The sequence below is a fragment of the Salvelinus sp. IW2-2015 genome, unplaced genomic scaffold, assembly GCF_002910315.2.
Source record: "Salvelinus sp. IW2-2015 unplaced genomic scaffold, ASM291031v2 Un_scaffold560, whole genome shotgun sequence".
NCBI classification, from domain to species: domain Eukaryota; kingdom Metazoa; phylum Chordata; class Actinopteri; order Salmoniformes; family Salmonidae; genus Salvelinus; species Salvelinus sp. IW2-2015.
In genome coordinates this window covers 430,184-574,362 of record NW_019942573.1, presented here as the reverse complement: position 1 = coordinate 574,362, position 144,179 = coordinate 430,184, and the positions used below count along the sequence as shown (strand labels likewise).

Below are 144,179 nucleotides of genomic sequence, written 5' to 3'. Positions count from 1 at the left end.
CTGTTGAGAAGCCTTTTTGTCCTAGACTTGGCACTCCGGTACCYCTTGCCATGCGGTAGTAGAGAGGACAGTCTATGACTGGGGTGGCTGGGGTCTTTGACAATTTTTAGGGCCTTCCTCTGACACCACCTGGTGTAGGGGTCCTGGATGGCAGGCAGCTTAGCCCCAGTGATGTACTGGGCCATACGCACTACCCTCTGTAGTGCCTTGCAGTCAGAGGCTGAGCAATTGCCGTACCAGGCAGCAATGCAACCAGTCAGGATGCTCTCGATGTTGCAGCTGTTGAACCTTTTGAGGATCTCAGGACCCATGCCAAATCTTTTTAGTTTCCTGAGGGGGAACAGGGAATTGTCGTGCCCTCTTCACGACTGTCTTGGTGTGTTTGGACCATTCTAGTTTGTTGGTGATGTGGACACCAAGGAACTTGAAGCTCTCAACCTGCTCCACTACAGCCCCGTCGATGAGAATGGGGGTGTGGTCGGTCCTCCTTTTCCTGTAGTCCACAATCATCTCCTTAGTATTGGTTACGTTGAGGGATAGGTTGTATTTCTGGCACCACCCGGCCAGGGCTCTGACCTCCTCCCTATAGGCTGTCTCGTCGTTGTCGGTGATCAGGCCTACCACTGTTGTGTCATCTGCAAACGTAATGATGGTGTTGGAGTTATGCCTGGCCATGCAGTCGTGGGTGAACAAGGAGTACAGGAGGGGACTGAGCACGCACCCCTGGGGAGCTCCAGTGTTGAGGATCAGCGTGGCAGATGTGTTGCTACCTACCCTGACCACCTGGGGGCGGCCCGTCAGGAAGTCCAGGATCCAGTTGCAGAGGGAGGTGTTTAGTCCCAGGATCCTTAGCTTAGTGATGAGCTTTGAGGGTACTATGGTGTTGAACGCTGAGCTGTAGTCAATGAATAGCATTCTCACATAAGTGTTCCTTTTGTCCAGGTGGGAAAGGGCAGTGTGGAGTGCAATAGAGATTGCATCATCTGTGGATCTGTTTGGGCGGTATGCAAATTTGAGTGGGTCTCGGGTTTCTGGGATAATGGTGTTGATTTGAGCCATTACCAGCCATTCAAAGCACTTCATGACTATAGACGTGAGTGCTACGAGTCTATAGTCATTTAGGCAGGTTTCCTTTGTGTTCTTGGGCACTGGGACTATGGTGGTCTGCTTGAAACATGTTGGTATTACAGACTCAGTCAGGAACATGTTGAAATTGTCAGTGAAGACACCTGCCAAGTGCTTTGGGTTCAGTCCCCACTAGTGAGCTGTAGAGGGCAGTGTGAGTTGACATGTAGGCTACTGGTACACCACACTCTACTGACAGTTTGGTCCACTCCACAGTAAATAGGAAAACAAGTATTTCATCATTCCCCTGCAGCATATTCTTTCAGAGGAGGCATTGATAATGGGTGACTCGTGTTGAGTAGAACACAGGCACAATAGTCCTCCTTTTAAAGGCAAAGAAAATCACTTTATGGCTTTTCCATTAGCGTTCACAGTTGGGAAGTGTTTTGTGACTGCCATGAAAAGGGAGTGAGAGCTGCAGGATTATGGATTTTCTTAGATCTATCACTACTCTGTGATTTTTACCTTTAGGCTAGCATCGTCTTTGGCATGCATATTGGTTATAGACATGTGACCGGTTCTAACTGACCTTTTTCCTGGCCAGGTCAAAACAAATCCTGCCCCCAAGTAGGCTATAATCAACAAAATAATTGTTGTTAATTTCTCTTAGTCTTAATTTTATTCAACTGAAGCTAAGAAGACACGTGACATTTTAGGAATGGCACTGGCTAGTGCCTAGCTCTTTATGTGTTAAAAGCCAAAAGACACTGCACCTTTTGTATGACTGTGCTGTTTCTCAGGGACTGGTTTCCCCTGTTGACTGTAGACGGCATGTACATAGTTCCTGGCACCACTACTCTGGAACTCGCCAATCTCTTTCAGTGAGCCCTTTGCCTCTCTCACTCAACTGGTTGCTCCTCATTTACCTAACAGCTCAGCAGTTTGCTATTCTAACCTTTTATTTTAAAGGGCATTGAGGCAGATATTTTATATTTCAATTTCGAGCTGTGTTCCAAGTGCCTGTGGTTCTCACAGAGTCCCAAAGAAAAGTGCAGTCAATCTTTGGCTAGTAGACACTCGCTGTTTACAGGGTATATCACCACCGTGACATTTCCAAATGAACTACACGAGGTTTACAAGTAAAATCTGTCATTACAGTCCAACACAAACGTGTACACCGTTTCGGACAGAGAGGGCAGAGGTTTGAACGCCCAATCGTTGCCAAATTTGCTTTCTTTAAAGATAAAATAATGGCTAAAAGCCTGGTAAAAAAGACTTGCTGGCACGAAAATAGGCATGAATGATCAGTTCCTGAAGGACACTGCAGAACGGCGCAAAGTTCGGTATCTAATCTTCAAGGAAAATAGATTGAAAGGGAAACGCATAGCTCTCGTAGTCGATAAACTGTATATTGATAACCAAATGTTCAGAGACACAAAGACTACCCCATGGCTATTCTAAATGTTACAAAGTTCCCATAGCGGAGTCGAATAATGGAACACCCAATACTAGCCATGATAGGGATTGTAATAAAAAAATATATAGAAAGCAGTATTAAATAAATTGATAAGATAGCATTAGAAGAAAGCATAATTAATGAAATAATACATCATCAAATATAAGGAACTGGAACACAAAAGTACTGAATCAAAATGGAACAGATAAAACACGGAGGACATAGAAGGCACAGTATGTGGGTATGTATTGTGATGGAAGGTGGTGTTGTGTTTTATGTGTTTGGAAAAGGTGTGGTGTTTAAGTGAGTGTAAAAGGATGCACATTGCAAATCCCAGAGCACATGTATGTTTGTGAGCAGGGGTTATGAAGAGAGCTTTCAATTGTGTGCAGATACGGGATATACATTTTTAAATAAATGTAGATTTATTTACTGTCCTATCATGATGGAAGTGTCCCCAACCCTATATCACCCACCTGGGAGACCCATACACTAAAGAGAAGTTCTTATCTGTTTTTGGGCCTACTGTAAGTAGCCTATACGCAGTCAAATCAGAAAGATGAATGTGGTCAGAGACCTACTAAAGCAGCACCGCCCCATCTAGATTCTGTTCCTACAAAGCCAAAGCCCCCTGATGGGAGGCATAATATACAAGGAAATTCTTAAAGCTGCTAATGAAAACCTTGACGACATTGTACTAGCCGTTTGGTGGTCCCCACCCGGGCAGTGGCAGTGCTGGCACCACTAGCTGCAGTAACCCATGGGGGGGTCACACTCGGACATTCAGAGAGGGGGCATATTATTGTGGCCCTGGTGGACAAAATCATCAAAGGTCTGACTGCACAGAGATGCTTGGAATATGGTCACAACGAGCACCACGTGTGGGCTTCAGGGGAAAGGGCTATATTTGATCTCCACCTAGGACGTGAACTAATCAAATCTCCCATTTCTGCCAATTTTTGCTCAATTTTGCAGGCCTTCTCATACAGCTGCAACTGTATATGGAACACAAAGTACTGAATCAAAATGGAACAGATAAAACACGGAGGACATAGAAGCGCACAGTATGTGGGTATGTATTGTGATGGAAGGTGGGTGTGTGTTTTAGTGTTTGGAAAAGGACACTACTACCAAAGGACACCATAATAAGAAGAGCTTGCTTGGGCCAAGAACAGCAAGCAATGGACATTAGACCGGTGGAAATCTGTTCTTTGGTCTGATGAGTCCAACCCCGTGTCTTTGTGAGATGCAGAGTAGGTGAACGGATGATCTCCGCTTGTGTTGTTCCCACCGTGAAGTATGGTGGTGGTGTGATGGTGCTTTGTGGGTTTATCGACTACGAGAGCTATGCGTTTCCCTTTCAATCTATTTTCCTTGAAGATTAGATACCGAACTTTGCGCCGTTCTGCAGTGTCCTTCAGGAACTGATCATTCATGCCTTTTTTCGTGCCAGCAAGTCTTTTTTACCAGGCTTTTAGCCATTATTTTATCTTTAAAGAAAGCAAAAAAAAGTAAGTTCTTGAAAGTAAGTTTCTCCTCATCTAGTCTGGGTAGCCATTTGATTAGCTGCTCAGGAGTCTTATGGCTTGGGGGTAGAAGCTGTACACAGCCTGGAAGTGTGGTTGGGTATTGTCCTGTTGAAAAACAATGATAGTCCCACTAAGCTCAAACCAGTTGGGATGGTTTATCGCTGCAGAATGCTGTGGTATCCATGCTGCTTAAGTGTGTCTTGCAATCTAAATAATTCACTGACAGTGTCACCAGCAAAGCACCATCACACCACCACCATACTTCACGGTGGGAACAACACAAGCGGAGATCATCCGTTCACCTACTCTGCATCTCACAAAGCACGGGGGTTGGACTCATCAGACCAAGAACAGATTTCCACCGGTCTAATGTCCATTGCTTGCGTTTCTTGGCCCAAGCAAGTCTCTTTCTCTTATTGGTGTCCTTTGTAGTAGTTTTCTTTTGCAGCAATTCGACAATGAAGGCCTGATTCCCACAGTCTCCTCTGAACAGTTGATTCTTGAGATGTCTTACTTGAACTCTGAAGCATTTATTTGGGCTGCAATTTCTGTCTGGTAACTCTAATGAACTTATCCTCTGCAGCAGAGGTAACTGTGGGTCTTCCTTTTCCTGTGGCGGTCCTCATCAGAGCTAGTTTCATCATAGCGCTTGATGGTTTCAAAGTTCTTAAAATGTTCCTGATTGACTGACCTTCATGTCTTAAAGTAATGAGACTGTCATTATCTTTGCTTATTTGAGCTGTTCTTGCCATAATATGGACTTGCCCTATTTGGTAAAAGATTATCTTCTGTATAACACCCCTACCTTGTCACAACACAACTGGTTGGCTCAAACACTTAAGGAATAAGTTACATAAAAGTTCATTCCAAATTAATTTTAACAGGCACACCTGTTAATTGAAATGCATTCCAGGTGACTGCCTCATGAAGTTGGTTGAGAGCATGCCAAGAGTGTGCAAAGCTGTCTCGAGGCTACTTTGAGGAATATAAAATATATTTTGGTTTGACACTATTTTTGGTTACTACATGATTCCATATGTGTTATTTCAGTTTGATGTCTTCACTATTATTCTACAATGTAGATATATAAAAAAATATAGAAAAACCCTTGAATGAGTATGTACAGTTGAAGTCGGAAGTTTACATACACTTAGTTTGGAGTCATTAAAACTAGTTTTTCAACCACTCCACAAATGTCTTGTGTTATAACAAACTATAGTTTGGCAAGTCGGTAGGACATCTACTTTGTGCGTGACACAAGTAATTTTTCCAAAAATTGTTTAGACAGATTATTTTCACTGTGTCCCAGTTCCAGTGGGTCAGAAGTTTACATACACTAAGTTAACTGGGGGTGGCAGCATCATGTTGTGGAGGTGCTTTGCTGCAGGAGGGACTGGTGCACTTCACAAAAGTGGCATCATGAGGAAGGGAAATTATATAGATATATTGAGCAGCATCTCAAGACATAATTCAGGAAGTTAAAGCTTGGTTGCAAATGGGTCTTTCAAATGGACAATGACCCCAAGCATACTTCCAAGTTGTGGCAAAATGGCTTAAGGACAACAAAGTCAAGGTATTGGAGTGGCCATCACAAAGCCCTGACGTCAATCCTATAGACAATTTGTGGGCAGAACTGAAAAAGCGTGTGCGAGCAAGGAGGCCTACAATCCTGACTCAGTTCACCCACTCTGTCAGGAGGAATGGGCCTAAATTCACACCAACTTATTGTGGGAAGCTTGTGGAAGGCTTACCTGACACGTTTGACCCAAGTTAAACCATTTAAAGGCAATGCTACCAAATACTAATTGAGTGTATGTAAACTTCTGACCCACTGGGAATGTGATGAAAGAAATAAAAGCTGAAATAAATCACACTACTATTATTCTGAAATTTCACATTCTTAAAATAAAGTAGTGATCCAAACTGACCTAAAACCGAATATTTACTAGGATTAAATCTCAGGAATTGTGAAAAACTGAGTTTACATGCACTTTAGCCAAATACATTTAAACTCAGTATGTGTGTGTGTATTAAATGTACTTGATGCTTGAATGTATGCAAATATTCAAATGTATTTGACTGTGAGGCTGCTGGGACAAAACCCAGTTAGTCTCAATGCTGTGGTTCAGCTTTATTTTTGTTCCCTCAATTTCGCTAAAAGTGTATGCTTTCATTTAGCCTAGACAAACAGACAAGCCGTCTACTTCTGCAGATACATAATTCATTGTTACTAAACTCACTGCTAGCTATGTGCTTAAACCTATTAATTTTAGTCCTTAAACAGTGGCACAGATACAGCAACCTCARCACAGAGCCCTGAGTTTACCAATAAATAAATCACATCACTGAAGAATGTAGATGTCTCAAATGAGGCAGAACATCCAAAGCTCCAGGGATGACTCTGGAGAGCTGGCTCTGTGGCTGCTTCACTTGAGGGGGAGTGAATGATTGGAGCAGACCTGGGTTCAAATACTATTTGAAATGTTTCAATTACTTTGCGCTTTTGCTCCTGCCTGCCTGGAGTGCCAGATGGTAAGGGTTTGCAGTTTTAGGACTATTCTATTGGTCTTGTAAGYTCAATTAAGCAAAGACATGATGTTGATGATTTCAAATAATTTAATTATTTCAAATTGTATATTTGAACCCGTGTCTGGAATAGAGAGGCTGGCTCAGGGCTCTGGTCCCAGGAACACTACATCTCTGTMGGTCAGCGTATCCAGACGTCAGCCTTTATGATTATTGCTCTGGTTCTCTCCACTACTGACTAGGACAGTGCCAAGCCAGAGCCCAGAGAATGTTGTTACCATACTGAGCTGTGATTGGCTGGCTCCCTCGGCTTCATGATATTCTAGTTGAGTTCATACAGCTTCCTGTGGGGATATGTGTTTGACATCTTAGCTTTCCTCAAATTTCTCTGTCACAAGCTGTAAATTCAGAATGTGTTGTATTGACTCTCAACAAATGAGATGTCAAACTGCACTGAACAAAAATCTAAARGCAACGATTTTACTGAGTTACAGTTCATACACCGAACAAAAATCTAAACGCAACATGTAAAGTGTTGGTCCCATGTTTCATGAGCCAAAATAATATATCCCAGAAATGTTKCATATGCACAAAAAGCTTAATTCTCTAAGTTATTTTCAGKAATGCAACAGCTGAGTACGGAGTGGAAACATACAGAGTGGTCAGTCAGTAACATAGAGGTGGGTCTAAAMCATATGGTTGGTCTTAGTCTGTAATAATAACATTTGGGTGGATCCTTCCTCCTCAACTAGTGGCCTAGCCAGGAGTGGTTTAACCTGCCTGACTGGCTGGCCAGCTGCAGCCTACATTTAGCTACTAATCCCTAGCTGGCCCGTCAGGTCAGTGTCCCTTGTTATTATGCTGTCAATTTTCTTTCTTGCTTGGTCTTTTCATCCCTTACCAGTTGTCATGCCAACCCCTAGTGTCACATGACACCCTGCCCACAACATCCCCTCCTTGGTTTTGTGTTCCTGGGATTTAGATGGAATTATCTCATTACTGCAGGAAATATCAAACTTTTAACCATTTCAAGCCTTATTTTGCCCATGATCCCTTCTGATGTCATCCATCTGTTTTGATGAGCCAAGCCTAACAGACACAGTTTTAATGTAAATTTAGGCATGACATTTCCTCTGACTATACACATTCCCTTAAAGGTATTGCCTTTTTATATATTAGATCTAATTAGACTGTTAGACTGTCTGGATTATGATGCTTGGAATGAGAAACTATTTTATTTTCCTCTTTGGACTTGTAATTAACAAGTTCTGCAAGGAGACTTTTTAATTGTTTCTSTAATTAACTCATCACTGCCTAACTTTCATGCTGAACTTTAAAGAGCTAGCTTTGAAATTGCCCCTTTTTTTGGTATGTGAGGCGGGAGATTGTGAGACARCACTGCACACTCTTGTATGGGACTAACAGTCATATTTATTATCATCTGATTACTAGTATTGTTGGTCATACTTTGACTCTGGCTTTCAGTTAATAAGATCAATGGCCAGAGAGATCTTCCTGGTAAGACTAAAAAGGCCTTTGGCGGCCTCCTTAACATTGCCTTAATGGCTCTGTACACATCTGATGGCCATCTAACAGCAACCCTACAGTGTTTTTATTTTGCACACTCCATTTGTCTTTGTCCTCAGCTTCTCCACAAAGTGAATTATGCCTCCCATGTACTTTTCGGCTGTAGGTTGTGGTCTTGCCATGGAGAAGGTCTGGCTCTCCTGTTCTGATTGTGTTATATACCTTCCATTATAACAGAGAGGAGAAAGTGAAGAGGATCAGGAGTTGTTTAGAACCAACTGAAATTGCAGTGTGGTCAATGTAATGTTTGACTGATTACGTGGTGCTCTTTCAGAATGTAATAACTTTCGTCACCCACACACTGCAGTAAACATAGAGCTCAGAACATGTCAAATATGAAGTAGTTATGTATCATTCTTAACATTCTCCGAGCAGTAATTGCAAAGTGCATAAGTTCATGTTTTTCTGAATCGGAATGTAAAGGTATAAGATTTACTGTACATGGAGAATGCTCTAATGCTGTATTTAGACAAGGGAAACATCTCCCGGGTGGCGCAGTGGTCTAGGGCACTGCAACGCAGTGCTAGCTGCGCCACCAGAGTCTCTGGGTTCGCGCCCAGGCTGGGCTGGGTTCACGCACAATTGGCATAGCGTCGTCCGGGTTAGGGAGGGTTTGGCCGGTAGGGAGGGTTTGGCCGGTAGGGATATCCTTGTCTCAGTATGTAAAAAAAATTTTAATAAAATGTATGCACTCTACTGTAAGTCGCTCTGGATAAGAGCGTCTGCTCTTGGCCGGTAGGGATATCCTTGTCTCAGTATGTAAAAATGTAATAAAATGTATGCACTCTACTGTAAGTCGCTCTGGATAAGAGCGTCTGCTAAATGACTAAAATGTAAAATGTATATGCATTCGTAAATCAAGGCCTTTCCTGAGTTGGGCTCTGGTATGGGGCAACTGTACACTGCAAAAGTGTATGGTTGTATGTATGTATCCCACAACTGTTGCGAGGGAGTAAAGATGTTATGGACAATATAGGATGAATAACAATAATTGTTTGGTAAAATAATAATTGCTTGCCAATAATGGCAATACTGGTAAGACGTAACAATCCTTTTCATAAACTGCCTACATTACTACAAATATGAATTGCTAATTATGGAAATTAAGATAAGCAGGATTTTTTCATTATATATACAGTTGAAGTCAGAAGTTTACATACACTTAAGTTGGAGTCATTAAAACTTGTTTTCAACCACTCCACACATTTCTTGTAAACAAACTATAGTTTTGGCTATCTACTTTGTGCATGACACGTAATTTTTCCAACAATTGTTTACAGACAGATTATATCACTTATAATTCACTGTATCACAATTGCAGTGGGTCAGAAGTTTACATACACTACCTTCACTGTGCCTTTAAACAGTTATGTCATGGCTTTAGAAGCTTCTGATAGGCTAATTAATTAACATAATTTGAGTCCCTTGGAGGTGTACCTGTGGATGTATTTCAAGACCAACCTTCAAACTCAGTGCCTCTTTGCTCTTTGCATGGGCAAATCAAAAGAAATCAGCCAAATCAATCCCAGAACAACAGCAAAGGACCTTGTGAAGATGCTGGAGGAAACAGGTACAAAATTATCTATTTCCACAGTAAATCGAGTCCTATATCGACATAACCTGAAAGGCCGCTCAACAAGGAAGAAGCCACTGCTCCAAAACCGCCATAAAAAAGCCAAACTACGGTTTGCAACTGCACATGGGGACAAAGACGTACTTTTTGGAGAAAATGTCCTCTGGTCTGATGAAACAAAAATAGAACTGTTTGGTCATAATGACCATTGTTATGTTTGGAGGGAAAAGAGGGATGCTTGCAAGCTGAAGAACACCATCCCAACTGTGAAGCACGGGGGTGGCAGCATCATGTTGTGGGGGTGCTTTGCTGCAGGAGGGACTGGTGCACTTCACAAAATAGATGGCATCATGAGGGAGGAAAATTATGTGGATATATTGAAGCAACATCTCAAGACATTAGTCAGGAAGTTAAAGCTTGGTCGCAAATGGGTCTTCCAAATGGACAATGACACCAAGCATACTTCCAAAGTTGTGGCAAAATGGTTTAACTTTTACTTGGTACTCATCCCGGATCCGGGAGCACCCCCATCAGTAAAAAAGCTGACTAGCATAGCCTAGCATAGCGCCACAAGTAAATACTAGCATCTAAATATCATTAAATCACAAGTCCAAGACACCAGATGAAAGATACACATCTTGTGAATCCAGCCATCATTTCTGATTTTTAAAATGTTTTACAGGGAAGACACAATATGTATTTCTATTAGCCACGATAGCAAAAGACTCAACTTTTTTCTCTCCACCATTTTCTTACTGCATAGGTAGCGTTCACAAATTCGACCAAATAAAGATATACTGTAAATAGTCACTAACCAAGAAAAAACTTCATCAGATGACAGTCTGATAACATATTTTTAGAACAAAACATATGCTATACAATAAGTATAGCATATGTTTTGTTCTAAAAATGTGCATATTTCAGGTATAAATCACAGTTCTACATTGCAGCTGCAATCTGAAATAGCGTCGATGCAGCCAGAATAATTAGAGACCAACGTCAAATACCGAAATACGCATCATAAAACATTTCTGAAAAATACACAGCGTACAGCAAATGAAAGACCAACATCTTGTGAATCCAGCCAATATTTCAGATTTTTAAGTGTTTTACAGCGAAAACACAATATAGCATTATATTAGCTTACCACAATAACCAGAAACACAAGCAATTTACCAGCAGCAAAGGTTAGCGATCGTAACAATCCAGCAAAAGATATATAATTTTTGACTAACCTTGATAAACTTCATCAGATGACAGTCCTGTAACATCATATTACACAATGCATATAGGTTTTGTTCGAAAATGTGCATATTTAGCACCACAAATCGTGGTTATACAATGTGATCAGTAGCAACATTTCAGGCATTCTGGCCCGCGCCATCTTGGAGAGGCACCTAATCTAATCGATAACTAATCGTAAACTTGACAAAAAAATACAGGTTGGACAGCAAATGAAAGATGCATTAGTTATTAATGCAACCGCTGTGTTAGATTTTTTAAATTAACGTTACTAGACATACAGTGTGCGTTACAGCCAGACCAGTGCCGAAATTAATGGCGGACAAATCATTCTACATTTTTCCACAGAAATACGGATTAACATCATAAATAGCTCTTACTTTTGGAAGAGCTTCCATCAGAATCTTGGGCAAGTTGTCCTTTGTCCAAAAGAATCGTTGCWCGGTTGTAAAACGTCCTCTTCAACTTTGGAAATAGCAGCAAACATTAGCTATGTGGCGCAGACATGCCCAAATCTTCATAACGCAATACAAAGGAAATTCCGAAAATCGCAATATACTCACATAAACTGATATAACTCGGTTTAAAATAACTTCGTTATGATGTTTCTAACACCTACGTATATCGAATAAAATCAGAGCCGGATATATCTAAGGCCTATAACTTGAGCTTTTGAGAATGCCATCCTGAGGTCCTTCTTTGCCTCATGACGAAGGTTGAAAAGAGTGCACCCCCCATGCCATGGGCTTTTATAAGGTCTCAGATCTGCCTAGAAACTCCATTCCAATTCTCATTGGTTACTGACATCCAGGGGAAGGCGCGTGCAGTTCATGTCGACCCATAGGATACATACAGAGTTTTAAACTGATCCTAGAACAGAGTCTACATTTTCAGATTTTGCAGTACCTGTCAGGAATTTCGCTGCCAAACGAGTTCTGTTTCACTCAGAGAAATAATTCAAACGGTTTTAGAAACTAGAGAGTGTTTTCTATCCAATAGTAATAATAATATGCATATTGTACGAGCAAGAATTGAGTACGAGGCAGTTTAATTTGGGAACGATAAATGGTAACGTTGAAACAGCACCCCCTATATTGAGAAAAGGTTAAGGTCAACAAAGTCAAGGTATTGGAGTGGCCATCATCACAAAGCCCTGACCTCCATCCTTTAGAAAATGTGTGGGCAGAACTGAAAAAGCGTGTGCGAGCAAGGAGGCCTACAAACCTGACTCAGTTACACCAGCTCTGTCGGGAGGAATGGGCCAATATTCACCCAATTTATTGTGGGAAGCTTGTGGAAGGCTACCCAAAACGTTTGACCCAAGTTAAACAGTTTAAAGGCAATGCTACCAAATACTAATTGAGTGTATGTAAATTTCTGACCCACGGGTAATGTGATGAAAGAAATAAAAGCTTAAATAAATCATTCTCTCTACTATTATTCTAACATTTCACATTTTTTAAATAAAGTGGTGATTCTAACACAGGGAATTTTTACTAGGATTTAATGTCAGGAATTGTGAAAAACTGAGTTTAAATGTATTTGGCTAAGGTGTATGTAAACCTCTGACTTCAACTGTATGTATGCTGAAAATATTTACAAAGGCATACTTTCTCCCTGCTACTATCCCTCCTTTCCTGCTAATGTCGAGAGGTTTGGAGGGAAGGCTTGAAAGAAAAAGCTATGAAGTGGCTTATGTAAATAATGTGCAATGTGGCTGGATAGCCTAGCTCACAACTCTGTGCTGCTATGGCAGGGTGGTTCGAAATACAATTAGCTATTTCTCCCTTTGCTTGCCTGACGTCTTGTCAAGTCTGTTTTATTTGATAATGTGACACTCATGTTCATCTCAACTCGTAAAGCGCACCTCCCATTCGCCATTCGATGCATAGGCTATAGTATTGAGGGAGATACCTGCCAAAAGGTTGAATGTACATATCGTTAGGATCGTAAGAAAATCCTTACGTAAATTGTTATGATCGTAAGAACAGATGCGTGAAACATGAAACGTAAATGTGACATTTAATCTGTGAACATACAAAGACCAGGTTACGATAACGGATCAACATTTTAGACTTGAAGAAATCTTGCTGCAATTTGTATTTATTTAACTAGGCAAGTCAGTTAAGAACAAATTCTTATTTACAATGACCGCCTACCCCGGTCAAACCCGGACAACGCTGGGCCAATTTTATGCCGCCCTATGGGACTCCTTATCACGGCCGGTTGTGATACAGCCTGGGATCAAACCAGGGTCTGTAGTGATGCCTTTAGACCGCGGCGTTACTTGGGAGCCCCCAAATTCTGACATACACAAATGCATTTTAGAGTTTTGGCAGTTTTATCTTACCAACAAAAAAAACGTACACCAATCTGCCTGTGATGAGTGCTATGCTAACAAGCATAACACAGAATAAAAATCACGGATGTCAGGTAAACCGGAAAGAGGTATCCTGCATGTTTTCTTGTTAAAAGTCTCCATTCTCTATTACTCCTCAGTTGAGTTTACTTCACATTTAGGTAGCTAGGTAGCTAATGTAATATATTTGTTTGTCAGCGCAAGTCTAGATAGCACTAGCTGTATTATGCCTACAACAGGGAAGTTTCAGRCCGCTAGGTGTATCTCTACAGCATGGACATATCTCTGAGTGACGTGGACATCCCCATGCATACACCTTATCAAAATATGACTAAATCAATATTGCACCATCCCGTTCTCTGGGCTTTGTCTGCAATCATAACCAGTAGTGTATACCAGGAAAAATGAAAAACAGAATAATAATAGATGTTTGGTGAATCTGTGAATTATGTATGACAGAGCCCACTCAAAATAATTTTATAATCTTATTTCATCACTCAAAATCTTGCCTATATTCTGAAGCATATTCTGAAGGAGGGGTTAATACGGATTTAAAATAATTGTACATGATTTATATGAATCAGGTCATGAACATATGTGACCCACCACCTGGATTCAGTCCTATGTAGTAACATTTTTTATTTTTATTATTATTATTTTTTACAATTGGATAAAAGTAGAGACTCAGATCTAGAAAATTGTATATCATACACTGCATTTGAGGAACAATGGGAAAGTAATTCTGCTTTGAAAGTTGATCAACTTGTAACCTCACTTTTGAGAAAATGCATTTGAATGTTTTGGTACCTACTGGAAAGCTCTTCTTTGTCTACACCAATTCAGCATCGTTCATGACTTAAATGTTCACACTCTCTTAAGTTTTCACTCCACCAAGGGAGTGAAAAGGGTTGATCCAAGCTAACAGTTGTCGCAGTGAAATTATATTAAAATGGACACTGGCATAGTGGAGTCTTTTGTTAAGACATGTAGCTAGCTAGCTAAGCAATAAGCCATAATCCCAACTCATGACGTTACTACCCTGCATAAATCTGCAGGTAGATAACCAACCAGGTTCAATGTTAGCTAGCTAACATTAGGCTATAACTAGCCAAGAAAATGGCTCCGAGATATGAATAATAAGATCATACCCGTAAAGTTAGCTAGCGAGTCAGCCAGCTGARATTAGCTAGCTAACAGTACACTTTAACTTGAAATTAAAATGACTGTCAAAATTAGAAACGTGTAATATCTGAAAATATAGCTAGCGAGACTATCTTATCTGTATACATCATGGATGGAATATTCTCCCTGTCACGGATGCCATGGTTGCCCTTGGTTTGAAGATGTAATCCGGAGACAGGTGTTTTCTCCATCTCCTTAGCTATCATACTCTAATTCCACTGATTTCAAAATTCGGTCCTCCAGAAAGTGGACAGCAACCCTTATGCAGTTCTACTAAGCAATATGTTTTTTTTAAAGCAGAGCTAGACAGGATTACCTACACATACTAACCAGCTCAAATAGACAGAAGCGTTCTATATGGCAGACCAATCCGAACTCATCTCTCGGCATGTCCAGCCCGCTCATTATCTCAGCCAATCATGGCTAGTGGGAAGGTTGATAGCTTTTTCTGTGGCTAAACAAACTAGGCTTGTAATTTAACAATTATATTCATATTTACACATGGCATACAAGTTTGTTATTCGGGAATATGAAAGTTCACATGTTCCAGAAGGCATTTCTGCCCCCCAAAAAACGCATTTTGATWAAAAAAAAGATTATGTTCAAATGGTTCTTGTGTGAAGTAGTGACCTGCAACATACGCCTAGTTTCCTGAGACGTGTCACATATAGACTTTGAAATGAACAATGGAGAGGTTAAACGTAGGCTAAGTCTGGCATAAGCTTATTCCGACAATTTACAATAACTCTGTTGCAGTGGTCTAAGGTAGTCTCTGTATAGGCTACTCCCTCCATCGCGACACTGCTGCCCATTTAAAGAGCTTGTGATCTCCATGCAGCACCACAGCACCATGTACTGTAGGCCTATTTGCCTACTAGCTAAATAAAGTGCAGAGCATGCATCTCGTCATTCCAACATATTTGAACATTGAATTCATCCTTCATTCAGTTCAGTCAGTCAGTGTGTCATCCATTCAGTCATTTGTCTGAGTTGCAATAGGAACTAAATCAAAGAGAATAGAACAGTCTAATCCATTTGTTTATTGAAATCCATGTGTGTATTCAAAATGATCTAAATGCTCCAGTTTAATCGCTTTAATAATTCAATGTTTAATTTAGGKCTACACAAATAGAAAATAGGCCTTCAACTTGTAGACATTGCAATTTAGTAAATCATTTGGGTACTGGTGTCTAGCAGACTGATTCTAGAACTATATTCGTGTTTTATAACTGATTTTATTATAGAGCTCCACTTAAAAAGAGACCCTAGCTCACAGGCCTCTAAATACATTTTAAACAAAATAGTTGAAGCACCTGCAGTGGCTGATAGGGAAAACAGATCTGGCAATAAGAATAGGCTATAGATAGCCAAGGGGTCCCAAATGGTCAAGACTATCTCGCTTGGGACAGGTTATAGCCAATACTTAATCAATATTTAGTTTTGTCTCATTTATTAATATTGATATAGCCTCTGTGTGACGAGGGTTGTCCAATGCAAATGGCCATAACAAGCCTACATACAGAGTGGAATTCACAAATACAACAGTCAAAATGCCTAATATAAGGCCCACAGTCCGTGCTCCCAAATACTAGAAAAGGTGTGATTCATTAGGTTACATGATCACCACAGTAGCCCAACGCAGCTATAAAAATGTATTATGCAATTATATGACCATTAAATAACACACAACAGCATATTTAGAGAGTGGAATAGGCCTAAATCATATTTACTTTCTATTTTGCAGTTTAGGCAGTTATTCTAGACAAGGCTCTTTTGGGTCAATCATTCTCACACAAGTCATTTGCTGAAGGCCCAAGCCTATACTACGCCATCTACTGGTGTAACGTCGTTGTTATTCTAAAACCAGCTCTAGACTTTTATTTTGGAAATGAAACCGGAAGCTGCAAAGCAACTAAAGTCTGGGCTAGAGCCGCTTGATTGACTAGCTACGTTCGGTTCTTGTCCTTTGCAGATGCCACATTACTGACAAAGTTTGTAGGTATAAAAAATATATGTAACCGAGTAAAGTTAGACTTAAAGTAGGAATTGAATGTGTAAAATGTTCATTCATAGTTGTAACATAGGGTTTGGACATTTACAGACCTCATTAACATTTCATGTTTCACGCATTGGCTTTTCTTACGATCCTAACTATCAAGGCACAAGGCGAGATTCAAATGCAGACACAGGAGGCAGATGGTTGGAATCTTACAATGTTTAATAATCCAAAGGGGTAGGCAAGAGAATGGTTGTGGACATGCAAAAAAGTCAAAACCAGATCAGAGTCCAGGAGGTACAGAGTGGCAGACAGGCTTGTGGTCAAGGGAGGCAGAATGGTCAGGCAGGCAGGTACAAAGTCCAGAAACAGGTAAAGGTCAAAACCGGGAGGACTAGAAAAAGAGAATAGCAAAAGGAGTACGGGGAAAACACGCTGGTTGACTTCACTAATCATACAAGACGAACTGGCATAGAGAGACAGGAAACGCAGGGATAAATACACTGGGTAAAATAAGCGATACCTGGAGGGGGTGGAGACAATCACAGGAACAGGTGAAACAGAACAGGGCGTGACACTAACGATATGTATGTTCAACATTTTTTATCTCGCTCCATACTATAGCCTGACTACCTTTGACTATCAGTGTGTCACCCACTATTTTGCAATGTGAGTTTGAGGCAGCATAATTGTTTGAAACCTGAACATTTTACTTTACTTCAAATAATGAGGCACGTCTTACCTTGCTTCAAAGTAGCCCTTAGAAAATCCATCCATAGAAAAGTGGAGGCAATTATTTTATAAAGATGGCCTCTTGCCATTAACCAGCATTTCTCTCCTGTTCTGTTGGATTTAATATCAACTTTCTTTCATTGTCCAGAAGCCAACGGCACAATCCCAGTCATATTAGCAACCCATCATAGTAGTTGTTATTATATTACCCCTCTTTCTAAGTTTCTAACAGATTTTCATCTGTCACATATGCAACTGCTCGCATTGGGTTCGCTGTTTAAAACTATGTTTTCCGCYAATTGCATTTTGGCAAATGTTTGAAAATGCAGTTTTATTAGCTGCTTCATTACAGGAGTTGCACGTTCAATAATAGGCTATAGCCTTTTGACTGTAAGACGACAGGCTTGCTAGCATATTTGTCCCTTCAGCTCATAATGAAAAAGATCCGGTCCTTGTATGCATGCATAGTATCAGAGAGGAAGAGGCYAAGAGAGAGGTTTCACTCTCACCCAAATAAGTACAATGCGTTTCTATGGCCTTATTTTGGGCCTTTGGACGACTCCCGTTATTATGGCGGACACATAAGCATCTCGTCACTACAGYTGGAAACATAAGCATCTCGTCCCTATATACAGATCCCTGATAGTATTTTCTGTTGGTTACATCATTTTACTGTTTGTGAAAAATGCAACCGTTTTTTGACTGGTTAACGAGGGTCAGTTAGTCGGCATAAAAAATGACCYAAATTTGCACCAGCGTCCACTTGCTGTAAAACTTGCTGGACTTGCTGCTGCCATCTGCTGGGTTAAGAGAGCTCTCCATCTGTGTGCAGCATGGATAAAGTTCTTTAATAGGCCCTAATACCCACATGGTAGTCATAGACACTGGCATACATGGATATTACATTGGGCTTGTAAGATAGAATTTCACCGTAAGGTCTACAGCTATTGTATTTGGCGCATGTGACAAATAGAATTTGATACAAATTTGAAAATGTGACCCTAACCCTAACCCTAAATAAAACATTCAAGTTCAAATACAAGTGAAAAACATGACAAAATGTGCATTTATATTTAGGGAGACTCAAAGAGTTGTTTATTAAGTGGGAATTGCAATATTAAAGCTGATCTACCTGCCCCAAAATAAAGTGGGAACTATAAGGTGGTGCAGTGGTGCAGCGGTCAAAGGCACTGCATCTGAGTGCTAGAGGCATCACTACCGGCTGTGATTGGGAGCCCCATAGGGTGGCGCACAATTGGCCCAGTGTTGTCCGGGTTAGGGTTTGGCTGGGGTAGGTCGTCATTGTAAATAAGAATTTGTTCTTAACTGACTTGCCTAGTTAGATTAAAATAAAATAAAAAGGTATGGCTGACTCTTTGATTCTTTCAATCCTGGCCTGTGGATTCTTCAGTCACACTGAATGTACAGTACAGTAAGATCACTGGGGTAACTCAAAGATGCACACATTTTAGTTTAAAGATCCAATAGAGCTCGCCAGTTTGTAGTCCTAAAAACTAGAAATTAGTTACCTCTGGTTCGTTCAGCCATTCCTAAGGGGGAAATTAATGGGAAAAGAATAGYGTTTTGGGATAAATGCCAAAAATAAGGTCTGAGGTTAACACAGGCTTAGGAGATCTTAAACAGTTTGTTCTATGCAATAAAATCAGTCAGTTAACTGTTAACATGATCATAATGAATTAGGAAGCCTTTAATGTGCTTTTTGTGATTTTTTTCACAAAATTCACAAAATGTGCAGTTAGCTAATGGAGGGAATTATCATAATTTTCACAGTTTTATTCCAAGTTTTATTCCAACAATATGAGCATTTTTTTTACAGAAAATAAATAATAAACTAATTTATCTTTGCAGTTCCTTCTCACCACCAGTCACCATTTTAAACTCCACCAAAACACATGAAACCACATGGCCTGTTTCAGACTTCTATACCCATGAAGCCTGAGAACTTTCCATTCTCTGCAGGCTGATAAATGACTCAGCAAGGGATTGGGAAATGAGAGTCCAAATAGGGAATGCTCAGCTTWTCCTTCCCTTTTTCCTGCTGAATGGGATGAAGCCTCGGCTCCTACATGATCGAGCTCAGATGAGAACATGTGGCAGCTGCCACCTTAAATCTGGCCTTTACTCCCTGTTTCAGCCCAAGCTGTTGCTGGTGGACGTATTAAAATAGAATAAATGCATACAGACTAGATTCTAGTAGCTAGTGGTGGTGGCTTTTTTTCAACGTTTTTTCTATTATTATGAATAGGGTAAAACGAAATTATGGAGGTTGATAATGGTAGATCCTTCATGGAAGATCTGATTCAACAGGGCCAAGGTAGGACATTTMAACTACTGGTACAGTACAGTATTCTTACCAAGAGGTGTCAGCATTAGATTTACATTGATAAAGCTGGGATCTAATGCTGCCAGTGAATCAGATAACAGTAGTGGCATACCATCTCTACATTTCAAACCTGTGACAAATGGTTCATATTTATTTAGATTCCATTTGATTTTGATAATGATTCCGTGGTAAACTAGTGGTCACTGGTGAAAGTTCAGATTTATGGTCAATAAATTGTTAGCCAACAATCTATAGCCTAGTACTCCCTGACGAAGGCCATGCAGCCGAAACGCGTCGTTTGAACATGCCATACTAATAAAGGCATTTTAATTAATTATATGAAGAGTGCCTTGATCCTCCTTTCTTTTTGAATCTATAGCCTACATTCCATCTATTTGGATTTACTGATTTATCTTGACAATAAGACTTTGAAGCAGAGTTGTAGCTCTGCTTGTAGTTGTAGCTCGACATATATTTATAGGGCAGGCTCTCTCCAACTCACATTCAGGTTCTGCCTGGGATCAGGTTCCCCAGAGCTAGGCTAAATCCAGGGGATGTGAGCCGGGTGAACTCCTCTGAGTGGCTACTCCCTGACCCCTCTCTCCAATGGCAGTCAGGTGCTCTAGGGTGTTATGGGACTGTACAGTGTTCTTGTATGACACACACTTGCAGTACGTTGTCATTTGCTTTTGTTGACATGTGAATATTGTCACAGAGTTGTATTGTACAAGAGATCCATTGCGCTGGTGATAATTGATCAAGTACTGTATTTCGACTTGGGTTCATAATCATAGCATTGCTCGAGATTCCCATCTCCAAACAGAGAGACCTTTGTTGGGGTAGCTGGCTGACAAAAATCATGTTTTTCCATGCTTTGTCTCCCCATCCTGTAAGAAAATAAATGTGTTCTCTGTTGTTGATACGTGGAAGCCATCCAGTGGCCAACGTCCCAGACCGACCGCCACATGAGGGATGCTGTGTTTCCACTGCGGAAAGTCACTCAAATTAAATCAAACTTGTGGCTCACTTGTTTTTTGGGGGTTTCCCGCTATTCTTTTCCTTTTTGGGGCACATGAGCACTTCCCTCTGGTTTTGATCAGCATACAAAGACTTGGGGTCATAAAGTGCTACATTGCAGCGGGTGTTATGATGATGACTTAAATGTGTTAGTCAGTATTTTGTCTAAAAGATGGGCCACAGTGAATTGAGGTGGACATATGGTGTCTGTGTGTCGGTCGATCTGACGGTAGGTTGGAAGATTATTTTGTAGAGTATGTTGAATAAATGTGTTATCCCGTTCCCTGGTGATGCATGATGCTATTTTCGGCCTTCGCCCTTCCAACTGAAACAACATATTTTACTGCAAGACGTAGTGATGATTTAGGTGATTTAAAGGCAGCTGAAATATTTTGTTTAGTTAAGTCAAGTCAAGTTAGTCAAGCTAGACACCCCATTCCACCTCTCACTGCCTATTGACATCTAGTGGAAGGCGTATGCAGTGCTATTGTGGTAAGCTGTAAAACACTTAAAAAATCTGAAATATTGGCTGGATTCACAAGATGTTTATCTTTCATTTGCTGTACACCATGTATTTTTCAGTATTTAGGTATTTCACATTGCTCTCTGTAATTATTCCGGCTGCTTTGGTGATATTTTTTATGGTAGCTGCAATGTAAAACTATGATTTATACCTCAAATATGCACATTTTCGAACAAAACATAGATTTATTGTATAACATGTTATAAGACTGTCATCTGATGAAGTTGTTTCTTGGTTAGTGACTAATTATATCTTTATTTGGTCAAATTTGTGATAGCTACCTATGCGTAAAAAAAATTGTGAAAATATGCGGTTGAGTCTTTTGCTATCGTGGTTAGCTAATAGAAATACATATTGTGTTTTCGCTGTAAAACATTTAAAAAATCGGAAATTATGGCTGGATTCACAAGATGTGTATCTTTCATTTGGTGTCTTGGACTTGTGATTTCATGATATTTATATGCTAGTATTTACTTGTGGCGCTATGCTAGGCTATGCTAGTCAGCTTTTTTACTGATGAGGATGCTCCCGGATCCGGGATTGTGACCAAGTAGAAGTTAATTTAGGAGCGCCCAGAGCGTTTATGAACACACAGTTGGGTAGTTAGTTAGATAGCATATAATATACTGGCAAGTTCGATGTATTAATAGCCAACTAATTTTAGGTAGCTAGCTAACATACGGTACATACTGCTGTAATGATATGCTATGTGGTTCGTAAGGATAGTGTAGCTAACAAATTGTCAGCCAACATAACGTGTAACGTAACGTATATAAAAGTCCTTACTTTATTACATTGCTCAACATTTTCTAAACATTTGTCATAAGTAGTTAAAGCAATGAATTTGTATCTGCTCTCTCGGATTTCGGCTGCATATTTTCCGGCATTTTCTTCAAAACTGAAAACTACAATAATTTTTTGAAGAATTGCATTATGGGCCCTAAAATTACGGAAATAGTGTCTACTGCTTGTAATCTATTTTGGTGAATGTGGTACGATATCCGGGAACTTTTGGCATACTACCTATATCCAGACTATGACCCATACACATACTAAATTTACGTCACAAATAGTGCGGTTAGTACGGTTAGTATGAGTATTCGAACACAGCTCTAGTTCCTATTTGACATCCTGAAGAGCTGCTTTTCTTAGAATAAATATCCCTCTTACAATCTTCTATAGATGATCATGCCTGGTAGGTTGATAGAAGTGTGCCTGTGTGTTGCTTCGCTCCTTTGGCAGAGGCTACTGGGCATGCTTACTAATTCAGTTAGAGCATACTGTATGTTTGTAGCCTACATACCTCTGTAGATTGTCTACCATATATAAATTGTCATTAATTGTGCCATAGGACATACTGTAGGTGACTTGTGGTCTGTCGCAATGTCTATTTTGGTCCCTTCTTTATGGGCTGGTGCATTTGGCATGGTCCTTCTTCCTCTATGGGAGCAGAGACACTGATCGTGGTGTTGGGTTACCATGTGTCATTTGAGTTGTAAGTGACACTCTCTGCCCCATCTAAAGTTCACCACACTGTGTTTTGCTTACAGAAAGCACTGGAAGCAACACTCTTGCCTGTTTTGTGGCTTTGGGAAGTGTGACGAGTCATGGTTTGTTTAGTGATGGGGAATACACTCTGATGTCAAGGACTTATGCATTGTGGGGCTCTGCAAAGACAGCATCATCACATGATTTGAACTTTCATTGTGTGCACACGTAAAGGAGCATCAACTAAAACACAAAATGGAGGAAAAGTTKAACGTAAAAAGTTTTGCATATAAGTGCTCCCGAGTGGCGCAGCGGCCTAAGGCACTGCATCTCAACGCTAGAGACGTCACAGACAGCCTGGTTCAAATCCAGGCTGTATCACAACCGGCTGTGATTGGGAGTCCCATAAGGCACAATTCACCCAGCATCGTCCGGGTTTGGCCAGTGTAGGCCCTCATTGTAAACAATAATGTGTTCTTAACTGACTTGCCTAGTTAAATCATTTTTATAAAATCAGGAAGAGACTGCTGTTTGACAGCCATAAAAACTGGATCTGTGTTTAAGTAACATTCCCACTCTGGGCTTTGCTTATCTCTATGATACACTACATTACCAAGAGTATGTGGACACCTGCTCAACGAACATCTCATTCCAGAGCCAGACCATATGGAGTTGGTCCCCCTTTTGCTGCTATAAACACTCATCTCTTCTGCTAGCCTCCACTCTTCTGGGAAGACTTTCCAAAAGATGTTGGAACATTGCTGCGTGGACTTGCTTCCATGCTTCCATTCAGCCACAAGAGTATTAGTGAGGTCGAGCACTGATGTTCGGTAATGACTGTTGCAACTGAGGACAGATGATTTGTACACGCTTCAGTACACGGCGGTCCCGTTCTGTGAGCTTATGTGGACTACGACTTCACGACTGAGCAGTTGTTGCTCCTAGACGTTTTCACTTCACAATAACAGCACTTACAGTTGACCGGGGCAGCTCTAGCAGGGCAGAAATTTGACGACATGTCTTGTTGGAAAGGTYGCACCCTATGACTGTGCCACGTTGAAAGTCACTGAGCTCTTCTGTATGGCCATTCGACTGACAATGTTTGTCTATGGAGATTGCATGGTGGCGTGCTCGATTTTATACACCTGTCAGCAACGGGTGGGACTGAACTAGCCAAATCCACACATTTTAAGAGGTGTCCACATACTTTTGTATAAATAGTGTAAAAAGTGAGATCCTTTTTTTTATGACTCATGGGGAAGGTGGGAAATAATGAGTAGCTTACTACTAGAGGTTTGTGAGGAGAAACCTGTATTGAATAATTATAAGCATTACAGGGTTACATCTCAATCTCAATGTTCTGCACTTACTTTCCTTATCAGGGCTGGCGTGTGCGTTACAAAAAAAGGTCTCATGTATCATTAACTGCTGCCAGATAGGCTGCGGTCAGACAGCCCTTGGCTGGAAACAAAGCAAACCAGTTGGTGCATGAATAGCAAACAGAAGATGAGGAAACAATTCTAACTATATTAGGAGTTTTTACTTTGTTTCCTGAAAGCTAAAGTGAATAGACTTACATGTACCAGGCTAAATGAAGAAGAGAAGAATGTAGGTGTGAGTGTACGAACGAGAAGCAGAGACCAGAGCTCAGCCACAGCAGTCTGAATCAGACAGAGAAAAAAATCGGTGGTACTGGTGCTATTTTGCTCTGCTCTCTCGTAAGTCGCGAAAGTTGGCTGCCTCTTTGGTTTAAAGTCCGTGACGGTGGCACCACACCCCTGGCTGGCCTCCCCTTCCTACACTCCCCCATCACATTTCACCCTAGGCCCTCCCACTTATCTCTGGAGCCTGCGATTTCTCACTCTGTCCAAGGCCTGATGTCGGCAAGCCCCCCTGGAAACGTGTTCCCAACCCTGGTGGTTGTAGGACATATTGTCAATTTGATTGCTGTTTGGCAGTGGAGGCAACGTAGGAGGCAGTTAAGAGAAGGTAAGACCAGCTGGGTAACAATCTTACTGTCTTTCAGGAAAGGCGATGCTACTGTACGTCTTTGGGGCACATGAGGAGAGATCAGAAGTTTGCTGCTGTGTGAACGGGTCTGGTCTCTTGTCTTCACCATTCGTCTTAAATGGTCTGCTCTCTCTTCCCTCTGTGCTTTTGTGTTTCACACTGCTCCCCCTCTGTTTTTTCTCCTCTCTAGCTAGATTTCCTGATGTGTCAAGAAGATGGGTTTAACCCTGTAAATGCTGGTTGTAATATGATGACGTAGGAGCAGTGATATTCTTGTTGACAAGCGTTGCTTCACAGTTGGACTCAAGACTTATAGTTCCGCCTCAGCCTTGTCTGACTTTTCTTGTGTTGTTATGGGTTTACATGCGCTAAGGAGAAATGAATGATTCCCTATGATTGCAAAATAACCTTAATAAAGGCCCAGTGCAGTCAAAATTCTGTTTTTCCAGTGTTTTACATCATATTATACAGCAGCTGATGAACTAACTAACATTTGTATCAGCTTTATTTCTTGGTAGTTGCTGGTTGAAAATACAATCTACACGGGGCCTTCTAACTAGCAGGTTTGCATGGGCGGGAGTTTCGGCTTTCCATTGTGACGTTTACATTTGAGTTATTTAGCAGATGCTCTTATCGAGAGCAATTTACAGTTAGTGATTTCATCTTAAGATAGCTACATATCACAGGCATAGCATGTACAATGTTCCTCAATAAAGTAGCTATCAACAAAGTCAGAGCCAGAGAGCGGGGAGTCAGGATAGTTCTTTTTTTTGGGGGGGGGGGCAACTCTTTGAAGAGGTAGGGCTTCAGGTGCTTTCGGGAAGATGGGTAGGGACTCTGCTGTCCTAGCTTCAGGGATTGCTGGTTCCACCATTGGGATGCACGGACATAGAACAAATTGGACTGGGCTGAGCGGGAGCTGAGGTGTGGGAGGGTCAAGAGACCTCCAGTGGAGGTAGGGCGGGGCATTTAGCTCTTGCTGCTCTGTAGGCAAGCGCCATGGTCTTGTAATGGACGCGAGCTTCGTGGACGGGAGACCCGCCCTAATACAGCCTATGGGGCGGAGAACAGAGACCTGGCCGTGTGGTGCCAGGACAACAACCTCTCCCTCAACGTGATCAAGACAAAGGAGATGATTGTGGACTACAGGAAAATGAGGACTGAGCACGCCCCTATTCTCATCGACGGGGCTGTAGTGGAGCATGTTGAGAGCTTCTAGTTCCTTGGTGTCCACATTAACAACAAACTATCATGGTCCAAACACACCGAGACAGTCGTGAAGAGGGCACGACCAATCGTATTCTCCCTCAGGAGACTGAAAAGATTTGGCATCAGATCCTCAAAATGTTATACAGCTGTACCATCGATAACATCCTGACTGGTTGATTCACTGCCTGGTATGACAACTGCTCGGCCTCTGACCGCAAGGCACTACAGAGGGTAGTGCGTACAGCCCAGTGCATCACTGGGGCCAAGCTTCCTGCCATCCAGGACCTCTATACCAGGCGGGGTCAGAGGAAGGCCCTAAAAATTGTCACAGACTCCAGCCACCCTAGTCGTAGACTGTCCTCTCTGCTACCACACGGCAAGTGGTTCCGGAGCGCCAAGTCTAGGTCCAAAAGACTTCTTAACAGCTTCTGCCCCCAAGCCATAAGACTCCTGAACAGCTAATCAATTTTTTAATTTATTTTTTATTTTTATTTCACCTTTATTTAACCAGGTAGGCAAGTTGAGAACACGTTCTCATTTACAATTGCGACCTGGCCAAAATAAAGCAAAGCAGTTCGACACATACAACAACACAGAGTTACACATGGAGTAAAACAAACATACAGTCAATAATACAGTAGAAGAATAAGTCTATATACAATGTGAGCAAGTGAGGTGAGATAGGGGAGGTGTAGGCAAAAAAAGGCCATGGTGGCAAAGTAAATACAATATAGCAAGTAAAACACTGGAATGGTTGATTTGCAGTGGAAGAATGTGCAAAGTAGAGATAGAAATAATGGGGTGCAAAGGAGCAAAATAAATAAATACAGTAGGGAAAGAGGTAGTTGTTTGCGCTAAATTATAGATGGGCTATGTACAGGTGCAGTAATCTATGAGCTTCTCTGACGGCACCCAGACTATTTGCATTGACCTCCATCTTTTACGCTGCTGCTACTCTCTGTTTATTATCTATGCATAGTCACTTTAACTCTACCTACACGTACATATTACCTCAATTACCTTGACTAACCGGTGCCCCAGCACATTGACTCTGTACCGGTACGCCGTGTATATAGCATCGCTATTGTTATTTTACTGCTGCTCTTTAATTATTTTTTACTTAACACGAAGAGCAGCTCCGTCTTGTTTAGGTTGAGGTGGTGGTCCGACATCCAAGCTGAGATATCTGCCAGGCACGCAGAGATGCAATTCGCTAACTGGGTGACAGAAGGGGGAAGGATAAAAGTAGTTGAGTATCATCCTCATAGTATTGATAGGAGAGACCATGTGAGAATATGACAGAGCAAGGTGACTTAGTGTACAGAGAGAAGAGGAGAGGGCCTAGAACCGAGCCCTGGGGACACCAGTAGTGAGGGTGTGTGTTACAGACACATTCTCTCCATGTCACCTGGTAGAAGTGGCCTGCCAAGTAGGATACAATCCAACAATGTGCAGAGCCATAGACACCCAGCCCTGAGAGGATTGAGAGGAGATTCTGATGGTTCACCTTGTCGAAGGCAGTGGATCAATCTAGGAGGATGAGAACAGAGGGGAGAGTCATCTTTGGCAGTGTGGAGAGCCTCCGTGACACAGAAGAGCGGTCTTGTTTGAGTGACCCGTCTTGAAGCCTGACGGGTTAGGGCCAAGAAGAACGTTAGAGTCGATCAGATAACGAGAGAGTCGATCAGAGACAACACGCTCAAGTGTTTTGAAAAGAAAGGGATAGGGGTCTAGAGCTTGACGTCAGTTGAGTCGAATGTTGCTTTCTTGAGGAAGTTAGTGGTCAGAGATGAGTTGATGAGGGAAGTGAGGAATGGGAGAAGTTCTCCAGAGATGGTCTGGCGAAGGGAGGAGGGGATGGGGGTCTACTGGGCAGGTTGTCGCGCGACCAGACCTGACTAGTCGCAGGATTTCATTTTGAGAGAGGGGAGAAAGAGGTCAAGGTGTAGGGTAGTTCTGTGTGAGTGGAACCAGTAGACTCAATAGGTTGCGTGAATGAGGAGCAGATGTCGTCAACCTTCTTCTCAAAGTGGTTGACAAAGTTGTCCTCAGAGAGGGAGGAGGGAGGGGGTGGAGGATTAAGGAGGGAGGAGAATGTGGAAAGAAGCTTGAAATGTAGACTGCTTTAGCAGCGGATACGGAGGWAGAGAAGGTAGACAGGAGAGAGTGAAAGGATGATAGGTCCGCCGGAAGTTTGATTTTCCTACATTTTCGCTTAGCTGCCCGCAGCCCTGTTCTGTAAGCTCGCAATGAGTTACTCAGCCACTGAGCAGGAGGGAGGGTCGAGCCYGCGTGAATGAAAGGGGACAGTGCGAGTCATAGTTTGCAAAAAGGGAGGAGAGTAGGGTCGAAGAGCCAGAATCAGGACAAGAGGGAGAGGGATTTGGCAGAAGAAAGAGATGATAAGATAGAAGAGGAGAGAGTAGTGGGAGAGCGTAGATTGCAACGGCACATGACCATCTGGGTAGGGGCTGAGTGGCTAGGGTTGGAGGAAAGGGAGACAGTAAAGGAAACAAAGTAATGATGAGAGACCTGGAGGGGGGTTGCAGTGAAATTAGTAGGCGAACAGCCTCTGGTAAAGATGAGGTCAAGCGTATTGCCTGCTTTGTGAGTTGGAGGGGATTGGGAAAGGTTGAGGCAAAGAGGGGAAAGAGTTGGAAATAAATTAATCGAAGGCAGATGTCAGGAGGTTGAAGTCGTCAAGTACGACGAGTGGTAAGCCATCGTCAGGAAATTAGCTTATCAACGTGTCAAGCTCATTGAGGAACTCTCCAAGGGCACCTGGTTGGCCGATAGATGAAAACAATGTTAAGCTTGAGTGGACAAGTGACAGCATTGAATTCAAATGAGCAGATAGACAGGGAAAATCTCCAGTTAGGAGAACTGAGGGGAAGCTCTAGCAGGGCAGAAATTTGATGAACTGACTTGTTGGAAAGGTGGTATCCAGCTCTTCAGTAAGGCCATTCTACTGCCACTGTTGGTTTATGGAGAATATATGGCTGTTTGCTCAGCAACAGGTGTGGCTGAAATGGCAGAATCCACTCATCTGAAGGGGTACTTCAGGGGTACTTATTAGGATACATACTTTTGTATCCTAACAATTGGGCTACTTTTGCACATTATTGGTGTCTGAGTGAAGGAAATGCTGTACATCGAGAGGAGTCGATGTGTTCTGAAAGATCAGACATTAAGGATTAATATAAATACTGCCTTCATGTCATAAAAGCAAACCACACACCCATGAGTCCAAATGTGCACTTCACATTTCCATATTTGAAAACTCATGTCATTTACAATATCAACGTTTATGATTGTTATGTTTGATCCACAGTTACGAGGATGGCATGCTTTAGACCCTGGGTTGTCCTGAACAGAATGAGCCTATCTTCTATGTTTATCAGATTGTGAAGGAAATTTGCCACGCAACATGCATTCATGACTCCATTCTATGCACACCAAAATGACAAGTAGTTTGTGTGAAGGGCCTTTTGAAAGCCTAACACTGTAAGATCATATTTTATAACTTAGCTAGCGATGTTGGCAATATTCAGGTGGGCATCATGACCCAGATTGCGATTTATAATTGAACGTTTTTGGATTGCGTACACATGAACCGTAATTGCGTGATGGTGTGAACACAGGGTTCCAAAAAAAACTACAAGTGTGCTTGCTTTGGTTCCTCAATGGCAAAGCTAGGAGAGCAAAAAAAAACACCTTATAGTTGAAGGCTCTTTCTGTGAGTCATAATAGTGCATTGAAATTACTTAGAAACTGTGCACAGTTTGGAGAGGTGTGTGGCCACTTGGAGACACCAGTTAGACCTCTCACTCAAACCCTTGTAATAGATTTTTCTTATCTTGCACATACTCCCAAATTTCAATGAATATTATTATTATGTTACTGAATGTATCCAGAGTATTTTCTGATTTCTTTATTAACAAATGCTGTGAAAACTACAGTAAATGTCAAATGCACATAAAATCAACAGCGTAATGTTTGGATTGTTGTGTSTTCACCTTTGGTCTGATAATTTCCTCATAATATCCAAAGTGTTCTATTTCATTTGCTAACATGGTCATGCATATGCTTTTTATAGTTATTCTCTTGGAAATATAAAAATGTGTCCCTATTCATATAGGTCAATTTCCATGAGTGTAAGGGGTTAATGGAAATCTATTAGAGTAAGGTACTTAATTGTTACCCAGAAATGATTTGATAGTCCATTGGGCCTTAAGACAGATATTATCATTTTGATTCACGTAAAGATCATTTGTTATTTTTGTGAGAGTGGAGCAGTTGTGAGTTTTAGTGGGTAGTGGGTTAGAGAACTGTATGATCATATAATAATGTTTAATCTGTTACATGGTAAATCTGAATAATTTTTCTGTACAGCACTTTGTGACYTCGGCTGATGTAAAAAGGGTTTTATAAATACATTTGATTGATTGATCTTGTGTAGAATAAACTTGCTTACAAGGTGAACGCAAAAGCCCTGAATTGTGGAAAATCTTCATTTGATCCCCCCCCTTCTTGGCTTTCTCCTTCTAAATATAACTGAGTTATGCAACAAGTCTTCTATTGTTTATGAGCCTGTTCAGTGCTCCTATATGGAATGTTCACAATGTGAATAGTTATAAATGGGCTATACTCGGGCCTTCTGGTCTCTGGAAAATAGATCACACACTATTCTACTCCGATAATCTCATAAAGGTTAGCTAGCTACTGCTCTATGTATGTGGCACTTACTTGACACACCTCTTTGTTTCAAGTGTAATTTCCTGTTGACACAGCTTGTTACAGTGAACCTGTCAGGCTCTCCTCTGCAGACAATGGGACAGCCACACCCTGCGGAAATTACAAGATTTTATTTTACCTTTATTTAACTAGGCAAGTCAGTTAAGAAACAAATTCTTACTTTCAATGACAGCCTAGGAACACCGGGTTAACTGCCTTGTTCAGGGGCAGAATGACAGATTTTTACTTCGTCAGCTCGGGGATTTGACCTTTTGGTTACAAGCACAACGCTCTAACCACTAGGCTATCTGCCGCCCCTGATGCCTGAGTGAAAGGCTGCAGGTGTGGAGAGAGAGGGGATAACAGTATTTTACCTTCTAGCCTTGCTCACTCACCCATATGACCCCCTACTTTGATGGTCAGGACAATGATAAAGTAAAGCTGTAGATCTTTTGAGTCAAATTAGTTGTTTTCCTGAACGTTGACCAAGTATTGTACCGTACCGTACCATGGTTGGAAATGACTCTTGGCTCTTAGCGGCTCTCTGTCCAGACAGACGACAGGTCTACCCATATCTCTCCCAGTGTTCTCGCTGGTAGACTGCAGACTAGGTTAGTCTCACAGGAACTCACCAGAGGAACTGCCTATRTAGATAAGATGATTTCTACAGCTTTCTACTTTATTTATTCTTTATTTAATTKTTGTCAATAGGGGGGCYCTGTTTTCACTTTGTAAAAAATCGTGCCCAATTTAAACGGCCTTATACTCTATTCTAGATCATACAATATGCATAGTATTATTACTATTGGATAGAAAACACTCTCAAGTTTCTAAAACTGTTTGAATTATATCTGTGAGTAAAACAGAACTCATTTTGCAGCAAACTTCCATACAGGAAGTGAAACATCTGAAAACGAGGCTCTGTTTCAGGGCCTGCCTATTCAATTGCCTTATATTTATCGATATGCATACACTTCATACGCCTTCCACTAGATGTCAACAGGCAGTGGAAGGTGGAATGGGGTGTCTAGCTTGATCTGAGGTCGAACAAGAGCTTTTGGAGTGGCAGGTCAGCCATTTTGTCAGTTTTCCAAGGCGGACGGACCTCGACATTGCCTTCTGAAAAGCGTTCGGTTTACACGGCGAATATCTCCGGCTCTGATTTTATTTGATACATATTAGAAAAACATCATCGTTTTTTCAACCGAGTTTCATCAGTTTATTCAACGTTTATTGGGACTTTTGGAGTTTTCCGTTCTTTGCGCCAAGAGAGGGTGGGAATGTTAGTAACCTTGGCTAGCATTGTGGCGCGAATTCGACAGAAGAAATGGACATTCTAAAACCAAACAACGATTTATTCTGGACCAAGGACTCCTTGTACAACATTCTGATGGAAGCTCAGCAAAAGTAAGAAAAAATGTATGATGTTATTTCGTATTTCTGTGTAAAATATTGACTCCTATTCTCCGCCGTGTTGGTGAGTGCTGTCTCACAATAACGCAAGCTGTATGTTATGGTAAAGTTATTTAAAAAAAATCTAACACAGCGGTTGCATTACGAACCAGTGTATCTTTCATTTGCCATACCACAAGTATTTTTATGTAAAGTTTATGATGAGTTCTTTGGTCAGATTAGGTGAGTGTCCAAAATATCTCCGGACATTCTGGGAAAATGTTGATACATATTCACAATGTATAACCACGATTGCAGCGCTAAATATGCACATTTTCGAACAAAACATAAGTGTATTGTATAACATGATGTTATAAGACTGTCATCTGATGAAGTTGTCCAAAGGTTAGTGATTTAATTGTATATCTTTTGCTGGTTTTTGCGAAAGCTACCTCTGCGGTGAATAAATGCGTTTGTGTGTTTGGCTATTGTGGTAAGCTAATATAATTCTACATTGTGTTTTTGCTGTAAAACACTTAAAAAATTGGAAATGTACACCATGTATTTTTCATAAATGTTTTATGATGAGTATTTATGTATTTCACGTTGCTCTCTGTAATTATTCTGGCTGCTTCGGTGCTATTTGTGATGGTAGCTGCAATGTAAAACTATGATTTATACCTCAAATATGCAAATTTTCCGAACAAAACATAAATGTATTGTATAACATGTTATAAGACTGTCATCTGATGAAGTTGTTTCTTGGTTAGTGACTAATTATATCTCTATTTTGTCGGTTTTGTGAAAGCTACCTATGCGGTGGAAACATGGTGAAAATATGCGGTTGTGTGTTTGGCTATTGTGGTTAGCTAATAGAAATACATATTGTGTTTTCGCTGTAAAACATTTTAAAAATCGGAAATGATGGCTGGATTCACAAGATGTTTATCTTTKATTTGCTGTATTGGACTTGTGATTTCATGAAAATTATATTATATGATATCCCTGTCCCGTTAGGCTAGGCTATGCTAGTCAGCTTTTTTGATGAGGAGGATCCCGGATCCTGGATGGGTATCACTGAAAGGTTATTAAACAGGGAAGTCACATTGACATTGATATCCCCTTTTCAAGTGAGCCCTACTTGTTTTGTTAAGTGATATCCTTACTGTATGATCCACATCTTTATTTAAGACGACACTGCGTTTTATTGAATCCACCACTAGACATACGGACCGATAATGTTGGTTTGACTGTAAAAATGGCTAACATTGCTTTGCAAAACTAGGCAGTGGGTTATCTCTAACTCTGCGTGTTGATATTCAGCTGCTTTACATTTGATCCGGTCTCCTTTCAGCATTGCAGCTGTTGCACTACAGACAATGCATAAGGAAGGGCAGAAGTCTATCACGTTTGTGGTTTCATGGCTAATGCTACCTTATGTCAGTGCACTGTTTTCACTGTTGTCATACCATATTGGACTTCTTTTAGCAGAGTATTGGATGGCTTTTATGGTTGATTAACATATATTACACATTTAAATAAAATACTTGTATAGGTTACATGTTGGATGAGGAGGGGAGGGACAAACATGGCCTGGCAGAGAGCACTTGTATAAGGCAGTACGTTGATTGACAAGTAGACCTTTGACCTAGTTCAGTTATAGGGAAGGTTCCCCCCCCCCGACTAGTTCAAATAAAGAACTGGCTGCTAGATACAACCATAACATACTGTAAGTTCCCCTTGACTTCTCCTCAGGGTCCCAGAATGGCTCAGTGGATTTGAAGGCATGTGTGCTATTCACTGACACAGTCCCAAATGGCACCCTATTAATTACATAGTGTACTACTTTTGACCAGAGCCCTATTGGCCCTGGTCAAAAGTAGTATACTATATAGGGAATAGGACGCCATTTGGTGTGCACATCATAGATCCATTAGCACAGCGCAAGGTTTTAWCGTCTCTGTTGAGTGAATGGGTGTATTATTTGTATAGCTTTTACTCTACGTTGCCCAGGCCAGAAATGAAAAACAGTAGGTTTTTATAAATCTCTGGCCAAATTAAGAGCTTTGGCGTGGGTTTTAAGTTGATGTTGGCAATGGCTTCTCCTAATAGCAATAGAGGGTAATAAAGCAATCCGTTCCTGCTGCCAAAACGGTTTCTGTCTCATAGACTACAAAATACATTTGTAGTCAGCATTGACAATAAATGTCTACATTATGTGACTAGGGATTAGGATTTTTTTGACACATTAAACTTTTTCTATCATAACTACAAACTATGTTTAGGGCTTTCTATTAAAATTGGTGTGCTATAAAATTGTATTCAATCTCTTGATCCTATCAGACGTCCATACCGAGCACAATCAGATAAGTGCAAGGGAGGTGACCTGAAAGGGCAGATTCCTATGAATCTCCCAATACTTCCTTCTCTCTATACGTAAATTATTTAGTCTTATTATTTTAATAATTGAATGCAGTCGAAAACATTATTTATGGCTCAAAATACATGTTTATTTTTCTCGAACCGAAATGTACATTTTGTTATCACCCTTTCCTTTCATGTTCTCTGTTAGTTAATTTATTAGTTAAAAAATGCTATAAAATAGTTTTWTGACATAGATGATGAAACTTTAAAAGGGAAAAAGAGCCCAAAAACCTACATGTATTGAAAATGTAGTGCAACCATAATCTAATCCTGGCTGATTTAGCAGCTGGGTCTAAAACCAACCACCAACCCACACTGCAGCTGTAGGTGTATGTATGTACACCCAATGCTTCATTTATGGAATATTACAATGAATGCAATGAGGAACTAAGTAAGAATAAGCAGGTTTGGAAAAATGTATGGACCCCTAATGCAGTTTATCCTTATCATCCATTTAAAATGGTTTTGAATGATTGACCGGTGTTTGGGAATACCTTCTTCTCACAGGAAATGTACCCTTTTGTTCATCTTATTTTTTAACAACATTAAAAGGCACTTTGGAGAATAAATGACGTACAACTGTTTTCCTTTGAATAACCAACCATGCAAGGTAGAAATGGGCACGTCTCACCTTTTATTAACTGTCAAAAAATGTCCTTGTCACCATGAGATGAAAACCTGGTGGAGAGTAATATTGTACATGAAAGACACCCCTGCCAGTGGAACCTACCGATATGTAGTGGTGTGATATTATATGTGACCAGTAATGAACACTGAATTGACTCTCATCATTTGAAGATTGTGAAAGAGAAAACAATTGTGTGTGATAACTGTGAAGCACTTGATGATTCTGTGCCATGGTAATGAAAACCAGTTGGTTCTGTTCAAATAATTTATGACTAACAGATGTAATAGCCTATAATGCATGGATAGAGGATAAAATCGGAACTCCCAACAACTCCTCACAACTCAGATTGAGAATTACACTGAAGTTTCTATTCAATCTCAGAAGTGTAAGCCTGTCTAATAATATGTAATTAGATTATATACGTGAAAAGGGTACTGTGTGGCTCAGCTGGTAGAGCATGGCCCTTGTGTAACAGTTTAACTTTAGTCCGTCCCCTCGCCCCGACCCGGGCGCGAACCAGGGACCCTCTGCACACATCAACAACAGTCACCCACGAAGCATCGTTACCCATCGCTCCACAAAAGCCGCAGCCCTTGCAGAGCAAGGGGAACCACTACTTCAAGGTCTCAGAGCAACTGACGTCACCGATTGAAAGGCTATTAGCGCGCACCACCGCTAACTAGCTAGCAAATTTCACATCCGTTACACTTGCAATGCCACGGTTGTGGGTTTGATTGCCACAGGGGACCGGTATAAAAAGATACAAAGATGTATGCACTCATTACTGGATAAGAGCATCTGCTAAATTATATAGTAAATGTATCAAAATAAATAGTGCCAAAAGGCAGTTTAAAATGCAAGAAGTGTAACACATCTCACCTGTAATACCTTTGTTATGTGCATTTGGTGACTATTGCTATTGACACCATTCCAAGGTGCATTATGTAGTCTAATGGTTGAAAGAAACACATTTGGCCTACACACTCTAGCAAAAAAGCACACTGTCTGAAACAGTCCAGACAGACTGCTATATTGGGGATGTCCTTTAGAATTGCATTCCAATAAGAACGCAATGTCTCGCGGCGGCGGGGAATGTACAGTAGAATGCAGCTACGGAAGACTGCGCACGCTGGATAATTCCCTACACAAAATAGTGTGGGCTGGGCTTGAGAACGTGCAGATTTGACTCCATGAAACTTGATAGGACAGCCACTTGTTTTTTGATAATCTATTCGAGATAGAGAAGAAAGTGAACTTTTGTTTTCGAGTGCCGTGACCTCTCGACAAAGAGGAGTTCGAGCGGCACAACTTTGTGCCTTGAGGACTCTGTTTGGGTATGGCGGATGCTAAAGATATCCCCGCCGCCGCTGCAATGTCTTCCCGGTATGGCGGCTCCGAACAGGGCATTTTTTATGGACGTGCAAATTACATCCATGAAATGAGCTGCGGAAAGGTGGGGTTCCACCTGTACAACAGAATGTGTTGCGCAGGTAAGCACTACAGTGTCCAACACTCCGTCCATATAACACTGGAGAGGAGGAGTTCTGGCAGGGAGGCTTGGGCAGATAACATTAACCTATTCCATGCCAGCACTTGTAAACAAGACTGTAAAGGACTGTTCGCTCAGGGTAGCAAAACTGTAAAATGAGACGTGTATGTAATCTCTGCAGTAATATTAAAATATATGTTATATAGACTGTATTGTTATCATTGTGGTTCTAGCCTACTATGGTAAAAAAAAAGTGTGCTATATTATTTTGAGAACAAAAAAACCCAGTAAATCTCTTATCAAGACCTATATTGTGTGTGGTTTATTGTATGTGACTTTCACTAGTGTGTCTGAGGTAGTAGGTTGATTATATGATGTCCTTCCAATTAGATCAATGCATAACAGTACTGTAATTGTAGCCAAGCACAGCGTGATGGATGTAGTGGATTTTGTGGGAATACTGGGCAGCCCTAGCTGACAAAACTGCTCCACTTCKCAGAAAAGTGAGCACACCCCAAACCCCCCTTTCCCCTCTGACTTAGGCTCTAACAGAATTGTTGGTGCTCCAGAGAGATTTCTGGCCAAAACCACACATCTATAAATACTAGTTAATTGGCTCCTGGCTCCTGTGTGTTTTGGTCTGTTGTCTTGGAAACAAACGGCTTTCACATTTCATTTTTTACAGTCTTACATGACTGTCAAATAACATTTCAGAACTCCATTAAATGTTGACCTTGGATGTTAGTAGTCAAAATGCTGATTAGGAGGTAGAGGAGATGTGCAGAGGAAAAGGTTTCAGTGATAAGCGAGACATCAAAGGTTTCTTTATGGTGTAAGGATAAACTGTCTTTTGACGACTCAATAAAAAGTATTGAAATAAAGTGAAGAGGGGGAGCTTAGTTCAAGTTTAGTTGACCCTGATTAATTTGATGATTTTGTATAGAAATTCTTCAGGGCGTCAATTAACATTTTTGATCAACAGTGGCATGTTTCTGTAGTGCCTTGTTTTCAACAGAAGAGGGAGACAACCACTGGTTTATGCCTGGGATACCTACAATTTGGCCCCATCTTCAGTGTTGAAATAATATTATACCTCGTCCATACCAAAGTACGGTATTTGAGATCTYTTCCTTGCAGTATTTTTTGAGAAGGTAGTTTTTTGCATTTTGGAAGTGCGTAGTTTCTACACTTGTTTATGATTAAACATTAATAGATACGATATGCATCCCATCTGATTTATGTATACAGCATACAACTATGGTATATGTGTGTGGGCTGATCAATGTCACGTGGCATTTTTGAGTCACGGGATTGTGCAATAGTTTTGGATGCAATAACACATGCATAATATATGTATGACATGAGATTATAATTTGGACCTCTGGAAAAACCAGGGGCACATACACTGCTTTCAGAAAGTATTCACACCACTTGACTTTGTCCACAGTTTGTTGTGTTACAGCCTGAATTTAACATTTATTAAATAGAGATTTTTTTTTGCCACTTGCCTACACACAATATCCCATAATGTCAGAGTGGAATTATGTTTTTTGAAATTGTTACAAATGAATAAAAAATGAAAAGCTGCAATGTCTTGAGTCAATAAGTATTCAACCCCTTTGTTATTGCAAGCCTGAAAAAGTTCAGGAGTAAAAACTTGCTTAAGTCACATAATAAGTTGCATGGACACTGTGTGCAATAATAGTGCTTAACATGATTTAATATTTTTCACAATAAAAAAACTTCCTGCGGCAATGGACCAATGGTGACTTTAAAACAGTTACGGAGTTTAATGGCTGTGATGGAGAAAACTGACGATGAAAAGAAGGAAGCCTGTACAGAATAAAAATGATTCCAAACATGCATGCATCCTGTTTGCAACAAGGCACTAAAGTAAAACTGCCAAAATATGTGGCAATGAAATACAAACTGTTATGTTTGGGGCAAATCCAACACAGCACATCACTGAGTACCACTCTTCATAATTTCAAGTATCGTGGTGGCTGCATCATGTTATGGGTATGCTTGTCATAGGCAAGGACTAGTGAGTTTCTTAGTATGAAAAGAAACAGAATAGAGCTAAGCACAGGAAAAAATCCTAGAGGAAAACGTGGTCTGCTTTCCACCAGACACTAGGAGATTAATTCACCTTTCAGCAGGACAATAACCTAAAACACAATGTCAAATCTACACAGGTGTTACTTACCAAGAAGACAGTGAATGTTCCTGAGTGGCCGAGTTACAGTTTTGAGTTAAATCTACTTGAAAATCTATGGCGACCTGAAAATGGTTGTCTACCAATGATCAACAACCAATTTGACAGAGCTTCAAGAATTTTGAAAAGAATAATGGACAAATGTTGCACAATCGAGGTGTGGAAAGCTCGTAGAGACTTACCTAGAAAGACTCACGGCTGTAATCACTGTCAAAGGTGCTTCTACAAAGTATTGACTCATGGGTGTGAATACTTACGTAAATAAGATATTTATGTATTTCTTTTTTTACACATTTGCAAAAGTGTCTAAAAACATGTTTCCATTTGGTTATTATAGTGTGTATAAAATCTATTTAATATTTTGAATTCAGGCTGTAACACAACAAAATGTGGAATAAGTCAAGGGGTATGAATACTTTCTGAAGGCACTAATTGTGCTCGAAGAATAAATTCCAACTAAAATATTCCTGAGCCAAGAGACGTGCTGCTGCATTAACGATGACAGTAGTGAATTTGAGTAGCTAGTATTTTTGCCTTCCGATGCCCACAGGTCTCAATACCTTGGCCTTGCTTTAGGGAGCTCGCCAAGATTCCTAGTATTCCTACATACATCTACATCATAAATCAGAACATGCTGTGCACGTGTGTAAGCTATATTATTTATTGTGTTTTGTTAACATTCCTATCTTCATTATGCAATGGCCATCACATGCTCGCACACGCAGAGATATTTGGCGGGTCGGCGGAGTCGAAGATGTAGCCATTCGTGTGTTATCATGAGGAGGAGGCTCCCCATCTGTAGGAAGGGTGGGTACCACACGCCTACCTACAACCTCAGCACGAATGTACTGTATAGTGACAGGCTTCTCCTTCCACCAAAGCTGTCAGTTTTATCATATTTGTTAATGATTGACAGTGGTTGTTGTTCATTGACTTAGACCCTCCAAGCATAAATTTCTCTATCAGTTCTGCATAGGGTTACATTTCCTCTTTGAATTCTCATATACAGTACGAGTCAAAAGTTTGGACACACCTACTCATTCCAGGGTTTTTATTATATTTGTACTATTTTCTACATTGTAGAATAGTAAGGAAGACATCAAAACAACGAAATAACACATATGGAATCATATAGTAACCAAAAAAGTGTGTAACAAATTCAAATATATTTTGTAATTGAGATTCTTCAAAGTAGCCACCCTTTGCCTTACATTTACATTTACATTTAAGTCATTTAGCAGACGCTCTTATCCAGAGCGACTTACAAATTGGTGCATTCACCTTATGATATCCAGTGGAACAACCACTTTACAATAGTGCATCTAACTCTTTTAAGGGGGGGGGGGGGGTTAGAAGGATTACTTTATCCTATCCTAGGTATTCCTTAAAGAGGTGGGGTTTCAGGTGTCTCCGGAAGGTGGTGATTGACTCCGCTGARCTGGCGTCGTGAGGGAGTTTGTTCCACCATTGGGGTGCCAGAGCAGCGAACAGTTTTGACTGGGCTGAGCGGGAACTGTACTTCCTCAGAGGTAGGGAGGCGAGCAGGCCAGAGGTGGATGAACGCAGTGCCCTTGTTTGGGTGTAGGGCCTGATCAGAGCCTGAAGGTACGGAGGTGCCGTTCCCCTCACAGCTCCGTAGGCAAGCACCATGGTCTTGTAGCGGATGCGAGCTTCAACTGGAAGCCAGTGGAGAGAGCGGAGGAGCGGGGTGACGTGAGAGAACTTGGGAAAGTTGAACACCAGACGGGCTGCGGCGTTCTGGATGAGTTGTAGGGGTTTAATGGCACAGGCAGGGAGCCCAGCCAACAGCGAGTTGCAGTAATCCAGACGGGAGATGACAAGTGCCTGGATTAGGACCTGCGCCGCTTCCTGCGTGAGGCAGGGTCGTACGCGCCTTGATGACAGCTTTGCACACTCTTGGCATTCTCTCAACCAGCTTCACCTGGAACGCATTTCAATTAACAGGTGTGCCTTGTTAAATGTTAATTTGTGGAATTTTATTCCTTCTTAATGCGTTTGAGCCAATCAGCTGTGTTGCGACAAGGTATGGGTGGTAGATAGCCCTATTTGGTAAAATACCAAGTCCATATTATGGCAAGAACAGCTCAAATAAGCAAAGAGAAATGACAGTCCATCATTACTTTAAGACATGAAGGTCAGTCAATTCGGGAAATTTCAAGAACTTTTAACGTTTCTTAAAGTGCAGTCACAAAAACTATCAAGCGCTGTGATGAAACTGGCTCTCATGAGGACCGCCACAGTAAAGGAAGACCCAGAGTTACCTCTGCTGCAGAGGATAAGCTCATTAGAGTTAAACTGCACCTCAGATTGCAGCCCAAATAAATGCTTCACAGAGTTTAAGTAACAGACATATTTCAACATCACATGTTCAGAGGAGACTGCGTGAATAAGGCCTTCATGGTCAAATTGCTGCAAAGAAACCACTATTAAAGGACACCTATAAGAAMAAGAGACTTGCTTGGYCCAAGAAACACGAGCAATGGACATTAGACCGGTGGAAATCTGTCCTTTGGTCTGATGAGTCCAAATCTGCATTTTTTGGGTTCCAACCTCCGTGTCTTTGTGAGAAGCAAAGTAGGTGAACGGATGATCTCTGCATGTATGGTTCTAACTGTGAAGCATGGAGGAGGAGGTGTGAGGGTGTGGGGGTGCTTTGCTGGTGACACTGTCTGTGATTTATTTAGAATTCAAGGCACACAACCAGCATGGCTACCACAGCATTCTGCAGCGATAGGCCATCCGATCTGGTTTGCGCTTAGTGAGACTATAATTTGTTTTTCAACAGGACAATGACCCAAAACACGCCTCCAGGCTGTGTAAGAGCTATTGGACCAAGGAGAGTGATGGAGTGCAGTATCAGATGACCTGGCCTCCACAATCACCTGAACTTAACCCAAATTAGATGGTTTGGGAAGAGTTTGACCTTAAGTGAAGGAAAAGCAGCCAACAAGTACTCGGCATATGTCGGAACTCCTTCAAGACTGTTGGAAAATCATTCCTCATGAAGCTGGTTGAGAGAATGCCAAGAGTGTGCAAAGCGCTCATCAAGGCAAAGGGTGTCTACTTTGAAGAATCTCAAATATATAATTTATTTTGATTTGTTTAACACTTTTTTGGTTACTACATTGTTCCATATGTGTTGTTTCATAGTTTTAATGTCTTTACTATTATTCTACAATGTAGAAAATAGTACAAATAAAGAAAAACCCTGAAATGAGTAAGTGTGTCCAAACTTTTGACTGGTACTGTATATGGACTTTCCATGCTCTCTAAGTTTACCTGCCTTGCGGAGATACAGGGCCTGGCAGAAGAGCAGTGTCACTCTCCACTGCTCAAGTCCAAACAAGCCCTAAGCAGTCATCCAAAGTATTCTTTCTGCTCTTCTTCATGATAATACGTGAATGTCCCCTTTGAAAGAGAATCATGTATGATCTTGAGGGTTAAAGGTGTAAGAGGTATTTGGGTGCTATGTAACACACCTGTGGTGACCTTTGAAGGGAGAATGGGGCTTACTGCCGCCAGCTATCGTGTCTGTCTGTGCTTGTGCTATGACCTTGACCCCTCCAAATCACACACAGTTCATCATTTCATGTCCAGTTTCAACTTTCACCCCACATATTTTTTTGCATTAGTTATGGACATATGGAAAGTTTTTATCAAGTGAGACACACTCATAGCATCAAATCAGTCTTGTTTTGATGTCCTCCATTCAATTGAAACACAATGGATTCCCTGTTTTTTTACAACAGTGTGGTTAGTTTGTCAAGCCAAATTAGATGTGACATAAGTTTGGAAAAACATAAAAACCTAATGCTTAACAACATTAACCACTCCGGTCAAACATGGAAACTGATCAGCACTTTGTATCTGTCTGCAACCGATTAATTATCTCCTGTTTTGGGCTGCGTCCCATGGCTCCCTATTCCCTAAGCTCTGGTCAAAAGCACTATGTAGGGATCAGGGTGCTATTTGGGACAGTGTACACTGTATGGAAACACTTATTGATGGAGGTTTCCCTCGAATTGAGTGCTGATGGAAACAAATGGTTCGTGAAAAGGGTTCTTTTGTGATTGTGCCATGTGGTGGAATGGCTGATGACTAATTTCTATTGCTTTGTACCATACCCCCTCGTCTGGTCTGGTCTGTTGTAATACAGGCCTTTCATTCAATGTGGGCTGGCTGTGATGGTTTTAGTTGCATGTACATTCTTCCTCTATCTCTCACCACACACTTGGAATCACTGGCCAGAACACGTAGCTAAAGCAGATTCTAGTGGAACTTCACTGTATGGTTGTATGGCTAAACCTTTCCAACATGAGTAAGAAGAGGGGATGTCTACTAATGCCCTTTTAGCTGTCCTGTGAAAGTTTGTCAAGTCGTTGGAATAGGATTGAAGCAGAATTGACTGTCTTGCAGGTGAAGCACATCAGTATCTGCATCCATATAGTCTACTGAAACTATTAAAGGGATTTTGGCAATGAGGCCCTTTATCTACTTCCCCAGAGTCAGATGAACTTGTCTTTGTGTCTAGTATGAAGAAAGTTAGAGGTAGTTTCTCAAGTGTTGGCGCCCTGACTGGACGTCTATGGATATCTGCTAGCATATCAGATACCCTTAGACATCCAGTCATTGCACTAACACTAGTTAGCACTTGCGCTAGTTAGCAACTTCCTTCAAACTGCAAGCAGAGACATAACATTGATATCCACGAGTTAATCTGACTCTGGGGAAGTAGATAATCCCGAAGTATCCCTTTAAAGTGGAACTGACAGCATTTTAGCAACATGTTCTCTTTAAAAAAAATCATATACACCCCCAGGAAGAATGACACGCAATATATTGTGGGAAAGCGGCCATGCGTTTGGACAATTCATAGATTAATAGCACAAATAAAACCTAAATAAACATCTGTCTTGTCCAGGATCGGAGTCTACTCAGACCGGTGCTCCATACCCAATCAGAGCTGCATTAGGCTTATTTGCAAATAAGCCATTTGCCACATGGGCATGCCATCGTTTGCTTTTTATTTTTATTTATTTTTATTTCCCCTTTATTTAACCAGGTAGGCTAGTTGAGAACAAGTTCTCATTTACGACTGCGACCTGGCCAAGATAAAGCAAAGCAGTGCGACACAAACAACAACACAGAGTTACACATGGAATAAACAAACATACAGTCAATAACACAATAGAAAAAGTCTATATACAGTGTGTGCAAATGAGGTAAGATAAGGGAGGTAAGGCAATAAATAGGCCATAGTGGCAAAATAATTACAATTGAGCAATTAAACACTGGAGTGATAGATGTGCAGAAGATGAATGTGCAAGTAGATTGATACTGGGGTGCAAAGGAGCAAAAAATAATAATATTAAATAACAGTACGGTGATGAGGTAGTTGGATGGGCTATTTACAGATTGACTACGTACAGGTGGAGTGATCTGTGACTGCTCTGAAAGCTGGTGCTTAAAGTTAGTGAGGAGATATGAGTCTCCAGCTTCAGTGACTTTTGCAATTCGTTCCAGTCATGGTAGCAGAGAACTGGAAGTAAAGGCGTCCAAAGGTAGGAATTGGCTTTGGGGCAGCGATCGGTTGAAGAGCTTGCATTTAGTTTTACTTGCATTTAAGAGCAGTTGGAGGCCACGGAAGGAGAGTTGTATGGCATTGAAGCTCGTCTGGAGGTTAGTTAACACAGTGTCCAAAGAAGGGCCAGAAGTTTATAGAATGGTGTCGTCTGCGTAGAGGTGGATCAGAGAATCACCAGCAGCAAGAGCGACATCATTGATGTATACAAGAAAAGATCGGCCCGAGAATTGTACCCTGTGGCACCCCCAGAGACTGCCAGAGGTCCGGACAACAGGCCCTCCGATTTGACACACTGAACTCTGTCTGAGAAGTAGTTGGTGAACCAGGCAAGGCAGTCATTTCAGAAACCAAGGCTGTTGAGTCTGCCGATAAGAATGTGGTGATTGACAGAGTCGAAAGCCTTGGCCAGGTCGATGAATACAGCTGCACAGTATTGTCTCTTATCGATGGTGGTTATGATATCGTTTAGGACCTTGAGCGTGCCTGAAGTGCACCCATGACCAGCTCGGAAACCAGATTACATACCGGAGAAGGTACGGTGGGATTCGAAATGATCGGTGATCTGTTTGTTAACTTGGCTTTCGAAGACCTTAGAAAGGCAGGGTAGGATAGATATAGGTCTGTAGCAGTTTGGGTTTAGAGTGTCTCCCCCTTTGAAGAGGGGGATGACCGCGGCAGCTTTCCAATCTTTGGGGATGTCAGACGATACGAAAGAGAAGTTGAACAGGTTAGTAATAGGGGTTGCACCAATTTTTGTGGATCATTTTAGAAAGAGAGGGTCCAGATTGTCTAGCCTGGCTGATTTGTAGGAGTCCAGATTTTGCAGCTCTTTCAGAACATCAGCTATCTGGATTTGGGTGAAGGAGAAATGGTGGAGGCTTGGGCAAGTTGCTGTGAGGGGTGCAGAGCTGTTGACCGGGGTAGGGGTAGCCTGGTGGAAAGCGTGGCCAGTCGTAGAAAAATGCTTATTGAAATTCTCAATTATCGTGGATTTATCGGTGGTGACAGTGTTTCCTAGTCTCAGTGCAGTGGGCAGCTGGGAGGAGGTGCTCTTATTCTCCATGGACTTTACAGTGTCACAGAACTTTTTGGAGTTTGTGCTACACATTTCTGTTTGAAAAAGCTAGCCTTTCCTTTCCTAACTGCCTGTGTATATTGGTTCCTAACTTCCCTGAAAAGTTGCATACCGCGAGGGTTATTCGATGCTAATGCAGTATGCCACAGGATGTTTTTGTGCTGGTCATGGGGCATGCTTATTTAAGATGGTGAGGTAAGCATTTTAAAGAATAACCAGGCATCCTCTACTGACGGAATGAGGTCAATATCCTTCCAGGATACCCGGGCCAGGTAGATTAGAAAGGCCTTCTCACTGAAGTGTTTTAGGGAGCGTTTGACGGTGATGAGGGGTGGTCGTTTGACCGCTGACCCATTACGGACGCAGGCAATGAGGCACTGATCGCTGAGGTCCTGGTTGAAGACAGCAGAAGTGTATTTGGAGGGCAGGTAGGTTAGGATGATATCTATGAGGGTGCCCGTGTTTACGGATTTGCGGTTGTACCTGGTAGGTTCATTGATCATTTGTGTGAGATTGAGGGCATCAAGCTTAGATTGTAGGATGGCCGGGGTGTTAAGCATTTCCCGGTTTAGGTCACCTAGCAGCACGAGCTCTGAAGACATTTGAGGGGCAATCAATTCACATATGGTGTCCAGGGTACAGCTGGCGGCAGAAGGTGGTCCATAGTAACTGTGAGAGACTTGTTTCTGGAAAGGGGGATTTTTAAAAGTAGAAGCTCGAATTGTTTGGGCATAGACCTGGATAGTAAGACAGAACTCTGCAGGCTATTCTCCGCAGTAGATTGCAACTCCTCCCCCTTTGGCAGTTCTAACTTGTCGGAAACTGTTATAGTTAGAGATGGAAATTTCAGGGTTTTTGGTGGCCTTCCTAAGCCAGGATTCAGACACGGCTAGGACATCCGGGTTGTTAGAGTGTGCTAAAGCAGTGAATAAAACTAATTTAGGGAGGAGGCTTCTAATGTTAACATGCATGAAACCAAGGCTTTTACGGATACAGAAGTCAACAAATAAGAGCGCCTGGGGAATGGGAGTGGAGCTAGGCACTACAGGGCCTGGATTAACCTCTACATCACCAGATGAATATAGGAGGAGTAGGATAAGGGTACGGCTAAAGGCTATAAGAACTGGTCGTCTAGTACGTTCGGAACAGAGAGTAAAAGGAGCAGGTTTCTGGGCGCGGTATAATTTATTCAAGGCATAATGTACAGACAAAAGTATGGTAGGATGTGAATACAGTGGTGGTAAACCTAGGCATTGAGTGACGATTAGAGAGGTATTGTCTCTAGAGACACCATTTAAACCAGGTGAGGTCACTGCATGTGTGGGAGGTGGAACGAAAGGGTTAGCTAAGGCATATTGAGCAGGGCTGGAGGCTCTACAGTGAAATAAGACAATAATCACTAACCAAAACAGCAATGGATACGGCATATTTACATTAGGGAGAGGCATGCGTAGCCAAGTGATCATAGGGTCCAGGGAGTAGTTAGGCGGGCTGGAGACACTGTGATTCAGACAGCTAGCGGGCCGGGACTAGCAGGCTATCAGAAGGGCCTTAGAGGGACGTTGCGACGGAGTAAGTCTGTTGTAGCTCCCTCGTGCAGTTACGTCAGCAGACCAGTCGTGATGGATCAGCAGGGCTCAGTGTAGTAAAAGGGTCCAGTCCAATTGGCAAAATAGGTATAGTAGCCCAAGAAATTGGCTGATGGACCTCTTCAGCTAACAGTCCGGTATGCTCTAGCGGGTCGCGGCTAGCAGGCTAGCAGATGAATATTCAGGGGACGTCGCGATGGAGGAGCCTGTTGAAAAAATCCCTCGGGTGGATTACACTGGTAGTCCAGGCGTGATGAATCAGCCGGGCTCCGTATCGGCAGTAAAAGGGGTCCAGGCCAATTGGCAAAATAGGTATTGTAGCCCAAGGAGTGGCGGTAGGAATCCGGAGATATGGAGAAAAAGATAAGTCCAATATGCTCTGGGTTGAATCGCGCTGAGCAGACTGGCAGGGGTTGTCCGCTAGCAGTGGCTAGCTGACTACTAGTTAGTAGCTAGTTAGCTGGCTAGCTTCTGTTGGGGATTCCGGTTCTAAAGTAAAGAAAATAGCAGATTCATACCGCATTGGGTGAGGCGGGTTGCAGGAGAGTATGTTGAGGTTGAGGCTAAGAAAAATATGAAAAAATATATGCAAAGAAAAAATATTTTAAATSATATATACATGGGACACGACAAGACGAAGACAAAGACGCCTGACTGCTACTCCATATTGGATCAACATCCAGCTTTGAACTGGACTGTGTGTTTACAGGCAGTAGCAAAAGCGCAACTTTAAATCTTTAGAACTAATTCTTCAAAAGCCACAAAATACAGTGCAATTATATAAATACCACGGGAGTCCTCTTACGTTTGGGAACTTCACAGTCCTATAGATCAAACAACCATGAAAAGGTAGGCTCTCTCACCCTCGGTTGCCTATGCACATCAACAACAAGATCAACAACTAATGCTAGCGCGAGATGAGCTAAAATCTAACGAGGGAACATTAGATAAACCCTCAAACTTTTTCAGCTACTGTAGTTGGCCATCAAACGATGCACTGATAAACGATGGGGAATAGTAGTCTGCTTGTCCTTCTGCAGCTTGCCTGCCAATGCATGCCTGTCCCAACCCACGTTTTGACAACTAAATGGGAAGTCTCCCATTTGATCGATGAAAAATACATTTGATTGACTACTAAGAGATGTGCTAATACGTTGTTTAAGTTCGGCATAGCTAGCTATCAAATTGACACCTGCATGACACCTGCATCTCTAGCTGTAGCCACCGAAAAACAATATGAGGAGGAAAAGTCAGTCACTCACCCATTCTTCCAATGACATAACATCCTCCCAGCAGCTAGCTAGCTATCTTTAGCCACTGTGTATTTAGCTTGCTAAATAAAATCTAGTAGCTACATAAATAGATACGCTAGCCCAGGGGTGTCAAACTCAATCAGCGCACTTGCCATATTGAAAAACACAAGGAAATCACGGGCCAGACATATCCTATTTGCTTTTACAAAACCACTTGCAACTGTGACCCAAGCTGGCCATTGTTTTATCAGAAAAGTATTGCCCTTTATAATGTCCACTTATGCACATAGGATGCTGTCTATATAGCATTTTAACATATTAAAACAAAAAAATATAATAAATAATATTTGAAGATATACATAATATTTGTCCAGCCTTTGCTCCTATCCTTGCAGATGTGCATAATATGCTAATCAAAAAGTATTTCATAACTCCAAATAACAAAAATGTAGCTATAGCTAGGTTGTTATAACATTTAAACTTAAAACATGTTTTTCATCTTTTTTGCACTGCATGGATCGTGGTTGAATGCAGTATTGCTGTATGGTGCACTCAAAGTGTATTGTAGTTGAGTAGCAAGCATAGGGTTTTGTTGCATGTTTAGTTTTTTGGTTATTCATTGTCAAGCTTTAAAAACCGAAACCAGACTGCAACATTTTATGTAGCCTAGCTAGGACTGTGGCATGTGCCTGTACACTTTCCCTCCACTGCACGCTATAAACGGGACACACGAAAGCAGTAAAATTGAAGTTGAATTCACCAATGCGAGTGCATCAGACTGTATTTTCATAAAGTAGATGACTCAACTGTTGAGTCATTTATACTTGCTTGTGTGTCCTATTCGGCCCGTGGGCCTTGTGTGTGACACGTGTACTAGCTTATTAGCCACTGACTTGTGATCATTGCCCTCGCTAGTTTGATTGTATTGACATTCCCAGTCTTAGTTACAGTCGTCCGTTTTTGTTCAAATATTTGTCATTGAGTCATTGAAACTGAAACAGCCGAATAGGTGGAGGCAGCAAACAATGTACCAGACTAGCTGTGATTTAGAACCTGAATATTTTTTGGACTACCAAGAAATGTATTGGTGAATTATATTACTCATGCATTTAACTGCATCTATCTATTCTGCCAACAATGCCTTACTGTACGTCATGGAATTTTGAGTCAAAAATAACCTATTTTTTAAAAACTTATTATAAAGGGTTTGAAGCATAAACTTGGAATTTGCTATTTGAATGATATGATTTTATGTTTGTTTCATATCTGCAAAGAAGTTAAAACGCAGTCAGTTCCACTTTAAGTACCGAGCACTTTGTAACAAAGACGCAGGGAGTCAGGAAGGAGGTGCATATGGTGAGTTTAATAATATCAAACATGGAGAGTTACAAAACAAGCGACACACCTGGAAATGAAAACAGAACCAATACTGCCTGATGACTGAGGTTGGTGAGGGCTATATGAAGGGAGAGTAATCAGGGTGGTGATGAAGTCCACTGCGCCACCTCCCGGGTGGCGCAGTGGTCTAGGGCACTGCATCGCAGTGCTAGCTGCGCCACCAGAGTCTCTGGGTTCGCGCCCAGGCTGGGCTGGGTTCGCGCCCAGGCTCTGTCGCAGCCGGCCGCAACCGGGAGATCCGTGGGGCGACGCACAATTGGCATAGCGTCGTCCGGGTTAGGGAGGGTTTGGCCGGTAAGGAGGGTTTGGCCAGTAGGGATATCCTTGTCTCAGTATGTAAAAATGTAATAAAAAATAAATAAAAAAATGTATGCACTCTATTGTAAGTCGCTCTGGATAAGAGCGTCTGCTCTTGGCCGGTAGGGATATCCTTGTCTCAGTATGTAAAAAAAAAAAAAAAATGTAATAAAATGTATGCACTCTACTGTAAGTCGCTCTGGATAAGAGCGTCTGCTAAATGACTAAAATGTAAATGTAAATGAAGTCCAGGTGTGCTTAACGATGGGGAGTAATGATGGTTGCCAGGTGTGCGCAATGTGGGTTGCCAGGACTGGTGGTTAGTAGACCGGCGATGTCAAGCACCGGAGAGAGTGAGCAGGAGTAGGAGTAGGCGTGAAACACTTTTTCTCATAAAAAATGTGTATGGATATGAAACCTACATTTATATGCTGCTTTTAATGACACCATTTCTTCTAAGGTAAAACCTTAGGAGATGGGATGTTCCTTTGCAGTGCACACAGGCCCTGACATTGTTTCTTGCAGCAGTGGTGTAACGTAATTAAGTAAAAATACTTTAAAATTCTAATTAAATCGTTTTTTTGTGGTATCTTTACTTTACAATTTATATTTTTGAAAACGTTTACTTAATTTACATTCCTAAAGAAAATAATGTACTTTTTACTCATTACATTTTGAATGCTTAGCAGGGCAGGAAAATGGTCCAATTCACACACTTATCAAGAGAACATCCCTGGTCATCCCTACTGCCTCTGATCTGGTGGATTCACTAAACACAAATGCTTCGTTTGTAAATTATGTCTGAGTGTTGGAGTGTGCCCCTGGCTATCCATAAATAAAAAACGAAGAACATTGTGCCATCTGGTTTTGATCCATAAGTATATTTCAGCAATTACATTTACTTTTGATACTTAAGTATATTTAAAACCATATACTTATACACTTTTACTCAAGTAGTATTTTACTCTGTGACTTTCACTTTTACTTAAGGCATTTTCTATTAAGGTATCTTTACTTGTATTGGGTACTTTTTCCACCACTGGCATGCAGGCAGGCTTTTTGCAAGAGCAAGTGAGGGAAAAAGGGAAGAGAATGTTTGTGCGGTAATAGCATTCACAGACTTGATCGAGAACACACCCACTGGACTACATTGTCAAGGCCATGGGTAACTGGTGAAAGGAGTCAGGCGCAGGAGAGCTGAGATGCGTGGACAAGGTATTTAATACAAGATAACACCAGTATAAACACAATACTACGATGCGGGAAAAATACCGGTACCATGAAATAAACGGGCGTAATAACAAAACCCGGCAACAAAATACCAGCCGTCAGTAACAGCCTGAACAATAGAACAACCACGCACACAAACATGGGGGAAACCAGAGGCTTAAATAATGAACATGTAATGGGGGAATTGAAACCAGGTGTGTAGAAAACAAAGACAAAACAAATGGAAAATGAAAAGTGGATCGGCAATGGCTAGAAGGCCGGTGACGTCGACCGCCGAACACCGCACGAACAAGGAGAGGGACCGACTCCGGCGGAAGTCGTGACATACATGCTCTCTCTGCACTCTTCATGAAGCAGTGTTTTGAGCAATAATGGAAGCAGAAGTCTTAGAGACTAGGCAGAGTAACCTTACAAACTGCATCATTTACTGTTACAAACAATCACAGACTACAAAGGGAAAACCAGCCACGTCGTGGACACTGACGTCTTCCTTCCGGACAAGCTAAACACCTTCTTCGCCCGCTTTGAGGATAACACATTGCCAAGAGATTGTGGACCATAACTAAATTCATGTTTGCTAAGAGAATAGACCAGTAAAAAACTGATGCGGCCAGATACCAAGGACTGTGGGTTCTCCTTCTCTGTGGCCGACGTGAGTAAGACATTTAAACATGTTAACCCACGCAAGGCTGCCGGCCCAGACGGCATCCCTAGCCGCATCCTTAGAGCATGCGTATACCAGCTGGCTGGAGTGTTTAAGGACATATTCAGTCTCTCCTATCCAGTCTGCTGTCGCCACTTGCTTCAAGATGTCCACAATTGTTCCTGTAACCAGGAAAGCAAAGGTAACTGCACTAAATGACTGTCTCCGCATAGCATTCACTTCTGTCTTTATGAAGTGCTTTGAGAGGCTATTTAAGGATCATATCCACCTCTACCTTACCTGACACCCTAGACCCACTTCAATTTTCTTACCGCTCCAATAGATCCATAGATCCAATTGCCATCACACTGCACACTGCCTCTACCATCTGGACAAGAGGAATACCTATGTAAGAATGCTGTTCATTGACCATAGCTCAACATTCAACACAGCAGTACCCTCCAAGCTCCTCATTAAGCTCTGGGCCCTGAGTCTGAACCATGCCCTTTGCAACTGGGTCCTGGACTTCCTGACGGGCCGCCCTCAGGTCGTGGAGGTAGAAAACAACACCTCCTCAACACAGAGGCCCACAAGGGTGCGTGTTCAGCCCCCTCCTGTACTCCCTGTTCAGCCATGACTGCGTGGCCACGCACACCTCCAACTCAATCATCACGTTTGCCGACGACACAACAGTAGAAGGCCTGATTAGCAACAATGATGAGACAGCCTACAGGGAGGAGGTGAGGGCCCTGGGAGAGTGGTGCCAGGAAAATAACTTCTTACTCAACATCAACAAAACAAAGGAGCTGATCGTGGACTTCAGGAAACAGCAGAGGGAGCACTCCTCTATCCACATCGACGGGATAGCAGTGGAGAAGGTGGACACATCACTGACGATCTGAAATGGTCCACCAGATGCACAATTGAGAGCATTCTGTCGGGCCGTATCACTGCCTGGTACGGCAACTGTACCGCCAACAACCACATGGCTTTTTGAGAGTGTGGTGCGGTTGGTCTGCCCAACGCATCACCAGGGGCAAATTACCTGCTCTCCAGGACCCTACCTGCAGCACCAGATGTCACAGGAAGGCCAAAAAGACCATCAAGGACATCAACCACCTGAGCCATGGCCTGTTCACCCCGATATCATCCAGAAAGTGAGATCAGTACAGGTGCATCAAAGGTGGGACCGAGAGACTGAAAAACAGCTTCTATCTCAAGACCATTAGACTGTTAAAATAAGGATAATTTTTTTTCAATTTTCACCTAAAATGACATACCCAAATCTAACTGCTTGTAGCTCAGGCCCTGAAGCAAGGATATGCGTATTCTTGATACCATTTGAAAGGAAACACTTTGAATTTTTTGGAAATATGAAAGGAATGTAGGAGAATATAACACAATAGATCTGGTAAAAGATAATACAAAGAAAAAAATACCTGATATTTTGTATTTTTTGTACTATCATCTTTGAAATGCAAGAGAAAGGCCATAATGTATTTTTCCAGCCCAGTTTCAATTTAGATTTTGGCCACTAGATAGCAGCAGTGTATGTGCAAAGTTTTAGATTGATCCAATGAACTATTGCATTTCTGTTCAAAATTTTGTATCACGACTGCCAAAATGTGCCTAATTGGTTTATTAATAACTTTTCAAGTATAAAACGGTGCACTCTCCTCTAACAATAGCATGGTATTATTTCACTTTAATAGCTACTGTAAATTGGACAGTGCAGTTCGATTAACATGAATTTAAGCTTTCTGCCAATATCAGATATGTCTATGTCCTGGGAAGTTTTCTTGTTACTTACAACCTCATGCTAATCACATTAGCCTACGTTAGCTCAACCATCCCGTGGACGGGACACCGATCCTGAAGAAGATTTATTAAATAGCTATCACTAGCCGCCTTCCACCCGGTTACGCAACTTTGCACCTTGGTGGCTGCTGCCCTGTATACATAGACTTGGAATAATGGAATTAATAATAATGATAATAATGGAATACTAGTCACTGAATGTTTACATACTACTTCACTCATCTCATATAGCCTAGTGGTTAGAGCGTTGGTCCAGTTACCGAAAGGTTGAATCCCCTAGCTGACAAGGTAGAAATCTGTCGTTCTGTCCCTGAACAAGGCAGTTAACCCACTGTTCCCCAGTAGGCCGCCATTGTAAATGAGAGTTTGTTCTTACCTGATTTGCCTAGTTAAATAAAGGTTAAATAAAAAAATATATTCTACTGTATTTTAGTCAATGCCACTCCGACATTGCTCAATCTAATATTTATATATTTCTTTAGTCCATTATTTAACTTTTAGATTTGTGTGTGTTGTTGTGAATTGTTAGATACTACTGCACTGTTGGAGGTACAGTAGGAACACAAGCATTTCACTACACCATCAATAACATCTGCTAAATATGTTTTTTGGATCAATAACATTAGATTTGATTTGAAATATGTCTGTTTTTCTTAACATGTTTTGTCATTTTGTCTATTGTATATTGTATGTGTTTGATGTATTTATGCGGGGTTCATCAGTAGAGACCCTAGTCTCAGTAAGACTTCCCTGTAAAAAAAAAAGGTTAAAGAAAAATATAAAATAAAGAAAAACTTTCAAATTCACATCAACCTCTGTCTCAGTATCTCACACTATGAAAGGCTAACTCTTAATTCTAACCCTTGTCTTAGTATTTCAGACTATGAAAGGCTAACCCTTAACTCCCATCCTTGTCTCAGTATCCCAGCCTATGAACGGCTATAGCCATGGCTTGGAGTAAATTGTTCCAGACTGTATAGCTTTACAACCGAAAACACACATTCATGATAAATTGATTTAAGTTCCTATTACGATGTTTTGAAATGGAGCATCTTTGGGGTTGGAATGTTAAGTGTTTGTTTCAGGTACCCCTTGACTTTTGCTTCTGTAAAACATCATAGTCGGTGTCACAGCAGGGGGACTGTTAAGCTCGGTCGCATATTGCACCCTATTCCCTGTATAGTGCACTATACAGTCATATGGGGTGCTGGTCAAATGTAGTGCACTATAGGGAATAGAGTGCCATTTGGGAAACAGTTTTACTGTTGAAGACATATCTGAGTGGGATTTGTCTTAGCTGCCTACCATGAGGTTGCTGCATTGGCACAACAGGAAAGGTTGTGTGTGGCACCTCACGTTGCCACTACTTTGTTGGTACACAGGCAGTACCAGTAAAGGGATTTGGCACTGGTGTGGCACATCTTCTCCTCTTTCGCCCTGCCCCATGACTCCCCTGACATTGCTCTGTTCTTTCTCATTGTCACATGAGATCTGTTTTGATCTAATAGCTTATCCTGAGGATGAAATCAAACTCTATTTCTCAATGTCACAGATGACTTATGAATGAATTATAGCTTCAACTCCCATGCTAGCCTTTCCTTTGATACATATGAACTGTACTCAATTCTCACTCTCTTAAACCGTCTCTATATTTCAAGCTTAGATAGTACGGTAGCTGGCTATATGTTCTTATCGTAATGCTGCGTTAAACTACTGTACAGAATGAGACTGAATAGGGAAGTGAGAATTCGGTTGCCTTGGTATTGGTCTTGCCAGGCTTGGATCAGGTTCCTGGTTGTTAGACTGTGTGAAAAACATTGCACAACTCACGCCTGCTGCTGGTAGATGTTGAGTTCGATAGCAGGACAGTTTTCACTCTTCCCCATAATCAGACATGCGTTGACCGACCTCTATAGTTAGTAATCACACGGTGGAATCAAAAACAGACCTTAGAACAGTATTACAAGGTGGAACATGTTCATTTAGGGAGATTGCTCTTCCCCAGTTGAGCAACAAATGGTAACACTGTAAGGTACTCCCCCTCACTCCTCATACACTACATGACCAAAAGTATGCGGACACCTGCTCGTTGAACATATCGTTCCAAAATTATAGGCATTAATATGGAGTTGGTCCCACCTTTTCCGCTTTAACAGCCTCCACTCTTCTGGGAAGGCTTTCCACTAGATGTTGTAACATTCCTACAGGGACTGAAATAGCCAAATCGAGTCATTTGAAGGGGGTTCCACATACCTTTATATATAAAGTGTGTGTTTCCAAGGCACTGTAAGAACTGTTAGATGGAACTTTTTTTAAACAACTTTTTTGTTCAAAATTATTATCCTCTCTGATCCAGTGTTATGGATGTGAGCATACCACCCCACTTGACTGTATGAACTATTCACACGTTTGTGATCCCCATAGACATTACCTCAAACACCCCAGAATTCTATATCTATATAACTCTTGGTCTCTTAGTTGAAGTTGAGTGTCTGCATGCTGTTGATATTAACCATCACTTTCTCTCTCTACCATAGATGAACGGGACCGGGTACAGAAAAAGACCTTCACGAAATGGGTCAACAAGCACTTGATGAAGGTAAGATGAGGACATATACAACACCTCACTCTTGAGCTCATCCATCAGCTCCTCAGTTTAATTGCTGCAGCCATTTCTGTGTGGTACTATAGTCTATCCAGCCAGCGGGTCATAAAACATAACTGGTACTACTATTATCACTGCCTGTTGTGTAAGTGTCTATGGTAAGAAAAGGAAAACACTGGCCTGTGGTGCTGCCTTAGTATTATGAATCATCCGATATTACTCAACGGAAGCTTGGTTTGCATAAAAAGATGGATTTGCACTGTATAATTCCATTGTGACTACCAAATATGATTTGGAGGTTCTTGGAAGCTGCCTTGCTACAAAGTTTATCCCTGCAGCCAGTCACTGAGTCCGAGGCACTAAAGGAGCTCCTTAAACTTGACCCCAAAAAAACATCTGGGTCAGATGGTATGACATTTTCTTCTTTAAAGGTTGCTACCCATATAATCGCCAAGCCTATCTCTGACCTTTTTAACATGTCTCTCCTCTCTGGGGATGTTCCCATTGCTTTGGAAGGCAGCCACGGTTTGTCCTTTATTTAAAGGGGGAGATCAAGCTGATCCTAACTCTTATAGGTATCAAGTTTCAGGTAAGACCCAAATGCAGAAGCTGTTTATTACAGCAACAGGGGCAGGCAAATGACAGGTCAAGGAAGGCTGGTGTCGATAATCCAGAGTAGTGGCAAAGGCACAGGATGGCAGGCAGGGTCAGAGGCAGGCAGAGTGGTCAGGCAGGCGGGCTCAGAGTCAGGACAGGCAATGGTCAAAACCAGGAGAGCGAGGAAAAGAGAGACTAGGGAAAAGCAGGAGCTGAGACAAAACGCTGGTTGACTTGACAAACAAGACGAACTGGCACAGACAGACAGAAAACACAGGTATAAATACCCAGGGGATAAGTGGGGAAGATGGACGACTCCTGGAGGGTGTCACCCATTGACTTGCACAAAGCTTTTGATACAGTAGACCAGGTATTCCCAAACTGGGGTACATGTATGCCAAATAAAATGTGATTCACATTGAATCTTCACATTGTGAATCACATTTTATTTGGCATACATGTACCCCAGTTTGGGAATACCTGGTCTACTGTATCAAAAGCTTCACATTTATATTTTCCAACGGGGCTATAAATTTTAAACTATCTAGTGTTCAGCAAAATAACAACACAATGTCAAATACAGGTAGCCTAGTCAAATAATTAACATCCAACCACATTAACCATTACTCTCGTGGAAATTCCACTAACGGTCCGTATGTAACCATGGTAAACTTTGTTAAAGCAAGGCCACTGAACTCTCATGCATTTTCTGCATTATGCAATGATATGGGCAACGACCATAAAACACTTTTACAACATACAGAAGTGCGCTGGCTATCAAGGGGCAAAGTATTGGCATGTGTTTTTTAATTGACCCCTTACATGATGACGAGTTTCTCACACGACTGGCCTATCTGGGTGACGTTTTTTCTCGCTTGAATGATCTGAATCTAGGATTACAGGGACTCTTCGCAACTATATTCAACGTGCGGGACAAAATTGAGGCTATGATTAAGAAGTTGGAGCTCTTTTCTGTCTGCATTAACAAGGACAACACACGGGTCTTTCCATCATTGTATGATTTTTTGTGCGCAAATGAACTCAAGCTTACGGAAAATGTCATATGTGATATCGCAAAGCACCTGAGTGAGCTTGGTGCGCAATTACGCAGGTACTTTCCCGAAACAGGCAACACAAACAACTGGATTCGTTATCCCTTTCATGCCATGCCTCCAGTCCACTTACTGATATCTGAACAAGAGAGCTTCATCGAAATTGCAACAAGCGGTTCTGTGAAAATTGAATTTAATCAGAACTGACAGATTTCTGGATAGTGCTGCGCTCAGTTTCTTGCRTTGGCAAATCGCGCTGTTAAGACACTGATGCCCTTTGCAACCATGTACCTACGTATGTGTGGATTCTCGGTCCTCACTAGCATGAAAACTGAATACAGGCACAGACTGTGTGTGGAAAATTATTTAAGACTCTCTCCAATATAACCCAACATTGCAGAGTTAAGTGCATCCTTTCAAGCACACCCTTCTCATTAACCTTTTTATGAACAAATAAGGTTTTATATGTAAGATGGCTAAATAAAGAGCAAAATTATTGATTATTATTATTTGTGCCCTGTTCCTATAAGAGCTCTCTGTCAATTCCCATGAGCTGAGTTGTGACAAAAATTCACACGCATTCTTATAGCAAAAAACAACATTTGAGAGTGCGCTGAACCTGGTGTTTGAAGGGGTACGGGACTATAAAAAGTTTGAGAACCACTGCGGTAGACCATTCCATTCTTGTGGGCCGGCTAAGGAGTATTGGTGTCTCTGAGGGGTCTTTGGCCTGGTTTGCTAACTACCTCTCTCAAAGAGTGCAGTGTATAAAGTCTCAGCCACTGCCTGTCACCAAGGGAGTACCCCAAGGCTTGATCCTAGTCCCCACGCTCTTCTGAGTCTTATACTCAGCTGGCCGCTCCCCAGATTTTGTGTTTGCACTCTACAACAAAGCTTTCTTAGTGTCCAACAAGCTTTCTCTGCCCTTAACCTTGTTCTGAACACGTCCAAAACAAAGGTCATGTGGTTTGGTAAGAAGAATGCCCCTCTCCCCACAGGTGTGATTACTACCTTTTGAGGGTTTAGAGCTTGAGGTAGTCACGTCAGACAAGTACTTGGGGGTATGGCTAGACGGTACACTGTCCTTCTCTCAGCACATATCAAATCTGCAGGCTAAAGCTAAATCTAGACTTGGTTTCCTCTATCGTAATCGCTCCTCTTTCTCCCCAGCTGTTAAACTAACCCTGATTCAGATGACCATCTTACCCATGCTAAATTACGGAGACGTAATTTATAGATCGGCAGGTAGGGGTGCTCTCGAGCGGCTAGATGTTCTTTACCATTCGGCCATCAGATTTGCCACCAATGCTCCTTATAGGACACATCACTGGACTCTATATTCCTCTGTAAACTGGTCATCTCTGTATACCCCTTCGCAAGACCCACGGAATGATGCTTATTTATAAAACGCTCTTAGGCCTCACTCCCCCCTATCTGAGATATCTACTGCAGCCCTCATCCTCCACATACAACACCCATTATGCCAGTCACATTCTGATAAATGTCCCCAAAGCACACACATCCCTGGGTTGCTTTTCTTTTCAGTTTGCTGCAGCTAGTGACTGGAACAAACACTCAAACCGGACAGTTTTATCTCAATCTCTTAATTCAAAGACTCAATCATGGACACTCTTACTGACAATTGTGGCTCCTTTGCGTGATGTATTGTTGTCTCTAACTTCTGGTCCTTTGTGCTGTAGTCTGTGCCCAATAATGTTTGTACAATATTTTGTGCTGCTACCATGTTGTGCTGCTGCCATGTTGTGTTGCTACCATGTTGTTGTCATGTGTTGTTGCAATGCTATGTTGTTGTCATGGGTATCTCTTTATGTTATGTTGTGTTGTCTCTCTTGTCGTGATGTGTGTTTTGTTCTATATTTCTTTTATATATATTTTTTATCCCAGCGCCCGTCCTCGCAGGATACCTTTTGCCTTTTGGTAGGCTGTTCTTAACTGACTTGCCTAGTTAAATAAAAAATATAAATAAATAATCTCAAAACAAGCGTATCTACTCACGACCACAGCTGTAAATGCTGTCCAGTTCAAAGTAAATGACACAGATCTGTGAGAACAGACACTGGGAGACGAGAAGCAAGTACAGGGAATGAGTATTTAATAAATAACAGATATGAAACAAAACACGGACAGCGTCTGGACAGGGGAAACAAAATGACAATGCTGAGAGAGGGATGAAAGTGAGGAATAGACAGATATAGGGGAGGCAATCAAAAACGTGAAGGAGTCCAGGTGAGTCCAATGAAGCGCTGATGTGCGTAACGATGGTGACAGGTGTGCGTAATGATAGGCAGCCTGGTGCCCTCGAGCGCCAGAGAGGGGGAGTGGGAGCAGGCTTGACAGTACCCCCTCTCTAGGGGCGCCACCCGGCGTCCCACCTGGGCGAGCCTGACAGGCCGGCCGAGGCATGGGAGCCAGACGATCCGGCTGAGGTGTGGGAGTCCGACGAACCGGCTGAGGCGTGGGAGCCCGACAAACCGGTTGAGATGTTGGAGCCCAATGAGCCGGCTGAGGAGTAGAAGCCTAACGAGCCGGATGAGGCATGGGAGCCCGACAAACCGGCTGAGGCGTTGGAGCCTGGCAAACCGGCTGAGGCATGACGTGGTGTGGGAGCCTTCTGTGCCAACCGAGGCAAGGAAACCTCTTGAGCCAGTTAAGGCGAGGAAGCACGACGAGCCCACAGAGGCACCACCGGTTCCTTCGGCAGCGGCACCCGGGCCTGATGTCACCAACCAAAACAAAAAACAAAACTCCCTGGTGCTTCCGTTTTTGGTGTCAGCATTCTGTAAGGACAGACGCTGGGAGACAAGAAGCAGTACAGGGGTTGAACATTTAATACTCCAGATGAATCCAGGTTAGTCCAATGAAGTGCTGATGCACGTAACGATGGTGACAGGTGTGCGTAATGATGGGCAGCCTGGCGCCCTTGAGTGCCAGAGAGGGGAAGCGGGAGCAGGCGTGACAAGATCCATATATGGCAATGGTCTATTTGCATAAAGGCCTAGTCCAGCTCTGATTGGTTATGCTCACCGGTCTGTGTAGAGTACGGGCTGAGAACTGCGTGTCAATGCAATTTACATTTAACATTTAAGTCATTTAGCAGACGCTCTTATCCAGAGCGACTTACAAATTGGTGCATTCACCTTATGATATCCAGTGGAACAACCACTTTACAATAGTGCATCTAAACTCTTTTAAGGGGCGGGGGGGGTTAGAAGGATTACTTTATCCTATCCTAGGTATTCCTTAAAGAGGTGGGGTTTCAGGTGTCTCCGGAAATGGTGTGACTCCGCTGACCTGCGCTCGTGAGGGAGTTTGTTCCACCATTGGGGTGCCAAGAGCAGCGAACAGTTTTGACTGGGCTAGCGGAACTGTACTTCCTCAGAGGTAGGGAGGCGAGCAGGCCAGAGGAGGATGAACGCAGTGCCCTTGTTTGGGTGTAGCCTGATCAGAGCCTGAAGGCTACGGTGCCGTTCCCCTCACAGCTCCATAGGCAAGCACCATGGTCTTGTAGCGGATGCGAGCTTCAACTGGAAGCCAGTGGAGAGAGCGGAGGAGCGGTGACGTGAGAGAACTTGGGAAGGTTGAACACCAGACGGGCTGCGGCGTTCTGGATGAGTTGTAGGGGTTTAATGGCACAGGCAGGGAGCCCAGCCAACAGCGAGTTGCAGTAATCCAGACGGAGATGACAAGTGCCTGGATTAGGACCTGCGCCGCTTCCTGTGTGAGGGCAGGTCGCATGAACCTACAGGAACGCGGTCACCGCCTTGATGTTAGTTGAGAAACGACATGGTGTTGTCCAGGATCACGCCAAGGTCTTAGCACTCTGGCGAGGAGGACACAATGGAGTTGTCAACCCGTGATGGCGAGATCATGAACGGGCAGTCCTCCCCGGAGGAAGAGCAGCTCCGTCTTGCCGAGGTTCAGCTTGAGGTGGTGATCCGTCATCCACACTGATAGTCTGCCAGACATGCAGAGATGCGATTCGCCACCTGGTTATCAGAGGGGGGAAAGGAGAAGATTAATGTGTGCGTCTGCATAGCAATGATAGGAGAGACCATGTGAGGATATATGACAGAGCCAAGTGACTTGGTTTTATAGCGAGAATAGGAGAGGCCTAGAACAGAGCCCGGGGGACACCAGTGGTGAGAGCACGTGGTGCGGAGACAGATTCTCGCCACGCCACCTGGTAGGAGCGACCCTGTCAGGTAGGACGAAATCCAAGCGTGGCCGCACCGGAAAGCCCAACTCGGAGAGGGGAGAGGAGGATCTATGGTCACAGTATCAAAGGCAGCCGATAGGTCTAGAAGATGAGAGCAGAGGAGAGAGAGTAGCTTTAGCAGTGCGGAGCGCCTCCGTGACACAGAGAAGAGCAGTCTCAGTTGAATGACTAGTCTTGAAACCTGACTGATTTGGATCAAGAAGGTCATTCTGAGAGAAGATAGCAGAGCTGGCCAAGGACGGCACTTCAAGAGTTTGTGAGAAAAGAAAGAAGGATACTGGTCTGTAGTTTGTTGACATCGGAGGGATCGAGTGTAGGTTTTTTCAGAAGGGGTGCAACTCCTCTCTCTTTAGAGATGGAAGGGACGGAACGCAGCGGTCAAGGATGAGTTGATGAGCGAGGTGAGGTAAGGGAGAAGGTCTCTGGAAATGGTCGAGAAGAGAGAGGAGGATAGGGTCAAGCGGGCAGGTTGTTGGCGCCGGCCGTCACAAGACGCGAGATTTCATCTGGAGAGAGAGGGGAGAAAGAGGTCAAAGCACAGGGTAGGGCAGTGTGAGCAGAACCAGCGGTGTCGTTTGACTTAGCAAACGAGGATCGGATGTCGTCGACCTTCTTTTCAAAATGGTTGACGAGATCATCCGCAAAGAGGGAGGAGGGAGGAGGGGGAGGAGGATTCAGGAGGGAGGAGAAGTGGCAAAGAGCTTCCTAGGGTTAGAGGCAGATGCTTGGAATTTAGATGGTAGAAAGTGGCTTTGCAGCAGAGACAGAAGAGGAGAATGTAAAAAGGAGGAGTGAAAGGATGCCAGGTCGCAGGAGGCAAGTTTTCCTCCATTTCCGCTCGGCTGCCCGGAGCCCTGTTCTGTGAGCTCGCAATGAGTCGTCGAGCCACGGAGCAGGAGGGGAGACCAGGCCTGGAGGATAGGGACATAGAGAGTCAAAGGAGCAGAAAGGAGGGAGAGGAGTTGAGGAGCAGAATCAGGAAATAGGTTGGAGAAGTTGAGCAGGAGGAAGAGATGATAGGATGGAAGAGAGAGAGTAGCGGGGAGAGAGAGCGAAGGTTGGGACGGCGCGATACCATCCGAGTAGGGGCAGTGTGGGAAGTGTTGGATGAGAAGCGAGGAGAAGGATACAGGTAGTGGTCGGAGACTTGGAGGGGAGTGCAATGAGATTAGTGAAGAACAGCATCTAGTAAAGATGAGGTCAAGCGTATTGTCTGCCTTGTGAGTAGGGGGGAATGAGAGGGTGAGGTCAAAAGAGGAGAGGAGTGGAAAGAAGGAGGCAGAGAGGAATGAGTCAAAGGTAGACGTGGGAGGTTAAAGTCACCCAGAACTGTGAGAGGTGAGCCATCCTCAGGAAAGGAACTTATCAGGGCGTCAAGCTCATTGATGAACTCTCCAAGGGAACCTGGAGGGCGATAAATGATAAGGATGTTAAGCTTGAAAGGGCTGGTAACTGTGACAGCATGGAATTCAAAGGAGGCGATAGACAGATGGGTCAGGGGAGAAAGAGAGAATGTCCACTTGGGAGAGATGAGGATCCCAGTGCCGCCACCCCGCTGACCAGAAGCTCTCGGCAATAGAATCCTACTCCTACCGATGGGTTCTGCCTACAACAAAATCTTTTGCATAGTTTGTTTTGTTTCGGGTATGTTGCTTTAAAAGTGGCTAATATTGCGTTGATTCGATCACAATTGCCACTGTAAAGGGAAACGTTGATAGTGTTAACTAACAGGAAAAACTCCAGTAAATTGAGTGAAGTTCAATCTCGTGTTTTTCTCTGTGGGCTGATATTTCTCCTGTGCTCTGCGCAGCAGTCACGGGGAGCTGCATGGCAGTCTCGGGCTAATGTGCTTGCAGCTTAGAGGGAACATTGGTTCTAACACAGGTGTCCTGTATGCAAGTCTGCCAGACAATGCAACTTTTCAGGTCTCAGACAAGCATGGTCACCGAACCCCCTGTGTTACACTTCACCCCTCTTTGACCTCCTCCTTGAAGAGACCCATCCAAGTCACAGGACCAATGCCTAGGCTAACACAGTCTTCAACCAGTCAGACACATGTTAACCTTATAATGACTACCCTTGCCGGAGACTTGAAACTAACACGTCTAACACACGTGTGTTTGTGGCAGAAGACCTGAGTTTGAGTCTCCATATGAGCAGAATCAGGGGGAAGCAGTACTCGCTAAGCAGGCAAGCGTGAAATAGTTTACAGGGGTGCCACTGGACTCAAATCAAACTTTATTTGTCAAGTGCGCCGAATACAACAGGTGTAGACCTTACAGTGAAATGCTTACTTACAAGCATTTAACCAACAATACAATATCCAGATCCATTGGATGTAGTGATCACAATATAATAGCCATATCTAGGAAAAGTTCCAAAGGCTGGGCCTAATAGAGTGTGTAAGAGGTCATACAATACGTTTTGTATTGATTCCTATGTTGTTGATGTAAAGAATTTTTGTTGGTCCGTGGTGTGTAATGAGGAGCAAACAGATGTTGTACTTGACACATTTATGAAATTGATTATCACAGTTACGAATAAGCATGCACCCATTAAGAAAATTACTGTAAAAACTTAAATCCCTGTGGCTTGATCAGGAATTGAAAAATGGTATGGTTGAGAGGGATGAGGCAAAAGGAATGTCAATGGTGAATGCTTGGTGAATGGCGCCGAAGGAGATGGCTGCTGTTTTACGATCCCGTAAACAATTGTGTTATCCCAGAAACCCTAGACCCACTCCAATTTGCATATTGCTCCAACAGATCCACAGATGATGCAATCTCTATTGCACGCAACACTGCCCTTTCCCACCTGGACAAAAGGAACACCTATGTGAGAATGCTATTCATTGAATACAGCTCAGTGTTCAACACTATAGTGCCCTCAAAGCTCATCACTAAGCTAAGGACCCTGGGACTAAACACCTCCCTCTGCAACTGCATCCTGGACTTCCTGACGGGCCGCCCCCGGGTGGTAAGGGTAGGTAGCAACACATCCGCCACGCTGATCCTCAACACGGGGGCCCCTCAGGGGTGCGTGCTCAGTCCCCTCCTATACTCCCCGTTCACTCATGACTGCATGGCCAGGCACGACTCCAACACCATCATCAAGTTTGCCGATGACACAACAGTGGTAGGCCTGATCACCGACAACGATGAGACAGCCTATAGGGAGGAGGTCAGAGACCTGGCCGTGTGGTGCCAGGAGACTGAAAATATTTGGCTTGGGTCCTCAGATTCTCAAAAGGTTCTACAGCTGCCCCATCAAGAGCATCGTACTGGTTGCATCACTGCCTGGTATGGCAACTGCTCGGCCTCCGACTGCAAGGCACTACAGAGGGTAGTGCATACGGCCCAGTACATTACTGGGGCCAAGGTTCCTGCCATCCAGGACCTCTATACCAAGCGGTGTCAGAGTAAGGCCCTAAAAATTGTCGAAGTCTCCAGCCACGCTAGTCATGGACTGTTCACTCTACAACTGCATGGCAAGTGGTATCGGAGCGCCAAGTCTAGGTCCAAAAGGCTTCTTAACAGCTTCTACCCCCAAGCCATAAGACTTCTGAACAGCTAATCAAATGGCTACCCATACCCCTCTTTTACGCTGCTGCTACTCTCTGTTTATTATCTATGCATAGTTACTCTCTACCTACATGTACATGATACCTCAATTACCTTGACTAAACGGTGCCCCCGCACCTTGACGCTGTACCGGTACCCCTGGCCTGTATTTAGCCTCGCTATTGTTATTTTACCGCTGCTGTTTAATTATTTGTAATTTAAAAAAATKTATTTTTTACTTAACATTTATTTTTCATAACTTCTTAAAGCATTGTTGGTTAAGGGCTTGTAAGTAAGCATTTCACTGTAAAGTCTACACCTGTTGTATATGGCGCATGTGACAAATACAATTTGATTTGTTCAATTTTTTTGGTGTGATAATTTTGCCGTGTGTGAGTAGTGTAGTATGAACACAATCAAGATACACTGACAGAGATACTATAGCATTACTAGAGGTGTCTTTAGTTATAAATACAATGGTCACTCGAGTCTGTCAAAGTGGTGATTGTGAATGTGGTTTACTGAAAATTGGCCCATAATCCCAGATTATATTCTCAGGAACAGTGTTGTTCCTTCACAAACAGAGCTTTTCTGAGCACTGGTCTTGTTGGATCATGAGTATTTACAGTACATGATTCATTCCTCATAGCTGATCAGTGTTTTGAATACAGAGAAAACACTTTAACTTCAAGTGCATTGAGTCATAATGAATCCATTGTGCATCTCTGTGAATAGTCTCAAACTGTCTCTCTTCACCTCTCCCCTCCCCAGGCCCAGCGGCATATCACTGACCTGTACGAGGACCTCAGAGATGGACACAACCTCATCTCCCTGCTGGAGGTGCTCTCTGGAGAGACACTGGTGAGTCCCTGTAACCTTTGCCCTCTGACTGGAAGGAGAAGGACCTCTGCTTCTGCTACAACCTATCCAACCTTCTTTCCCAACCTCTCCTTTCCTTCTGTCCCTTTTCCCCATCCTACTTTTCAGTCCATTATACAAAAAAAATGTATCTGTCATGATGCTGTAAACTCAGCAAAAGAAGAAACCTCCTCTCACTGTTAACTGCGTTTATTTTCAGCAAATTTAACATGTGTAAATATTTGTATGAACATAGCAAGATTCAACAACTGAGACAAACTGAACAAGGTCCACAGACATGTGACTAACATAAATGGGATAAAGTGTCCCTGAACAAAGAGGGAGTCAAAACCAAAAGTAACAGTCAGTATCTGATGTGGCCACCAGTTGCATTAAGTACTGCAGTGCATCTCCTCCTCATGGACTGCAGCAGATTTGCCAGTTCTTGCTGTGAGATGTTACCCCACTCTTCCACCAAGGCACCTGCCAGTTCCCGGACATTTCTGAGGGAATGTCCCTAGCCCTCACCCTCCGATCCAACAGGTCCCAGACGTGCTCAATGGGATTGAGATCCAGACTCTTCGCTGACCATGGCAGAACACTGACATTCCTGTCTTGCAGGAAATCACACTGGAGGGTCATGTCAGGATGAGCCTGCAGGAAGGGGGATGAGGGAGGAGGATGTCTTCCCTGTAACGCACAGCGTTGAGATTGCCTGCAAAATGACAACAAGCTCAGTCCGATGATGCTGTGACACACCGCCCCAGACCATGACGGACCCTCCACCTCCAAATCGAACCCGCTCCAGAGTACAGGCCTCAGTGTAACACTCATTCCTTCGACGATAAACGCGAATTCCACCATCACCCCTGGTGAGACAAAACCGCGACTCGTCAGTGAAGAGCACTTTTTGCCAGTCCTGTCTGGTCCAGCGCCGGTAGGTTTGTGTCCATAGGCGACGTTGTTGCCAGTGATGTCTGGTAAGGACCTGCCTTACAACAGTCCTACAAGCCCTCAGTCCAGCCTCTCTCAGCCTATTGCGGACAGTCTGAGCACTGCTGGAGGGATTGTGCGTTCCTTGTGTAACTCGGGCAGTTGTTGTTGCCATCCTGTACCTGTCCCGCAGGTGTGATGTTCGGATGTACCGATCCTGTGCGGGTGTTGTTACACGTGGTCTGCCACTGCGAGGACGATCAGCTGTCCGTCCTGTCTCCCTGTAGCGCTGTCTTATGCGTCTCACAGTACAGACATTGTAATTTATTGCCCTGGCCACATCCTGCAGTCCTCATGCCTACTTGCAGCATGCCTAAGGCACGTTCACGCAGATGAGCAGGGACCCTGGGCATCTTTCTTTTGGTATTTAGTAGAGTCAGTAGAAAGGCCTCTTTAGTGTCCTAATTTCCTACCGTCTGTAAGCTGTTAGTGTCTTAACGACAGTTCCACAGGTGCGTGTTCATTAATTGTTTATGGTTCATCGAACAAGCATGGGAAACAGTGTTTAAACCCTTTACAATGAAGATCTGTGAAGTTATTTAGATTTTTACAAATTATCTTTGAAAGACAGGGTCCTGAAAACGGGAAGTTCTTTTTTTGCTGAGTTTATAAAGAAACATGATTATGCATTATATATTTTGTAATCTTTCCTATACTTGACGTCACATGTAATACACAACCTAGGCTGGTAGGTTTTGTTTTTACCACCTTATTGCATGTGTTAAAACCTGCAGAGATACAGTATGTGGTCCACGAACAATACACTACATGTTTAAGAATTCCTCACGATTTGACTTAACCTATACATAGTACTGATTTGAAGCTGTTTTTGGAAATAATATCTCATAGCATTAATTTAACACTTATTTCATAATTTTCTTATCTTTCTCTGTCGCTCGCTCTCGCTCTTTCTCTCTCTCTAACTCTCTCTATTTCTCTGCTTTTGCACTTGTTTGACCCCTGTTTTTCCTTTTCTAATTCCTGTCTTGCCCTGACCTTTGCCCCCTTTGCCTTTGCCTCTTCTCTTGTGATGATCTTGCTGTGGTAGCCGAGGGAGCGTGACGTTGTCAGGAACTCGCGGTTGGTGAGTGGGCCTGGACTGTGTAGTGCCTCAGGCGTGGCATGTGTCACTCCCACAGGTGGCTGCCGGGTTGTGCATGTTGATGTCACCTCCTTGTCTTGCCCTCTCTGTGTATGAAACGTCGTCCTCTTTTTCCATTTGTCGACGAGCTTGTAGAGACTAGGGCTGTGTCGCAAGTGGCGCCCTATTCCCTACATACAGTGCATTCGGAAAGTATTCAGACCCCTTGACGTTTTCCACATGTTATGTTACAGCCTTATTCTAAAATTGATTACATCGTTTTATCCCCCCAATTAAACATACACACAGTACACCATAATGACAAAGCAAAAACAGGTTTTTAGACATGTTTAGTAATTTAATAAAAAAGACATGAAATATCACGTTTACATAAGTATTCAGACCCTTTACTCAGTACTTTGTTGAAGCACCTTTAGCAGCAATTACAGCCTCGAGTCTTCTTGGGTATGATGCTACAAGCTTGGCACACATGTATTTGGGGAGTTTCTCCCGTTCTTCTCTGCAGATCCTTTCAAGCTCTGTCAGGTTGGATGGGGAGCGTTGTTGCACAGCTATTTTCAGGTCTCTCCAGAGATGTTAGATCAGGTTCAAGTTCGGGCTCTGGCTGGGCCACTTAATGACATTATGAGACTTGTCCCGAAGCCACTCCTGTGTTGTCTTGGCTGTGTGATTAGGGTTGTTGTCCTGTTGGAAGGTGAACTTTTGCCCTAATATGAGGTCCTGAGCGCTCTGGAGCAGGTTTTCATCAAGGATCTCTCTGTACTTTGCTCCGTTCATCTTTCCCTCGATCCTGGCTAGTCTCCCAGTCCCTGCCGCTAAAAAAACAGCATGATGCTGTCACCCCCATGCTTCACCATAGGGATGGTGCCAGGTTTCCTCCAGACGTGACACTTGGCATTCAGGCCAAAGAGTTGAATCGTGGTTTCATCAGAACAGAGAAACTTGTTTCTCATGGTCTGAGAGTCCTTTAGTTGCCTTTTGGCAAACTCCAAGTGGGCTGTCATGTGCCTTTTACTGTGGAGTGGCTTCCTTCTGGCCACTCTACCATAAAGGCCTGATTGGTGGTGCTGCAGAGATGGTTGTCCTTCTGGAAGGTTCTCCCATCTCCACAGAGGAACTCGCCCTTCTCCCCCGATTACTCAGTTTGGCCAGGCAGCCAGCTCTAGGAAGAGTCTTGGTGATTCCAAACTACTTCCATTTAAGAATGATGGAGGCCACTGTATTCTTGGGGACCTTCAAAGCTGCAGAAATGTTCTGGTACCTTTCCCCAGATCTGTGCCTCGACACAATAATGTCTCGGAGCTCTACGGACAATTCCTTCGACCGCATGGCTTGTTTTTCGCTCTGACATGCACAATCAAGTTGTGCGAAACATCTCAAGGATGATCAATGGAAACAGGATGCACCTGGTATTTCTGTTTCATATTTTAAAATGTTTGTAAAAATTGGGGCATCCCAAGTGGCTCAGTGGTGCTAGCTGTGCCACTAGAGATTCTGGGTTGGAGTCCAGGCTCTGTCGCAGCCAGCCGCGACCGGGAGACTCATGGGGCGGTGCACAATTGGCCCAGCGTCGTCCGGGTTAGGGGAGGGTTTGGCCGGCAGGGATGTCCTTGTCCCATCACGCACTAGCGACTTCTGTGGAGGGCCGGGCGCAGTGCAAGCTGACACCGTCGACAGGTGTACTGTGTTTCCTCAGACACGTMGGTGTGGCTGGCTTCCGGGTTATGTGGACATTGTGTCAAGAAGCAGTGCAGGTTGGTTGGGTTGTGTTTCGGAGGACGCACAGCTCTTGACCTTCGCCTCTCCAGAGTCCGTACGGGAGTTGCAGCGATGAGACAAGACTGTAACTACCAATTGGATACCACGAAATTGGGGAGAAGAAGGGGTAAATAAAAAATGTAAAACTATTTTTGCTTTGTCATTATGTGGTATTATATGGTAAGCCCTTTTAGAATAAGGCTGTAACATAACAAAATGTGGAAAAAGACAAGGGGTCTGAATACTTTCCGAATGCACTGCAATGCACTATATTTAACCAGATCCCTATGGGCCCTGGTCAAAAGTGGTACACTATGTAGGGAACAGGGTGCCAATTGGGATGCAACACAGAAACACAACTCTGCAAGAAGAAACCCAACCCAACTCTGCAAGAAGGTTGAGCTGAGCGTCACTGAGTAGGGAATGAAGATTATCCTTTTTGTGTTGGATTTGGGGATATTGTGTGGTAAATTACTGGTAGTCCCTAGTCATTGTGCTGTGATAAACTATGTGGGTGGAGTAGGTTTCTTGGTTACTTATTTAAGTGATAATGCCTGAGAAGTCGGTGTTTGTAGGATATATTGACACGGGTGTCGTTGGGCCTGAGACAAGTCAGTATATCCTCCAAACACCGGCTTCGAAGGCATTATCACTTGTATACAACTGGTTACCAACATATTCATGATGATTGACATATTTTCATTAAACACATTATTTTGATTAATTTATTCACACTATTTCATCCTTCAACTAGATATAGTCCCGACACAAATCTAGGGTTGCTAKCCAAGCCGGCTGGTCATTCGTTCTATCGGTTCGGTAGCCAGAGACGGGACCCAGTCGTTCAGTCTTTTTGTTCTGTATCTATGTGGTTCATTCTAAATGTTCCATTGCCATACTGGCTGGCAATGTTCTAATCCCTTGCTTGCTAGCTAGCCAGAATATAACAGCAAAGTAGCTGCATTTGCATTTGTTTAAGATGTTTTCTAGTGACATTTATTTGGATACATCCAAAACAATGCGCTAATGAGGCGTGATATTGCCTGGCAAAGAAATATGTGCTTTCGACCCAACTCCCGACACGTTCATTACTATGGGACAGCTGAAGATCGAATTTGAATATTGAAACAAGGTTGCAAATTTCAGAGAGACAGACAGCAAGGTTTATACAAATCTCTGCTGTTGAAAACGAAGTGTTAGTCAAAAATAAATGTGAGAATGTCTAGATGGCTGGGCTGATGAGACAGTGGATTGTGCAGTCAGATGGAACAGAGTGAATATGCATTTTAACGTCATAGATTTAGCTGGTGGTAACTTGTGGAATTGACACCGGCTAGAGTGCGGTTTTAACCAACCAGCATTCAGGATTAGACCCACCCGTTGTATAAAAAACATTATGAATAAAGCTGGGATATTTCCTTCAGTTTCAGCCCGAGATCATTTCATGTTCAGTCTTCTAGTTTCGTCTGTGCCCTCCCTCCAAGTCTTAACGTATTAGTCTGAGTTCTGAGAAAGAGATACAGGCATCCGTTCATTTGATCCAACTCACTGTGAACAGAAGCCAGAGTGATACTGCAAGCCAATAAGAGATCGACCTGTACGCTAGTTGAGCTTGTGGTTGACTGAGAGCTTGTGACTTGCTGTACCGATGCATGTAATGGTGGACCAAATATGCAGGTCTCCTGCACACTTGACCATTATCTAGAGATTAAGAAGCATAAAGTCTCTTAGCACTACTGCTTGACTTCAGGTATCTGCTTGGTAAGAATGGATTGTGTTGTAGATCAAATAGTAATAATGTAATTTAGGTATCATTTATCAGCAAAAATAATTGTCGTTTTTCTCAGTGTCTAACTCCTGGGCCAAAGGGTAGCTTTCATGTCATTTTTTGATTTTGTAATGTTTAGATCGTTGCATTGAACATGGAAGTGATTGATGATTGGAAGAATCCAATAGCTAGTGGTCCAGGTTTAACATTCTCATCTTCACCCATTTTCCATATAATGTTACTGCCTCTGGATCTTATTACAATGCTTTTCGATAGGGCCGTGTAAAGCAAAATGTAAAATGAAACGGGGGGACTGGACAGTCATGAGATACTGTGTTCATCTCTGACCACAACTCAACCAAATTTGGAGTCAAATATCAAATTCAATGTCCATCACAGGAAGTTGATGGTACCTGAATTGGGAAGAACGGGCTTTTGGTAATGACTGGAGCGGAATAGATGGGATGGTATCAAATACATCAAACACATGGTTTCCAGGTGTTTGGTGACATTCCATTTGCTCTGTTCCAACTGTTCTGTAATGTCCATTCCATGTGGTTGATTATATAGGACCATGACTGCTGCTTGTAATCCATATAAAATGTTTTCTCAATCTGAAATACTTTGCCTGCAGTCATGGGGCCTTCTCTTCCTTGTCCTCTTGGTATTGTATGTGCTGTCTCCTCTCCTTCTGAAGTTTGTTCTCTTCTCACAGCCCAGGGAGAAGGGGCGCATGCGCTTCCACAAACTGCAGAATGTACAGATCGCACTMGACTTCCTCAAACACAGACAGGTACCGTGTGATGATTAATTGCATCAATCAACACTGAGTCTACAAAACACTAGGAACACCTTCCTAACATTGAGTTGCTCCCCATTTTGCCATCAGAACAGCCTCGGTTTTTCAGGACATGGACTCTACAAGGTGTCGAAAGCGTTCCGCAGGGATGCTGGCCAATGTTGACTCCAATGCTTCCCACAGTTGTGTCAAGCTGGCTGGATGTCCTTTGGGTGGTGGGACATTCTTGATACACACATGACACTTTGGAGCGTGGAAAAAACCAGCAGCATTGCTGTTCTTGACACACTCATACCGATGTGCCTAGCACCTACTAACATACCCCGTTCAAAGGCACTTAKATTTTTGTCTTGCCCTCTGAATGGCGCAATCCATGTCTCAGTTGTTTTAAGGCTTAAAAATCCTTCTTTAACCTTTGTCCTTCCCTTCATCTACACTAATTGAAGTAGATTTAACAGGTGACATAGCTTTGACCTGGATTCCCCTGGTGAGTCTAAGTCATGGAAAGAGCAGGTATTCCTAATGTTTTGTACCCTCAGTGTGTCTATGTTTTTTAACATATTTTTTCACTTTGAACTGATTCTCATAATGTAAACTAGCAGTCCCAGTACCTTATAATTCATTAGATAACCATTTAGATATAACTTAATATAGAGGGACACTTTTCTTTAAGATGGTTGTACATACTTGTGTCCCCTTTGTGACAGGTTAAACTGGTCAACATCAGGAATGATGACATCGCCGATGGAAACCCCAAGTTGACCCTGGGCCTGATATGGACCATCATCCTTCACTTCCAGGTATATCATGCTTCACTCATAGCATAACAACAACCAATATGTTTATTATCATTAAAATGATAAGCCTGGCCAGGGTGATGGGATCCAGGTACAACATCCTTTGGTATATTTCACCTGGAAGGATAATTTGTTATCCTTGCCTGTAATAGTAGGGAAAGCTACAGTATGACTTGTCTTGGTCAACTAATCAATTCCCAAGCCCACCGCTTATGTTGACAGAGCAGATATGAGTCAAATTCAATTATTCCAAATCGGCAACTTTTAGCATTTGGCACCCACTATCTATATACAACGCTACTACTCATGATTACCATATGTCTGAGGGATTTCAGACTGAACATTGAAAAAACATATTGAAACACTCATTTGAAGACCATGTGAGGTTTTCATCCTCAATATTTTTTTATTTATTTTATTTCACCTTTATTTAACCAGTTAGGCTAGTTGAGAACAAGTTCTCATTTGCAACTGCGACCTGGCCAAGCTAAAGCATAGCAGTGTGAACAGACAACAACACAGAGTTACACATGGAGTAAACAATAAACAAGTCAATAACATAGTAGGGGGGGGGGGGAAAGAGAATCTATATACAATGTGTGCAAAAGGCATGAGGAGGTAGGCAATAAATAGGCCATAGGAGCGATAATTACAATTTAGCAGATTAACACTGGGGTGATAAATCATCAGATGATCATGTGCAAATAGAGATACTGGTGTGCAAAAGAGCAGAAAAGTAAATAAATGAAAACAGTATGGTGATGAGGTAGGCAAATTGGGTGGGCTATATACCGATGGACTATGTACAGCTGCAGCGATCGGTTAGCTGCTCAGATAGCAGATGTTTAAAGTTGTTGAGGGAGATAAAAGTCTCCAACTTCAGAGATTTTTGCAATTCGTTCCAGTCGCAGGCAGCAGAGAACTGGAAGGAAGGCGGCCAAATGAGGTTTTGGCTTTGAGGGGTGGTCGTTTGACCGCGACCCGTAGCGGATACAGGCAATGAGGCAGTGATCGCTGAGATCCTGATTGAAGACAGCAGAGGTGTATTTGGAGGGCAAGTTGGTCAGGATAATGTCTATTAGGGTGCCATGTTTACGGATTTAGGGTTGTACCTGGTGGGTTCCTTGATGATTTGTGTGAGATTGAGGGCATCTAGCTTAGATTGTAGGACTGCCGGGGTGTTAAGCATATCCCAGTTTAGGTCACCTAACAGAACAAACTCTGAAGCTAGATGGAGGGCGATCAATTCACAGATGGTGTCCAGGGCCAGCTGGGAGCTGAGGGGGTCGGTAGCAGAGAGACTTATTTCTGGAGAGATTCATTTTTAAAATTAGAAGTTCGAACTGTTTGGGCATAGACCTGGAAAGTATGACAGAACTTTGCAGGCTACTCTGCAGTAGATTGTAATCCTCCCCCTTTGGCAGTTCTATGTTGACGGAAAGTGTTATAGTTGGGTATGGATTCTCAGAATTTTGTGTGGCCTTCCTAAGCCAGGATTCAGACACGGCAAGGACATCAGGGTTGGCAGAGTGTGCTAAAGCAGTGAGTAAAACAATCTTAGGGAGGAGGCTTCTGATGTTGACATGCATGAAACCAAGGCTTTTTCGACAACCGAAGTCAACAAATGAGGGTGCCTGGGGACATGCAGGGCCTGGGTTTACCTCCACATCACRCGAGGAACAGAGGAGTAGTAGGATGAGGYTGCGGCTAAAGGCTATCAAAACTGGTCGCCTAGAGCGTTGGGGACAAGGAATAAAAGGAGCAGATTTATGGGCATGGTAGAATATATTCAGGGCATAATGTGCAGACAGGGGTATGGTGGGGTGCGGGTACAGCGGAGGTAAGCCCAGGCACTGGGTGATGATAAGAGAGGTTGTATCTCTGGACATGCTGGTTATAATGGGTGAGGTCACCGCATGTGTGGGAGGTGGGACAAAGGAGGTATCAGAGGTATTAGGAGTGGAACTACGGGCTCCATTGTYAACTGAAACAATGATAACTAACCCYAACAACAMTATACAAGGCATATTGATATTCGAGAGAGACATATAGTAAGGCATAAAGTAATCGCAGGTCTTGATTGGGAGAGCTAGCTAAAACAACAGGTGAGACAACAGCAGCTAGTCAGCTAACAAAACAACAGCAGGTAAAATGGCGATGACTAGGCAGAGAGGGTCGGATTAACTACACACAGAGCCTGAGTTCGCGGCTGGGGCCGACAGATAAACACAAATGAACAGAATGGAGTACCGTGATTAATGGACAGTCCAGCAGGCATCAGCTATGTAGCCAAGTGATCATAGTGTCCAGGGGGGAGCAGTGGATGGAGCAGGGAAGCCGTCACCACGCTAGCAAGCAGCGTTTAAAGTTAGTAGCCCGGGGTGGTCTGCTCAGACGGAGGCCGGTTGAGGGCACAGCGGATGGAGTATTCGTCGGCAGACCAGACGTGGTGGTGCGGCGGGGCGCCGTGTCGACAGAGAATCCAAGACAGATGGCGAAAGAGGTATTGTAGAATTTTGTTTGCTAACTGGTGCTAGCTTCGTGGCAGTGGCGTTAGGGGATAGCTTCTGTACTGGGTGCCACGGAGGGTGCAAGCTAGCTGTGAGCTAGCTAGCTGCAAGCTGTGAGCTAGCTAGCTGCTAGCTAGCTGCAAGCTAGCTGTGAGGATCAGAAGTAGTGGCTCAGGGATTAACGGCAGGAATCCGGCGTTGTTGTGGAGAGACAGTCCGATGCTGGTAGATTGGCGAGTAATATCCAAGCTAAGAACAGGGCTGGTGTCTGTGCAGAAGGTAAAAGTGACTAAATAGCTTGTAGCTGATTAGCTGGTTAGCTACTGGAGGTTCTTGAATGTGTTCCAAAGTTAAAAATAATAGCGATTCCGTATCACATTGGGTGAGGCAGGTTACCGGAAGGTATAATCGAATTAAAAATCGAAAAGAGATAGATTTTTTTTTTTTTATATATACAAAAAATACGAAAAATACAAAAGTACACGGGAGGATGGACAAAACACGCCTACACTGCTTCGCCATCTTGGATGTTATATAACTCAGTGACGGATGGAACTTATTTCTCCCCGAATGGAAGACGCCAGGAGCATTTGGTTATTTGTTTAGCAGTTGAGAATATTTTGAAATATGGAAAAAGAAGGGCACAAGGATATTTTTGGATACTATAATGGGTATACTGGTTATACTGGGATTAACATCATGTGGGATTCCGTCCACTCCAGGGGGACTCGGTGTTGTTGTGGGTGTGGCAGGTAGCGGCTCTAAACATTTTAACGAGTCCCACCATTGGCTATACTTATTTTTTGATGAGAGGACCCCATAGGGCTCTGGTCAAAAGTAGCACACTTTATAGGGAATAGGGGGCTATTTGAGATGCAGACTCTATGTTATTTTAGTCCTTTGAGTCCTCTCATCAAAACATGATGCCTTGATGAAGTGAAAGGAAGCAGGAATCTCTCTAGATTCTCATGAAGGCGAATTGAGAGGTCGGAGGGCCTCTTTCCATGTGGTGTGAGTCACGTCGTGAGTGTGTACATAGTAGTGGGGTTCCCCCACTACAGAGAAGAAGCGAGAGGGATGAGACAGTAAGTCCTAAATATTTTCGCTCTCCACCCTTACCATAACAAAAACCTGAAAGTAATATTAGAACGCCTGATAGTGTGCCACATTGAAAATGGTCATAAAGCAATCTTTGTTCTAATAAAGCTCAATAAAGTCTCTTGCTATGAGTAAAATCAACCATCACTCCATCGATCATCTATTTTTTCTTTGGTTATTGTTTTATTTTTGGTGGTTGAGAGGGTTTGGGTTATGCATAGTATTTCTAGCATGGCAATACATTCATTTTTTAACAATGCATTGATCACAGTATGCAATGCACACATAGTATTGAGCGTTGAGCATCAGGAACAAAACACTAAAGTAAACACAGCTCCACCATAGACTACTGAGGGAAATAGACTGCTAAGAGATTCAAAAGGCTGTACCTGTGACTCATAGCTTTATCTTCCATCTTCTTTCTAGCAGGAATTCACTGCAGGAATTTGCTGCACCTTATTCAATTCTGTGTCCCATGGATGTTTTTACTTTCACAAGTTGGATTCTGCACCCGGGAACATAAAGCTGTTCAGGAGGGTTTCACAGCAGTAAACTGCAATGAATTTAATGTGCATATTACATCTGACTGTTGGTTATTCAGGTTGAACATGTATCATCTGCCTGGATCAAGTCAAGTTGCTTTGAACTTTAAATCCATGCATAATGATTATACCAAAGCGTGCACAGTTCTCTTCCAGTATGTGCACTTTATCCACAGCCCTTAACCCTTTTTGCCAGCTTTTTTGCCAACCCAGCATACCTTGAACCATCTATAACAGTGTTATTCAGACCTACAAGTTGTGCAGGTTTTTGTTTAAGCCCAGTACAAACACACCCGATTCAAAAAATGTACTATTCATCAAACTAGTTCAAATCAGATGTGTTAATACTATTGGGATACCCTATGGATCCCACAATTAAAGAATACTCTATAGCCTGCCTTACCATTACCAATACCCCCCCAGATCTCAGACATCCAGGTGAATGGCCAGTCAGACGACATGACGGCGAAGGAGAAGCTGCTGCTGTGGTCCCAGCGCATGGTGGAGGGATACCACGGGATGCGCTGCGACAACTTCACCACCAGCTGGAGGGACGGCAAGCTCTTCAACGCTGTCATACACAAACACAGGTGAGATGCAGCCTTGAAGAAATAGTTTTGAGGTGATCTGACTGAGGATTGAGGAAATCATGGGGTCATGGATGGTTGTGCCAGGGGGCTAAATGGACATGCAAGAYCAATTTTTTAGCTATGCCTGATCATTTTGTGATTACATGCGCTTGCCTGGACTTGCTATTATATACATCCTTTGGACGTAGTGAACCCCTGTGATCCTTGCAAGGTTCCACATACATGTTAAATGTTTTCTTTATTACTGTACATACAAAGAAGAGGAATTTGAAATTCATATTTGCTGTGCACTGCAGAAAGGCTGACTTGTTCAGGTAGTTATGTAAGGGTGTAAAAATCCCTGTCAACTGAGGAGGGGTCACCATTTATAGTTGGATGGAAATTATCCAACAATTATGTAGAAATGTTGAATATAATAATAAACTACATTTAGCAATCTGACTCCAATATTATGTGAATAAATGCAACAGGCCCTGTGCCTCCCTAGAGGATCTAGTCAAGGTAGTGAGCCTTGTAGTCACCACTTAGTATGACTATAATGAACGTGTCTAATTTGCACCGTTACGCAATTATTAAGAGACTAGATACAAATAGCTAATACTGGTGGCCAATGTTCTGGCATTCATTTATTGAGGCAAGCAGATCAGGGATGTCAAGGTTGTTACCTAATCATATGCTATGTGTATAGTGTAAATAACAACTACCAATAGACCTACTAAATTATAAGCATATAGTCAATAAAATAATTAATGAAGAATGCATTTACTCAATTCAACGAATATAATTTATTAGCCACGAAAGAATTAACACTCAAACTATTACAGCGTACATGAAATACATGATACATAGATGCTAAAGCGGTCTAAGGCACTGTATCTCAGTGCTAAAGGCGTCACTACAGACCCAGGTTTGATTCCAGGCTGTGTCACAACTGGCCGTGATTTGAAGTCCCATAGGACGGCGCACGTTTGGCCCAGCGTTGTCCAGGTTGGGTTTGGCCGGGGTAGGTCGTCATTAAATAAAGGTTAAATAAAACATTTAAATTGTAATTATCGCTAAGACCTAAGATGGTGACACGTCTTCAGTTCAGAATAGTATCTAAGACAAAAAAATATGGAGCTTGCTAACAAGTTCTTAAATTCACCGTCCTTTTTCCCAATTCAAGCAAAATGAACATTTCTTTGCACTTTGCTAGAAAAACAATAGACAGGAACAACACACCCAGATCCTAATCGAATCAACTCAATTTAAATGATAGGAGAGCACCCCGGTGTCACTCCTCTTTGAAATATCCTCAGTCCACCGAACAAATAACAGTTTCCCTGTAACAATAAATCCATAGCACTTACTGTACAATAAAGCATATCAACTTTTAAACTCTTGAAACAATCCAAACATTAAATCAAATCACATTTTATTTGTCACATACACATGGTTAGCAGATGTTAATATGAGTGTAACGAAATGCTTGTGCTTCTAGTTCCGACAGTGCAGTAATATCTATCAAGTAATCTAACAATTCCCCAACAACTACCTAATACACACAAATCTAAAGGGGTGAATGAGAATATGTACATGTAAGTAAATGGATGAGCGATGCAATAGATAGATGGTATAAAATACAGTATACACGTGATATTCGTAATGTAAGATATGTAAACATTATTAAAGTGGCATTATTTAGAGTGTCATTGTATAAAGTGTCTAGTGATCTCAATGTAGGCAGCAGCCTCTCTGAGTTAATGATTGCTGTTTAGCAGTCTGATGGCCTTGAGATCCCAGCTTTGATGCACCTGTACTGAAATCACCTTACGGATGGTACTGGTGTGAACAGGCAGTGGCTCGGGTGGTTGATGTCCTTGATGATCTTCTAGGCCTTCTGTGACATCGGGTGCTGTATGTGTCCTGGAGGGCAGGTAGTTTGCCCCCGGTGATGCGTTGTCCAGACCGCACCACCCTCTGGAGAGCCTTGCGGTTGAGGGTGGTGCAGTTGCTGTACCAGGCTGTGATACAGCCCGAGAGGATGCTCTCGATTGTGCATCTGTAAAAGTTTGTCAGGGTTTTGGGTGACAAGACAAATTTCTTCAGCCTCCTGAGGTTGCGCCTTCTTCACCACACTGTCTGTGTGAGTGGACCATTTCAGTTTGTCTGTGATGTGTACACCGAGGAACTTAAAAACGTTCCACCTTCTCCACTACTGTCCCTTTGATGGGGATAGGGGGGTGCTCTCACTGCTGTGTCCTTTGGCCCATGATCATCTCCTTTGTTTTGTTGACGTTGAGAGAGAGGTTGTTTTCCTGACACCACACTCCGAGTGCCTTCACCTTCTCCCTGTAGGCTGTCTCGTCGTTATTGGTAATCAAGCCCACTACTGTTGTGTCGTCTGCAAACTTGATGATTGAATTAGAGGCGTGCATGGCCACGCAGTCGTGGGTGAACAGGGAGTACAGGAGGGGGCTGAACACACACCCTTGTGGGTCCCCAGTGTTGAGGGTCAGCGAAGTGGAGATGTTATTTCCTATCTTCACCACCTGGGGGTCGGCCCGTCAGAAAGTCCAGGACCCAATTGCATAGGGCGGGGTTTAGACCCTGGGCCTCCAGCATGATGATGAGCTTGGAGGGTACTATGGTGTTGAATGCTGAGCTGTAGTCAATGAACAGCATTCTAACATAGGTATTCCTTTTGTCCAGATGAGAAACGGCAGTGTGCAGTGTGATTGCGATTGCGTTGTCTGTGGACCTGTTGGGGCGGTATGCAAACTGAAGTGGGTCTAGCGTGGCCTGTAAGGTGGAGGTGATATGATCCTTGGCTAGTCTCTCAAAGCACTTCATGATGACAGAAGTGAGTGCTTCGGGGCAGTAGTCATTTAGATCAGTTATCTTTACCTTCTTGGGTACAAGAACAATGGTAGCCATCTTGAAGCATGGACAACAGTCTGGGATAGGGAGCGATTTAATATGTCTGTAACCACACCAGCCAGCTTGTCTGCGCATGATCTGTGGGAGCGGCTAGGGATGCCGTCTGGGCCAGCAGCCTTGCGAGGGTTAACACGTTTAAATGTCTTACGTCAGCAACAGAGAAGGGGGGGGGCAGTCCTTGTCAGTGGGCTGCGGCGGTGGCAATGTATTACCCTCAAAGCGGGTAAAGAAGGTGTTTAGTTTGTCTGGAAGCGTGACGTCGGTGTCCATGACGTGGCTGGTTTTCTTTTTGTAGTCCGTGATTTCCTGTAGACATACGTCTCYTTTCTGAGCCGTTGAATTTCGACTCCACCTTGTCCCTGTACTGGCATTTCGCTTGTTTGATTGCATTGCGGAGTGAATAACTACACTGTTTATATTCAGTCATATTCCCAGACCTCTTTCCATGGTTAAATACGGTGGATTGCGCTTTCAGTTTTGCACGAATGCCGCCATCCATCCACGGTTTCTGGTTAGGGTAGGTTTTAATAGTCACAAAGGGCACAACATCTCCAATGCACTTCTTTATAACCACACTCAGTCAGCGTATAGGTCGATGTTGTTCTCTGAGGTTGACTGGAACATATTCCAGTCCGCGTGATCAAAACAATCTTAAAGCGTGGTTTCCGATTGGTCAGACCAGCGTTGAATGGTTCTCATCACTGGTACATCCTGTTTAAGTTTCTGCCTATAAGACGGTAGATGCAAGATGGTCGGATTTTCCGAAGGGAGGGCGGGCTTTGTATGCATCGCGGAAGTTAGAGTAGCAGTAATGTAATTCATAGTAACATTAATTTAGTGGATATCACGTTTTCATCTGTCTTCACATCTCCAATGGTGTCCATGCTCCCAGGGTTCTGTGGGAATGTCCCTCCCCAGAGAAAGTGATGTTTGACCCCTGTGATAGCCCACAAATGGTCAACCATCCAAATGGCATACATTGTGATTGAGTCATCACGCTGGGCCTCAGCGCCCGCAAGTCGCTAGTCGCGAGTATCACCTTCACTCATTCTTCCGCTACAGTTATGCAGTCAGTTGCAAGTACTTCTCATTATGTTATTTGTTTTCATATGACGAAAACATTTTATTTGATGTAGCAATCACGCATGACCAGGTATGCATTCACGCACATAGCAATAATAAATAAGAATAACAATAGATGTAATTTGTATAGGACTTTTCACGACAGCAAGAAACAACAAAACCCAACATTTCAATTAGCCTATTGACAGTTCTGGGTGAAAGATCTTCCACGGTCATCCACCGAGGCAGGTAGGTGCAAATCCAACACCTCACATAGCAGTAACATTCAATCAACAATGAAAAAGTTGGCTAAATGTCTGTGTAAAAAGAATATGCATAACAACTACCATAAGGGGTCAGGATAGATTTTGACAAGAGACTTTTCGTGTTTGCACATACTGTACAAACACACACCCTGTATGCTTACACACCACACACAGGACTCAGGAGAAAGGCACAGGAGGTGGCTAGGCGAGGCAGCTTTGTGGTTTTATTTAGTTGCATGAAAAGAGAGAGGATTGTGACTGAAAATAAGATGCCCACAGGGGCTGTGCTTTTAAGTCTCAGCAAGTAGCAGCACAGCTCAGGTATGCCCAGGTGTCTCAGGTGTGTCTGCTGTACAATCTTCACACAGACCAAGAGCAAGACAGAAGCACACTCTGCAGAACGACAAAGCAACAAAGCAGTCTGGGCTCACGTACAACTAATTGAATGAGAGAAATGCATGAGAAAGTAATATCTCAATTCTGTGACCGTCAACAGTCAAGGCTTGCACATTATCTAGCCGTGGAAAGGGGATGCTTACATCTGAGCTAAATCTGAAAAACATCAGTTATAGTCTCATACATGGATGGATTTGTAAGACTGAAAATAAAAACTGCAAGAGGAGAGTTTGGACACTGTTTGGACACTGTTGCAGTTGAGGACACACACCATCAACATGATGCACAGTCTAAAGAAGAAGTTCCGCTCCTCCAAGAGACGGTTGAACAGCACCTCCAGCAGCACCCAGGGCTCTGTCTTTGACCTGGAGGACCGGGTTATCATGCTGTGTGAGGACATCTCAGCTGAGAGTAGCACTTTTGACTCGAATCGGGGGTTCCAGAACCCGGGGGAGTTCTCCTCCAGCCGAGGTTCCCAGATCGAGGAGCAGGAGGAAGGGTCTGGGTCAGGATCAGACCCACGCATAGTGCACCTGAGCAGGGACAGCCACTCCTATAGACAGGTCCTCTACTCTGATATGGAGCACTACCCCAGGGGCCATGGAGACTACTTTGTGCAGAGAGTTGTGCAAGGGTATGCAGGGTTTATGTCATTGTTTCATTAAGGTGGTGGTTGGGATAAATTTTGATAGCCGTTTCCTTTTTTTTTGCTACTTCTAGACATTAGTTATTTTCTAATAGGGAATATAATAAGTTATGCATTTTTCACCTATTGTTTACAAAGCCCCTGTATTTTGTTTAACCACGCTAGGCTAAATCCATTGGCAAATATGAGATGCCCTGTGCTCATTCCAAGCAGTCAAATCGTGTGTCTGCACACAATTTGACTGCAATTAGATTTATTGGCAGTGTACATGGAACAAGTTGTACATGGAATTTCAAACTAATTGGTTGTTAGTAGGAGCTCTTGTTTTTGCCTGCCCCTGTCTGTATAAACATTCCTCTGAGAGAGGAATGTCGATAAGGATCTAATGCAGTCAGTCCATCACAATTAAACTGCCTACAGCAGGGTTCCCCAACTGGCGTTTTTTTGGGGGGTGATTTTCATTGTTGGACATAAAAGACACCATGAAATCAGCTCCAAGGGATATTCATTTTGGAAATCTGTTCCCAAATATTCCCATGCATAACAGAGAGATATGTGATAGTATACAAATCCAAGCAAAGTTTGAAATTATTATGTTTTGGTCAAATATTATATCTGTTTGGGCTTCTTGCAGTCAATTTGCAGGCTACAAGTTATTTATAGTTATGTTCCGGCCCCCTGATCATTCGCTCTAGAAAAAAACGGTCCGRGGTTGAATCTAGTTGATGATCCCTGGCCTACAGCAACGAGCTGCTGGATCAGTCAATGGGTTTGATTGTTTTACAGATGCCTGACAGGGGCAACATTATGTAGGCCATAACAATATTATTTGTGTGCTTATATTATGTTTTATCCTTATGTTTTTAGAAAATAACCTGAATTTAATGGTTTTACCTGAATGTTTTGGGGTTGCAAAGGTGAATATAATACAACCATTTGTCCTATATCCTATAATAAATAGGAGATGCAATTTTATAGTTTTAATAGTCTTTTCTATGTTCTGTTCCCAGCCCTACTCTGATTGACATGAGTAAGGTGTACCGACAGACTCATGTAGAGAACCTGGAGCAGGCCTTCAGTGTGGCAGAGAGAGACCTGGGCGTCACTCGGCTGCTCGACCCAGAAGGTAAGGGGACTCACCTGTATCGTTTTCTCAATTACTCTCAATACTATTAGTGGCGTATTTGTATGAATACTTGCATTTATCTATTTCTAAAATCAGGTTTTAACTGGTGTTCATTGTCTCCCCTCTATTAAGATGTGGATGTGCCACACCCAGACGAGAAGTCCATCATCACATACGTGTCCTCCCTGTATGACGTCATGCCCCGTGTACCTGACGTCCAGGATGAGGTGAAAGCCAATGTAAGTGTCGTCTTCTTGGAACCATATAGGCCATCACAGCTAGGGGGAATCCTCCTGGTCTCACCTTTGAGATCACATCTTCCCAAAATGTAAGATGTCTTTGATGCGCCGGGGTGAATTTTCCCTTAAGTACAGGTATAGGATCAGCTTCTCCTCCCCCAATACTAACATTAACCATTAGAGGGGTAAATGCAAAACGGACCCAAGATCAGCATCTAGAGGAAACCTCACCCTACACCATGTTTAACCAGTGGAGTGATGTTTAATGCAGTGATATGGTGACTACCCGCAACTGATTTAGTCCATTCAACCTTTCTCTAATGAACCCTCTTCTGTCTCCTGTGTGTCCCTCAGGAGCTGGAGCTGCGCTGGCAGGAGTACTATGAGCTGGTGACCCTGCTGCTGCAGTGGATCAGACACCACATCATCGTGTTTGAGGAGAGGAAGTTCCCTACCAGCTATGAGGAGATTGAGGTAAGTCTCCTCACCTATTAGGGAAACCTCTTGATACATGTAAGTGAATATTCTGTCTGCTACAAATGTGTTATAATTGTCTTAGAGACTTGATGTATGACAAAGGCTATGTTCAGTTGTAACAGAGAATTAATTTAGCATCATTTGTTCCTATTGGGGCCAGTGGGGTAGCAGTTATGGAAGTGGACTGCAATGAGAAAATAAGTCACTGGTAAAGGGTACTAGCCTCCATAACTTATGTCTTGCTTGGTAAGGAAATAATCTAACTGTTTGTCTCTGATTTCTGAAAATCGTCTGAGGGATGTGATGAAACAAGAGCTTCGTATGTTTAATTGTCATGTTGAATTAATTCAGCAACATCTTAAAACCACAGGTTCTTTGGCGCCAGTTTCTGAAGTTCAAGGAGACAGAGCTGCCTGCAAAGGAAGCAGACAAGAATCGATCCAAACACATCTACATGTCTTTTGAGGTCAGCAATTAAACCACGAAAAGGAGAAGAAGGTGCAAGCCAAAACGCACAGAGTGAATGTTTGGACACATCTAAAGAATAGTTAGATAAACTAACTGCATCAAGTAAATGCTGGCCCTTTGTTGAAAATGTTCCCGCCTGTGTCTGTCCTTGTAGGGTGCAGTTCAGGTGGGTAATGTCAAGGTTCCCCCTGGGTACCAGCCTATTGATGTGGAGAAGGAGTGGGGTCGTCTCCATGTAGCCATACTGGAGAGAGAGCGTCTTCTAAGGACAGAATATGAGAGGTGAGACCGCCATTATATGTACGTACAACACTGTGGAGGGTCAATGATGTTTGAGATTACACCTTCATCTTTGAGATGATGCTGAAATCCGTTACAGATGTTTTTGTTAGATGCAGTTCTGAAGAGAAATTCTTGATTTGGGAACTCTGTCACGTGGTGTTTCTGTTGTATTTCAGTTGTTAAATTAAAAGCTCAATGTCTATTAGAAGTAACACATTAAACAGGACATAAAACATTGTAAAAAAGAGCATTCACACCCAAAGGCTTCTGTAACTACAGTACCAGTCAAAAGTGTGGACACACCTTCTCATTCAAGGGTTTTTCTTAARTGTTTTACTATTTTCTACATTGTAGAATAATAGTGAAGACATCAAAACTATGAAATAGCACATATGGGATCATGTAGTAACCAAAAAGTACAAATCAAAATATATTTTATATTGAGATTCTTCAAAGTAGCCACCATTAGCCTTGATGACAGCTTTGCACACTTGTGGAATTCTCTCAACCAGCTTCACCTGGAATGCTTTTCCAACATCTTCCCACATATGCTGAGCACTTGTTGGCTGCGTTTCCTTCACTCTGCGGTCCAACTTATCCCAAACCATCTCAATTGGGTTGAGGTCGGGTGAGGCCAGGTCATCTGATGCAGCGCTCCATCACTCTCCTTGGTCAAATAGCCCTTACATAGCCTTGAGGTGTGTTTTGGTTCATTGTCCTGTTGTAAAACAAATGATTGTCCAAATAAGTGCAAACCAGATGGGATGGCGTATCGCTGCAGAATGCTATGGTAACCATGCTGGTTAAGTGTGCTTTGAATTCTAAATAAATCACTGACAGTATCACCAGCAATGCACCCCCACACCATCACACCTCCTCCTCCATGCTTCGTGGTGGGAAACACACATGGGGAGATCATCTGTTCACCTACTCTGCATCTCACAAAGACACAGCGGTTGGAACCAAAAATCGCACATTTGGACTCATCAGACCAAAGGACAGATGTCCAACAGTCTAATGTCCATGGCTAGGGTTTCTTGGTCGAAGCAAGTCTCTTCTTCTTTTTGGTGTCCTTTAGTAGTGGTTTCTTTGCAGCAATTTGATCATGAAGGCCTTATTCACGCAGTCTCCTCTGAACAGTTGATGTTGAGATGTGTCCGTTACTTGAACTCGGCGAAGCATTTATTTGGGCTGAAATCTGAGGTGCAGTTAACTCTAATGAACTTCTCCTCTGCAGCAGAGGTAACTCTGGGTCTTCCTTTCCTGTGTTGGTCCTCATGAGAGCCAGTTTCGTCATAGCGCTTGATGGTTTTTGCGACTGCACATGTAGAAACTTTCAAAGTTCTTGACATTTTCCCGATTGACTGACCTATGTCTTAAAGTAATGATGGACTGTTGTTTCTCTTTGCTTATTTGAGCTGTTCTTGCCATAATATGGACCAAATAGGGATATCTTCTGTATACCACCCCTACCTTGTCACAACACAACTGATTGGCTCAAACGCATGAAGATTCTACAAATTAACATTTAAAAAGGCACACCTGTTAATTGAAATGCATTCCAGGTGACTACCTCATGAAGCTGGTTGAGAGATTGCCAAGCGTGTGCAAAGCTGTCATCAAGGCAAATGCTGACTACTTTGAAGAATCTCAAATATAAAATGTATTTRGATTTGTTTAATACTTTTTTGGTTACTACATGATTCCATATGTGTTATTTCATGGTTTTGATGTCTTCACTATTGTTTTACAATGTAGAAAATAGTAAAAATAAAGAAAAACCCTTGAATGAGTAGGTGTGTCCAAACTTTTGACTGGTACTGTATGTGGCTACTGTAACTATGTGGATTATAACCAGTTTGGTGGATGTGAGAAGACATTGTGAGATAAAGATCGCTGGACAACCACATGATGATTCACTGAAAGATCCAGACACTGCTGTTGCCATTGCTAAGAGTTCAAAAACGTTCAATAATGTGATTATTTACGTCATAAGTAAGTTATTATAGGACCATCCTTACCAAATCACAAGAAAGCAGGGCATATGTCGTTTTTGTTAAGGGTTGGTCCCTCATCACAAGACTTCCAGTCTTAAAGTAAGCAGTCAGGGCAGTAGTCAGGGAAGCTACTGTGGGCTGTGAGTCACAACACAGCTAACCTCACAACACCTTATCGCATTACAACATCCTATGGACTGTCATCATAGCAACTGGGGAGGACTAGCTATCAGATAATCCATCATGGCCTTTGCCAGTCAGAGCTACGGTTTAGAGTATTTACTTCGCAAGAAGAAGGAGAAGAAGGAGTGAGTGTTTTACCCTGCCTGCATAATGTTTCTGAGAAGATTGTGTAATGTTTGCTCTAATTTGCAGAAAGTCTTTTTTTCTCCAGATATTTGTATTGATGCTCTTGAAATGTATTGAAATTAATGTCCATTGGATTTAAATTTATACCAACGTTATTATTTTATTTAATCGTTATTTTACTAGGTTGTCCCATTGAGGTCAAAATGCTTGTTTCACAAGGGATCTGGCCAAAGGGCCACTGTTGTCTTTGAGTAAAGTATTTCCAGTCATGATTTACAGTACCATAATCTAGGTTATTTCATTACCTCATTAGACAATACAATACTCCTCAACCAGTCTCAGAGCTGATTTAGGAGAGACTGTGGAACATGTGTTGACCTGATGTGTTGACCTTTGACCCTCAGGCTGGAGCGGCTGCAGAGGATTGTCAGTAAGGTCCAGATGGAGTCCGGGTTGTGTGAGGAGCAGCTCAYCCAGGTTGAGGGTTTACTACAGATGGTGAGTCTCACAATCTGCCGGGGCAGACAGTCACAGCCAATGTAGACTTTATAATGTACAATCTGTGGCCCTACAGATTTGTCACCACAAATCCATGCTGCTAGACTGAGTAGTCAATGATACAGTGAATGAATGCCCCACAGTTATGTGAGATTGGATGTGTTCGGATGTTCAAAGGCATTCTCAGGCTCATGGACTGATGTCTACTAATGCTGTATTCAAGATGGAACACATGGTGTCATAGTGTTTATACTGTATCTATGTTCTAGGATGTCCGTTTGCTGAGCTCAGGAAAGCCTGCTATGCACACAGCAGAGGTAGAGACAGACCTGGACGAGGCAGAGGGCATGATCCGGTACCTCTTCAATGACGTGCAGCTGCTGAAGGACGGACGCCATCTACAAGCTGAACAGATGTACCGCAGGTCAGAACAATCACTGAGTAAAACCATTTAAGCTCCACATAAAAATAAAATCTAACTATGTGTCACAATACAACTGGTGTAGACTTTACAGTGAAATGCCTGCTTACAAGCCCTTCCCAACGATGGTTAATTTTTTAAATAATTGTAACACAAAATAAATAAAATAAAATACACAAGAATGGAGCTATATACAGGGAGTACCAGTACCAGATCAATGTGCAGAGGTACGAGGTATTTGAGGTAGAAATGTACTGTACATGAAGGCAGAGTAACGTGACTAGGCATCAGAATAGATAATAATAATAGTAAAATAAAGAACAGAGTAGCAGCCGCAAATCATGACTGTAAAAGTGTGTGAGTTTTTAATGTGTATGTGTGTGTGTGTGTGTGTGTGTGGGTGGGGGGGGGGGGGGGTGTGTATGTAGTGTATGTGATTGTGTGTGGGTTTTGTGTGGGAGTGTCAATGTAGTGTGTGTAAGTGAGTGTGTATATGGTGTGTATATATAGTCTAGTGAGTTTGAGTAGGGTCAGTGCAAGATAGTCAGTACTGATAGTTTGGGTACCATTAATTGACTATTTAGCAGTCTGGCTACTGGCTTCCAGTTGAAGCTCGCATCCGCTACAAGACCATGGTGCTTGCCTACGGAGCTGTGAGGGGAACGGCACCTCCGTACCTTCAGGCTCTGATCAGGCCCTACACCCAAACAAGGGCACTGCGTTCATCCACCTCTGGCCTGCTCGCCTCCCTACCTCTGAGGAAGTACAGTTCCCGCTCAGCCCAGTCAAAACTGTTCGCTGCTCTGGCACCCCAATGGTGGAACAAACTCCCTCACGACGCCAGGTCAGCGGAGTCAATCACCACCTTCCGGAGACACCTGAAACCCCACCTCTTTAAGAAATACCTAGGATAGGATAAAGTAATCCTTCTAACCCCCCCCCCCTTAAAAGAGTTAGATGCACTATTGTAAAGTGGTTGTTCCACTGGATATCATAAGGTGAATGCACCAATTTGTAAGTCGCTCTGGATAAGAGCGTCTGCTAAATGACTTAAATGTAATGTAAATGGCTATTCCGCAGTCTTATCTACTCAGAGCATTACTGTATTATTGTGAGGCCTTGTGGGACACGCGATGAAACCTAAGCCCTTACTGTATTGTTAAACCAACTTGTTAAATCCAATTGGTTGAAATACCTGTTTTGTTGTCATTGAACGATTCAGCATTGTTTCTCCTGTTTTACCTCCAGAGTGTACCGTCTCCACGAGCGGCTGGTGAACCAGCGCAGTGAGTACAACCTGAGCCTGAAGTCCGGAGTGACTACCACCCAGATATCCATGTCCCAGATGCAGACCCTTCAGCAGGTTCCCATGAGGGTGCGTCCCGAGCTGGATGAGGTGACCCTGTGCTACATCCAGGACCTGCTGGCTTGGGTTGAGGATAACCAGAGGTGGGTGGACCAGGGGGAATGGGGCTCGGACCTGCACACCGTGGAGTCCCGGCTGGGCAGCCACCGCGGCCTGCACCAGTCAGTGGAGGAGTTCCATGCTAAGATCAACAGAGCAAAAGCAGACGAGGTACAGTGTGAAAAACTACCTGGGATGGGATTGGAGTTAGGGGAAAATTAGACTGATTCAGTCATACCATCATTGATCCTCTTTAGTTACTGCCAAAATGTCCGCTTCTTTTTTTAGCCATGCTTCTTCTCTAATCTTTAGTCTTTTTCTATTCCCCTTCAGAGTCAGCTCTCCCCTGTCAGCAAATGTGCCTACAGAGACTACTTACCCAAGCTGGAGTTGCATTATAGCAAGCTTCTGGTAAGTTATGGACTCAAACTATTAACGTACAACTACAACTTTTCAACTATCTGCCATTTATCTAATGCGTCTTCTCCAATCTCATTGTAATTCTTTTCTCCTCAGAGTTCTTCCAAGGCTCGTCTGTGCAGCCTGGATGAGCTTCATGCCTTTGTCACTGCAGCCACCAAGGAGTTGATGTGGCTGAATGAGAAAGAGGAGGAGGAGGTTAACTATGACTGGAGTGAACGCAATACCAACATGAATGCCAAGAAAGACAACTACTCGGTATGGCTGTTCTCATCCTCACCCAACCTGGAAAGTTCAACATTAGCTAAATAGAGTTAGGCATAATACAGATATTGTAGTGTAAAGTAAAAAGGTACACTGTACAGAACAGTAGTACTCCCATCTTTAATTCGATTTTGATCAGATTATGTTAAATTATTATTTTGACAATGAAATGTAATTTATTATGATTAGGGGGATGCACTTTCATATCTAGTAATATCCCCCCTAATGCCATAACACTGTCTGTTTTTTTTGGTTTGTTTCAGGGGTTGATGAAAGAGCTGGAGCACAGAGAGAAGCGGGTCAACAGTGTCCAGGTCCAAGGAGACAAACTGCTGAAGGAGGGTCACCCTGCCAAGAAGTCTGTAGAGGTGAGAACACAATCACAAGAGTTTCTAAGTTGTTTTAATTTCCTGAACAGTATACAAACACACACATTACAGCAGGGGTCGGTAACAGGGGTCCCATGGACTAAAACCGTCCCGCAAGTGATTTGTTTTGGCACCGTAAAGTTTTTCGGATTTTAGTTTTTGGTCAAAAAAAAGAAAAAATAATTATGCTAAAAAAAAAATATTAGAAAATATGTTCCCATTAATAAAATTAAGATTTGTGATTGTTTCTCAATGTAATCAAGGTATGAAATGATCATGTTATTTTCAAATACGATCTCTTTTTGGGCTTACTTGTGGTGAATTTGCGGTGTTCAAATTGTTGTAATTATGTTCTATCTGCAAAAATCTGCAAAAATCGTCCCGCTGCTGAATCTAGTTGCCTACCCCTGCATTACACAGTATATATTTAACATGGATTTGTCTTTGACTTTGTCTTTTATTTCTAAGAGCAGAGGATATGAGAATAGGTGTTTTTTTAAGCTATTTTTTTTCTCTCCTCACCAAAGGCCTTCACTAAAGCCTTGCAGACCCAGTGGAGCTGGATCCTGCAGCTTTGCTGTTGCATCGAGTCCCACCTGAAAGAGAACACCTCCTACTTCCAAGTATGCCAACTCATACATCCCCCTCAGATAGTCCAATTAAAATGCATCCTCCTATCTCTAAAACGGTTTGTGCTCCTCTTTTTCTACCCTGGTAGTTTTTCTCAGACGTGAAAGAGGCAGAGGAGAAGATGAAAAAGATGCAGGAGACTATGAAGAAGAAATACACGTGTGACCGTAACATCACTGTCACACGACTCGAGGACTTGTTACAGGACGCAGTTGTAGGTTGACTTATTCTACGTTATTGAAGAAGTGAAGAGAAAATACAGCAACTCTGATTCAGTGACATTACTGAAGCAACAGCATCTTTCATTGTCTGTTTTGTTAAATACCCCTGTGGTGGTTCATATATAGGATGAGAAGGAGCAACTGAAAGAGTTTAAGACCCACTTGAATGGGCTGAACCGGAGGGCCAAGACCATTGTCCAGCTGAAGCCACGTAACCCTGGTACACCAGTCAAGGGTAAAGTGCCTGTCCAGGCCATCTGCGACTTCAAACAGATGGAGGTGAGGAGATATTACTGTTCATGTGACCAGCTTTCCAGTGGAGGAGCAAACACTCTTAGGCWACTACTTAGTYTAAGCGCATCTTATCAGAATCTGTGGAAATTGAGTGTTTATTCAAAACATAGATTAGTGACACTTAGAAGTATAACAGCAATAGTATCTGTTGATTTTATGTATCTTATTAGTCATGCTCGAAGGCCTGTCATTAGAACTGGTCAGAACAGTATAACATGGGCGTTCATTTTGTGCCTATTTCCAGATCACGGTCCACAGAGGGGAAGAGTGTGCGCTGATGGACAACTCTCAGCCGTACAAGTGGAAAGTACAGAACCCCAAAGGCAGCGAGGCCACTGTGCCCTCCATCTGTTTCCTGGTTCCACCCACCAATAAGGACGCAGTGAGCGGTGTCTCAGGGTGAGGCAACCAATCATCTCCTTGCCTTCAAACAATATGGCTAAAACCTTTGATTTAGCCTTACCATAAACAACATGGCCAAAACCTTTGATTTAGCCGTACCATTAACAACATTAGCCTGGTCCCAGATCTGTTTGTGCTCTTGTCCACTCCATTGTTGTTTGGAATGACAATTCCATAAGGAGTTGGCAAGAGAGCAGATACAGAATGGCTACCAGGCTAAAATTAGATGGATAGAACTTCTTTAATTTAACCTTTGTCAGACCGTTGATGCCTCGTAAAGACATTTGACCCCAGCACTTGTATGGTTCACTAACCTCAAACCTCCTCCACAGTCTGAACGAAAGTCACCAGAACCTGCTGGTCCTGTTGCAGATGCTGCACGTGGACATGAAGAGCCTCATGTCCTGGCAGTACCTGATGAGAGACATCCACCTCATCAGCTTATGGAACATTACCATGGTGAGCTCAAGGTTTCACACAGGCTATGTCTCAAATGGCACCCTATTCCCTATGTAGAGCACTACGGGCCCTGGTCAAAGGTAGTGCACTACATAGGGGATAGGGTGCCATTTGGGACATACATATACACTTTTGGAGAGATTGGAGAGATTTTTTGTCATTAGATGGTGTCTCTTGGTTGTAGAATTAAATTACGCCCTCAGAATTATTTATTGTTAGCTATACAATTCCAAAGGTTCTGGAATGGGGGGGGGTTTCTGATGGAATTCAGGCAAAGAGAATATAACACTCTTCCTGACCATGCTCACCCTCCCTATCTTTCTTCCCCATCACTGCAGTTTAGGACTCTGACGGTGGAGGAGTACAGGCTAGCATTGAGGAACCTGGAGCTCCACTACCAAGACTTTCTAAGAGACAGCCAGGACTCCCAGGTCTTTGGGGCAGATGACCGAATGCAGGTGGAGAGTGGCTACAAAAAGGCCAGCCAGCATTACGAAGAACTGCTGCACTCTGTGGAGAAAGGTGAGTGTCAGACATCCGAGCATGGAGAGGGCCTGTATAGTACAAGAAGAAGCATCCAACCAAGTTATTTTTGATGACATCAGTATTGCACTTTGTTATGCACACTTTATTGCACTCTTTGTTACATACCTTATGAGTTGTCGTTGCATTTTCCATTCATGAACATCATGATTTCAATATTTGTTGTTAGAAATGTTTAAAATTTATCACAGACTACAAATAGTGGTTAACTGTTGAATTCACATTACAGGCAATGTGGCGCCCACTGGAGGTAAGGTGTCCGTCCTGGTTGCAGTGTCAGACTGCAGTGTTGACTGGCTAAGCTTGATAGTTAAGGGATGAAAATAGCGCCGTTCTGATTCACTCCATCAACTTCCCTCAATCTAACCATCATTGATCACCATCCAAGATTCTCTAACTTCGCTGTTCATTGCGTTAGCCACCTTGTCAAATCGCATGAGTTTGCCTGTGTTGATGCATTGTGTTGTTTAATCATGTGTAATAATTCCGAATTTTTCTCCTGCATGAGCTGGCAGTTGATTGAGTTTGATTTTGAAACTATGCATTTATAACCAGAAGTTTGAGTGATTTTATGGATTTCATGTGACATACACTGAGTGTACAAAACATTAGGAACTGTGGGAAGAATTGGAGTCATCATGGGCCAGCATCCCTGTGGAATGTTTGACACCTTGTAGAGCCCATGCCCAAAGTTTCAAAAGCGTTCCATGTTGACTACAATGCATGTTGACTACAGTGCTTCCCACAGTTGTGTCAAGTTGGCTGGATGTCCTTTGGGGGGTGGACCATTCTTGATACACATGGGAAACCGTTGAGTGAAAAACCCAGCAGCGGTGCGGTTCTTGACATGCTCAAACTGGTGTGCCTGGCACCTATTACCATAACTTGTTCAAAGGCACTTCAATCTTTTGTCTTGCCTATTTACCCTCTGAATGGCACACACACACACAATACATGTCTCAATTGTCTCAAGGCTTAAAAATCCTTCTTTAACCTGTCTCCTCCCTTTAATCTACACTGATTGAAGTGGATTAAAATGACATCAATAAGGGATCATAGCTTTCACCTGGATATATATAATGTTGCGCTGTTGGCGGTAGGAGCACTTGATTCAGCAGCCCTAGCGCCGAGAAGGCAAGGTGTTCCCATTTTGAATCATTACATGTGTCTGAAGGTAAAACTCCGCCTATTCGGCAGGCCCAGAGAGCAAATCACATGCACCTATAGGACTACCACTGGCCAATCAGGTAGCTCAGATAACTGTGTCTGCAGTTTCCTTGAGCCATTGACTTTAAAGAAGCCTCAAGCACACAGCAAAGTTGATACTGTGAGATTTAAAAAAAWTTAAAACTATGACTAGAGAGAGACTCAACAAATACAGCAAAGAAGCTGTTGTTTTTATGATTAAGTTAGTTTAAGTTGTTATTCACCACAGTCAACATTTTGTTCAATACTATTATAAGCCATGAAATGATCAGTCTCCCTACTTCCACTCACGCTGCGATGAATAAGTAGCAAAGTGTTTCGATAAGCTTGCGTTGTTATTATTAGGAGTAATACGATGAATTGGTGAATAAGGAAGTGGAAGACTGTGTCCCCTTTTCTCAGCGGAGGGAGAGGGGAGGGACGATGAGTAGGGTGAGAGGCAGCCTCACCTCTGCTCCCTCCCCTCAGACCGACCATCAGATGCAGGCCATCAGTCCCGTAAAATAAAAAAAGCTAATGATTATGCTCACTCAGCTGTGTCTCACAAGTAAAGCAACAAATTATATAAACTCAGCAAAAAAAGAAACTGTCAACTGCGTTTATTTTAAGCAAACTTAACATGTGTAAATATTTGTATGAACACAACAAGATTCAACAACTGAGACATAAACTGAACAAGTTCCACAGACATGTGACTAACAGAAATGGAATAATGTGTCCCTGAACAAAGGGGGGGGTGTCAAAATCAAAAGTAACAGTCAGTATCTGGTGTGGCCACCAGCTGCATTAAGTACTGCATGTCCTCCTCATGGACTGCACCAGATTTGCCAATTCTTGCTTTGAGATGTTACCCCACTCTTCCACCAAGGCACCTGCAAGTTCCCAGACATTTCTGGGGGGAATGGCCCTAGTCCTCACCCTCCGATCCAACAGGTCCCAGACATGCTCAATGGGATTGAGATCCGGGCTCTTTGCTGGCCATGGCAGAACACTGACATTCCTGTCTTGCAGGAAATCATGCACAGAACGAGCAGTATGGCTGGTGGCATTGTTATGCTGGAGGGTCATGTCAGGATGAGCCTGCAGGAAGGGTTCCACATGAGGGAGGAGGATGTCTTCCCTGTAATGCACAGCGTTGAGATTGCCTGCAATGACAGCAAGCTCAGTCCAATGATGCTGTGACACACCGCCCCAGACAATGACGGACCCTCCTCCTCCAAATCGATCCCGCTCCAGAGTACAGGCCTCGGTGTTATGCTCATTCCTTCGACGATAATCGCGAATCCGACCATCACCCCTGGTGAGACAAAACCGCGACTCGTCAATGAAGAGCACTTTTTGCCAGTCCTGTCTGGTCCAGCAACGGTGGGTTTGTGCCCATAGGCGACATCTGGTGAGGACCTGCCTTACAACAGGCCTACAAGTCCTCAGTCCAGCCTCTCTCAGCCTATTGCGGACAGTCTGAGCACTGATGGAGGGATTGTGCGTTCCTGGTGTAACTCGGGCAGTTGTTGTTGCCATCCTGTACCTGTCCCGCAGGTCTGATGTTCGGATTTACCAATCCTGTGCAGGTGTTGTTACACGTGGTCTGCCACTGTGAGGATGATCAGCTGTCCGTCCTGTCTCCCTGTAGCGCTGTCTTAGGTGTCTCACAGTACGTACATTGCAATTTATTGCCCTGGCCACATCCTGCAGTCCTCATGCCTCTTTGCAGCATGCCTAAGGCACGTTCACGCAGATGAGCAGGGACCCAGGGCATCTTTCTTTTGGTGTTTTTCAGAGTCAGTAGAAAGGTCTCTTTAGTGTCCTAAGTTTTCATAACTGTGACCTTAATTGCCTACCGTCTTTAAGCTGTTAGTGTCCACAGTGTTCCACAGGTGCGTGTTCATTAATTGTTTATGGTTCATTGAACAAGCATGGGAAACAGTGTTTAAACCTTTTGCAATGAAGATCTGTGAAGTTATTTGGATTTTTACGAATTATCCTGAAAAAGTGACGCTTCTTTTTTTGCTGAGTTTATTACCAGTGCGATCATAGTTTGAGAAGAACAACATTGGCAGGGCAATTAAAGCATAGCCAGATATGCAGTGAAAATGTATTGCGCCTATAGCCTACTGCACAAACCTCATTACTACAGAACTGTGTTAATGGTGCACAGACTTACATTTTTGAAATCATGTTTATTAAAACAAAATTTAAGCTGTAGATCTCGGCTTGCATTTTGACTCCGGAAGTGATCTTGACTCAGAAAAGGTTGGTGACCACTGGTCTATGTCATGGAAAGAGCAGGTGACCCTAATGTTTAGCACACTCAGTGTATAATTCGTTATAACCTGAGAAAATAACAATAATAAATTCATGATCGAAATGACCAAGAACAAAATCTGCCTTTGTGCTATTGTACTATTACCGTGTCTGCATCCCAAATGGCACCCTGTTCCCTACATAGTGCACTACTTTTGACCAGAGCCCTATGAACCCTGGTCCAAAGTAGTGCGCTATATAAGGAATACAGTTCCATTTGGGATGCAACCCATGTAAGCAGATCATTTTAAGCAAAAATATGCTCTTTGTATCATTCAATATTAAGGGAATGAGGATAATAGTTTGTGGAGTGATTTCCTTTACGGTTCATTGAGGTTCTTAACACTGTGTTATAGTCTAAGAGGATAATCAGCGATCAGAGCACTATTTTATGATCTGGGATTCTAGTCCTCTTGAGCTGTAAATGAATCTTTTTATACACCTTTGTAATGGTTTCTCCATTCTGGTCAGGTGAGGAAGATGAATCTGAGTGCCGGAGCTACCTGACCAAGATCAAGAACCTGCGTCTGAAGCTGGAGGTCTGTGAGACTCGCACCATTACACGTCTGCGTCAGCCCGTGGACAAGAACCCGCTCATGGCTTGCGCACAGAGGACCACTGAGCAGAAGGTACTGCAGTGACGTCACCCCTAAGTGTCATTGTTTTGTTTTGTTTATTTCGATCTCCATTAGCTGTTGCACATGCAGCTGCTAGTCTTCCTGTGGTCGACACAAAAATACACTTCCTTCAGAAAGTATTCATATATCTTGACCTATTCCATATTTTGTTGTGTTAGTCGGAATTCAAAATAGATTAAATATGTTTTTCTCACACATCTACACCCTACCCCATAATGACAAAGTGAAAACATGTTTTTTAGATTTGTTTGCAAATGTATTCAAAATGAAATACAGAAATATCTCATTTACATATATTCACACCCTAGACTGAGCAAGATGGCGGACTGAACACAGTAGTGTAGATCACCTCAAGATCAAAACGTAATATTCAATATCGGTAAATTAGACTAAATATTAGCACTTCACAAACTGGTGGGTAATAACCGTCAATCTGGATAACAACACAAAACAAATCATAAGGCTAGAGAAATGTATCGACAAATATTACCAATACAAGCAACACCCAAACATGACGGAGAGTAAAAAAGGAGAACCAATCCCGAAAGAAAACGTGACTCTTCGACTGACACAGACAATTTAAGCTTTTCACAACCGGGAATGGTAAGGGTGGGAACCGATCTGTTAAAATCGATAAATGAGAAATTGGGCATACTCGAATTAGTCAGTAAGGATATAAAGGAGTTGAAGGCAAGGCTCAAGATGAGTGATGAAAAAGCTGTGACATTTGAGAAAGAAACAGACAAGCTAAAAGGGACAGTCAACAAGATTGAAACCAACGTTAATGAACTTAAAAAGGAAAACATCTTTCTGAGAGAAGCCTTACTTAACATACAGACTAGATCCATGATAGAACATCTGGTACCTACTGGTATCCAAGAGAAAGAAGGAGAAGTTCTTAGAACGTGTACACCGTTTCGGACAGAGATATGAGCGGCCAATCGTTGCCAAATTTGCTTTCTTTAAAGATATAATAATTGTTAAAAGACTATTAATATAGTTGATTTATTTACTGTCATGATGGAATGGTCCCCAACCCTATACCCCCAAATGAGTGACCCATACACTAAGGAGAAGTTCTTATCTGTTTTATGGGCCTACTGTAAGTAGCCTATACGCAGCCAAATCAGAAAGATGAATGTGGTCAGAGACCTACTAAAGCAACACCGCCCCCTCAAGATTCTGAGCCTGCCTGGCAGGGTTGGTCCTACAAAGCCAAAGCCCCCTGATAGGAGAGCATAATATACAAGAAAATTCTCAAAGCTGCTAATGAAAACCTTGACGACCTTGTACCTAGCCGTTTGGTGGTCCCCACCCGGGCAGTGGCAGTGCTGGAAACACTAGCTGCAGTAACCCATGGGGAGGGGGTCACACTCGGACATTCAGAGAGGGGGCATATTATTGTGGCCCTGGTGGCACAAAATAATCAACGGTCTGACTGCACAGAGATGCTTTGGAATATGGTCACAACGGGGACCAGCGTGTGGGTGTTTCAGGGGAAGGGGGTGTATCTGATCTCCATCACCTAGGACTTGACAATGGTTAATTAAATCTCAAAAATGTTGCCAGTTTTTGCTCAATTTTGCATTCCTTCTCATACAGCTGCAACTGTATATGCATTTGTAAATCAAGTCCCTTCTTGATTTGGGCTCTGGGATGGAACAACTGTTTAGCATCTGAGTTTATGGTTGTTTGTGGGGGAAAGGGGTTGAGTGTGTGTGTGTGTGTGTGTGTGTGTGTGTGTGTGTCCCACAACTGTTGCTAGGGAGTAAAGATGTTAGGAACAATATAGGATGAATCACAATAATTGTTTGCTAAAATAATAATTGCTTGCCAAAATGTAATTTTTGTAATGTCAAACCTGATAAGAGGTAAGAATCCTTTGCATGAACCACCTACATTATTACAAATAATAATTGTTAATTATGAAAATTAAGATAAGCAGGATTTTTTATTTATATATATTTCTTAATAGATATATAATACAAATCGAGGTGAGGGCGATGGAAATGCTTTTGGTGGCTGATCTGCTTCTGTTCTGTGGGTGGCACTGTCTGTTCTTTTCGAAGGATGGGTCCCGATCTTTCGGAGGCCTTGGGATCCGGGGGGACAGGGGTGGTCTGCCGGTCACTGGGATGACAACCCAACTTGGGATGGGGAGGGGTTTTAGCGGGTGGAATAGTGAGGAACAATTGGAGGTTAATTTAGTAGCAATGCAAATATCATGGTATAGCTATATGGACACTAAATCACTATGGTACATTTAATGGTGAGTTTACAAACATATATTAAAGGGAAAGGGGGATACCTAGTCATTGTACATCTGAATGCATTCAACTGAAATGTGTCTTCCGCATTTTACCCAACCCCTCTGAATGATAAATAGATGTGAAACGTGTACTTCATTATGGTAAATGCTGAAATAAGTATAGCTAGTTATAATTGTAATGGCTTAGCAGATAATAAGGAAAGACAGTCAGTATGTACCTGGCTAAAAGAGAAGGAATACAATATCTATTGTTCATTCAACAATTTGAGATGAAGTTGTGTGGAAAAAGGACTGGGGGGGTGAAATATATTTCTCCCATGGGGAAAGAAATTCAAAAGGGGTGATGATATTAATCAACAGTAATTTTGATCCAAATGTGCACATTTTCCAAACAGATCCTCAAGGTAGATGGATGATTTTAAATATGTTATTGGACCATAAACAGATATGGCTCATGAACCTATACGCTCCAAATAATGATGACCCACGTTTCTTTGAAAAAATATATGGTAATGTATCAACCCTAGAAGGAATACAAGACTCTATTATAATGCTGGGAGATTATAATACGGTTTTAAATACCTCTATGGACCGTAAAGGAAATCACARTACAAACGATCACTCTCATGCACTTAAGGAAATCATACATGCCATGGATATATTGGAATTAGTGGATATATGGAGGCTGAAATACCCTGACCTAGTGAGATATACATAGGGGAGGCTCAATCAAGCTCGTTGTCTTGATTACTTTCTTATGTCATTTTCTCTGGCACAAAGTTTTAAACGTTTTGATAGGGTACAGAATGCAGTTGGCCCATTAATTAACATCTATTGGATGATAACTTGTTTTTAACTAGGACAGAATCATTTATAACTGACTTTTTCCGACATAACATAGGTACATCAGATTCGCTTATTATATGGGACACTTTTAAATGTGCTTTTAGAGGCCATGCAATTCAGTACTCATCTCTAAGACAAAAGCAATTTAGGTCAAAAGAGTCCATATTACCATAGGAAATGGAAGGATAGATCGATACAGATAGATCGCAATAAAAACTGTACCATAGAGGCTCAGAGTAAGTTAGAGGAAAAACCCCCAAAATMTAGGAACTTATTCAAGAAAGATCCGGTGTAATATATTACAAAAATAAATCGAACTGGATGGAATATAGGGAAAAATGCTACCAAAATAATTTACTTAAACTTGTTACAAATGGAGTCAACAAACAATATTTTGAAAGAGGAAGTAAAGTACTTTAAGCATATGTTTTTCTTTGTCTCCTCCATCTCCACTAATAATGTAAAATGAACAGCAGTACAGAAAGACTCATGTGAAGGCCAAATTACAGATGAGGAACTTCTTGATGAAATTAAAGCCTTTAAGTCTGGGAACTCCAGGGCTYGATGGCATACCAGTGGAGGTATACCAAACCTTTTTTGATATACTCAGAGGACCGTTATTAGCATGTTTTATCTACTCCTATATAAATGGTAGATTATCGGACACTCAACAAGGTCTAATTTCATTATTACTGAAACAGGATCGAAGTGGTAAATATAAAGATCCAGTCCATAAAAAAAGGAGTCCTCTTGCACTTCAGTGTTGTGATGCAAAAATTCTAGCTAAATGCTTAGCGGATATAACTAAAAAGGTATTGTCAGACATTATTCATCCTAATCAGACAGGTTTTTCACATAGACAATATATTGGAGATAATATAAGACAAGTACTGGAAACAATAGGACACTATGAAACATCTGGGAAACTAGGCCTGGTTTTCATAGCCTACTTTGAAAAGGCCTTTGATAAAGTACGACTGGAGTTTATATATAAGTACCTGGAATATTTCAATTTGAGAATCTCCTATAAAGTGGGTTAAAGTTATGTATAGGTATACCCTAGGTATAAAATAGTAAATAATGGCTACATCTCAGAAAGTTTTAAACTGTCAAGAGTAAAGCAAGTTTGTCAAATATCAGCATATCTATTTATTATTAATGTTAGGTGTTAAAATCAGATCCAACAATAATATGAAGGGATTAGAAATCCAGGGCTTAAAACAAAGGTGTCATTTTTCGATTGATGTTTACTTTTAAATCCACAATTAGAATCCCTCCACACCATCAGAGGATCTAGATACTTTACTCTGGATTAAAACCAAATTATGATAAATGTACTATATTACGTATTGGATCACTATTTTTAAAAACGTTTACATTACCGTGTAYTTTACAAATAAAATGGTTTCAAAATAGCGCTTGATTGTTTTTGCGACCTCACTTGAAGAAACTTTCAAAGTTCTTGAAATGTTCCGTATCCACTGACCTTCATGTCTTAAAGTAATGATGGACTGTCGTTTCTCTTTGCTTGTCACAACACAACTGATTGGCTCAAACGCATTACAGTAAGAAGGAAAGAAATTCCACAAATTATCTTAAAGCACACCTGTTAGTTGAAATGCATTCCAGGTGACTACCTGATGAAGTTGGTTGAGAGAATGCCAAGAGTGTGCAAAGCTGTCATCAAGGCAAAGGGTGGCACCTTTGAATTCTCAAATATACATTTGGATTTGTTTAACACTTTTTTGATTACTACATGATTCCATATGTGATATTTCATGGTTTTGTTGTCTTCAGTATTTTACAATGTGGAAAATAGTAAAAAAWAAWAAAAAATTCTTTTTTTTTTGAATGAGTAGGTGTTCTAAGACCAGTAGTGTACAGTATATATTTACCCACCAAAAGTAAAATATACACACCTTGAGTCACTACTTTGTAGAAGCACCTTTGTTGTAATGAACATGATTAGAGACAGAGCTGGTTTCAAGCACAGGGCACAGCAGATGTTTATTGCAAAGGACCACAGGAGGAGGCAGATAGCTGGGTCCACGGGCAGGCAGAAGGTCATACACAGCGGGTCCAAAAGGGCAACAGTACAGGCAGGGAAAAGGCTAGTAACGTAGTCCGGGAGATCAGGCAATAGGTAGATAACAGGAAATCCGATAGGCTAAAGTACAGGCAGGGAATAGCAAAAGGCGTCGTTAGTGAGGCAGGCAAAAACTATCATACACGGGAGGAGTAAATCACAGGAAACCCAGCACTCTGAAAGACAGTGTCACAAAACAAACAATACCTCACAGTGATTGGGTGCAAAGAACTGATCTAAATAGTGTGTGATAATGACATACTGGTGTGTGAACAGGTGATTAGAATTCAGGTGATTGGGATCTGGAGCGTGAGCTGCGTTCAGGTAATCTAGGTGTTTGAGAGTGTGGGCTGGAAAGTGAGCTGCGTTCAGGGCATCTACATTTTTGAGGGTGTGAGTTGGAAACAGATGTTACAGGCAGTGATTACAGCTGTGAGTCTTTTTGCGTAAGTCTTTAAAGAGCCTTGCACACCTGGATTTTACAATATTTTCCCATTATTGTTTTTTAAATTCTTCAAGCTCTGTCAAGTTGATTGTTGATCATTCCTCTTGCCAGAGGTTTCTTCCTTCCTGACCACCCATGTAGGCCAAGTTAGTCTCTTTCTGACAGTTGTCATAGATTGTGGCTAGAGAAGCCTGTAAATCTCTTGATGTTACCCTGGGGTTCATTGAGACTTCCATGAGCATCTTTCGGTCAGCTCTTGGGCTGAATTATGTGGGACTACCTGTCCTAGGTAGATTGCCAGTCGTCTGGAATGATCTCGATTTGTAGATGATCTGTTGGACAGTGGAATGATGTACTTCGAATTGCTTGGAAATTGATATCTAACCCCTCCCAGACTCATGGGCATCAATAATCTTTCTTCTTAGGGCCTTTGATAGGTCTTTTGATTTTGGCATGATGTGTTACCACACACCCATATAGTTAAGACCAAACCAGACCAAGTATCTAATCTTTATGGAAGGCTGGACCTTCCCAAGTCACTCTCTAATGATTTTCTAATAATTTGCACTTGTTTTGGCGCACCTGATTCTATTTTTTGCCATTTTATGTCATAGTTAAAGTAGGGGTGTACTAACTTTTTTCCAACAAGGAAATTGCATTTTCAAAGTTAACTTTTTTTTGTGTGATTTGTTAATTGGTTTACCTTTATCAATGCATGTGGTTGGAATTTAGCTCAAATATCCAGGTGTCCAAATATGTAAAAATAAAAAATAAAACTTTCCAGGGGTGTACTTACTTTTTCACATGAATGTATGTTATTTAGATTCTGGGGTCACCATGCCACTGCAATGGTTACCGTAAATCACACATCCAATCCCAAAGTAAACAGACTGAAGTTAATGGTAGATCTGTGATGAATTGTCAGCCCAAAATAGATAACATGCCTATTTGAAACAGAGCCAGGCCACATTCAACAGAGGGTTATTGTTTAGGAAACTATTTAAAGTTCCCTTGTGACACGTAAATTAAGTTAGACAGTAGAAGGGCAAACTAACGTTTTTAGATCAGACATTCTGTGTAGTACATGTTACATCTGCTCGATTCTTGTCGTAATAATTTCAGAAGACCTTTGTATTCCTATTTTGCTTGTTAGCAACTCCATGAAAAAAAGACTGCAGGTGGAATGGCTAGTTATGGTCCATTATTCCCTTTTCTGCTCATAGAAAGTCCAGTCAGAGTTGGAGGACTTGAAGAAAGAACTGACCAATGTGGCTGAGAAGACAAAGAAGGTGCTGGCATCCTCTCAGCAGTCCAGCTCCGCCCCAGTACTGTGCTCTGAGCTGGATATTACGCTGAAGAAGATGGAGCACGTCTACAGCCTGTCCTCCGTGTACCTGGACAAGTGAGTCCCTCGCTGACTCTGATTGTTACTACATGCATATCAAAACCATAAGACCAATAAGTAACATCTTCAATCTAAATAGTTTATCTGAATCATAATACACACACAGCTAACACTATACACCACTCCTTGTTTAGACTGCAAGCCATCGACATAGTGATCTGCAGCACAAAGGGAGTAGAGGACACCCTCAAAAAGTACGAAGCCCGTTTACGAGATGTCAACAAGATGCCAACAGACGAAAAAGAGGTGGAGAACTACCGCACCCAGCTAAAGGTACAGTATCTCTGTTAGAATGAACTGCATTCTATCCGTTGGTGTGTAGACAATGCTTTCATATGGACTGGTTATCAGACAGTGACTTAATGATTTCTATGCATTTGTAGCAAAGTTCCTCTCTCTCCCCCTCTTTTTTGCTCTCTCTCTCCCCCTCTTTCTTGCTCGCTCTCTCTTTCTCTAACTCTCTCTCTCTCTCTCTCTCTATATATATATATATATATATATCTCGCTTTCTCTCTCTCTTTATATATATATCTCTCGCTTTCTCTCTCTGTCTACTCTCTCGCTCTTTTTCTCTAACTCTCTCACTCGCTCTCATTCTCCCTCTCTCTTTCTCTCCCTCTCTCTCTCTGGTAGACAATGCTTGGCGAGGCCGAGGATGACCAGAATACGTTCGACACTCTCCAGGAGGAACTGCAGAAGGCGATGGTCGTAAACGAGCGGATGACGCAGGTCCACAGCGAGCACGATGCCGAGCTGGAACACTTTCGCCAAGTAGTGGCTGTGCTAGAGGAGCGCTGGCAGGCCGTGTTCGCCCAGATAGACCTGCGCCAACGCGAGCTGGACTTGCTGGGGAGGCAGATGTACTCCTACCACGAGAGCTATGACTGGCTCATCAGATGGCTCAATGATGCCAAGCAGAGGCAGGAGAAAATCCAGGCTGTGCCCATCGGTGACAGCAAGGCCCTCAAGCAGCAGTTGGCACAGGAGAAGGTACTGTACAACTGATAATAATAATAATTGATTGGATTTATATACCGCTTTTCTACCTAGATGCTCAGTGTTTTACATAGTAACAGGGAAACTCATCTCATCCACCATCGATGTGAGGCACCCAGGACAAGGTATCTGGAGGCTTCCATTACAAATAGGGGAGATAAAGCTTCTTAGCTCGATAATGGAATGCAATGTTACCTTATCAAGACTCGGTTTGTCAGTTTGACAATCTTTTATTATTGCAGAAACTCCTAGAAGAAATCGAGAAAAACAAAGATAAGGTTGAGGAGTGTCAAAAACATGCAAGGTCATACATTGATGCGGTCAAGGTGCGTATGCAGATCAGATGTCACTTTAAATAAGATTATGTAAATGGAGATTTGTTGCATCAATAATATTTGTATATTATGTCAATGTGTTTTCCCCAGGACTATGAGCTTCAGTTGGTGACGTACAAAGCTCTGATGGCACCTATGGCTTCGCCCCTAAAGAAAACCAAAATGGAGTGTGCATCTGACAATATCATCCAAGAGGTAGGTCATATAGACATGGGGAATTTATTTCATAGTCTTTTATAGCTTCAGTAGCTTTAAAATTGTTTACAATTACAGTGAGCTGCAAAAGTATTGGTACAGTTTTAATTAAACAATGATTATGAGATAAAGGTGCAGACTGACAGCTTTAATATGAGGGTATTTTCATCCATATCGGATTAACCGTTTAGAAATGGCAGCACGTTTTGTACTTTTGGTCCCCCCATTTTAGGGAACCAAAAGTATTGGGACAAATTATATGTGTATTAAAGTAAAAATGTTGTATTTGGCCACATATTCCTAGCACACAATAATTACATTAAGCTAGTGACTCTACAAACTTGTTGGATGCATTTGCTGTTTGTTTTAGTTGTGTTTCAGATTATTTTGTGCCCAATAGAAATGAATGGTAAATAATGTCTTGTGTCATTTTGGAGTCACTTTTATTGTAAATAAGAATAAGAATGTTTCTAACACATCTACATTAATGTGGATGCTACCATGATTATGGATCATCTTGAATGAGTCGTGAATAATGATGAGTGAGAAYGTTACATAGGCATAAATATCATACCCACAAAAAATGCTAACTTCCCCTGTTATTGTTATGGTGAGAGGCTAGCATGTCTTGGGGGGTATGATCATTATTCACGATTGATTCAGGACTTTAAACATCTGGAATTGTCTTTCAGTATGTGACTCTGAGAACCCGCTACAGTGAACTGATGACTCTGAACAGCCAGTACATCAAGTTCATTATGGAGACACAGCGCCGACTTGAGGATGAGGAGGTAATTGAGGGACAACAATCTTGAAAGGACAGAAGAGGCAGCAGCTCCCAGCTTATCCACTAACCATAACGACAATATCCTGGTCCAAGATCTGATTGTGCTATCTTGTCAACTCTTTTCCATGCCAAACATTTTGTTTGGCATGTCAAGGAGTGGCATGATGGCACAAACAGACTCACATACGCAGGCTATAACAACAGTTACTATAAAACACTCTCTTTATGGAAAATCAAACATATCCTTGTCAGTATACAGTAGCAGTCAGAACACCTACCCATTCAAGGGTTTTTCTTAATTCTTTACTATTTTCTACATTGTACAATAATAGTGAAGACATCAAATCCCTATTTTTGGACCTTATCTCTTATTATTCAAATAATATATCTTCCACAATATCTTGCATAAAAGTAGGATTAGATTATGCAGTAAATGTCAGTAATTGGGATTGGCTTGCTTACGTACAGTAGCTTTTTGCATTTTACAAACTTCTGTACGTGGCCGTGTAGGTGCTCAGAATTTTTCCTAAAAATTGAAAATGTACTGATCAACTCGATTTAAGCTTAGCCTCTGTGGGTAATACACTTTGCATGGTCTTTGCACATTATTATTTCTCTGCTTCTGTCCTTTCAAGTTTATTTCCAATTTTAAAACATGGTGGATTGAATTTGAAGGTTAAAGATAATACGATCTTAGTCCAAGGTAAAGTTCAAGAGTAGTAGCCAAGTCGGTACATTGAAAGTGTTCTTTGATTGATTCTTATTTGATCTTAGTAATGAAAGATAAAATGGTTACTACAAGAGACAGCAAGGAAAAATACCTCAACTGCATTATGCTATTCAAGATCTCCATATTGTTGTTGCAATGTAAAGTCTCACTATGTGAGCCATACATTAAGTTTGGGATTATTTTCTCAAAGAAAATAGCAAACATTTCTGTCCCTAGATAACACATATTTATTCATTTGAAATACATCAAGGGTTTGACATTATTGACAACCATGAAAAAGATMATCAAAAATGACTGTATAAAATAAATTGCTATATTGTATGCTCAAAAACATTAGAACTTTTTTAGCATACAATATACAGTGCATTCGGAAAGTATTCAGATCCCTTCACTTTTTCCCAATTTTGTTACGTTACAGCCTTATTCTAAAATGTAGAAAAAAATGTTTTACTCATAAATCTACACACAATACCCCATAATAACAAAGTTCAAACAGGTTTTTAGAAAGTTTGCCAATGTATATTTAAAAAAAAACGGAAATTTAACATTTACATAAGTATTCAGACCCTTTACTCAGTACTTTGTTGAATCACCTTTGGCAGCGATTACAGCCTCGTGTCTTCTTGGGTATGACGCTACAATCTTGGCACACCTGTATTTGGAGATTTTCTCCCATTCTTCTCTGCAGATCCTCTCAACCTCTGTCAGGTTGGCTGGGGAGCATCGCTGTACAGCTATTTTCAGTTCTCTCCAGAGATGTTAGATCGGGTTCAAGTCTGGGCTCTGGCTGTGCCACTGAAGGACATTCAGAGACTTGTCCCGAAGCCACTCCTGCGTTGTCTTGGCTGTGTGCTTAGGGTTGTTGTCCTGTTAGAAGGTGAACCTTTAACCCAGTCTGAGGTCCTGAGCGCTCTGGAGCAGATTTTCATCAAGGATTTCTCTCTTTGCTCTGTTTATCTTTCCCTCGATCCTGACTAGTCTCCCAGTCCCTGCCGCTGAAAAACAAGCCCTCAGCATGATGCTGCCAACACCATGCTTCACCATAGCGATGGTATTGGGCAGGTGATGTGTGGTGCCTGGTTTCCTCCAGACGTGAAGGTTGGCATTCAGGCCAAAGAGTTCAATCTTGGTTTCATCAGACCAGAGAATCTTGTTTCTCATGGTCTAAGAGTCCTTTAGATGCCTTTTGGAAAGCTCCAAGCGGCTGTCATGTGCCTTTTACTAAGGAGTGGCTTCCATCTGGCCGCTCTACCATAAAGGCATGATTGGTGGAGTGCTGCAGAGATTGTTGTCGTTCTGAAACGTTCTCCCATCTCCACAGAGGAAGTCTGGAGCTCTTTCAGAGTGACCATCGGGTTCTTGGTCACCTCTTTGACCAAGGCCCTTCTCCCACAATTGCTCAGTTCTTGGGGACCTTCAATGCTGCAGAAATGTTTTGGTACCCTTCCCCTTAGCTGTGCCTTGACACAATCCTGTCTCTGAACTCTACAGACAATTCCTTTGACCTCATGGCTTGGTTTCTGCTCTGACAACTGTGGGACTGTATATAGACAGGTGTGTGCCTTACCAAATCATGTCCAATCATTTGAATCAATCAAGTTTCTAAAAACCTGTTCACGCTTTGTCATTATGGGGTATTGTGTGTAGATTGCTGAGTTTAAAAAAAATCTATTTTAAAATAAGGCTGTAACGTAACAAAATTTGTCCCGATTCAGGAAACTAAGTGTAACTAATGTGTTTTTTTGGCAGAAAGGCCTTCTCGAACATGTGCATTTTCATGTGCCTTAATAACAAACTTGCATTCCATCTGTAAATAAGAAAACAATTGTTAAATGATGAGCCTTGTTGGTTAAGCCACAGAAAAAGCGAGCAACCTTACCACTAGCCATGATTGGCTGAGACAGGGAGACACGTCCATCAGGCATGATGATGTATACAGGTACGATAGTCTAGCGTTAGCTAGCTACATTTTCAGATATTACACGTTTGTAATTTTGACAGAAAGTGGTTTCATTTCAAGCTAAAGTGTATTGTTAGCTATCTAGCTAATGTTAGCTGGCTAGCTCCCTAGCTGACGTTATTATTTGTTTCCCAGAGCCATTTTATTTTCTAGTTAAATCCTAATGTTAGCTAGCTAACATTGGACCTGGTTGTTTAGCTCCCAGCACTGTGGCATTGTTGGCACTTTGTTTGTTGTTGTTTAACCAGCTAACGTTACCTGGCTGGCTTTGTTAGCTAACGTTATGTGATATGTGTGATCTTAAATGTTGTTTACCTAGCTAGGTGCATTGTTTAGCTAGCTATATGTCTTAAGCTAAGGTGTACTGTTAGCTAGCTAGCTAACGTTAGCTGGCTGGCTCCCTAGCGGACATTATTATTCATTTCCCAGAGCTGTTTGCTTTTCTAGTTAGAGCCTAATGTGGCTCCCGAGTGGCGCAGTGGTCTAAGTCACTGCATCTCAGTGCTAGAGGCGTCACTACCCTGGTTCGAATCCAGGCTGTATCACAACCGGATGTGATTGGGAGTCCCATAGGGCGGCACACAGTGTCGTCTGGGTTTGGCCAGTGTAGGCCGTCATTGTAAATAAGAATTTGTTCTTAGTTAGTTTGTTGCCTAGTTAAATAAGGTTAAATATATATGTATATTTTTATTAATGTAAGGCATTGTTGGCACTTTGTTCATTGTTGCTTAACTAGCTAATGTTAGCTGGCTGGCTCGTTAGCTAACGCTACGTGACGTGTGTACAACACCCGTTGAATATGGCCGGTGTCAGTAACGGCTGTTTTCATGTTATCCAGAGGTAAATAAATCATCAGCCAGAGCGTCAAGTGTGCGCTCCGAGAGCGAAACGAGATGGGTGGGGCTAAAGCTTAAGAGGGTGTGAACGATGCTGAATTGGTGTACACAAAGAAGAGCTCGTCACTAGATATCAAAACATTTGAATGTGATTTTCTCAAAAGTGAGTTTACAAGTTGATCAACTTTCAAAGCAGAATTACTTTCCCATTGTTCCTCAAATGCAGTGTATGATATACCATTTTGTAGCTCTGAGTCTCTACTTTTATCCAATGTAAAAAACACAATTTCACCTTTTGCTACATAAGACCGAATCCAGGTGAGTCACAAATGTGGAAAAAGTGAAGGGGTCTGAATACTTTCCGAATGCACTGTAGCTATCAGTATTTGAATTATTTCTTTTATACAGTCATTTTTGCTCATATTTTATCAAAGGTGTCAATAATTGTGGACCCCACTCTATGTGTACCTAGATGTACTTAAACGTTTAACTTTTTTGAGTATTTCAAACAGCTCAAACATTTATATTCGAACACTGTAATACTTAACATTGTTTTACCCTTTTCTGTTTGCTTCCACTAATACAGACAGCTACTGAAATACTAAAGAAGGAGGAGAGAAAAAAGTTGGCTGAGATGCAGGCTGAATTAGACAAACAAAGGCAGTTAGCTGAGGCACACATCAAAGCTATCACTAAAGCGGAACAAGAAGCCCAGGAACTCAAGTTGAAGATGAAAGAAGAGGTCAGCAGGAGGGAGGTTGTGAAAGTAGATTCTGAGAAACAGAAGCACAACATACAGCAGGAGCTGCACGAACTCAAGAACCTGTCAGAGCAGGAGATCCAAACCAAGAGCCAGCAGGTTGAGGAGGCACTGTATAGTCGTACCAAGATGGAGGAGGAGATCCATATCATCAGAATCCAATTAGAGACTACCATAAAGCAAAAAGCCACAGCTGAGGCCCAACTTCAGCAGCTCAGGGACATGGCTGCCGAGGCTGAGAGACTGAGGAAAGTTACTCAGGAGGAGGCAGAGAAGCTTCGCAAGCAGGTGAATGAAGAGACTCAGAAAAAGCGCAACGCAGAGGAGGAGCTGAATCGCAAAACAGAGGCAGAACAAGAAGCTGCCAAACAAAAGCAGAAGGCCCTGGATGAGTTGCAGAAGTTCAAAATGAAAGCTGAAGAGGCAGAGAGGCGCATGAAACAGGCAGAAGAGGAGAAGCATAGGCAGGTCATGGTTGCGGAGGAGGTGGCACAGAAGAGTGCCACCACCGAACTGCAGACCAAACGTATGTCCTTTAATGAGAAGGCAGTAAAGCTTGAGGCATCGCTGAAACAAGAACAGGTCACTGTTATTCAGTTGCAGGAAGAGGCAGAGTATCTCAAGAAGCAACAAGAAGATGCCAACAAAGCCAGGGAGGAAGCAGAGAAGGAGCTTGAGAAGTGGAGGCAGAAAGCCAATGAGGCACTCCGTTTGAGGCTCCAGGCTGAGGAAGAAGCCCACAAGAAGAGCCAGGCTCAGGAGGAAGCAGAGAAACAGAAAGAGGAAGCTGAGCAAGAGGCAAAGAAAAGGGCTAAGGCTGAAAAGGCTGCTCTTAAGCAAAAGGAAATGGCAGAGAAGGAGCTGGATAAACAGAGGAAATTGGCAGAGGGAACAGCACAGCAGAAACTCTCTGCAGAACAAGAGTTAATTCGCCTAAGGTCTGACTTTGACCATGGTAAGCAACAGAGGTCTTTATTGGATGAAGAGCTCCAGCGCCTGAAAAATGAGGTGAATGCTGCAGTAAAAGAAAGGAAACAGCTAGAAGATGAACTGGCCAAAGTGAGAAGTGAAATGGAAGTTCTTCTTCAGCTGAAGTTGAAAGCTGAGAAGGACACCATGTCTACAACAGAGAAAAGCAGAAAACTCCTCGAGTCTGAGGCATCAAAAATGAGGCAACTAGCTGAAGAGGCGACTAAGCTGAGATCAATCGCTGAAGAGGCAAAGAAGCAGAGGCAGGTAGCGGAGAATAATGCGGCTCGGCAAAGAGCAGAGGCTGAGAAGATACTCAAGGAAAAACTGGCAGCCATTAATGAAGCAACTGGCCTGAAAACTGAAGCTGAGATTGCCCTGAAGGATAAAGAGGCAGAAAATGAGAGACTTAGGAGAAAAGCCGAAGATGAGGCTTATCAGAGAAAGGTCTTAGAAGACCAAGCAAAACAGCACAAGCAAGACATTGATGAAAAGATCACCCAGCTTATGAAGACTTCTGATTCTGAATTGGAGAGGCAGAAGAAGATTGTAGAGGAAACTCTTAAGCAGAGGAGGGTGGTCGAGGAAGAGATTCACATCCTAAAACTAAACTTTGAGACTGCATCAACAGGCAAGTTGGATCTTGAATTGGAGTTGAACAAGCTTAAAGGCATTGCAGATGAGACACATAAGAACAGAGTCAAGGCTGAGGAAGAGGCAGAGAAACTCAGAAAGCTTGCTTTAGAGGAGGAGCACAAAAGAAAGCAAGCTGAAGAGAAAGTTAAAAAGATCACTGCTGCAGAGGAAGAAGCAGCGCAACAATGCCATGCAGCTCAGAAAGAAGTTGAGCGCCTCAAAACGATTGCTGCCGATGCTAACAAGCAGAAGGACAATGCTGACAAAGAAACAGAGAAACAGATTATTCTAGCCAAAGAGGCTGCACAGAAATGTAGTGATGCAGAAAAGAGAGCACAGGATGTTCTGGTCAAGCAGAAAGAGGACAATCTTTCCCAGGGCAAGCTCAAAGAGGAGTTTGACAAGGCTAAGAAACGTGCACAAGAAGCTGAGAAGGCTAAGGAGAAAGCTGAGAAAGAGGCTGCTTTACTCCGTCAAAAAGCAGAGGATGCTGAGAATCAGAAGAAAGCAGCTGAAGCTGAGGCTGCCAAACAGGCCAAGGCTCAGGGGGATGCTGAGAGACTGAAGAAGGAAGCAGAGCAGGAGGCTGCAAAGCGAGCAGAAGCTGAGGCTTCTGCTCTGAAACAGAAGCAGCAGGCAGACGCAGAGATGGCCAAGCACAAAAAGCTAGCTCAACAAACATTGAAGCAGAAGACACAAGTTGAGCAGGAGCTAGCAAAGGTTAAACTGCGACTGGATGAGACTGATAAGCAGAAATATGTTTTAGATGAGGAGCTTCAACGCCAGAAGGATGAAGTTAGCAATGCTGTCAAGCAGAAAGTTCAAGTTGAGGATGAGCTATTTAAGGTCAAGGTCCAGATGGAGGAGCTGGTCAAACTTAAGCTTAGAATTGAGAATGAGAATCAACGTCTCATGAGTAAAGACAAAGCTAATGCTCAGAAATTCCTGGAAGAGGAAGCTGAGAACATGAAGAAGCTAGCAGAGGATGCTGCCAGGCTAAGCTTAGAAGCTCAGCATGCAGCCCGAGAGAGACAGATTGCAGAGTCCGAGCTTGCCGAACAGAGGGCTCTTGCTGACAAAATGCTGAAGGAGAATATGCAAGCTATCCAAGAAGCAACTAAACTGAAAGCTGAGGCAGAGAAGCTCCAGAAACAAAAGGACAAGGCTCAGGAGCAGGCCCAAAAACTGCTGGAGGACAAGCAGCAAATGCAGCAGCGTCTTGATGAGGAGACAAAGGGCTTCCAAAAATCTCTAGAGGCTGAGCGCAAGAGGCAGCGTGAAACAACTGCAGAAGCAGAGAAATTGAAGCTTAGGGTGACACAGCTCAGTGATGCTCAGTCCAAAGCAGAGGAGGAGGCCATGAAATTCAAGAAACAAGCTGATGAGATCAGAGTTTGTCTCCAAGAGAAAGAGCAAAATGCTTCAGAAAAAGTAATTGTAGATAATCTGGAGGGGCAGAGATTACAGAGAAGCAAACAGTCTGATGATTTATGTAAAACCATAGCTGACCTTGAGAAAGAAAAAGAGAAATTACAAAAAGAGGCTGCAGATCTACAGACTAAGTCTAAAGAGGTATTGTGCAATGTAAAATAACCTTGTGAAAATCCATTTGCAAATAACCATAACCTTCTCAAAAGCACTGACACATAAAGGAGATCCAAATCACCTATTCATGTGAATTGCAGAGACTGTCGTCAATACTAAGTGTCCAGCTCATGAACCGAATGTTGTAGCGTTTTGTAAATTAAATTGTGTTTTCCGGCAAATGCTTTTCAAATGAAACCGATTTCGAATACATTTCAGAATATTACGTGTCGTATATAATATATCATATTTTTATATTCATATTTTGATTATATTATGTAGCAGTTATCTATAATCAGTGTAATAGAATGTTAAGACAATGTGCAAAAATGTCTTTAAAGTTGTATTAATTGTCTCTTGATTTTTTTCCCAAATTAGATGGCCAATGCCCAACAAAAACAAATTAAAAAGGAAAAGATAATTATTGAGCAGACTATCCTGACAGAAAAACAAATGTTGCTGAAAAAAGAAAAGCTCATTGAGGAGGAGAAAAATAAGCTTGAGAAACAGTTTGAGGATGAGGTCAAGAAGGCCAAAGCCCTCAAAGATGAGCAGGATCATCAAAGGAAGCAGATGGAACAGGAGAAGAAGAAACTCCAGGCTACCATGGATGCCGTTTTGAAAAAGCAGAAGGATGCTGAGGAGGAGATGTGCAATAAGCAGAAAGAGATGCAGGATCTTGAAAATAAAAGGCTTGAACAAGAGAATTTGTTGAATGAGGAGAATACAAAGCTTCGTGAGAAGCTGCAGCAACTTTCTACACCTAAAAAATCAGTAACACCCCACACTAAAGAAAGGGAGATTCAAACTGATGAGGTCCCTGAAGATCAGCTAATTGCAATGACAATGGTGGGGACTACAAATAAAGTATTCAATGGGTCTGAAGTAGTAGATGGTGCAAAGAAAAACAAAGATTCACCATTTGCTTTTGATGGGATTAGGGACAAGGTTCCTGCCAGCAGGCTCCATGATATTGGTATACTGAACAAAACGGACTTTGACAAGCTGAAAACGGGGAAAACCACAGTGCAAGATCTGAGCAAGACCGAGAAGGTGAAAACATGTCTCAAAGGCAAGAATAGTGTTGGCGGAGTCTTGACCCCAGCCAAGCAGAAAATGAGTGTGTATCAGGCCATGAAAGAGAATAAACTTTCTCCTGGTGCTGCCACAATGCTRCTTGAAGCTCAGGCAGCATCTGGGTACATCATCGATCCAGTGAAAAACAGAATGCTCACTGTGGATGAAGCTGTAAAGGAGGAATTAATAGGTCCAGAACTCCATAACAAAATGCTTTCTGCAGAAAAAGCAGCTACTGGTTACAAAGATCCTTATACTGGAGACACAATCTCACTCTTTGAGGCAATGAAAAAGGGTCTGATTGAACAAGACCAGGCCGTTAGACTTCTGGATGCTCAGATTGCAACTGGTGGAATAATTGACCCTGTCAATAGTCACCGTGTACCACTCCAGACAGCCTATAAGCAGGGCCAATTGGATTCTGAGATGAACAGAACTTTATCAAACCCTACTGCTGACTCAAAGTTATTCATTGACCCAAGCACTCAGGAGAGCCTCACTTATCAGCAACTATTGGAGAGGTGCACCTCAGATGCAGAGACAGGCCTACTTGTGTTACCAATCACAGAGAACGCTGCACAAAGTGACAAGACCTACACAACTGAAGAGACTAAAGATGTACTCACTAAAGCAAATATCTCTGTTCTATTTGGAAGATTTCAAGGAAAGACTGTGACCATTTGGGAAATCATTAACTCAGAGTATTTTACAGAGCCACAGAGGAAGGATCTGATTCATCAGTATAAGACCGGAAAAATCACAATAGAAAAATGTATCAAAATTGTCATTAGTGTTGTGGAAGACAAAGAGAAGAATGAAATTGTGTTTGATGGTCTGAGGACTCCTGTCACTGCAGCTGAACTTCTAGAATCAAATATCATCAATAAAGACTTGTTCAACAAATTGCATAATGGCAAAACAACTGTCATTGAAATCTCTGAGATGGAGTGTGTTAAGAAAGCCTTAAGAGGAACACCTAGCATTGCTGGAGTGATCGTTGAGTCAACCAAGGAGAAAATACCATTCTATCAAGCCGTAAAGAAACAGATGCTCTCTCCCGAGACTGCATTGACTCTTCTTGAGGCTCAAGCTGGGACTGGATTTATAATTGACCCTGTCAAAAATCAGAAGCTCACTGTGGATGAGGCTGTTAAATCAGGTCTTGTTGGTCCAGAGATGCATGAAAAACTTCTGTCTGCAGAGAGAGCTGTTAATGGCTACAAAGATCCCTACACTGGAAAGAATGTATCCCTATTTCAGGCAATGTTTAAAGACCTTATTAAGAAAGACCAGGGTATCCGTCTGCTAGAGGCTCAGCTTGCAACTGGAGGTATAATTGATCCAGTCAAAAGTTATCGCATCCCACATGATGTTGCCTGTAAACGTGGATATTTTGAAGAAGAAATGAACAAGACCTTGAGCAACAACACTGATGAAACTAAAGTATACTTTGATCCTAACATGTGGGAGAATGCATCTTATGTACAACTCATGAAAAAATGTGTCACTGACAAAGAGACTGGTTTTCCATTTCTTCCGCTCTCAGAGAAAGCAATTCAAAAGTCAAAAGAGAAACAAAAGTCAAAAGAGGATCATCAATACACTGAGTTCCAGATCAAAGATGCCTTGAATCAGGCAACAATGGAGCTGCAGTATGGACCTTTCAAAGGAAGGAAAGTCACTATTTGGGAGATCATAAACTCTGAATATATTACAGAGGAACAAAGAATCGAGTTGATTCAACAGTACAGAACTGGAACAGTGACTATTGAAAGAATTATTACAATCCTTGTCACAATGGTTGATAAAAAGGAGACCAAGAAACAGGAAAAAGAACAGGCCAGCTTTAAAGGTCTTAGAGCACCTGTCACAGCCAGCTCATTGTTTGAATCCAAAATAATTGATAAAGCTACATATGATCAACTCCAACAGGGCAAAAAGAAACCGAAAGAAATCAGTGACATGGACTCAGTCAGGAAATACTTGCAAGGAACAGATGGACAGATTGCAGGCATCTATATGGGTGACTCAAAGGAAAAGGTTAGCATTTATCAAGCAATGAAGAAAAATATATTGAGACAAAATACAGGTCTTGCATTACTCGAGGTACAAGCAGCAACTGGTTTCATTATCGATCCTGTCAAAAACCAGAGGTACACTGTGGATGATGCTGTGAAAGCAGGAGTTGTTGGTCCTGAGGTTCATGAGAAACTTCTTTCAGCTGAGAAAGCAGTGACTGGTTTCAGAGATCCATATACAGGCAACATTATTTCCCTCTTCCAGGCCATGAAGAAGGAGCTTGTGCTACGAGAACATGCCATTCCCCTGTTGGAAGCTCAGATGGCCACAGGAGGGATTATTGACCCAGTCAGCAGCCACCGTGTTCCAAATGATGTGGCCTTCCAACGTGGCTATTTCAATAAGCAGATGGCTAAGACCTTTACTGACCCCTCAGGGGATATCAAAGCCTTCGTTGATCCCAACACTAATGAAAGTTACACCTATAAACAACTGCAAGAGAAATGCATAAGAGATCCAGATACCGGTCTGTGCTTCCTGCCACTATCAAAGGCTGAAGCTCAAAGTCCAGTGGAAAAGTCCTACATATACACAGAAGAACAGGCACAGACAGACTTGAGTAACAGTCAAGTGGATATCCCTCATCAGGCCTATGGAGGGAAGGTAATGACCCTATGGGATGTCATGATGTCAAACCTGCTCCCCGAGGAGGAAAAGCTAAGGCTCCTGGAACAGTATCGCCGTGGGCAAATCACAAAGGAGAGAATGATCATCATCGTCATTGAAATCATTGAACAAAGGGAGATACTGAAAGTAGAGCAGAGCATGTCCTGTGATGTGATCAGACGAAGAGTCWCTATTGAGGAGCTCTACAGTTCTCGCATTATCGACCTTCAAACATACAATCTGTTGAAGCAAGAGAAGAAAACTATCCGTGAGGTTATGGAAATGCCATCTGTAAAGCAGTATCTGTTTGGCACTGGCAGTATTGCTGGAATTCTCTCAGACTCCCCCTCTAAGGTCAGTATTTACCAGGCATTGAAGAGAGGTCTCATTAAGCCTGATTTTGCTACCAGTCTCCTGGAGGCCCAAGCAGCAACAGGATTCATCATTGACCCTGTGAAAGATGAATTTCTAACTGTTGACGAGGCTGTGCGCAAAGGGATAGTCGGCCCTGAAATCCATGACAAACTTCTTTCTGCCGAGAGGGCAGTCACTGGCTACAAGGATCCTTACAGTGGAAAAGTAATCTCTCTCTTCCAAGCGATGAAAAAATACCTTGTTCCTGAGGACTATGCCCTGAGGCTCCTTGAAGCCCAGGCTTCCACTGGAGGGCTTATGGATCCAGAATACTACTTCCACCTTCCCACAGATGTTGCCATGCAACGCGGGTACATCAATAAGGAAACATATGACAGGATCACTGATCCAAACTGTGATGTAAAAGGTTATGTTGATCCAACCACAGAGGAGAGACAGACCTATGCCCAACTGCTGAAGAGATGCAAAGTTGATAAAGAGAGTGGTCTGCGATTACTTTCAATGGCAGACAGAAGGCTGCTTTTCAAGGGTCTCAGAAAGCAAGTCACCTTGGATGAGCTGCTTTGTTCGCAGATTATTGACCAAAAGACATACAATGATCTCACTGAAGGCCTTATCTCAGTAGAAGAGGTCAGCCGAGAAGTGAAGAAGTACCTTGAGGGCACAAGCTGCATTGCCGGAGTATATGTAGAATCTAGCAAAGACCGCCTGTCAATCTACCAAGCAATGAAAAAGAACATGATAAGACCCGGGACAGCCTTTGAACTTCTTGAGGCTCAAGCAGCAACAGGATATATAATTGACCCAATACAGAACCTGAAGCTGAATGTTGGTGAAGCTGTTAAAATGGGAGTGGTTGGTTCAGAGTTCAAAGACAAGCTCATCTCTGCTGAGCGTGCTGTTACAGGCTACAGGGATCCGTACTCTGGCAAGAACATCTCTCTATTCCAGGCCATGAAAAAGGGTCTCATTCTGAAAGACCACGGCATTCGACTATTGGAAGCCCAAATTGCCACTGGTGGGATCATTGATCCAGAAGGGAGTCACCGCTTGCCAGTTGAGATGGCCTACACACGTGGTCTGTTTGATGAGGAGATGAATGGCATTCTTACAGACCCATCTGATGACACTAAAGGCTTCTTTGACCCTAACACTGAGGAGAACCTCACTTACCTGCAGCTGATGGAGCGATGCCTGATTGACCCGGAAACTGGACTTGCACTTTTGTTGTTAAAAGAAAAGAAACGTGAGAGGAAGACATCCTCCAAATCGTCTGTGCGTAAACGTAGAGTAGTCATTGTTGACCCAGAGACAGGCAAAGAGATGTCTGTGTATGAGGCATATCACAAAGGACTTATAGATCACCAGACCTACACGGAGCTTGCAGAGCAGGAGTGTGAGTGGGAGGAGATTACTATCTCCTCATCTGATGGTGTTGTGAAGTCCATGATCATTGATAGAAGGACTGGCCAACAGTATGATATTGATGATGCCACCACAAAGGGCCTCATTGACCAGTCTGCTCTGGATCAGTACCGTGCTGGCACTCTGTCCATCACAGAGTTTGCGGACATGCTGTCCGGAAACATAAGTGGCACCAGATCTAGGTCATCCTCCTTTGGGTCCACATCATCTCACTCCAATAGTTCAGCCCCCTCTATCAAACCCCCAGCAACAATATGGAATGACCCAACAGAAGAAACCGGCCCTGTGGCTGGAATACTGGATACTGACACATTGGATAAGGTGTCAGTCACAGAAGCCATGCACAGAAATCTTGTGGACAATATCACAGGTCAAAGATTGCTGGAGGCTCAGGCTTCCACTGGTGGCATCATTGATCCAAACACTGGAGAGAAATTCTCAGTTGCAGATGCAGTGAACATGGGACTTGTGGATAAGATCATGGTTGACCGAATCAACCTGGCACAGAAGGCCTTCAATGGATTTGAGGATCCCCGAACCAAAACAAAAATGTCTGCTGCACAAGCATTAAAAAAGGGGTGGTTGTACTTTGAGGCGGGTCAGAGATTCCTAGAAGTACAATATCTAACTGGTGGTTTGATAGAACCAGAGGTCAATGGCAGAGTTCCACTGGACGTTGCTGTCAACAAGGGCACCCTAGATGCACGTACTGCACAGAAGCTACGAGATATCAGTGGATACTCCAAATACCTCACCTGCCCCAAGACAAAGCTTAAGATCTCATACAAGGATGCCATGGATAGAAGCATGATTGAGGAGGGTTCTGGTCTGCGTCTGTTGGAAGGCTCTTCTCAGTCAAGTAAAGGCCTTTACAGTCCTTACAGTGTTAGCGGTTCTGGGTCAGCATCCGGTTCCCGGCCCGACTCAAGAACTGGCTCCAGGTCAGGCTCCAGACGAGGGAGCTTTGATGCCACAGGCTCTGGCTTCTCCACTAATTTCTCTTCCTCATCCTTCAGCTCCACAAGCTATGGGCGCAGATATGATGCAGGATCACACAGCGGACATAGCATGGATGTGCTAGCACAGGCCCTGACATCATTAGCAATGGGCAGGAACTGCAGTTCTGAAGAGAGAATATTTACCACAATACAAACCAATTACTCCCCAGTTGCCTAATTCTTATTAGAAAAATAGTCTACCTTTATTCTGCTCTGCATGTGGTTATTATGGGGCTTTTCAGCAATATATTGTAAATATTTTAGCTGGCTTTAAGTTAATTTTGTCAATATTTTATTCAGTTTTACATTTTCAACGTACATTTTAAGTTGCTCTCTTTTGTATTATGTCTGAGAAGTCAAAATGTTTTACATTATTTATATGCTTACATACAGAAGAGCTGACTGTATTCAAACTATATTTTTATTTTTAGCAACTACAATGATATTGATAATAATGTTTTCAATATTAGACATATTGAAAATGTTCTATTTTTAAGTCAGCTTGTTATTAATTGTAATTAACATTTTCTGACCTGGGTTAAAATTATATTTTGATTCTATTAAATTCCATCAAAGAAAGTATCTAGGTTAAAGTATCCATTTTTATAGCAAACCAAATTAGATGTGAAAGCTGTTAAACTATTTGGTAGGAGGACATTTAGAATATCTAGAAATAGATACAAAAGCTTCCAATCTGCAGAGCAGAATAAGGGGTCACAGAACAATGAATTATTATAACACTGGAGCAAATGCTTCAAGAAAACCAAGCTTCAAAATATTTTCTTATCTCGGCTAGACTGTGCCAATGTCTGGATTCTACCTATCCCCTGCTTGTGATATACAATGGACTACCAAACAGTTAAAACTATGCAGTCTTTATACAGTCAAGCATCCTTATGGAGAGAGCATTCCAAGGATGGCAATCCCAACATAATAAAACATGGACCAACACACTTGAAGTAAAAGATGCCCCACATCACCATGAAACACCATTGGACACCCCTGGTCTCATCTCAAGCTGAAATAACTTCTCAGCAGAACCATTGCTTCTCTAGACTTTTTTGAAAAAGAAGTGACTAAATCTTTTCTATTATTATTTTTATTTTTTTCCCAGACACAAATCTTAAAGTAATTTTTTCTTCATTTTGTTGAAGCCTATGTTTTCCTGAGACCCTCAAGTCAAAACGAAGAACTTAGTTGAAATAAACGTTAACGTTCACACTTAAGACTACACCGAGATAGATTTACATAATTCATTTTAGCCTTTTTATTTTTCAGACAATTATTAACAAATAACTCTGAAAAGGCAGATGTTGATGTTTAAATGCAAAATATAATGAATCATTGTACTGCCTTGCTTCTACCCTACACCTGCATACTAATATATCTGATCTCATATGGTAACAGCCCTAACCACCTGTATTGTAATGTTTTTGTTAGTGCCTGCATATTCAATGCATGAAAGGGTTGCACAGACAACAAGGTGTGAATAATACTGTAAATTGAGTGATTCACAACTGGAAAAATGATATGGTTATTATCAGGTATTTCCCAAGTTCATGGCAGTCATACAGTATTCATACCGCATCAATACCCCTTTATTTCACTAGATTAAACTAAGAACATTTGTACAAGGCTAAGATTGAAATAAATGTTTATCACAAAAAATTATTCAGTTTTGAAATGTATAAGACCATCTTTACTGACTGTATTCTACATATTTGGAAAATATATTTTAGCTTCGTCACTTGTTGCCTCGTGACCCAGTGTTCATATTTCCCAACACAATTGCTTGTTTTTTTTTCTTCCTTAGAAGTACTTTCCTTTGTAAATTGTCATGTTCTATCTCAATATTCATTATATTTTCATATGATACATTTTATTTTTGCTTTGCATGTTGTACAAACTTGGTTGAAAAGATGCAATATAAATAGTTGCATCCATTTTTTCGTTGTGAAGCCTTTTAAAATGGTTTGAAGGATGTACTTTAAAGTTGGGTTATCAGGCATGGTTAAAATGGTGTATTGAAAGGGTGACATTGTATTTGAATGTTAACACCTTAAGAATGTAAATAAACTTATGAGGTATCAATACGAAATGCAATGTCTTTTGAGTATTTTTTWATTTTTTTATGTTCGAGTGAAGATTTTTGCACTCCAAACAAATCTTTATTTAAAGATGCACTATGCAGAAATCGCTCCACCATTACCTGGTTGCTAAAATGTATAATTATTTGCCTAATTTCAGTTTATTCGACAAAACAAGGAAGTGTTGTGTAGAAAATCATTGTACCATGTAAACCGCTGCAAAATATATTTTTCATAACCAAAAATATTGTATTTTCAGCTGTTTGAAGCCGGTGTACAAAACCGAAAGTAAAAGATGCAAAAAAGAAACTTTAGAACGGGAAGCATAGAAATAGCACACATTGAACAGAGCTAACGCTTCTTATACTTGCTTTCAATGAGAATGATAGATATATAACTCACATTTCTATGTGTATTTTGTCAGCTCTCCCAATAAGTTACACTGTAGCTTTAATTCAGTGGAATTCAACACAAGAATAAGGGCTTTATGGATGTAATTGGAGAATCAGTATTTTAAGGTTTGAATGCATTGCTCTTAGACAGTTGTCACCTCCAGTAATTTATTGTACTCACAAAACACTATACACAACTCACTTGCTCTTAATAGCTTTCTAATTCTTCTGAATGATTTAATGATACAGACAATAATACAATACAAAGGTGTGGAACTCTTCTGTCTTTACATCAGCACAAGTGAAATTAAGCCACATAGTTTACATCTTATCTAATCCTTTTGTCATTTACTGATGTTACTGTTAACAGTGTCAAATGAGGTGTTAGACAATACTATTCCATCCAATTGGTGACAGATTCTCATGTGAATATTAAAAAATCAGCATGAAGAAAATATGTGCATTTTCCCACCAATGGTGTTTCCACCAAACTTACTTCTTGCAGATACAAATCAGTGCATGATGACATATGCACCCACAATGTACCTTTTCACTTAAGTTTTCATGTACCAAATAAAAATCTAAAGTTCAATCTATTTCCATTGCATTTTTGACTCTACCGATAGTTTTGTCACAAAAAACATTGCATTAAATAACAAATGTGCCTACCGGAGTCTTGGCACGTGCTCTCTAGCCAACAGCTCGCAGATACAGTGAGAGTAGGCTGAATGGGCTGGCTAGTCTACATTATGAGATTACTATGAATTAGAGCGAGAATATTTGTATTTGTCAAACGGCCGTCAAGCATCGATCATCATGTCACCAGAATAAGACCCTCGATATTTATTGGAAGGAGCATAAAACTCATCACTGTGCACTTTCACCACCTTGTGAAGTTCCTCATAAATGATTTAATCTGTAGCCTAATAAATTGCATGGTTTCCCGAGTTGTAGTGGGAGGACCACACACCATATCATCACAACTCCAAATTTACATTGATGTTTATTTTACCTTTATTTAACTAGGCAAGTCAGTTAAGAACAAATTCTTATTTACAATGACGGCCTACCCCGGCCAAACCCAGACAACACTGGGCCAATTGTGTGCCACCCTATGGGACTCCCAATCACGTCTGGTTGTGATACAGCCTAGAATCAAACCAGGGTCTGTAGTGACGTCTCTAGCACTGAGATGCAGTGCCTTAGACCGCTGCCCACTCGGGAGCCCAATATAATGGTTATTATATTCATATTTGATCATAAAGGAGTTTCCACCACCATTTCTAGCATAATTAATTTTACCCACACAAAAAGGTTGCACCATGTCAAATGAACAAATGATTGTACCGAAACGTACAAAAAATTMTACCGAAACTTCCTGTTTCCGTCACAGCTGTCGTGATTTGTTTTTATACAGTATAACTGTGGATGAACACGTGGTTAGTGGTAGAATTTAGTCTCCTACAAGTCCTACAAATTATTTTAGGAAGTGTATGCTCATGTGTGCTAGCACAGCATATCTTAATTTTTTTAAATTATGATTTAAAGACCGAGAAACAGAATCTCTAGCAGAGAAACACAAACACACTGGATGATAACACACGGACTAGATCATGAATACTGGCACAATGGATAAGTTCAGTTGCCCAATAACAACAGGACTGGTCCCAGTCCACCCCTGTAGTATGCTAATCAAGTGGAAAGCACAAAATATTGTCTCAGATGGTTATCATGCTTATGTTTTTCTTGCAGATGTGTTAAACACTGTTCTGTACAGGGCATCATGCACCAACCACATGGATTTACTGAATTTTGAAATTCATCTAAACTATATTTGATATTTGCTTTTCACAATTTCTTGTTTACAGGGAGCTATAGGTATCATCGCTGCCCATCCGGAAATATCACTCATCAACTGCTTGAGGTCTAGCAATGCAGCTCATATTGAGAAAAAGACTCTATAGTGAAATGCCTTTTGGTCATTGTCCTATTGGTTTGTTGCTGTATGATGTTTGCAACAAACAGTATTTAGTCAAAGTCGAGAACATACTCAGTCGAACCACACTAGCGGAATCTGTTACCAGACACTGCCTGCAGACACGGTGTAACCCAGACTAACATCTCTGAATGGTTTGATAAGCACTTTAACTATTCTATCCATATGTTGCTGTCCGAGAGCAATGTCAACAGAGACCCTCAAGTGGTGGAAGGTCAGTGGCTTGTGCGTCTTGAATATACATTTGAAACAAATGAATATCACTATACACTAATGTATCCTAAAATAGCTATTGTGTACCTAAACTACACTTACAACTTGTACATTGAATGTACCTAAATGATGGACATTATAGTCATAATGGCCTGAGAAATACAGTAGTCCTACAGGAAATGTGTGGCACGATTCGTGTGAGAAAGATGTCAGGCGCATGGCCAACACACCACGTCTGTACCCAGAGAGTGCCATGAATCTAGGCAATGACATCAGCCTGGTGCTGATTCCCTTCAAAATGAAAGACTTAAGAGTGGCTCTTAAGTGTTGTCACAGAGAGGTCTTTCACATCAGAAGTGAACACTAGTTTCCACCGGTCCCTCCCACACACCCATGTGGGATGGAACTTTCTCTCCATTGTGCCAGACAATCAATCACAACCTTCATCACTTGCAACTGCTGTTAAAACATTCCACAAGTGATTATGTTCAACCGTCCTCAGTTTAGCTTGTACTTGGATTAAAAAGACTCTAATTCTGAAATGTCTGAATTATTTTCTTATAAAATGAGAGAAGACATAAGAGAAGCCAATATTTCAGGGATGTCTAAATGGCTCAGAGTCAGAAACATGATAGAACTTGTCATTGTCAGAGATAAGTAAAAAAATATTTGCTTCAGGCACCCAATGATAGAATCGTATAATGAAAGGTGTAACTGACCTGGTGAAGACAGCAAGGTTGACTTGTCTCCCCACCCATCTCTCTGACATGCATGACTGCCCCCACACAATGCCTGGCTTGTTATGTCATTGGGTGGTGGATGTTATGGTCTGTTTCAGCTAACTGTTATCTAGAGCGCATGTGCCAAGAGTAGAGTAGGCACATTTGCTATTTAACACAACAGTTTGTGACAGAACTATCAGTTGAAAATGTGATAAACGCATTGAACTTTAGATTTTTGTTTAGTACATGAGAACTTAAGTGAAAAGTATATTTTGTGTGCACTACATCATCACACACAGATTTTATGCGCAAACAAGTCAATTTGGCGGAAACATACCACTGGTGTAAAATGCGCATATTTCCTTTATACAGATTTTTTTATATTTGCATAAAAATCTGTAGACTATTGGATGGAAACCTAGCTATAGAAGCATTACAGATTGCGCAATAGAAGTGTAAATTGTTATTTGTATGCAGCGAGGGATGGAAGGTTTTATTAAAATGTACATTTATGGGATTTTTCAGTTGCTTCTGCAATTGCTCATTTTTATTTTTTGACACGACAAAGTTCGGTATTTGTGGATCTGTAAAGGAGACCGCTAGATAAATTATATGGGGAGAGAAAGTCACGTCAGGAGCCATATGACACCTATGGGTTCTTGGACTCTTCTGTAACTGGATAGTGTTTCATAGATCACTGCATTATTAGAACGTACTATAGGTTCACCTCTGAACTTGGAACCTGTTTGTTGTATGTCCAATGGTAGTGCCGTGAACATGTTACAATTATTCACATGTAATTGTTTTGACACTGTTATACTGCATAATGTTGATTGTTACATGGTATTTATCAGTTTTATGTGTTCAAATGTTGGGTTTGTTTTTAGTTTTTTGTTGCTTTGTGGAAAATAAATACCATCGGTTTACAATAAGTTTAATTGTATTTTTTTTTAAATAAATTACATTTCATAAAAACTCTTTCAATGACTGAAACAGTTTGTTTACATCATACCAGTTAAGTGGTGTTTTCTTTTCCAACAATTAAAAAAAATGTTGCCATTATCAAGAGTGGCACTGGGGCTAAAACAATATCCTACATAGTGTGGGAGGACTGCACCTAAAAAGGCTGGAGACTCATAACTAATCGAAGAGCATGCATGTATATGTCCTGACCAAAAGATGAGGAGTCTTCACTTGACGTTGCAGCACAGCAAGATTCTCAGACAGGGGGCATGGGATGTCAGGAACAATGACCCCATTGTCAGTGTTTCCAGATTCCAAATMATCCACCTGCTAAATCTGGAATGCTCAAAAGAAACAATCTGTATTAGTGAAGATAAATTTAAAGGAAGATCTGTCAAGCCATTCACATATCACACAGACACATACCTCTGCATTGTCTGGCTCAGACACAGGTGTTTGGAGCATTCCGATATGCCACAGCTGGTGAGGTGTCAGGTTCGCCTCTGTACTTAAAGGGTGATTAAAGAGTGACATCTTAAGGMTTTTTTAATTAATGCATGTGAGACAGGTTCCATGTACAACAAGACAGGCAGAGAGGAGGAGAGAAAAAGAACACAAAACAGTTTAATTACCTCTGGTTATGGACATTTATGCCAGCAATAAAGCTTCCACGGCCTGTTCCTCGGACAGTGAACATACATCTGGCAATATCTACATTTTCGACCCCTTGATCAACTAGCACTCTGAAAGTAAAGAAAATAGCTCATTTTTTGTAGATATGAAAACGATAACTGAGATATGACCGTTCAATCTAAAGCAGATGTAATTTTCAGGATATGTCAACACAGCACAGAAAGCAATCTTAGGTTTGATGAGGAAGATGTCAAAGGTTTTTATACAGAAAGTAACTCCTCACAAGATGTTACAATAGTGGTTATATATAGTCTATAAATAGTCCAAATTGGTGAAGTGAAATGAAAAAACGGAAACGGAAAAGTGGGGCGTGCTCATGTATTCACCCTGTTTGCTGTGAAGCCCCTAAATAAGATCTGACGCAACCAATTACCTTCAGAAGTCACATAATAAGTTAAATAAAGTCCCACCTGTATGCAATCTCAGTGTCACATGATCTCAGTATATATTCACCTGTTCTGAAGGCCCCAGAGTCTGTAACACACAAAGCAAGGGACACCACCCAGCAAGAGGCACCATGAAGACCAAGGAGCTCTTCAAACAGGTCAGGGACAAACTTGTGGAGACCACTATTAGTGGTTTGGTTGAATATGCATAATACAAGTAATATTTTTTTTCATCTACTATATCATATTTACCTTAAGGCCATCAATTTCTGGCATCCAAAAAGCAGTTGCCTGCTTTGTTATTGGCCGCAGTGTCCAGATAGAACTCTTTACAAGAGATAGCCTACGCTTACACACGACTGGTATTGTGCGTTGTTCATTAGGTCATGACAATATGTGATATGCATAACGAAATAATATACTTACCCTCCTTGAAAATCCATCTATACCACCAAAATTACTTTTGTATCTTGAAGAAAACATGGGAATTAAAAGTGACATGTTTAACCTATTAACCTGCTTCATATTTACGTATACCAAGTTGAAGAACAACTCCAATTTCAACATCATCGAAAATGTGTCTACTGTCACGTCGGTATGAGGATCGGGAGACAGGGCAGGAATGGTAATAGGGGTTTTTATTTCCCAAATTACAGGTGCCGTGTAAAGGCACGGGGGCAAAGACCAATCAAACACGTATACAAAACACGGTAGGAACCCAAACAAAAGAGTGAGGAGTACCTTGAATAATACAACAATCGCACAATGATTATCACACTGGACGAGACCCGTAAATCATCTGCACAATATCACGTGGCACGAAAGCCAAAACAACATAGCAAGGTACTCACGCGAACCAACAGACATTGTAACAATAATCAACAAGACCATGGTGAACAAAGACACACTTATACAATTACTAATCAAAAGGGAATAGGGACCAGGTGTACGTAATGACAGTTCCGGAGGATCCGTGACATCTACGAATAAGTAAGAGTTAAAAAGTGAATAACTTCTTAGATTTGATGGAGACATTATACATCTTAGTACCTTATCAATTTATGATTTGTATCAATGTGGACGAGAGACAGGGGAGCAGGAACAGAGTATCTTCGCCGAGCAATGCAACGAAGTTTGGTCATTGTGGTAATGATACCTGCACCATCTACACATTGCAAAGACTCCCTAACTCTTCTCCATTGTACACAATGGCCCATTGCTCTGAGACTTCCTTTAACCATTCTAAAGCCAGCAAGGGCATCCTTGTCTTAATGGCGCTGACTTTATGATCTACTCTTCACCTGACATATCGGAATAGCATTCCCTGTCAGCATGTTCTTTCACATGTTCCTTCATCCTTCTGTAAATTGTTTGACCGTGAAACGCCATGCCAAGTTAGCCAGTGGAAAAGCAGTATCCAACTACTTTGAAGGGTGTCACAAGTAATTTGTAGTTTTGGCTGTCCTACAGTCCCACTAAAAGAACTGATTAGAACTTCATTAAATAGTGAAGGGACAACATCGTGTGTGAGTTAGGTGGTGACAACTTCAATAAACTGTTGCAGACCATCTACCACCTCCGTGGGAATATCAATATAATTTACCCCAGCTCGAACAAACTGTAACTCTTGTGTGCACACAAACAGGAGATATTAAAAATCAATGGGTAATCTGATGATGATAGATCTTAACCTATCCCTCAACCTGATCAATAGCTGCTGAGCCATTCTTCCATGCAATGAAACAATATCCCAATTAGTTAATGTTATATGATTAAAAACAATGCATATGACAACACTGAGTGCAAGTGTGTTTTAAAGTAGGCCTATGTATCACTAGCTAATGGAAACGTAGTAATATTTTTCTGAAAAAAAGCTAAACCTTCACTGTCATGAAATATGATTATAATTGGACTATGAAACAAATAGGACATGGCCTGCTTACAGTATGAGTTGCCATGAAAGAAAGTTAGATGAATTCAACTGAAAATGGCAAGAACAGGCATTCGTAGCTAAATGCTTTTGGTAAGCTTGAGAATAAAATAGCATGATTTATCATTCTCCGGTATGTCTGTATGTATGTAATATCGTAGAATGTAAGAACCGACACTGAATCGTAGGAGCGAACTACTAGCTATGTAGAAGTTGGAGGAAGAACACAAAAAGACACAAATGTACCTCCATAGAAAGTGTGACAAATGTGTAAAAAAAGATGTATTTCTGTAATTGTTGATTTCCTATTTGGAATTAATAAATATATGTAATATATTATATATATTTTAGAAAATGTCTATAATATATCTGGCGCTAATAGTGGAATGATAGTGTTTCACAGTATTACTTACCCGCTAGTGTTGTGATTGGCTGTGATATTTGCCTATTGATTTTCCAGCTGGCATCTGTTGTCAAAATATTCTGACTTTGTGGCTGTGTTATCTAGTGAAATCAATCTGTCATTTCCTGGTTGCTAAAATTTGTTATTGAAAATATATTTCACATCGATGTACAATGATTTCCTTAACTATTTGTGCTTATTTTCTAACATAAACTGGAATTGAACGAACAGTGTCGAATTTTTGCAACCAGGAAATGACAGAGCGATTTCCACCAGATACCACAGCTAGAGTTGGCCTGTAGCATTTGAAGTTAGCCATAATCTTTCACTGTACTTGAATCTAAGGAGTCTTTAATAGTTGTACAATAACCTCTAATTTTCAGGGGCAACTTTTATCTCCTTTCTATAATGTTACGCAATTTCCCTTTCAAATAACTGCTGAGGTTTATGGATGTCAGAGAATAACACAATTTGGACTCGGACTCGGAGCCGAATCATAGAGATTCTAAGAGCTGTGGTATTCTTGTGAAAGTCTGTGCACTAGTGGAGCTGATGTGTCAATGTAAAACAAGAGTGTTCCTACCGTCAGATCAGAGAGACGGCCTTGCTAAAGTGTGATCTCACAGCTCTGTGATTTTCATTAGAACTCATCTGTGACTAGGAAGTGGGGAGCTCTTCCAAAGAAACCTTTACTTTTGTTCGTCTGTGGTCTGTCACCTCCTCCCCCCAAACTCCCTATCCACACCCAACTTCTAAAGAACATCCAGCATTCATTCCATCATTCCAAACCCACTTGGCATTTTTCTTATTTTTTCCAACCTTTAATTTGAATAGATTTTTATTTGAATTTCAAGTAATGGACATGAACAAAACACTCCAAATTGGTGAAGTGAAATAAAACGGAAACCGAAAAGTGGTGCGTGCACATGTATTCACCCTGTTTGCTTGAAGCCCCTAAAATAAGATCTGGCCCACAATTACCTTCAGAAGTCACATAGTTAAATAAAGTCCACTGTATGCAATCTAAGTGTCACATGATCTCAGTATATATTCACCTGTTCTGAAAGGCCCCAGAGTCTGAACACCACAAAGCAAGGGCACCACCAAGCAAGAGGCACATGAAGACCAAGGAGCTCTTCAAACAGGTCAGGGACAAACTTGTGGAGACCACTATTAGTGGTTTGGTTGAATATGCATAATACAAGTAATATTTTTTTTCATCTACTATATCAATATTTACCTTGAAGGCCATCAATTTCTGGCATCCAAAAGCAGTTGCTGCTTGTGTTATTGGCCGCAGTGTCCAGATAGAACATCTTTACAAGAGATAGCCTACGCTTAACACCAGACTGGTATTGTGGTTGTTCATTAGGTCATGACAAATATGTGATATGCATACGAAATAATATACTTACCCTCCTTGAAAATCCATCTATACCACCAAAAATTACTATTTTGTATCTTGAAGAAAACATTGGAATTAAAAGTGAAATGTTTAACCTATTAACCTGCTTCATTATTTACGTATTACCAGTTGAAGCAACTCCAATTTCATACATCATCGAAAATGTGTCTACTGTCACGTCGGTATGAAGGATCGGGAGACAGGCGCAGGATGGTAATAGGGGTTTTTATTTCCCAAATTACAGGGTGCCGTGTAAAGGCACGGGGGCAAAGACCAATCAAACACGTATACAAAACACAGGGTAGGAACCCAAACAAAAGAGTGAGGAGTACCTTGAATAAATACCAATCGCACAATGATTATCACACTGGACGAGACCGTAAATCATCTGCACAATATACGTGGCACGAAAGCCAAAACAAATAGCACAGGTACTCACCGCGAACCAACAGACATTGTAACAATAATCAACAAGACCATGGTGAACAAAGACACACTTATACAATTACTATCAAAAGGGAATAGGGACCAGGTGTACGTAATGACAGTTCCGGAGGGATCGTGACATCTACGAATAAGTAAGAGTTAAAAGTGAATAACTTCTTAGATTTGATGGAGACATTATACATCTTAGTACCTTATCAATTTATGATTTGTATCAATGTGGACGAGAGACAGGGGAGCAGGAACAGAGTATCTTCGCCGAGCAATGCAACGAAGTTTGGTCATTGTGGTATGATACCTGCACCATCTACACATTGCAAAGACTCCCTAACTCTTCTCCATTGTACACAATGGCCCATTGCTCTGAGACTTCCTTTAACCATTCTAGCCAGCAAGGGGCATCCTTGTCTTAATGGCGCTGACTTTATGATCTAACTCTTCACCTGACATATCGGAATAGCATTCCCTGTCAGACATGTTCTTTCACATGTTCCTTTCATCCTTCTGTAATTGTTTGACCGTGAAACGCCATGCCAAGTTAGCCAGTGAAAAGCAGTATCCACATACTTTGAAGGGTGTCACAAGTAATTTGTAGTTTTGGCTGTCCTACAGTCCCACTAAAAGAACTGATTAGAACTTCATTAATAGTGAAGGGACAACATCGTGTGTGAGTTAGGTGTGACAACTTCAATAAACTGTGCAGACCATCTACCACCTCCGTGGGTATCAATATAATTTACCCCAGCTCGAACAAACTGTAACTCTTGTGTGCACACAAACAGGAGATATTAAAAATCAATGGGTAATCTGATGATGATAGATCTTAACCTATCCCTCAACCTGATCAATAGCTGCTGAGCCATTCTTCCATGCAATGAAACAATATCCCAATTAGTTAATGTTATATGATTAAAAACAATGCATATGAACACCACTGAGTGCAAGTGTGTTTTAAAGTAGGCCTATGTATCACTAGCTAATGGAAACGTAGTAATATTTTTCTGAAAAAAAAGCTAAACCTTACACTGTCATGAAATATGATTATATATGGACTATGAAACAAATAGGACATGGCCTGCTTACAGTATGAGTTGCCATGAAAGAAAGTTAGATGAATTCAACTGAAAATGGCAAGAACAGGCATTCGTAGCTAAATGCTTTTGGTAAGCTTGAGAATAAAAATAGCATGATTTATCATTCTACGGTATGTCTGTATGTATGTAATATCGTAGAATGTAAGAACCGACACTGAATCGTAGGAGCGAACTACTAGCTATGTAGAAGTTGAGGAAGAACACAAAGACACAAATGTACCTCCATAGAAAGTGTGACAAATGTGTAAAAAAAGATGTATTTCTGTAATTGTTGATTATCCTATTTGGAATTAATAAATATATGTAATATATTATATATATATTTTAGAAAATGTCTATAATATATCTGGCGCTAATAGTGGAATGATAGTGTTTCACAGTATTACTTACCCGCTAGTGTTGTGATTGGCTGTGATATTTTGCCTATTGATTTTCCAAGCTGGCATCTGTTTGTCAAAATATTCTGACTTTGTGGCTGTGTTATCTAGTGAAAATCAATCTGTCATTTCCTGGTTGCTAAAATTTGTTATTGAAAATATATTTCACATCGATGTACAATGTTTCCTTAACTATTTAGTGCTTATTTCTAACATAAACTGGAATTGACGAACAGTGTCGAATTTTTGCAACCAGGAAATGACAGAGCGATTTCCACGCAGATACCACAGCTAGAGTTGGCCTGTAGCATTTGGAAGTTAGCCATAATCTTTCACTGTACTTGAATCTAAGGAGTCTTTAATAGTTGTACAATAACCTCTAATTTTCAGGGGCAACTTTTTATCTCCTTTCTATAATGTTACGCAATTTCCCTTTCAAATAACTGCTGAGGTTTATGGATGTCAGAGAATAACACAATTTGGACTCGGACTCGGAGCCGAATCATAGAGATTCTAAGAGCTGTGGTATTCTTGTGAAAGTCTGTGCACTAGTGGAGCTGATGTGTCAATGTAAAACAAGAGTGTTCCTACCGTCAGATCAGAGAGACGGCCTTGCTAAAGTGTGATCTCACAGCTCTGTGATTTCATTAGAACTCATCTGTGACTAGGAAGTGGGAGCTCTTCCAAAGAAACCTTTACTTTTTGTTCGTCTGTGGCTGTCACCTCCTCCCCCCAAACTCCCTAGTCCACACCCAACTTCTAAAGAACATCCAGCATTCATTCCATCATTTCCAAACCACTTGGCATTTTTCTTATTTTTCCAACCTTTAATTTGAATAGATTTTTAATTTGAATTTCAAGTAATGGACATGAACAAAACACTCCAAATTGGTGAAGTGAAATAAAAAAACGGAAACGGAAAAGTGGTGCGTGCACATGTATTCACCCCGTTTGCTATGAAGCCCCTAGAAAAGATCTGGTGCAACCAATTACCTTCAGAAGTCACACTGTGTGCAATCTAAGTGTCACATGATCTGTCACATGATCTCAGTATATATACACATGTTCTGAAAGGCCCCAGAGTCTGAAACACCACAAAGCAAGGGGCACCACCAAGCAAGAGGCACAATGAAGACCAAGGAGCTCTTCAAACAGGTCAGGGACAAACTTGTGGAGAAGTACAGATCAGGGTTGGGTTATAAAAAAATATCTGAAACTTTGAACATCCCACGGAGCACCATTAAATCCATTATTAAAAAATGGAAATAATATGGCACCACAACAAACCTGCCAATAGAGGGCGGCCCACCAAAACTCACGGACCAGGCAAGGAGGGCATTTAAAGAGACCAAAGATAACCCTGCAGCTCCTTCAGGGTTATCTTGGTGGTTCCAAACCTTTTCCATTTAAGAATGACGGAGGCCACTGTGTTCTTGGGGACCTTCAATACTGCAAAAATGTTGTGTGTAAAGAAACAGGCAGCACTGCAGATCCTGCACTGCAAGGCAGCTGCCTTGAAATAAAGGGGAAGAGCAAACATACACCGACACATCCTTGACCACTCTATAACGATATTATAATAAGTGTAGGCTACAATCTGTACAATGTGTCAATGACAAAATCCCATTCTGTTTACCAAGGACAAAGTTTAATAGCAAAACCGTTTTACACACTTATTGACAAAAAAATAGACATTTTAATTTTGTATTATTGCAAAAAGAGAAGCTTACCTAAAACTAGAACCACAAAGTGTGTAATTTGGTGATAAACGGAAATGTCCTGTAATGGAATTGTGTTTACTGGTTCACTGAATAAAAAATAAAAAAGTTTTCCAAAAGAAAATGTCCAGGAAGTCCTCCCCTGCTTCAGTCCACTTTCTTCTGTTTTGTGCCTAATGAACACAACCTAGGCCATTGTTTAACTGTCAAAACATTAAGAACAATGGTGGGGGGGGTTTAGTGTTGGTTTTACAAGATGGAAGCCTTCATTTAGTTTACAATGCCTGGTCACTTGCAACAGAGCACTGATTGCTTTCAAAACGTCATCCTTATCGTCCTGATATCTAAATGTGCAGTTGTGTTTCAAGTAATAAACAAATTGTGCATAACATGGAAGTAAATAACATCACACAAGATATTCCTTAAACATAAACATGAATGGCATTGCAAGTAAAGGGTTACCGAAATGTTCTGTGCAAACATTTTAATTACACCTACTCAGGAAACCATCCTTTGTGACATTATTACGGCTCTAGATTAGTACTGTACACGGCACCAACCAAAACCCAGACATTCACAATCGAATGCTTCCTTCGGTGTGCTACTAGGATGATTTCAAAACAGCACAGTGAAAGAAATGACATAGCAATGCTTTAGATTTCCAACCTACAGTACATGCAAATAGCGTTTTACCAAATTCCCTCACAGGAATTAACCTGCACCTTGAGTATCACAAATAGAAATTATGTGTATTACAGAAACTACAAATATGCTAAGCTTTGTATTGATTACTCTAAACTAAACAAATATCAATTTTTCAAGGAGCATGGCTTGAAATAAAACATTACAGTTTTATGATGTATTACTTATTTGGCTTAATGGCATGATAAGCTAATGAAATAAAATGGTTTTGAATGTCCGATAGTGTATGGTACATTCAAATGTTTGCATGAAGAGCGATAACCAATTTAATCAATTGCCACAATGAAGAGCCCATTCAATAAAATGTAACCTCCCTTTGGTAGCTGCTGGTTATATTGCACACATAAGAGTGTGTTGTGGTTTCTGTCAGACTAGTCCCAGAAGGCAAAACTAGTTGAAATTGTCTTTACAAGTGGTCAACATCTGTTTGTAGTGATGTTATTGCAACCAGTTTTTCCTGCTGGTGTCTTGCAGATACTACGGCTGTTGAAAGACAACTTCAGATAGGTGGTTCCCATTGTTTCTTATCAGATAACAGATATAGCGGCCTGGCAGGTCTGGTGGTAATGCCACAGCCTCTGGCACACATCTAGGTTGTCGGCATAGGTTCGAAACAAATCTACTGCCTTTTGACTCAGCAGTCTCTACATCTTTTCCCACTGTCTTCCTCTCTCTAGCTGTTCAGTAAATCAGGAAATACCTTTAAATAAAATAAAAAAATCTAATCTAATTTTATTGGTCACATACACATATTTAGCAGATGATATTGCGGGTGAAGCTAAATGCTTGTGTTCCTAGCTCTAACAGTACAGTAGTATCTAACAATTCACAACAATACACACATCTAAAAGTAAAATAATGGAATTAAGAAATATATAAATATTAGGATGAGCAATGTCTGAATGGCATTGACTAAAATACAGTAGAGTACAGTATATTCAGGGCATTCGGATAGTGTTCAAACCCCTTTACTTTTCCCACATTTGGTTACGTTACAGCCTTATTCTAAAATGCATTAAAAAAAAAGAAATCCCTCATCAATTCACACACAATACCCTATTATGACAAAGCAAAAACAGGTTCTTAGAAATGTTTTGCAAATGTATAAAAAAAACTGAAATATCACATTTAAATAAGTATTCAGACCATTTACCCCAGTACTTTGTTGAAGCACCTTTGGCTGCGATTACAGCCTCGAGTCTTCTTGTGTATGACGCTACAAGCTTGGCACATCTGTATTTGGAGAGGTTCTCTCATTCTTCTCTGCAGATCCTCTCAAGCTCTGTCAGGTTGAATGGGGAGTGTTGCTGCACCGCTATTTTCAGGTCTCTCCAGAGATGTTTGATCGGGTTCAAGTCCGGGCTCTGGCTGGGCCACTCAAGGACATTCAGAGACTTGTTCCGAATGCCACTCCTGTGCTGTCTTGGCTGTGTACTTGGGGTCGTTGTCCTGTTGGAAGGTGAACCTTTGCCCCAGTCTGAGGTCCTGAGCGCTCTGGAGCTGGTTTTCATCAAGGATCTCTCTGTGCTTTACTCCGTTCATCTTTGCCTTGATCTCGACCAGTCTCCCAGTACCTGCCGCTGAAAAACATCAGTTGTGTACCTTTCCAAATTATATCCAATCAATTGAATTTACCACAGGTGGACAAGTTGTAGAAACATCTCAAGGATGATCAATAGAACCAGGATGCACCTGAGCTCAATTTCGAGTCATATAACCAAGGGTCTGAATACTTATGTAAATAACGTATTTCAGTTTTTTATTTTTAATACATTTGCTAAAATTTCAAAAACTCTGTTATCACTTTGTCATTATGGGGTATTGTGTGTAGATTGATGAAGACTTTCATTTATTTATTCAATGTTAGAATAAGGCTGTAACGTAACAAAATATGTAAAAAGGGAAGGGGTTCGAATTCTTTCCAAATGCACTGTAGATATGGTAGAAGACCAAACTTAACCTTTATACACCTTAAATATTCTATGAAAATTACATTGAGGGAAAAAACAAACAATTTAATCTATTTTAGAATTTGGCTGTAACGTTGCAAAATGTGGTAAAAGTCAAGGGGTCTGAATTCTTTCCGAATGCACTGTATATACATTACCATCTTCCAAATGACCTGGTTTAAATATTTTCTTTAATGTTTTGCGCAAACCCATTGCTGTTTTTCATAAGCATATTGCTAACTTGTAGTATCAAGCCCGACATCCTGTGACCATCATCACCCAGTAATTTAACATCATTACATTTAATGTGTCTTAGCAATGAGTAGTCTTTCACCATCAGTTTTTTTGCACACATGTAACAGACAGACAGATGTTTCTAAAAGGAGTGTCTCTCTTTAGTGATGCAATTGACTGTGACTGTGAAAGTCCATGTCACGAAACCGCCTTATCTGGTATGCTCAGTTATGCACATTTGGGTGTTTGCCGCTCGCTCCCACACAAAGACAATGCTTTTTCGCTTAGGGGTGGGGGCATTTCCGGGCACAACCTGGATCAGCAAACGTAATAACCCTTTGCTTACAGTTTATTTACAGTATGTACACTGTCAATATGTATATGCTTTTCAAATTAATAACAGAAAGGGCTTAAATGGGGACCTTTGCGTGTTTAAAAATAATCATCTGAGTTGGTTTAGCTAACTTAGAAGTATGTATGCATTTGTAAACTTTGTTCACATGCAACACTCTTGAAAAGCAAATTACAGCAACTCACCATATATAAGGTGTGAATACATTTCACAATAAATTAGATGACATTGTGGTTCAGTCAATCCAAAAAATCGCAACTGATTGTTAGGTAATGTCCAATGGGAACCAATCTGAGGAAATGAAGAGGAATTCCTGACATTTGGGCTCAGCAACAGTTGGATTTTTTTCCAGAGTAATGGGTGTGGCTTGTCATGTTGGACCTGTATATGAATAAGAGGAGTGTGGCTCCGATCCTGAGGAGTTAGCAGCACACAGTGATCCTCACGTCTGTCTCTACTCTTCTGCCTGACACACAGTGGCGCCTCGCATATCCGGGAGGCTTAGTAAGTAGAACTCTCATGAATCTACTGTTTTTTTGCAGGCTGTCATCTATGCTGTAGTATTCGTGGGTTAGTGTGGTTTCAGGGAAAATTTGTCTAAATAAGCACATCTAATTGACTATGGTTGTAGTTGGGTGATATTTGATATGTATGCATATTATATATACCTCACATGCGCTCCGCAATAAGACTAGACAATTAGCCTATTCAAATGTTTATCTCACTCCTTAAATATAATACAAATATGCAAGCAAGCATTAGGCAATGAGTTGACTAGCAAGAATTTATCTGAGAATTGTCTATATCGCATTTAAAGGCTTGTGAGGAGGATTCGACCCAATGTAAATAAGACAGAATTCCTGAGAGGACCATAAAACCCTTTGCAGAGAGTAATTCAGTAATTCAGAGTTCACCCTGTACAGATACAAGTTACCACAGAGATCATACATCCATATAGATAGCAGTTATCCTCAGTGAACAAGTTTCAGATAGATACCAAACATGGATACTATAGCATTATTATATCACACCTTCAATAGTCAGTCCTCTGGATACTGTAGAGAGAGTTACATTTTGGCCCCTCAGAGGGGGAAGGGCTGACTAGTCCTTGGGCGTTGTCCTTTGTGCTTTCCTTGTGTTCCTGGACCATTTGCCATGCATCTCCAGTTTACAGAAAGCACATAAATTAGGGCTGAGCCGACATGGTTTGAATTCCTTTTTAATTATTAAGAGGACATCGTTTTCCTTTGCTAGAGGCGATGTGTAAAGAAACAGTCAGCACTGCAAATCCTGCACTATTTCAACTTCCTTGAAATAAAGTGGAAGAGCAAACATTCCCAGACACACATAACCTTTGACCGCTCTATAACGATATTCAAAGTGTGCTCAGCTACCTCAGGGCCTGGGGAGGCATTCAAGGTCTGGATCAGAACTTCTTGGTATGGAACAATGTAGATGGATTGGAGCCAGGGGGATTGTCACCAATAAAATGTTCTATTGGTTCAGAGATTCTATTACAGCATTGAGTTCTGTGAACGGATTGGTTTAAAAGAAGCGTAGGCTACAATCTGTACAATTTGTCAATGATTAAATCCTATTCTGTTTACCAAGGACAATAAAGTTTAATAGCAAGAGTGAAAACATTTTCACACACTTTATTGACAAAAAAACATACATTTTAGTTTTTAATGTTGTATTATTGCAAAAACAGAAGCTTACCTAAAACTAGAACCACAAAGTGTGTAATTTGGTGATAAATGGAAATAGATTTTTTTGTTGGATTCATACAGTGAAACCAGGATCGTGTTTCTTAGCTCACTGAATGAAAAAAATATATATATATTTGAAAATGAGGATGAGCATTTCTTATTGGACAAGTCCAGGAAGTCCTCCCCTGTTTCAATCCACTTTCTTCTGTCTTGTGCCTAATGAACACAACCTAAGCCATTGTTTAACTGTCAAAACATTAAAACCAATGGTGGGGCGGTATAGTGTTGGTTTTACATGATGGAAGCCTTAATTTAGTTCACAAGGACTAGTCACTTTTGCAGCAGAGCACTGATTGCTTTCAAAACGTCATCCTCACCTTCCTGATATCTAAATGTGCAGCTCTGTACCAAGTAATAAACAAATTGTGCACAACATCAGGGGAAATTGCATCACACAGGATATTCCTAAAACATAAACATGAATGACATGGCAAGTAAAGTGTTACTGAAACGTTCTGTGCAAACATTTTAATTACACCTACCCAGGGAACCATCCTGTGTGACATTATTACGAGTCTAGACTAGTGCTGTACACGTGACCAACCAAAACCCAGGACATTCACAATTGTATACTTCCTTCCGTGTGCTACTAGGATGTTTTCAAAACAGGACAGTGAAGGAAATGACATAGCAATGCTTTAGATTTCCAACCTACATTATATGCAAATAGCCTTTTACCAAATTCCCTCATAGGAATTAACCCGCACCTTGAGAATCACAAATATAAATTATGTGTATTACAGAAACTACAAATATGCTAAGCATTGTATTGATTACTCTAAACTAAACAAATACCCCTATTTCAAGGAGCATGGCTTGAAATAAAACATTACAGTTTTACGATGTATTACTTATTTGGCTTAATGGCATGATAAGCTAATGCAATAAAATGGTTTTGAACGTCCAACAGTGTATGGTATATTCAATTGTTTGCATGAAGAGCGATAACCAATTTAAACAATTGCTGCAATGAAGAGCCCATTCAATAAAATGTAACCTCACTTTGGTAGCTACTGGTTATATTTCACACAAGAGGGTGTTGTGGTTTCTGTCAGACTAGTTCCAGCAAGCAAAGCTAGTTGAAATGATGTCATTACAAATGGTCGAAATCTGTTTGTAATGATGTTATTGCAACCAGTTTTTGCAACCAGGTGTTTCTCATTGTTAATTATCAGATAACAGATATAGTGGCCTAGCTGATCTGGTGGTAATGACACAGCCTCTGGCACACATCTAGGGTGTCGGCATAGGTTCGAAACGAATGTCTGAGTGGCATTGAATAGAATACAGTAGAGTACAGAGCATTCAGAAATTGTTCAGACCCCTTTACTTTTTCCACATTTTTAACTTTGCAGCCTTATTCTAAAATGTATAAAATTGTTATTTTTTCCCTCATCAATTTACAAACAAGACCCCATAATGACAAAGCAAAAACAGGTTTTTAGAAATGTTTGCAAATGTATTTAAAATGTCATATTTACATAATTATTCAGACCCTTTACTCAGTACTTTGTTAAAGCACTTTTGGCAGCGATTACAGCCTTGAGTCATCTTGGGTTTGACTTTACAAGCTTGGCACACCTGTTTTTGGAAAGTTTCTCCCATTCTTCTCTGCAGATCCACTCAAGCTCTGTCAGGTTAAATGGGGAGTGTTGCTGCACAGCTATTTTCAGGTCTCGCCAGAGATGTTCAATCGGGTTGAAGTCTTTGCTCTGTTCATCTTTGCCTCGATCCTGACTAGTCTCCCAGGCCCTGCCGATGAAAAACATCCACACAGCATGATGCTGCCACCACCATGCTTCAACGTAGTGATAGGTTTCCTCCAAACGTGATGCTTGGCATTCAGGCCAAAGAGTTGAATCTTGGTTTCATCAGACAAGAAAATATTTTTGCTCATGGTCTGAGGTTCTGTAGGTGCCTTTTGCCAAACCCCAAGCTGGCTGTCATGTGCCTTTTACTGAGGAGTGGCTTCCGTCTTTTTATTTAATCCATTTTAGGATATGTCTGTAACGTAACATGTGAAATGAGTAAAACAGTACATAAACATAATTCAATTGACTAATGTTCCATTTAAAGTGACCAGTGATTCCATGCCTATGTACATAGGGCAGCAGCCTTTACGTTGCAGGGTTGAGTAACCGGGTGGTAGCTGGCTAGTGATGGCTATTTAACAGTTTGATGGCCTTGAGATAGAAGC

General features: G+C 41.8%; 2 protein-coding genes across 3 annotated transcripts in view; both read left to right on the top strand.

Moving 5' to 3' along the window:
• Positions 1-36,105: 36,105 nt before the first annotated feature.
• Positions 36,106-125,224, top strand: LOC112068528 (plectin-like). 2 transcript variants are annotated; one of them, XM_070438192.1, is made up of 33 exons: positions 36,106-36,506; positions 56,166-56,227; positions 66,451-66,540; positions 68,579-68,614; positions 72,874-72,951; positions 73,665-73,757; positions 78,328-78,494; positions 84,794-84,909; positions 85,042-85,148; positions 85,503-85,622; positions 85,996-86,091; positions 86,248-86,375; positions 89,086-89,179; positions 89,449-89,603; positions 90,849-91,176; positions 91,339-91,416; positions 91,522-91,683; positions 91,953-92,057; positions 92,585-92,680; positions 92,776-92,901; positions 93,035-93,187; positions 93,447-93,601; positions 93,937-94,063; positions 94,402-94,585; positions 98,588-98,745; positions 105,624-105,802; positions 105,940-106,078; positions 106,439-106,795; positions 107,044-107,127; positions 107,227-107,331; positions 108,024-108,122; positions 112,231-115,581; positions 115,972-122,331. In XM_070438192.1, exons 1-33 carry the CDS (start codon positions 36,353-36,355, stop codon positions 122,329-122,331), a joined length of 13,842 nt encoding a protein of 4,613 aa, XP_070294293.1. In that variant the 5' UTR covers positions 36,106-36,352. The 2 variants fall into 2 exon arrangements, with proteins under 2 accessions (XP_070294293.1, XP_023991448.1); XM_024135680.2 differs by lacking the exons at positions 36,106-36,506; positions 56,166-56,227; positions 66,451-66,540; positions 68,579-68,614 and having other exon boundaries at positions 72,807-72,951; positions 115,972-125,224.
• Positions 125,225-140,619: 15,395 nt separating this feature from the next.
• The window catches only part of eppk1 (epiplakin 1), a 20,708-nt gene continuing 17,148 nt past the window's right edge, over positions 140,620-144,179 (top strand). The window contains 1 exon segment of the mRNA XM_070438184.1: positions 140,620-140,717. The gene's annotated coding sequence lies outside the window, so the exon portion shown is untranslated.